The following is a 144,179-nucleotide window of genomic DNA, read 5'->3' as shown; positions in this document are numbered from 1 at the left end:
AGTGGCCATAATGGATGTCTTGTGCCTTATGTAATTGTAACCTGAGAGGGATTAAATGGGCTCTCTCATGAATACTTTGCGGTTGTGAACGTGAAAACAAAAGGCACACAGACGACTATGAATGGCTGCTGACCCTTTTGTTATTTTAACAGGAAAACCTTTTTTTATCAAGCAAAGAATGAACTGAATGACGTTTTGTAACGATATGATGATAAATGTAAATTGAGATCTGTCAGAAGCCAGCCTCCGTGCCTCAGTCGCCTGGAACAACTTAAAATGCTGATAGAAGTCATTTGTATGAGGTCCCTACTGTCCTCTCAAACCCACTACATTTGATAAAATGATAAGGTGAAACCTGAAAACTGGCTGATGATACAGCATTGCCTTCAGGGATCTGAGCCGTTTATAGTCTAAAACCTGCGTTATTGTTTTTGCTTATAACATGAGATACTGCTGACTCAAATTACACCAGTGCTTATGATCAATTTAGCCTAGACAGTCAAATATGAGTGTTTAATGCCCTTTTAATCTGTGTCCCTTTAAAAATTGGCATTATTTATCGGAGACATAAGGAAATAGAAAAAATTGGATGCACCAGTGGGGTGAAAGTGACTTGTTAAAATAGGAATAATTATTAACAGCCTAATGGCCATCATATCTTGTGCTTTCTAAAGCCACAAATGGGCACTCATCAACAGTTTAGTTGTCTAACGATTCACTAAATGAAATGCAAATGTAAGTTTCAATTCATGATCTTTCCTTTGGTGTCCCTAAACCAAATATTTTGCAATATTTTGGGTTAAAAATATTTTTAACCCACACAGTATAATTTTGTAGCGTAAATATAGTGTAACATTTGACGACAGCTACACGGTTGTTTCAGGAGAAACATCTAGGATGGTGTTTTAAAATGTAACGGTGATGAAATGGTGTATAAATCACATTAAAAATGGCATTTCATCACCCCTATAATTAATGAAACACACAGTACACACATAACATTAATTACACAGTTGAACAGTCTGAACAGGTTAATGTTGCATATGTGATTTAGTTCCACCTCGCTGAAGCAGGAAGTCTATGCAAGATGGCTTTCTTCTCCAAAATGTTCAGTGAACAGCGTTTCATTAATGCTGTATAATGACTGTTTACATGAATCAGAACAAGCACGACAACCAGATTTGAGTCATAAAAAACAGACAGGAGGGTTTATATGTCATTATCAGTTTTGCAGTGTAGGTCTACAGCAAAAAATTGATGGAATAGTGACTTTATGACCAAATACCATGTTCTGTATTTTAAAAGTATATCATATAGCTGTGGTTGTGCAAAATTGAATTTTTTAGTTAATCTTTCTGGGAAATTGGTAGAATAATATGTTCAGATTGTTAAGTGCATTAGTCAAATTGTACAAATTTACCCATTGTGGGACAAATAAAGGTATATCTTATCTTAAGGTTATCAGATCTATGCTTAATGTTTTCAAGCAGTATGAAGTGTGTTACCTTCTTTTAAGAATAAGCAATAAATAAATAAATAAATAAATAAAATTGATTATTTGGTTACAATATAAATATAAAACAAACAAACAAACAAACAAACATATCTATCTGTTTGCTTGTTTGGTTTTTGTTTGTTTGATTGTTTTTTCTATCTATCTATCTATCTATCTATCTATCTATCTATCTATCTATCTATCTATCTATCTATCTATCTATCTATCTATCTGTCTGTCTGTCTGTCTGTCTGTCTGTCTGTCTGTTTATTTGTTTACTTGTTTGATTGGTTGGATTTTGTTTGTTTACCTGTTTATTTATTTATTTATTTAACTATTTATTTGTCTTACTTTGTTTCTTTAGTTAGTTGATGATGTTGCATATTTATGTTACCAATATTAGCATTGTATCTATACCATCATATCTTAACCATTACACAGTTTTTACAAGAGGAACTTTAATATCCAGTAGCTGATACTCTGCGGTACTGACACAAACTCTAACAACAACAGACAGAGATGTGCTTAAGGTTTGAGTAGTGCAGATACAAACGCTGAGCACTGCTACTTTGTCACGAGTGTAGAGCATGTATGAATGAAGTGGATGGCAGTGAAGGTCATATATTATGCTTTTCACGTCCTCTATCCCACAGGTAAAAATGTTTCAAACCAAGGCTAATCAAGTCAGCCAGACAGAATGTATTATCCCTGAAATATAGCATTTCTTTCATAGAGTCTGCAGTTATGTCAAGGGATTTCATCAGCAACCACAGCAATGTTAGGCTCATTATACCGAATGCTGTTGTTTGGCTTATGTTGGTCTCAATTATGGTGTGCATAATGAACCTTTTTTTAATCATTCTATCTCCACAGATGAGTGCTATGTTCATAACCGAAGTGTTAAGTGGTTTTTATATGCTTTTAGAAACCTTGAGATGCTTTCAGACTTCAGTCTGCATGTTCCTCCAACCTGAAACCCGGTGTAGTGGTCCATCTGATCTATAAAATGTCTGGAAAATCATTCTATCTTTAACCTTCTGTAAAATATAGAATCACAGATAATATATCCAGTCAAACAGACATGTAGGTAAAGAACTGGTAATAATTGCTGTAAACATACACTCATAAGTGGAATGCCCATACACCTGCTCATTCATGAAGTTATGCAATCACATATCAGCAGTGCATAAAATCATGCAGAAACAGGTCACGAGATTCAGTTAATCACATCAAATATCAGAATGGAGAAAAAAGTGTGATCTCTGTGACTTTAACCATGGCCTGGTTGCTGTAGCTTAGAAATTGCCAAAATGTGCACACAGAATGGTGAGAAATACAAATACATGATCACAGCTGGTCTTGTCTAATTGGTCTGAACTGACTGAATTTACAGTAAAACAAATAAGCACACTTTACAACCATGTTGAGAAGAAAAGCATCAAAGAACACCAAACCTTGAGGTGGATGAGTCACAGAAGAAGACTTCATTTGACTTCACTTCTTTCAGCCAAGAATCTGAAGCAGCCTCTGAGTAGGTCTCCATATTAAAGGGAATGTGGTGCACAGTATGTTGACAATATTGCATCTCTCAAATTAATGATTAAATGTATTCGAATTGGAGTTTGGTGAAGCATGAGGTCAGATTTGCAATGCGTTCACCACCACACAGCTTATATCCTAGACACAGGTGTCAGCAGCTGCCAAAATAGCATCGAACCTCATCATTCATTTAGTCAGATCTTTTATAGTCATGAACTGGGATGGCATGAATTGTAGCCAGTGGCAATACTTTTATAAAACTAAATCTGTCTGCCCCATGACAAGATTCATTCATTATAAAGATGTATTTTCACTTCCGGCAATGGAGACAGGTTTACTGCGGAATTGATTCGATGATTAGAAGCAGACATGTCACCAGAGCCACCGGAGTCAAATCTTTGTACAACTGAACTCAAATAGCCTTTAACCCAGATAGCTGGTTAGGACTAGGAAAAGCCACATTGAGGCTGAAAACATCAAAAATGTGGTCACCTTAACCAGCTCAGTTCATCTGAAGGCTTATATCTAATTCCATAAATACAATACATGTATGTTTATGCCCCAGGCTGAGGCTTGCACTATGAAGATTGATCTTCTGCTGAATGTTCAGAAGAGATAGCAGGGCTCCAAACAAAAGTGAGATGCCTCTGGCACAATGCCATTTTGAGAGATCTGTCTCTTTTTTACCTGAGAAAGAAGGAAACTATAATTTGTATAGACATGTGAAACTTAAAATGTTAATAAACAATGGTCTCTGTAAACTGGTGTTACACAGTAAGAAACCTGTAGTGTCAAGCCCTATTGTAGGATGCCAAGGAAAATAAAACCCTGAAATTGAATTAGCATTTTAATTAAATTTATAAAATGTACAAAAAATATGACACAACAGGCAGAAGACAGTTTTAGGGACTAAAGATTAAAGTTTAAATTGCTGTAAAGGTCTGAAATTGGTGATGTTATATAACATTGGTATATAGTTGCAGAAAAACTTTCAAATACTCAGTGTATTTCTTTTAGGAATATTACAATTGAAATGAAGATAACGGTAGAAAAAAGAAAAATAACAAAATTTAATACAGTCCCACACAGACCAACCAACTGAGAAGGAAACACTTAACTGTACATTTCTACAGGAAGCTCTTTATGTGTTTACCCAGAGGAACACCTGATAGACCCTTTAGGGTTCTAGATGCATTTTTTTCCTTTAAATAGTATAGAGTCTTGATTCCACTTGCAGTGTCTTTATGAATTAATTAAAAGAAAAAGAGAAGAACAGATAATGTCGGGGGGTGGGGGTGGGATGTGGGGTGTGTTAAGCTGGTTCATGCTGTACGTACAGCAAAGAATAATAGTTCAAAGAGACTGTAGAATGGCGTTTCAAAATCTGGGGAGTTTACGTAGAGAAAGATGTTCTTTACACAGAGACAAGTCTGGTTTTAGGAAGCTGAAGCCTGGGTGTAATGTGCATAGTGTGTGACACAACTTTGGAAAATTCATTTTTAATATACTGTTCAAGGTACTCAAAGAAATGGCAGTAAAGAAAAAATTAATCTCAATCTGCACATTAAGAGATTAATCAAGAGTCAGGTGAGAAAGTGTTGAAATTTACATGACAGCAAGTATGACAGTAGTGCTGTTATAGTTTCCATAGCAACAACCAATTCACAATGACTTACTTATGGCAGATAAAACGTGTTGTTATTTTACATAGAAAAGAATAATCATTGATATGACAAATCATTTTAGAAGATGTTTGAGTTATCATCTTTACCAAAGGTCTCCGGTATCAATGAGAGGCTAGTGAACGAAGCTGTTGCAAAAATTACATTTCAAATTTCATAATTGTTAGTCAGTATTTAAAAAATTCTGTTGAATCAAATTGATTATGTAAGCAATAGAACATGAGTAAAAGTTTTACTAAATATTCAGTACAATAACACTTGCTGGTGTGGTTTGGTAATATTTAGTACAGCAGCACTATTGGGACCTTGATATTGCTTTTCTTCGACTCTTCCATAAAGAAGAAATTAATATCAAGTAAGTGACATTTCAGAGACAATATGGCCACATATTTTGTTTAGTTTTTCCTCTGACAATAAAATAGTTTCCAAAGAACACACAGCTTTGTAGAGCATTGATGTTGCCATGGCAACACACAGCCTGTGGAATGGTTTCTGTTTATTGAACTATAGCTTGAATTTAATGCCATTTTATGTGAAGAACACAGAGTGATGTGAACAGTGAAATGTCCTTGTGCTGGTTTATTAAATATCAACTGATTAGTGGACAAGACGTATAAAGTTACTACGACAACTGGAAACAAACAGGAAGTGTAACATTTAAATTATAAAATAAATTTAAAAACTTAAGATGAATAAAAGTACTGCAGATTTTTATTGCATTTCTATACTGATATTCGTTTCTTATAATGTCATGCTCCATTGTGTTTTATTCCCTACATCATTTATGATAGTTTTTCTTTCTCCATAAATATTATTTATTGTAATCCAGGAAGGTATAAATAGCTGAATGAAGAACTTTTCCATTAAAGCATCGAACACGCTGTAAGGGCAGACTGTACAGCACTTCATGTTATTCCTGCTTAATCATTTTAATCCACATCTAACATCAGAATCATTGACCTGCTAGAACAGAATGTGTATTATTTTAAACAGGGTGTCTGTAGTGACACCTTACAACAATCCCATACAAAAAGTGACTCTAACCTTAATGGAGAACACAATAATTGAGAACACAATAAGACGTTCTCAGTTCTGCCCATTGCAACTAAAATGTATGTTAATATATGTTAATCTGTGATAATGACATGCAAATGAATACACGGCTCTCCAATATGATGGCAATTGCTATGCTGGAATTCCTGGATGTATAATACAGAGCTGACTTTAATGATTATTGTATGCTTTCAGATTCATTGTTTTGAAGCTTGAAGCATTTTTTAACACCTTCGTCATACGAGACTTGACAAGTGGACACGTTTCAACACCTGAATTTAAGGGAAGCATTTTTTGTGCAGTAATTAGTGGCTGTTTTTTCCAAAGTGACTTTGTAGAATACAGAGTGAGCTCAGAGCTGTTAAATAAGCTCCCAATTATTGATCAGAAAGTGTGAGATGGCTTTGTAGTATTTTTTTGTCATGAACACACAGTTACAGCTGCTCATTTTACTTTTCCTACTTCCTCCTTTATTTTTTTCATACTTCCCTCATACTTCATATTGCCCTCAAGAAACTAATCATTAGGACTGGGATAAACTGTTTAAAACGTTAGGAGCAAGCTGTAAAAATTATAAAAATGTTATACTTGTAAATTATGTATAGAGTTATAATTAAACAAAAATTAATTCATTCATTCAATAATGAAATATTCAATTTTTCACTTTCATGTAATTCTATTTTATTAGCATAGGGCTTATGACAATGGACATTGTCACAACGCAGCTTAACAGAAATAATAAGCAAATCAGGATATAAATTATAAATTGGACAATACTTATAACTATAATAAGAACAGATGCAAACTCCTACATACACCAAGCCACTCTAATATAGTAGACGGTTTTTCCTCTCTAAACATGGGACACTAGAATTCCTGGATGTGTAATACTGAGCTGACTTTAATAATTATTGTATGCTTTCAGATTCATGCTTTGAAGCTTGAATTACTTTTTAGAAGACTTGACAAGTGGACGATTTTCAAGTTTTTTTTAGTTCTCATGAATATTCAGTATGCAAGATTCAGCACAATTTATAGGTCACTATAAGCAAATCTATGACATTGACCATTAATTCTTTGTACGAATGGTTCAGATTTTGAACCACACTGTATAAAGCAACCTCAGGTCATTTGTTAATAGATAAAGTCTCAGCTTGAATTCTTCAAAAAATTCTCAAATTCTCCATTTACTCATCTTAAAGCATAGTATTCAGCAATGAATATGAAATATTCAATACCGTGACACTCAAAGGAAAGTAGTGAAGTTGTGAGAGTCATTTTGATTTCAGGAGTTTAGGGATAAAATGATTTCATAACCATTTATTTATTTATTTATTTTATTTTATTTAAGGGATTGTTTTGTCTAAAATGACTTACGTGTAAAGCCGATTGTAATCAGCACTACAGAGACCAGGATGTTGCTCCAGGGTCAGCAGTGTCTTTCTAGCACTAGAGGGATTTCAAGTTACAGCCTTCTGTTTATACTACTGACTCAGATCTATCCAATTTTGAGAAGCATATAACATTCAGTTCAATTTGACTTTATTTTATTTGTATAGGTCTTTATATAATGCACATGAGCAGATTTGCAGAAATATTTAATTTGAGAATGTAAATTTTAAATTTATAAACTTATGTCTATTGAGCAAGCAAGAGGTGACCATGGCAAGGGAAAACCTGAAAGGAACTAGACTCAAAAGGGACTCCATCCTCATCTGTGTGGCACCGGATAATGCCATTATAAATCATTTCACTTCTATAAATTCACTTCAGTTATAACAGAACTCTTTTCGATGTAGCCCTAACCTTCGTAGCAAAACTGATCACATTTACTGCAGTCCAAAGTCATATTTATGATTAGTAAGCGGTGTCATACACAGTAATCTCATGTACCTTTAAAGCTGTTGAGAACTCCAACCAGATGTAAAGCATCAGGATGTATCAGGGAGGTCCTGAGAGCAGAAGGGGCAGAATCACTGGTACGTGTAACAGTCAACCACTGGATTGTATCAACACCATATTATTCCTTTACAGAAAAGCCATATACATTTCCCTTGTAATATATGAATAATGTGAAGGTGTAAGGTTTCACACTGTGACACTGTGTGAACAATATAAAAAAAGAATGTCATGTGAGCAAATCATGTCAATCAAGTGAAACATAAAACGTGAAAAAAAAAATCTATTATAAGAGACATAAACAAGCAAGGCCTCTTAAACTTGTGATTATTTACATGTGAAGTTCATGTTTTTGAATGAATTCACTGGAAGACACCAGACTATTGAAATATTTATCATTCCTTCATACAAGACATGAGTGAGTGATGAAAAGATAAACGCTTCTCAAAGGACGAGAGTTCGGGTGTGTGTTTATGGACTGAACTGATCTTAATGTGTTGTTATAAGCCAAATAAAAATAAGAATACTAATGTCTTCTTTTTCTAAAAATCAAGGTCACTGTACACACACACACACACACACACACACACACACACACACAAAAGGTAAGAAAGAAACTGGACGTCTTGTGGAAGGCCACAATAATTGAAACAGTACGAGTTATTTCAATTCTAACAGGATATAATTATAACATTTTCAGCAAACAGCATCTGCATGAGGATGTACATATTAACAGTAGATGGCACTAGACAATCAGATACCAGCTGCTTGTTCTGTTTTGTTTTATTTTATAACTTTTATTAGTCTTGCACAGAGAAGTGGGTTACTTCCCTCAGTGTTCATTGCCCTACAGAGATAAAACACTCCCGGGAAATACCTGTATGTTAACTACTAAATGGCATTACAGAGAAACTGAATAGGCCACTCATGCTTCTGCTTGCGAATTTATGGCAGGACCGTAGTGAAATAACATTATACAGCATGCATATTCTTTAAAAGCTCCCTAAAAGCAAGTGAATGTCATTATAACAGTGAGGTCATGATAACCCGTATCCATCTCTGGGTGCAGCAGGGAGAGCAAGGACACATTCACATCAAAAGAAAAAAAAAAAAAAAAAAAGAATCAATACCCCATTTAGATTGCACAAATAAAGTCACAACTTGTTCAGCCATCATTGAAGAAATAATGAGATGTAGAAAATAGATGAGCCCCCGCATCACTATGCTTAATCTGCCATTAAACACAATTTTTCAAAACATTAATCATTTATGCAAGTTTTTAGTAGAGTGTTTTTTTCCCCACTCTGCTTTCTGATTCAAACAACTGTCATAATCAACACACTACAATCTGTGTAAGAATCTGCATATTACAAATGTCATAATATTTATAATGAGACTATGTGTAGTTAAGAAAAAAATAATACGATGATGAAAGATTTGGTATCAATTATTCATGGGATTTAATGTTTGTAATCTGCACAGAGACCAAAGGCATTTTTCAATGTTGTTAGTGAAAAATTGATTGTTGTTCATGAAAGATGCATAAAGGTACAGCTAACATTGGTGACAAACAAACAAACAAACAAACAAACAAAGATAGATAGATAGATAGATAGATAGATAGATAGATAGATAAATAAATAAATAAATAACACCACAATAGCAACAAATACAACTATAATAAATGTTTTATTATTATTATTATTATTATTATTATTATTATTATTATTATTATTATTATTATTATTATTATTATAGTTGTTCTAGTTCAGTGTGTGGTGATGCTTGATTGTACAGTTACAAATGTCAGTCCCTCTTATTTTATTCTTCACAGCTATTTTTTTAATGAAAACAACATGAACTAAAAACCCAAATGAAAAACTAAAGCTTTCCAGAAATTGAAAATTTGTACTTTTGCAACTAACACCATTTTACCCAGATCTATCAGCTTCCACATTTCTTACCCCGTTTCCATTTTCTTCTGTAAATGAAAATCTAAATTACATATTTCTGAATCTGTAAAGTCTTGCCAAATCCCTGCACAGTTATGTCATTACTGTTCAGAGTTTTTCCATCTATGTTTTGTCCTACATGTTTACATCTATTTGCTGTTCTCTGAAAACAACCTGCTTCTTTGCTTCTGGATAAAAATCCTCTCCCTTCATCTGACCTTCTCACTTTGCAACACTTAGTCACCCTAAGAGTCTCTCGAATAATCTTGAGAGCTCTTGCTTTAATTCCAGCTCCTTTAGTGCCTCGCCTCTGCCCGTGTCAGCTAGTTTAGCTTTTGCGTCTGTGAACTCACACTCCAGGCTTTGTCTCCTTGTAATGGAGAGCAAGTGGTGATTTGTAGGGGGCTAATGTTGCTGATCAAACTACAGATGTTCACAACGCCAAGTCAAGTCGATGTCGAGCTTCCATCCAATCGCATAAGCGAGGCTCCAGAACAGCAAGATGCCTGGTGTAACTGGTTCCCAGCTCAAGGATCGCAAGCGAAGCAAATGCTCAGCTTCTTTTGTGCTGCTCAGCAAGTTCTCTTTCTGGAGAGAATATTACTAATGAGTCCTTAAATCTGTCAACAGTGTTCATCTGACCATCTGCAGCTTGCCCTTAAATGCAGAAAGGTTCAGGTGAAATTTGCAGGAGGGGACGATAAGCAAGCAGCTCTGATCTGAAGTGGTGTCCTTTGTGCATTCACACACTGAGTCACAATGAGCTACAGTAAATTGTTTATTGCTTTTTTTTTTTAACAATCTCACACTTTTTGAATTACTATAGCGCTCCAGGCATCAGTGAAAATCGAAGCAGTTTTACTGTTCAAATTCTATTATACTGTGCAATCTATTATTAATCCAATATCTTATTCAGGTCAGGAATGATTTTAATCCCGAACATTATTGGGACTCTGAATAATTGAGGAAACCATTAAAAATAACACACCTTGAGCAAAGAATCTGATGACTTGGGTTTTACGAGCGTCCATTCAAAGTTCTTCATTTCCTTCTTGCAATTCAGTTTATTTACCTGCAGTAATAGAAATTCATCATGGCCACCAAAAGCCTAGGAAATCTATATTTATTCTTCAGGAGTACCAATCTTCATATTTTCTTCCCTCTTTCCTTTAACACACAGGAGAATGCAGCCACCACAAAAGCAGAAACTAATGCTTTGAAACACAAATATCTGTGTTCCAACCGTAGAGGACAGTGAAAGTGGTCCTTCAGTAAAGAGTGCGTTTTCATGAGGAAGCCTGAGTGTGACCGCAACAAAAAAAATAAATAAATACAAACCCCCAGAAGAGGTAACGTTACGGGTTTGATTGACAGAGTCCCCAGACGGCTTGTTGCACCCTTGTCTAAGTGGATTTGGGAGGTGATATGCTCTTGGAGAGAATTTTTCCTGACAGGCTTTCACCACCGAGCCCAGAAAAACGTTTTTGTCTTCTTTTATAGTTCTCTATCCAAAGTCCAAACTACTGAATTTCAGTAGAAACCTTTGTATTGTGCGTTTACAGACGTATACAGGCACCTGCAGGAAATATGCTACACTTTATTCCATTTTAAGTCCCTAATCACACATTATGAATCCAAAAGTTCTTTCTAAAGGCTTCATGAAGAGCTTTGTATTCAAATACACACAAAAACGGCAAGCGAAAACAAATGCAACTTCATCTTTTGAATTATGACATGTGTCTGAACTTCCATTATGTTTCAGCATTTCAATTCGCACAAATAATCAGCTTTTGTTTTAAAGCCGTTCTTTCTTACAAAGATCATCAAGGCTGTCTTCACGTCGTCGCCTTGCAGAGTCGTCAAGGTACCGAGGCATAGCTACTAATTTTTTCCTTCCTTGGTGATGAGTAATGTGATTAGACAGATCGTAATGAAAATATTCCTCAGGTAAACATTAAAAGAGAAATCATAAAGGGGCCCGGTGCAATCATTTCAATATGAGGGTAATAAAGAATAAGTGGCGTGTCTGTCATAGTGATTGATTTCCACATGTGCAGGAGGTCATCTCTCATTTCAGGCTCCTTGAGATAAAGTTGTGCCGTCGGACTCGCTGGCATTAAAAGCATGAATATTTCCCTAACCTGTCCAGCATCACAGAACAGTAGAATAATCCTCTGTGGTAGTAAATTTCTCCCAGATGGAACATAAAAGGCACACTGAGGACAGCTTCGCTATCAGGAAAAGAACAAACAAACAAAAAAACTGAAGAACAGCTTCAAGCTCATATTCACATGATTTGAATTCCGTTGCTGTTTGAAGCCTTTACTTCATATGAGTGGTGAAGAAAGAAAGAAAAAAAATTGAAAGAAAGCTTGTTTTAAGCTTTCAATTTATTATTCACCATCTTCAGTTAGATACAAAATTAATATTTAACCAGTTAAGATTCACAGCTCTAAACTGAAAGTGTAATCCAGGACATCCAAGACAGAAAAGCAACATGGTTTTTTTTAAGTTATATTGTTCACATTTGATTTTTTAACACGATTCATTTCTTTTTCACTGCTAATTAATCACTTCTACAGCTTGTCTTTATAAATTTTTATAAAGAAAATATTTTTCTTTATTCATGTATATAATCATTTATTTTCACACTCATTTTATTCTGATTAATTTAGCGATATGTGTTGTTTTGTTACTTCATTTGCTTTTACATATGTTCTTTTTTCTTCTTGATTCAGATATTTCTATCATTTAATTTGTTTTGCACAATTTTTTTTTCACTGCCACATTTTTACCTGTTATTATTATTATTATTATTATTATTATTATTATTATTATTATTATTTAATTTGTTAATTTATTCATTAATTTATTTATTTTCTATATAATATTTCAGATGTCAGGCACATGAATTTACTTTCACATGCAATTTATTCATGATTCCTTTAGTGTCATATGTGATTAGGCATGTGATTTTATTTTTCATGTTTTCACTTTTTTTAAAACATGATTCATTGACTTAATTTTTTAATTGGTTAATCTTACCTTAAGACAGGTTAGTTTGTCTCTTTGCATGGCATGGGTTTTAGACACCTCATATGTTATTATTATGGTGCAAATGCACTATTTGACATGTAATCCAAGTAAATGTTTCTACATGAGTCAATTTTAATGGTCGGTTTTTCACTTTTAGGGCATTGGGTTTCATTTTTACGAGTTCATGTACGTACGTTCTGAGCATAACACATAACATCGTACATTTTTCCTCATGCGATCCTTATTTTACATATTCACATGGGGAAACGTGATTTCTTCTGTAAGGGCATGCTCTAAATATGACAATAACTTTTAGAGAACTTTCAGACAACCTTTTTTTTTTGCCAACCTTATGTTATACATGGCTGCAAATATTTAGAGGCAGAAGCCATATTTGGAGACTCGAGGTAGAATTGAGCCGTTGAGCTCAGCAGCAATCCAACGCTGCCTGTCACCACGCTCAGCTTCCTCTGGGTATGAAGACATGAGCTAATGGAGGCAAAGGATGGGAGGAGAGAAAGAGAGAGAGAGAGAGAGAGAGAGAGAGAGAGAGCGAGGGAGAGCTAGCTCAGTCTCTGGAGCAAAGCGTACACAGAGAGGGTGAAATAGAGGTTATGGAGGTTCGTAAATATTTAACCAGGCCACCCCTCCAACGCTGTAATTAGACAGATTACCTGTTAGCCATGGTCCTCCTGAGCAGAGATGTTTTAAAACCGATCCAACCTCCAGGCAAATGGAAAAAGAAGTCAAAAAGGATTTCACGCTGCCCGAGCAACAGCAAATCCTCAATTAATAGTAGAAAAGAGAGAGGAGGACAGAAAACTTTTATCATCTGAAGCAGTGGTTAATATTTAACTTGTTTGAGTACAAAAGGGTTTGGTTAAAAATTTAGATGCCTCGTGGCTGTCCACGGGATTCAGACCTAGAAGACTGATTGGTCTTAATAGAGGCAGCAAGGTAAATGATTGTTAGGTGATTGGGTTTTGGGGTTGATCTCATGTTTTAATTTTTTTTTTTAAAATGCTTTAAACCATAGATGGGATTGCAGTGGTTCAGGGTCACAGATAAACAGTAAAGATGGGTAAAAAAAAAGGATAAATCCCTCAGCTGAGTGTTAAAACATTTAACACTAGTACAGATAACGCAACAAGACTTTCAATACGACCTGAATGGCCGCATACCTCCACACAACTCACTGAAAACAAATGAAGCTCGCCAGATAATCAGCGAGGTCAAACTGGTCGGAGAAGAAAAACCACAAATCTCAGAGGTCTTTCACAATTTAACACAACTGATTTCTTTTTTCAGTGAAAAAACCTCTAAACTCATGGTGCATTAATAAAGACGATTAAGACGCAAAAGCAAATTGCATTTTTAATTTAAGATTTTTAAACTGATATGATGAAATTGAAATAGAAATTTCACAATAAAAGTGAAATCAGAAATCAGGTTAGATGTTTAATTTCTTTGCACAGAATGCACAGAAATGCGACTCGTGCCAAAAAAAAAACAAAGGGTCATGGGGCTGAGGTTTTACACAGAATATGTAGAAGGACTAAATAATTCGGAACTAAGTTTATTTTCATTTTTTAAAGGTACAGAGTGTAAAAATGTGTATTTTTGTGAAAATATAATTAAATATGCACAATGATGTAATGAAGTAGAATATTACACTCAATTATAGAACAAAGCACAATGATTTAAAAATGTTGCATGTTGTTTTCTTTTATTCACATTTTTTTTCATTGTCATAGCTGCATAACACCATTTATAATCATATAACAATGATGAATTTGTGGTAGTGATGATAATTATCACAGGAATTATTACAAAACTGTAAAATATAGAGAAAATTGGATGTCATATGTGCTAAACTGAGCAATATACCTGCTAATTTCATACTGAATTGGTAACACTTTAATGTGTATGATATTAGCAATGATTTTAATTAAGATAATGAGTTAATAGGATGTTAATAGCATGCTGTTAGCATTATTAATGATTAGTCATATAATACTCAGGTGGATGTTAGTGTACATGTCATTATTTCTTAATGCGTTACGGATTAGTGCATGTATTAATTCATCATTAAGAAGGCATTAGTTCAGTATTAAATATATGTGTATTTTTAAACCATACAATAATGCGTAACCTAAAATATATTACATCAACAGTTTTAACATGAACACAGGAAATATTATGAACATGTTGTACACAGTTGCAACATATTTTAGTGGGTAAAGATGATGAGGATGATGATGATCATGTAATGACTATTTAATTATCATATAATACAGTGAGGACCAAATATCCGAGACCACATAGAAGATGGTTTGTGTTTTTTATGAAATGTTTTAGAATATGTAAAAGTAAAATAAATGCTCAATATCTTCAGCACTATTTCTAGCTCCCTATTTAAATGTAAGTGAAGGTGTGATATTGATTGCGGTAAGTGCTTTGCACAAAAAGGTCAGAGTTTCCTCATGTCTAATCTCTTCCACTGAATCGTGTGTTCGGACGACACTCTGATGGATTCAATCTTAAATCTAGCATAAGGTTTTGCACAAACTTGTAGAGTTCATGCCAGCTCGAGTTTACACTCTGATTAAAGCAAAACAATTAAAAAATAAATTTAAAGGTGGGGGGGGGGGGAGATATAAAATATATCTTATTTCAAAGATTCTCGTTTTCACTGAACTTTTTGTCAATAATTAAATAAAAATTTCTACATTCAATTAGAAAAAAGTGCAAAAAATAAATGTTTTACTTACGCTAGCAGAGAGTAAGTAAAACATTTATTTTTTGCACTTTTTTTCTAATTGAATGTAGAAATTTTTATTTAATTATTGACTAAAAGTTCAGTTTAGCCCTGATATTGTGACACACCATTTTCTCATTTTAAAGATTTATTTCAAAAATGAAAATCTGTTTGCTGATACAAAAAACATGTTAAAAGCTGGAACTGAGCAAAAGCTGAATCTAAAACAAGTTAAAGCATAATTATTCTAATTTTATACAAAAAATATCCAGTGCATGTATTTAAGATTATAATAGAAAGAGCCTCTTTACATTGAAGTTTATCAAATCTTTTTTTAAATACATTTTTGCATTTTGTTTGTTTCACACCTGAGAAACTGAGAAAGAGATCAATTTAGAGTTGCAGAAAGGATTAACAGTTATTGATGTTTTCCTTTTTTTATTTATTCATACATAAAAAAAACTAAACAAAACAAAAAAAAATTTGATTGTATTTCTACATTGTTTTTGGAAATTGTAAACATCAAACTTTTAAAACACAACCATTACCACCGGGTAAACACAATTTGCAAACTAGAGCAATCATTGATCACTTTTCTATTTGCATATCAAATTTGCATGTTTTGCTGTCATCTGTACGCGGCTTTGCTGCAAAGTATTATCAAGAGCCTGGCTAAATTTGCAAGCGAGTGCTATAACTTGAGGTTTTTGTGCTATTTAAAGTCCGATCTGACAGCAAGTCAGAAAGTTTCCCCGTCCTTGATACTTGGATGCCTTCAAGGACTTGCCTTACATTACGCATCAAGGCCTTTGGGACTATGTTTTTGTAGTGTACACTCTATGAACTTGCTCCCCCAGTGTTTTTAATTAACGGTGATCACCATTATGCCTGCATACAAATACGGTTTCGAATGCTACTAAGAAGCGCAAGTGAGCAGTTGCCATATGGCGCTGTCTGACATGAGGAAAATGGGCCACTAGTCCTGTCTGTTCTCTGTCACTGAGCACACTGAGGTGCTCACACATTTTTCCATACCTGATGGAGATGCTGCTTACTCCATCATTTCTTAATCAGTTGCTTCTTTACATGATAATAATCAGGTTATTTTAAGATATTTGTGAATATTTTAACCATTTTATTATTGTGTGTGTGGTGGGGGCCCAAATTATTGGGTGATCATTGATTGTTCATCACCTGAGTGACAAAATATTGTAGGCTAAAGCACTGGTGCTCAAACTGTTTGCAGCCAGAGATCCTTTCAACCAAAAAATGCTTATTCATGCAATTACCTAATCAACCAATCATGCAGCAGCAGCACAGTGCATAAGATCACGCAGTTACAGGTCAAGAGTTTCAGTTAAAGTTCACATCAAATATCAGAACGGCTTTACACGTGGCCTGTTTGTTGCTACATAGGCTGGTTTAAGGATTTCAGAAAATGCTGATCTCGGGGGATTTTCACATACACATGTCTCTAGAGTTTACTCAGAATAGTGCAAAAAACATAAAGTGAGGAGCGACGCTGTGGGTGCAAATGCCTTGTTAATGTCAGAGGTCAAAGGAGAATGGCCAGAACTTACAGGATGGCTATGTGTTGAGCAGAAAAGCATCACAGTATAGAGGATACATTCAATGTTGATGTCAGGTTTCTCACATATCAGCTGAAAGGTTTTGTTTAATCTCTAATTGTTATCATTTAGAGAGTTTTTCTTCTTCTATGTATTGATTTATTATATTTGACAATTTTGTTCTTTAACTGCACAATTAAACACTTACATTACATGTTTAAGTAGAATCAAGCTATTCATAATAATATTAGGCTCATTATTTTAAATGTCTACAAGAATATTTTGACAACTTATTGAAGCCATGGAGTTCTTTATTCCTGAATGTCCCACTCACAGAAGACATTATTTTACATTAAAAATAAAAAAAAGTTATAGAGGGTTTAACAAATTCAATTAAATTTATCAGTTAAAAGATTATCATAATTGTAAAAATTCAATAATATAATAACTTCGATAATGATGAGCTGTGGTTTCCACTACTATAAGAACATTTTTGAAAAAAAGGTGATGCTTAATGGACTGCTGGAGCTCCACAGAACCCAATTTGAGTCTGCAGCAGAAAATCAGAAATGGACCTAAGCCCTGAAACTACATTTATATAGAAGTGTTTCTCTTTTTTTCTGAAGAAATGATATGCAAAATATTAGCTGAAAGCCATTCTGAACAGGACCAAGAGAAAACTACAGTACTTCTCCGTTCTTCTGCATTAGCAATGTGTTCCAGCTGTGGAACAGGTGAATCACCTACAGCTTTATTATATGCATAATGCACACACATAGCATAGTAAATAGTAACAGTATCCTGCATACTGGATTAATTTGATCCATCTGAACTGAACAAGAGAAAGACTGGCCGGTATAAATCAGCATCGCACTGACGACCAAGCTTTGGTAGTGCACTAAAATGAGGCTGCCTTGGTCCATGGCTTTGAATTATTAATTTCTCTTCACAGTAGGAATGTTTGTTAAACAGTGGGGTCTTCAGCAGTTCACTTCTTCTGCACCACTGCTGCTGCACCCCAGGGAGGCAAAGAGTGTACCCTTTAGTGAGCCCATAAGATGGGCCTGTCTGGTTCAGAACACACTGGTTGCAAATTGAAAAGCTGAACGAGAGAGAGAGAGAGAGAGAGAGAGAGAGAGAGAGAGAGAGAGAGAGAGAGAGAGAGAGAGAGAGTGGAGAAATGGACAAATGCCTCTTTCTGAAATATGGTGGAATTTTTAAAAATCTTTTAATATAAACATATTTTGGATGTCTGAGCTTAAAAAATGACTTTATAAATTAATTTCAATAAAAAAAAAATAAAAAAAAAACAATAAAAGCTTAATTTTGTCTTTTTACTGATTTTTTTTATATAAGATTTCTTTTCCTTTAAAAATATTATCCCAAAATAATATTAATGATAATATCCAATAAAGTGTATTTAATTGTTTGTTTGAGAATAATTATACACAAGTTTGTAGATTAACAAATAAACAAACAAACAAACAAACAAACAAATAAATAAATAAGTAAGTAAGTAAATAAATAAATAAATAAAAACCTACTGTATGTAGCACTTTATTTTCTTGGGTCCTATAGTTTTGTAGCCTTGGATGTTACTCATATCTACCAAAACCTTTTGTTAAATGATCTTATCAACAATGTGTCTTTCTCATATTGCAAATTTTTGGCTTGTTCATTATGATTAATAAAATTTCACCTTTGCCATAAGACTGAATTTGGAATGAACTGACTTTCTGGAAGAAGTGGCTCATTTTATGTCCCACACACACACACACACACACACACACACACACACAAGCATATATGATTTGAACCAGGTAAAAAATTAAAATGTGTCAACATGTCAGAACTCCTTCTTATTTCTCTAGGTCTTCTCTACATCTCTGTATGCCTTCTTTAATCATGCATTGAGGAAAGAATAAAATCTATTCGGTAGACGTGGCTTGGCATCTCTCCACTGGAGGCGTGTGACAGTGACTTTGATCTCACGGTGAACGCAGTCCGAAGCTGCAGGAGAAAATTATCAATGAGGGCAAGGGGGAAAAGAAAACATTGCCCCAGCCAATTATCAAGAGTTATGTTTTATTCAGAACTTGAGCTGGGTGCCCATGAATCTCCTGTACATTTGTGGTTGAAGAAAAAAAAATGAAATGAAATAAAAATGCCTCTTTTATAACCCTGAGCTATTTCATTTGTTTCAAGGATTCATCAGTTGCAGGCTTTTTTTAATGCTCCTCTGCATGAGGATTGGCTGATCAGCTAAATTAAGAGACATATGAGAGTCTCTTAATAGGAGCATGAATGAGAGCATGAATGCATTTTTTTAGTACTAATGTTGTCTTGAGTGTTAATTTTTTCACCATTAAGATGAATTGTGAAAATATATGAATCTAAACTTTCTTTCTACAGACAATTTTTTGTGCATAAACAACAGATATAGGGAAACGTCACCAGCGTACACGAGTCCCACTAGAATCTCCTGTGGTGAAGTGAGTTATAACTGGCTGAAAAGACAATTCTAACACGTCACCCAAAGTTGGTTCAGGCACTGGTACTGCAATAAGACCGAAGTTTAAAGCGAAAGAGCTGACTGTGGAAACTCAACTGGGTAAAACCAATGACACAATATTCCTCTGTCATGTGTGCTGTGGAATACCTCAGGCTGAGACGCCCCCAAACGTATAGTACATATCTTATGCATGCCATCGCCATAACACTGCTCATCAGTTAACACGGACGATTATATTCCTCTGAATGAGGCTAAGCAGCTTACTTATGCGTTCAGCTAGCTGTGTAACCTGATTGTGATAATGAGAACATATTTCAGCAGCAGGGAGTTCACTGCAACCGAACACTGTTGTTCTCATGAGAAAGGCCGGCTGTCAATCTAAAAAAGCTCACTGAGAGCAATATGTCTTCCGGGTGCTGGAGAGGGAAGCACAAGTTTTAAGTTTTTCTCTGTCTCTTGAGAGGTTTATTATTGCAGGATAGAGAATCTAACGCACGGGTCGCATTCTTACAGCTGCCACGCCATTCAGACACGAGGCACAGCAGCAGATGCATGAATCTTCTGTTACAACTATGTGTATTTCCATTTATATACATAAAGTAGTCATAGTGTTCATTAGAATCCAAATGAATGAATTTCATTCACTCTTAGTGTTAATATATGACTAATCAGTACTATACCACATATTATTATAACACTAGAACACTATTACACTCTTTATTATATCAAATATCTTAACAGACAAAATGGGCTTTAAAAAATCTTTAAAATTTGTAATTAATATGTAAAGATTTATTTTATTTCTAAACTGGACTCAGCACTGATCCGATACCCAGGATTGGGATCAGGCTGATTCCAGCAAAAAATAGTGGATCAGATATCAGAGAACATATTGGATATCATATCCCTTTTACAAAAAGACAAGACTGGAATTGGATTTGAACTAGACTTTTATATTGGGAACCGGAAATGTTTATATAAAATGTTTACATTTTATTTGGTTAGGATTATGGATTTTGTTCATATCTTTTATACTTTATTATATTTATTATATTTACAATGTAAGTGATTTTTGTGCGAATGTGGTTATGAAATTATATAATTATGAAATGCATTGGTTAAAAAAAATTAAAGCATTTTTAAAGAAAATAATATTGAGTAGGTGTCAAGGTTTCAGAAATAGTATCAGAAAAGTGTTCAATTTTTTTATTTATATTACACAATTATTATTATTATGATTGATATTGTTGTTATTATTATTATTGTTGTTGTTTTTATTAGTGCTTATATTATTAATAATAATAGTAATCAAAATAACAGCAACAACAACAACAATAATAATACTTATTATTATTATTATTATTATTATTATTATTATTATTATTATTATTATTATTAATATTATTATTATTATTGTTTTAAACAAAAGTTCAGGCCTCTGCTGCTAGGATACTATGAAAAGCTGACACATCACACCTCTGGCATGAAGGGGGTGCTGCAACTCCTTGCTTCTCCTCTACCGTTGTTCTCCCTCACATTTCCTTCATTCAGTGGTGACACCAAAATTTAATGTAGTTGGTACAGACCAAAAATAATACATGCAAATCACTATCAAGAACTCACACATGACTAATTCATCAAAGTACTGCAGGGTCATTTTTTGGGGGGCCATCACTCCTGTCTCATTTCTGCGGTCAATGTTTTATAAAGTCACATGGTTTTTAACCATACATAAGTATTGCAGTGTCGAGTTAAAAGTAAATTACACACTCACACACACACACATATATATATATATATATATATATATATATATATATATATATATATATATATATATATATATATATATATATATATACGTGTGTATTATATTATTATTATTATATATATATATAAGATTGTAATGTCAGAAATTGAAAAAAATTGCTTCATTTTGTTGAAGTAGTAGATCATAAAAAAAAGACTTATTCACTAGAATAGCTTTCCACATCTGAATACATATTTTACATGTAAATTTTGTGCATGTGTGACGGAATTAATTTGGGGACTATTTGGAAATTCCTGTGCGATGAAAGGGAAAGAATATCCACCCCAAAATGATTAATGTGCTGTTCGGGTACACAGAAGATTGAGCGATCCTGTCATCGCACCATATGGTACCAATTTATTCCAGCAAACCAAAAGGCCAGTTCACTTCACAGGCTCCTGTGGCTCTGTTTTGCCTCATTCTCATGCCATGTTCTCAGAGTAACTGTGATTATACCACGGTACTGGACACTAATGCAAAACTGTAAGTCACATGTCAAAAAACATTGTGTGTGTGTGTGTTAGTGAACTGAGTATTTGTCAGAAGGAAGACATTATTCAAAAAGGCAGTAAGGTCTAAATGTATATTTTCAAGATCAGGTCATAAATCCAATTAAAAAAGATATGTGTGTGTAAGATCAATAGCTGAAAACAGGCCATAAAAGTCACTATACTCATTTATTTCTGTACTTTTTAAAAGATATATATATATTTTACATTATGACAGAGACTTTGGTTTTATCCAAATCATCAGGGCTAAGTATATTAGAACACATTTCTCAAAAGATAAATGTAGCCGCGAATAAATAAATAATTAATGAAATTTAAATAGTTTGGCTTTTGAAACAGCATGTATGTTGTCCATGGAAATTCCATCTAAAACTGATAGACAGGTGCAAAACTCCACATCCACTTACTTCTTTACTCTGAAACGTGAAACACTTTGTTTCTACTTTCAGTGAAATTAAAACCTCTTGGAGCGCTTCCTGGTTCATGTTGGGGCAGGAACACAGGGTAACGTTTTCTACATAATGTGTCCTTAGTGTTAGTAGGTTCTGTTTCTCGTTCCTTCTTAAGACTGAAGATTAGAATGAGACTTCAAGGTCAAAACAATGCTTGGTGAGTGACTATCATTTTTCAGTTTTTATAACAATAACAAAGCTCTGGAAAAGTGCAGTAATTTACGCCTATTTCAACTCTTTTACTATTCATTGTAAATATATTAAAGGGATTTTTTTGTATATATCCTGAGTGTTCTTGTTCATTATAATCTCGAATCTTGTTCTTGTGCATCTCACAAATCTCTTATGATTTTATAAAGACTCACTGACTTCATTGAATGTCTTTGCCCTGCACTTTACAGATACTACATGTGACTCCCCTGCACATTAATATCTCACTTCCCTTCTGTAATATTTGCAAATTCTGAACCATTGCTGCACATAACATAGCTGCGCATCATGCTATTACATATAAATGACTAGCTCCTTCATTTAATCTAACATGTAAACATATTACACATTACATTTCCTTTTATTTCTGATTATTTCTATTCAATCTTAAATTTTGCATTGTAATATACATAGGTTTTCATTTCATTTTAAAGTGTACAGTAATAAATAAAAATCTCGAATCTATAAGGACAGCCGTAAAGTGAAAACAATGGAGCTTAGAAGCTGAATTTCATATTTTAACCAGATCACATTTAATCATTTTGTTTTGGTGGTGTATATAAAAATAACTGATTGTTATGATCGTTAAATGAAGCAACAAATATGTACACTGAGATAAAAACCCTAAATAAAAATCTCAAAAGTTTTAACCTCAATATAGAGACAAAGAGATGGATTCAATTTAATATGTACAGAAAACAGATTACACAATACAATACATTTTTTATCTGTGTTTCAGCAACCTATGAAAGACTTTAAATATACACAAGACAAAAAAAATATATGTTACAAGGATCAATCTAAAATTCAATGCTTTCAGAGTGGTCAAATAAATAAAAAAATGTTCTACTCAAATAGTTTTCTGTAGTGATGTTTAACACTCAGTGTTAAGTGTGTATTATTTTGGGTGACATTCCTGCTAGTTAGTCTATGCTAATGTTAGCTTGCTGTATTTATTTAACTGGATACAAGCCAAGGGTCACTGAATTTAGCAATTTCAGTGGAACATAAAATTTTTTGACTTCACTTCACTTTAGTCCACATCTCTTCGCATGACGTCATGAACGCAAGAGCAACAAAAATTTTCTAAATGATGAGATTGTCCAGTCTGAAAGCATTTACTTTTCCCTGAGAATCCATGACATCACCTTTTGCCAAACTGACATGAGATTGGATTTTAGAGATTTGTATTTAGGGTTATGGTGAAATGTTTAATACGGTTTAAAGCGCAATCTAATAGCAAGTTCTAATAGCAAGTTTATATTGGCAATAAATACACCGCAGGAAAAAAAGTGACTTGTATATAATTCAAAGTATGAAATTCAAATTCACATACTTTTGTATTTTTTAGAAAATTCTGAGAAATTGTTATTAAAAGTTGCTCTGAGCTTTTATAGAAATGGGATGTATAAAATCAGTTAACAATAAATGTACATCTAGCATCAAGTTAAACACATCGTTAGAGTTTTTAGCATAGCTTTAATACTGACATTCATGGAGACACCCTGGAGAGAAACCACAGTGCTCAGAAAGCAATCTGTTAATGTTGTAATATTGCTGTTTCTGGTATCTCACTGCCTAAAGGGGTTTAGAAAAAAAATTAAATGGCAAAAAAAAAAAAAATTCAGAATAAGAAAAAGCAGTGCGAGTGTGTATCTCTTGGCATGTCGAATTAAGTTGAAAGGTATAATTTGCCATGTCTTGAGGTTTATCGTTTACCCCGTTTCTGGAGTCTTTCCTGAGAAATATAGATTTAGAAAAGGACATTGAGATTCGCTCACTTTTAAGAATGAAAAACGGTTGCCGGACCTCATGGACATTATTCATAGCAGCATTTTTTATGGATTGTAAAAACTTTTAACTGGTCCACGTTGCAAATGTACGTCTGTCACATTTTTATTTGCCAACTTGTCTTTCTATATAAATACCTCATCAGTCTGACAAAGATGTTCACTGATATGGTTCAGCTGATGATTAAAAAATAACTATGTCTGTAGTACTAATGTTTTTATGGTAATCATAATTTGTTGGGGTTTTTTTTTGTTTTTTTGTTTTTTTTTAAGGAGAGACTCTTCTATCTGGCAGAGCATCTTGTTTGTTGCTTGAGCCAGGCTTGATTGCTTTGACTATTTTGTTAAATTCGAAAAAAACTTTCAGGGGAAAAAAAAACAAAAAACACCCAAACTAATTAGGTTGCTAGAGCGAGCAAAGATCGCAGATTGCAGATTTCTTTCTTGCAGTTTTTCCAGTCAGAGGTCTCTTTAAAATTCACTTACATTCTGTACTCAATGGATATTTGTTAAAAATAAAGATAGGTATTTAAGGAAAAGTACAGATTAATAGATTTCTAACACCATTTTCCAGATTGTTAATTTTCTTGCCCCTGCAGGCTAGTATGAGTATGGAGGATAAACCTTTTTATAGGCTAGACTCAATTGGTTTTCATTATCGTAGATGTGACTTTGGTTTAAATGTTTTTTTCCTAATCCAAAGCCAATCCTTATTTGCTTTCTCTCTCTCTCTCTCTCTCTCTCTCTCTCTCTCTCTCTCTCTCTCTCTCTCTCTCTCTCATATGCTTTCTCTCGATCTCGCTCTCTCTCCCTCATGTGCTTTCTCTCTCTCTCTCTCTCTCTCTCTCTCTCTCTCTCTCTCTCTCTCTCTCTCTCTCTCTCTCTCTCTCTTTCTCACGCACTGTCTCAGTTGCTAGGGAGAGAAAAAAGTCTGCCTCATATTGAATGGCTTGAATATCCTTTCTTAGCTAAGTCATTCTGACACTCATTGTCACTGGATTGCAATATACAGTATCTCACTTTCTGCCATTCAGCACTGGCTTGGTTTCCTCAAAATGGCGGACAAACTGCTATGAAGCACGGTTGTATCATGCACTTTTGGTTCCAAATGGCTGCACCTTCTACGGTCAGTGTTTTCTCACGTTTGCTCTTAAAACCAAAAAAAACATTGCACAACTTTGAATGTTGTCAGACCAGTCAGCTGGAATAAACATTTCAATTCCAACGCAATCATCCGCACCCCTAATAATTACAGGCGCACATCTCAGAGCCTCGCTGGCTAATGAGTGTGTTCATTGGTGTCATCATGTGCTCTGCAAATACGAAAACAGGAAATAATATTGGAAGTGGAATGGAGCTTAATGACTCGATAATTCTGCCTTTATGAGGAACCATGTTTTAGCTTCTTTGCATAGCAAAGAAAACAAGACACATGACATCTGTTGACCTCAAGGTTGCTTTACGAGATTTTGTGTTGCGTATACATGCAAACCATTCTATCCTGTTTCTGAGCACCCAAGGACTGGCTAGAAAATGCTAACAATTTACTATCATAGAGTAGAATATTCAACATATTTGCTGATCAAAAAGCAATACTATTGCTGTACCACAAAAAGCGCAAGGAATTCCTGGATTTTCTGAGTTTCAGATTTTCCATCTGTTGTTTTTGATTTTCCATCTTTTTCCAAACATTGTGCTGGTGTTAACAACGTGGTCTTAAGGAAATGATTGGTGACTCATTCAGCCATGCTGTGAACTTCCTTTCACACTTGCATATTACATCTTAATCTACTGCATAAATGCAAGTCTATCACACAACATAATATTCTGGTCTCCACCATTTGTTCCATTATTCACATCTCATGGGCAAAAACAGCATTTGGAAAAATGTGTGTACATATAATTTAAACACAGCAGCTGACAACAGCACAGAATCTGGATTTCTTGCTAAATAAGAAATAACTCTTATGATGGAGTTTCCACTTTGAAAGTTGATTTAATTTCAATAAAATCATACCCTGTAGAGTTTTATTTTTCTTTATACTGCAGCAATTGTCAATTTTAGATTTTTTTTAAACCAATGACATGTTGTAACTTTTGTCCATTTAGAGTTATGTATAGTCGCAAAAAATATATCTCAGCAAGTCAAGAGACATTAAATAATGTTCATCAAAATGAATGTAAAAAATATCAAGTTTATTTTTAGTAATATTAAGTCAGGAAATAGCCTGTAATGAATAAGTATTCCTAAAAAATGAGATAATCTTTAATTTGTGTGTGTGTGTGTGTGTGTGTGTGTGTGTGTGTGTGTGTGTGTGTGTGTGTGTGTGTGTGTTGCTGTTGCTGTTGCTGCCATTTTTTCAGATATATTTACTTGCAAGTTCCTGCTATCACTTACATTATCACAGCTATAAACAGTTTTCCCCTCAACATCGTCCCATTTCTTTAAGAGGACAAAATGCAACTAGTTTAAATAAAAAGACAAAAAAAATAAGATGATAAGAGAAGAAAACAAGATAAGACAAAATAAGAAATAAAAGAGAAAGACAAAACAATGTGATATTAAGACAAAACAATGGCATGATAATAAGACAAAACAATAAAATAAAATAAAACAATAAATTTTCAAGACATAACAATGCAGCTTCTCATAGTACTGACAAACCTTAAAGCTCTCCTTCTGAAGTGCAGGAAAGAGTTAAAGCTTCACCTGAAACTGTTAGAAAGCACTGAAACTGGAGATTCCTTCCACAAATGTTTCATGGTCGTCTCTTCACTGAAAATTGAATCATACCAATAAATATACACATGTTCTGCAGCAAGAACTTCTATCCTATCTGTGCTGTTATATAATATGAATCAACACTTTACGACTAATCAGAATTCAGCATTCAAAACATTTTTATTTTAAAAGTTTGGGGTATAAAATATTTGGGGAATAGAAAATATGACTGGATTAAAAGAAAGGGCTGTGATATGTCAGTAGCTATAATGAATATTCTGTATTCTATCTGCAGACTAATGAAGGCATGAATTGTTTCCCGTCTTTCAAATTTTTAAGCGCTGTGGAAAGTGGCTGGGTTTAGAAAGCCTTACTTGTCAATTGCATCTTGCTGACTCATGCTGCAACAACAACACAGGAAGCATGCTGTGTGTTTGATCAGGCCTCTTTAGAAAGGAAACATCCAATATTGACATTCTTGCCACCTTTTTATACACCTGATATCGACAGTCACCCATTTTATGCCTCATATCACTGTATCAGCGAGTGGCCTCAGTTATACAGAGGCTGAATGTAATATATATGTCGGAACAAAGTATACACGCTTTTCTTATAGCATATTTGAAGAACAAAATAGTAAGTCTAAAAATAAGCTAAATATGCAGATGGACAACAAATGATCTCTACCTTTAATGCATAAATTCTGAAACAATTTTAGATGGTTTTCTTTACTCAGCATTGCATGGAAATTCAAAATAATTTACACTGTATTTTCACAAAAAAGAAAAAAGAAAGAAACAAGCAAGAAATAAATAAAGAAATCGCAAAAGACAGATATTAAAGGACTTCAAAGGGGTAAAATGGCATTGCTTCTGAAAAATACTTGCATTATTTTAGACATAATATTTTGTTTGTTTATTTGTTTGTTTGTCTGTTTTCCAAGTCTGATATCTAAAATAAATGAAAATAAATTTTTAACAATTATATTGATTGTCCTGTTTAAGTCTGAAGTTACATGTCTTATTTAAAACAATAATAACTATTATCATTAGTTGAAGAAGTGTTAGTATTAATAAAATAATTTTTATAACAATAATAATAATAACAGTTTTTATTATTATAAGAAAAAATATTTTATATTACAATATGACAGAATAGGCATCTTTTTGTGTAGACGGTTTAGACAGAAATGCTGCATCTGTTACCAGACTGGATTGGGAAGAATGGAAGAGTGCTGTTCATGAGTCTTGTACAGTTCCTGACTCTGTAGTCTCTGTAGGCTCTGTGATGCCCCAGTGCCTTTCTATAACACCTCTTTTTCCTTTAATTTATCACCCATCTGTATGTGTGCAGTAGGTATATACGCTAAAATTATACGCTGTGTTATTGATAGTTTCATTCATTCTTTCCTCTTGTGATTTCACAAGATGATGGCTGCTATGCTTTCACCCATATTGCTGAATGATGCTCAATGTTTGTGACTATCCATCATCAAATGCAGTCTATGTTGGAAAGGTCAAGATCGCCCAGAAGCAAAGGTTCCCAAAAGCTCCATAAAGTTACATCTAACATTTAGCAATCAGTTTTGTGCTGCAGTGTAGTGAAAACTTGCCCAAGTTGCAGTTACTTCCTATCGACACTTCAGAAGTTCTCTTAATGGTACATTCACATTTATGGCATTAAGATATGTTCTTAAGATATGTTCTGAAATAATTTGCTACCACTTCCCTAATAAAAATAATACTGAATTAATTCATTTAACCAGCCATCTTTTTTATCTACATACCTATAAAAACATTTAAATACAATTCTTTAAGTTTTCATAGACACCTGCAGCAGAATTGTCCTGAAATCATGTTATTTATACTGCCTATACATTTTAGCATATAACTGTGTGATCTTTATGCTTCAATAAATATCATTTATTAATGTAAATTTAATTTAGATGATTCATTTTAAGAAGCAAGGAGCTCACTGAATATATGTAATTTAGATGTGTACATCGGTTCCACACAATTAAACTGAGTTACAATAAACCCAGCTTTGTTTTCTTAGTTTGAACATAATTTTATCCTCTATTTTCAAAACCCTGGAAAAAAAAATAACTCCACACTCGGACCGAATCCAGGACTCTGGCATCCTGCGACAGCCACATTATCACTACATTTTATACTTCTGCACATATTTTAATCTTGTTCATTTAATTCTATCGTTCTAGTTCCTGTCAACTGTCCAGTGGCAACATCTTCACTAATGTAAGTGATTTACATTAATACTATGTGACTTGATCAGGCTCACTCTACATAATTAAATCTTGAAGTAAATGATTATAGTATGAGCAGTGAAATGCCGTTTTGATGAGAAAATTAATATTTTCATGTAAATTATACCTAATATGTTCTTAAAAAAGACTGTCAACATATTCTGATTTTTTGTGCTATTTCTCAGTCATGTTTTATGACTTCATTTGTATGAAATTCAACCAAAACACTCTTGCTTGTTGAAACTGATCAAATTGTTTTTGAAGAGATGAAAGAGGCTGAAAGTCAAGAAGATCTTAACTGGGAGTGAGAGCGTCCAATGTGATGCAGACTGGATGCTAATTTAACAATTATCTTTGTGCTGTGGTGCTTTCGGGGAACTCAACCTAGATTAGTTTCAATATATAATTAGACCACAAGTACCTACTGCACATGTTTTGTATAAAAGTGAAACCCCCTGTGGTTCAGTCTTGGTATTATTTAGATGGTAAATCTATGCTTTAGTCTATAATATAGAGAGTTTCTCATACAAATACCACTGCTAAACACTAGACACATATTTTGCCACCTAATAAGTGCTCTCTACTTTGGTCATTGGAAGCTACTTGAGGTTTAGATAATCCAACTGGCCTTAGCCTATACCAAAGCCTATATTATGTAAGGAATAGCAACGACTAATTGTAATCATTATTAAAAAAGCAGCACACTGAGATCCATGATAAATTATATTTCACTGCCTATAGACAGCAGTATCATGGGTATATGCTACAAGGTCTTGTGCAATAAGATTCACAGAGTCATCCAAATGAGATGGTTTTGTTTGCTGGATCAACTTAATATAATGAAAAAAAAAAAAAACTATGGTGATGCAGATAGATTAGATTACATTTTTGTATAAATGAACTTGTAAGAAATTATATGAGCACTAAGTAGCCACTCTCCCAACTTTACCATGACCTTAAAATGCTTTTATTAGGGTTATAACTGAATATGAATAAATTGCTGGGAATGAAAAAATGAAAAGTATGCTGTGGCACAATGCAATAACAAATAGAAGGTAACCGTCTCTTACATCCCCCCCCCCCTCCCTTATTATTATTATTTTTTTTTAATAAAGCCTAATAAAGTCTTCTTGAGACTCAGGATATGCATTGGGACTGTTATCATGATGCAACAACAAAAGTCATGAGTGGGAGGTTTTATTAAGACAAATCTGTTTTAAAGAGAAGATGATTCTGTCTTTCCTTTTTTCCCCCTTCCAGTGTAGACCACACCCACTTCAGGTTTAAATCCATATACAGATTTTTAGAGCAAAAAAACTGATACAAATACAAATAAAAACTGTGTTTGCCATTGTGAGTCAAACTGAGTCACTTGCTATGAATTTGAAAGTTTAAAACCTTGCACTCTGACCGGTTGGATCCAGTCTCTCATCACTCACAAAACAGAGAGAGAGAGAGAGGGAGAGAGAGAGAGAGAGAGAGAGAGAGAGAGAGAGAGAGAGAGAGAGAGAGAGAGAGAGAGAGAGAGGCATGCTGTTCATTCATATTCACACTATTAACACACTGGCACCTGAGCACGGTCCCCACTCCCCCAGTGTTGTGGATGCAGCCGGTGACAGCAGGAGCTGAAGGGAGGTCAGTTGACAAGATGTCATAGCAAGCCTCTGATCATTGGGTTGTAATTAGTGCCTTGTTGCTCTCAGATGTGTCTCTAGCCGAGCAGCGTCGGCTGTGAGTAAAATAAGAGTGGTAGAGCTCTGACGGAAAACCCTGGCCCTGTTCCAGAGCCTCTCAAATCGCTTCCTTTTCTCATTGCCTTTCCTTCATGTCACATGATTGGTGAAGCAAAAATGGCAGAATTGCTTGTGGATTTGCTCCCAGAAAAAGACAGGACACTTCTTCTGAGTGTTAGAGTTCAGTCTCTTATCTCTGGACTGGGCTTGCTGGGCTCACTGGACATTGGGACATGTGAAGTACTGTTTTTTACGGCTGCAGATGGTGTGCAGTCTGTATATGCCACCGTCACTCCTGAAGGATGGGAGTTTTCTTGCTGTTATAATGAAAAGCGTTATGTAAATATGTAATTGAAAATAAATATTTTAATAGGATTTATTTTTTAATAGCATTTCATTCTGAAACTGCTTTACATTTGATTAGAAATAGAATTATAATTGGAGACGCAACTCAACAGGCATACATTTAGTGTATGAATTTAGCTTCTTGTCGACATCTTATATTACATAAAACACATTTGTTTCTCAGATAATCAAGGTTGAAACATTTACCGAATTATTCAAATGTCCCTAGCAGTTTAGCTTAAGGCATTACAGGTTATGTGAGTTTGTATGTGTATGTTAAAGTACTGTGCATTTGGTATTTCCCTACTAAAGGCCACATTTCTTACTTGCAGTTTATCAGCAGAATTACCATCTTATTTTACAAGTCATTTTCCAGTGGTGGAGAGGGGGAAAAAAACTAATTAAGCCTCAATAAATTAATAGGGCAGGAATTTTCCAGCAATTTCTCTTTGTCACAAAACTCCACCACGCATTGTGCACCATGCTTTATCACTTAAGTGCCTGAGACCAATAAACACAAAATACGACGTCGGTCTGTTCCAAAATGAATGTGAAGTCTCTGTAGAGTGTGTTAAATTGCTTTCACCCCCTTAGCTGACCCTCTGAATAGACAGTTAAATTAAGTACACTGACGACTCATGCTTTGCTTTTTGATTCAAATAATTGGACATTCTAATAAGCCAAGTAGATTTTTTATTAATTCTACAGTAGACCTTGACCATATTTTACTAGATAATACTTAATAAACCCACATGAAAATGTACTTTGAATTGGTATAACATTTACTGTAACCTTATAAAAATCAATACGAATGAACTGAAATAAACAAATCAACCAAAACTAACACATAAATCCCAGGACGAGGTGGCTCTCAGTGTTTTAATGGCACTGTTGCTCTTTTTTGCCACTCAGGTGACACAGCTCACTTTAGGGACCTTGCTTGCTGGAAGTACTTCGCTGGAGTTCTTTTCAATCAAGTGTTTAGACCACAGTGCAGGGAGCTGGGGAGGCCCCAACCTCACTCAAGAATATTACCAACTCACCCAACCTGCATCTTCACAGTTATTGCTTTCCAAACTTGCTACTCTGCAACAAAATGCCTGAAAATATTATTAGAAATGCTGGACGTCTCCCAGATGTGTGAACTAACTGATTGCTCTGTTGTCCTGTAACCATACGGTCCTGGTTCCTCTGTAGCACAATGTTGTATTTCCATTCTCTCTGGAATTTCTCTGGAATGGTTTTATGACATAGATTAAGCATATGATCACCATTGATGGTGACGTTCAGTTCACATTTCCCACCAAGCTTCACAAACATTTTTCTTCTGGCCTTCATACCGCCATCGCCACCTGACAAGATATTCTCAGAGATGATAGCACAAAAAAAGTCTTCATTTTGCGTTCTATAGAGAAGTTCTTTCTCACTTTCTTCCCAATTGGACAGCCACCAACCGGAGGCAGTGAAATGGTAACTTTGAGACACTCACTAGTTTGTGCGTAACTTTGAGTGACTAGTCCTGCAGCATAAAGTGCAACATGACATACATGGTGGAAAGTGCTATCTACCCTCTTCAACATACATGAGATCAGAGATAGCTGTGATTGGTTAGTGTTTCTCTCACTGAGAAGGGAGAAAGACTATGCCAAGCTGGCCATGAAAATCAATTTTGCTCCATATAATCCCTCCCCGTGGCTGTGATATCATTGGAATTTCAACTTAGACATTTCTGTTGTGCCACTCAAGACCCATAAGTTCTTAGAAGAGATAAGAGGGGTTTTTTTGCTTCCCAAAGGGGTTCGACTCAGACCTCACTCTATGGTTCTACCTTTAAGCATTCAGCTAGAGCATTGGCAATCAACAAAAAAATGTAAAGGTCTAGCTTCATAAAATTCCTTAAAAAGATGAGGATAAGGAGCTAACATGACTTAATGATGACAGCAATTCCCTTTTAATGATTAGTGATTGGTTCATGTCTAGAAATAAGACCAGATTTGGCTTCTGAGCAGATGAGACATCTGTTTTGAAGCTGAAGTGGAGAATAAGCATGTACTTCTCTATCCAATCTTTAAACATTCATTTTTTGTGTCTACAGAAATCAGTGAAAACTCTTCCTTTCCTCAAAACTGCCTTCAGATCATTTACATAAATAGATATGATTGGCTTCAGCAGAGGATCTGCTACAGAAACTGATGGTTTTGGATAGCTTCTTTTTTTTTCAGTGCTCGTTTTGATCCTTTGACATATTTTGCTGGTTTTAGATCTTGACCATGCTCTGCCAGTCGATGACCCCTGCCCTAGAAGCACAAGCTTAAGGCCCTGAGGATTTTAAGCAGCTTGTTGTTGTCTGAATTGTTCTTTGTTCTGACTGTCTTTATTGGAACTGTCATCTGGTTCTGGTTCCATTCGTTTAGTATTTCCCAAACTGGGATGATGTCACATTTCACTCAAGGCAGCCATTAGTCATTGCTAGTCTGGCCATTATTATACTATGATATAGTGGTGCCACAGTGAACATGGTGAAACACGCCATGTGCAAAACCCTTTCCCAGCTTGGTAAGCTGATTTATGTGGATCAAAGAAACATATCATTTGTCATGCACTGTGTACTATTCTGTCCTTAGCATCTCTTCATAACAAGATGTCTAGCAATTTGTCAGTCCGTACGACACAGTCCTGTTCTAATTATTGCATGAATCTCACCTTCAGACACATGTATTAACTTTTCTTTCAACTTTGAGGTCTAAATTATGGGTGGAAAAGTAATTTATTATTTGTCTGGCTTTACTTACTGACTACTTTTGAGACTATTTGAAACTGGGCTTGGATTTTTTTTTTTTACAACCAAGAAGCAATTGTTGACTGATCAGCTGTGGCTATGATCTCTTATCCCTTACCATGGTAAAGCAGATCTACTTAATTTCTACTCATTTTGATGTACAAATCTTCCCAGAATAAAAAGAGCTTCATTCTTACTATTCTCTGCCAGAGAAGCTCTTACCTAGTGCACAGCAGTGGCCAGAAAGTCTAACTCCATCCAGCAGATTATGATTAAGAGAAGGACATATCACTGTGCATCCCTAATGACATGTTCGAGATTGAGGAAAATGACTTAGAAGATTGGGGATCAATTCTGTTAATCGGCCACAACATCAGCCTCATCTCATTAGGTTAAATTTCGTCCTGGCAGTAATGCTCTTACTACAGTTGGACTCCAAAACACTAGCCTTGTATGTGGTCTGAGCTCTCAGTGCCCTCTACCCTCCTGGCAGACCTTTCCGCAGACCTTTCACTGTGTATGTGGGTAGCGATGCCAATCCTTCCTTGGCTGCCAGGTGCAGGCACAGTTTGGTCCCAGTCCAGCCTCAGAGAAATCCACATTTCCCACTACAGCTCACCACATCCCATAGGATACGAACACATCTGTGTTTGCCCTTCTTTTCCAATCCCAGTACCTGTTTTTTTGCTGCACAGAAATGTCATTTGGAAACACTACCGCATCTTTCAAGCATTTCAGATACACTGATTTTGCCTTGTAGAAATCAGAATGAAGTTGCTGTTGTTTTCTATTATCCTCCTAATATATATTTCTTTCTCAGGAAATTATTGGTGCTGCATAATCAATTAAAGTGTAAGAAATTCTCCTTTGTTTCCACAGTTTCAAGACTCATAATGCAAGTCACTGTCATACATTTATATCAGTTGCCTTCCATCCATGCAGGCCGTAGTAAAATGAGACTAGTCAGGTCTTAATGTAACCAACAAAAGCCGGATACAAAATCCATACAAACTCAATTAGGAATCAATTTGAGTTTGTGTCAGACAGTCTGGTGCCAACAGAAAGGGTTTTCTATCAGCTTATGCGCTAGGAAAAAAAAAACCCAAACGCTTTTCATTTAAATATTTCACATGCTTTTGCTTTAGAGTATCTTAGGCGATGCTCTTTTGTTGTTTTGCCTGCATGCTGTCTTGTTATTTCGCCTCATGGGTCAATCCACATTCAATGTTCGAAGATAAGTGCGTTGAGAACATACTGTACCTTTAGAAGAAGTGAGAATTCTGTGTCTATTGCTGTTGCATACAAAAAATATAGACACACTGAAAGAAAAAAAAAAACTTCTGTTTACAGAGGCCATATAAACAGAGCAATGCTGGTAGGAGGTGCTGGATATGTATGTGGTAGAAACAAGTAAGTGTAGGTTTAGCAACACGGTATTCATACATGTAAGAAAAAAAAATTTATGGGTCCAAACCAAGCTGCCCTATGCCATAGTAAATAAAAAAAAAGCAAAAAACAGCCCCTTTACTTTGGAAAACATAATCTTTCCATGACTTCTCATATTGATGCAGAATATATACCCTGTACCGTTTTTAGCCTGGGCTTTATTGTAAGAATGTCTTTGGGTCGGTTTTTTTTTTTTTTGGTCTGCTTAGAAGCACAGTGCAACACTCTCGGGTGCTTTGATTCCCTGATCTTTCAAAAAACAAAAGCAACACTCCTCAAATGTTTCAATCTCAGTCCCCTCAACATCCCCCTCCTGCTCTTTTGCAAAATATGCCTTGCTTTTACTGTGTTCTCTTTTCTGCATAGCTTGTTATAAAAGCAAAGCTAATTGTCTGAGTGTCTATGACAATCATCCGCTGAGAGGTTCCATTGCCCCGTATGCCCAAGGATTCCTCAGAAACAACGACGAAGGCTGTAGATGAGAGAAAGCAAAAGAACAAGAAACAAAATTGAAGACAAGTTAACAAAAAAAAAAATGTAAATGCATAATCGAGACTTTTGTGTGCATGTAGAAAGGAAGGTATATTATAAATATTTCTTTCACACAGACTTACAGATTTTTTTTAACAATTTCTCACTAAAATATTAGAGATTTAGGAAATTTTGAAAAATAACAAAAAATCTGGATCTTTTATGTTCTGCTGATGTGAGAATGATATCGTTCTACTCAGCGTCTCTCAGCAGTAGAGCAATGGCATATTAGTTCACGGCTAAACATTCAGAGCTGCATACTCTGGAGCTAATTGTGTGCAATGATGAATAATGTAGCGACTACCTGAAGAATATCAAGTGAGGTCAGTTGAAAGAGGACAGAACCGTTCTCAAAATCAGGAGTTCTCAAGTTTGTTATTCAACCAGTGATTCATTTTATTGTAAAATTCATTCCACAGACACCTTCTACAGTATAAAGCTTTATTTCTTTATCATTGTTTAACTGTCTAGAAAAATATTTCACCTATTTATTAGAGTCATAGTGCTTTTTCGTCCAGAAATTTCCACCAAACAGAGCACAAACGGTCCAAGATTATATTATTTACAGACATCTTGTTTGAGAGTTATGGGAGTTCTAAGGAAACCCGTTCAATCCCTGTCGAATAGGCTAATAACTTCCAGAATTTGCTAATAAATATAACTTTGCTAGTGGTGGCTTGTGATTCACACCGCTATAACTGAATACAAAAATCACTGACCCTCTGGGTATGCTTCATAGATTCTGAGAACATTACATTCTCATGAAGAAAATGAAAAAATTATACAGACTTCAATTCACTTGAGCTTGGCTTCTGTTTGTAATCAGGGCTTTTACTTTAAAACAGACACTCGAAGATGCAACCAGGACTTCCTACAAATTAGAATATTATCTCACAAAGCATCAATATGACCAGAGCGAGATCATAATAACAATTGTATAACGTCTAAGCAGCTAATTTGTCCCAATTATTGGTCGTAAAATGAGCTATTATGATATGAATGATATGTTCTTGTCCATGCTTAACATATGAATCGCAAACGTCGATGGAGAGCGATACTGTAGCATTGCTTTTGCGATATTGCCTATATTATCTCTGTGAATTCATTTCAATATTTTATTTGCTTGACGGATAACGGAGTGCGGCTGCCCTCGATCAAATCTATGGGTGAAAGTCAGTGAGTGGTTTCATTTTGAAAGCTGTTTGGTGAAGAGAGGAATAATATACTCCAGGCAAGGCACATTTCAAAAAAGGCTGTCTACACTTCAGATTTGTGCGTGAGTGTGTTGGGTGCGGAGTATTTTGGGGGGAAGGCACACACTACGAGCATTAATATTAAGATTCGCTCAGAAATTTCTCAAGGGCTACAGAGTGATGCAATTGGTCCGTTCTTCTGCTCTGTCTTTCGATTGGTGCCCTACATATGGAAGCATTCCAACCAATGAATGACAAGTGACTGATGACATCACTGGCTTTATTCTACACACTACATGCGCCTCTCGATTTCTTTTTATTTCGAGCCAAAGTAGCATTGGCATGAGCTATGTGCACACAAGAGAGCCACATTAGCGTTTGAGGAGGTTTTTCCTGCATCCTAACATTTATAAATGACATCCTCAACCTTTGAAAGAAAAAAAAAACAAAAACGCATGCTAATTGCTCCAAATGCCAGATGCCTAGTTTGTTTATTCAGGTTAACATTTAGTTCCTGCTGGTTGTTCTGTTGCAGGAGTCCCGCTGTTTCACGCATCAGCTCCTAAACAAGCAGGCCCTCTCCAGGGGCCGAACTCAATCAAATAACATACACTGTAGCCTTACGGCAGCTTACTGAGGTACTGCCACTGAACAAGCAAGCTATATTGCTTCCAGACAACTTGAATGCACGTTTACTATGTTGTAAAACAACACTGATTTTTAAATACTCATATTTTGATGTTGTGTCATTTCATATTACGACAATATGTACAGTAGTTTCAAATAGACCTTAGGCGAAAAGAGTGGGAAAAAAAAAATCATCCAAGTGTACTCCGTATTTTCATGCGGTTTCTACGGGTTAACAAAGTTTGACAGGGAAATGGGCAGCGATGTGAAATGTGGATTATTTCCATTCGAAAGAGGACTCCGTTACTGCATGTAGCCGTTTGAGATTTTGTTGACAAGGGTATCTCTTGTGCACTGTGTCCATTGTAGTTTTACAAAAGCAGAATTAACATTAAAATCAGAGCGGTTGAAGGAAGGCTCTGCTGCACAGTGAGCCGTTCCTATAATCCTATCTTCCTAATGGAGTCAGTGTGAAGCCTGAGCAGCAGGGATGTCTTTTGTGGCAAAAATGAATTTCGGGCTCCAAACCATACAGAGGTCATTCTCTTTTGCTTGAGTTATATCCTCTGGCTGTGTTTACAACTGCTTGCTGGTAGGTGGTATTTTTCAGGGCAAATCTCAAATTAATCGAATGCCAGTTATCGCTCTTTCTGTGGAAACACAAACGCTTTCACTCTTGTAATTCTTTTGCTTTTAAACCTGGAGGACTAATGTCGAGACAATGACCAAAAAAATCAATATTTGCTCATGTCATTCATCAGGTATAGTAAATTTACATTTTTTTTTTTAATTCAGTGAAACTGTAAGCAAGTGCTATAAAACTGCTTGTGCGGTAGATTTGAAACTGGATAACGGTGCTGCATGTTTAAGGCCTTTGACAGGGTTCAGCACAATGGCTGAATGCCAGATATTGCTGTAGAAATGTAATGTAATGCATAAATTGCTCTGTCCGTATTACAGACGTGCATATCCTCATCCTCAGATATAGCATGTGAGCCATTACGTATAGCATGTGATGAGAGGTTTTTAATTTAGCATTCATACATATTATTATACATTATGCACCAAAATCTACTCACAGCATACAATTAGTGTGTGCCTCATTTTCTGGAACTGTTAATGCAAATAAAAAAAGTGTAACAATGTAATCACAAGATTCGATTTTTGCTCCACTTACCAGAATTCTTATGAGGCCAAACAATGGTAATTAAGATTAGCATAATACTCTAAAGCTGTGTATTCATTTTGGCTATTTTATGCATTGCTGAACAGCCGCTGAATATATTTATAACAAGAATGCTTTATGGAAATAACTTATATATATTTGGAATTGCAATCGTTAATACGAGTCCAAAGAAGTTGTTTTAAATTAGTAGAATTAATATGAATTAATAAGAACGATGCGCTGGACAGACAGTACATTACAATTATGCTTGTGTATGAAAGAATTTTTTTGTCCCTGCTCAATTAAAAAATCAGGTCATTATGTATTTCTCCAGATTATTGACCTCTGAGGAGTGGTTCCTTTTTTTTCCCTCCTCTTATTATCATTTGCCTTAATTAATATAAACTTATTGATTAGCTCCTCCATTATGGCTGGAGCAAAGCACTATTTTAGTAGCATTATATTTAACGAAGTCTATTAGTTTTTAATATAAATCCATTTTTTCCCTCTCACTTCTAATCCACTTTAGGTGTTGGATAATGAGAGTGACTTTTCTGAAATCTCATAACCCACTCGACACATTTTAGGAACTGGCTAACTGTTAGCAATGTCTCCAGCTGCATCCTGTGTTAAAACATAAGGACTGTAGACCTAATATTTTCCTTGTCAGCTTCCTAAGATTGATCGATTTAATTAACAAATGTGTGGAGGTGTTCTATAATCATCTCAATTTAAAACTCTAAAGGTGGTCTAAGGCTAATGTGATAGATACTTGATAATTAAGGGGGGGTGTTTAAGGCTATAATGCTATTCTCAAGCTTAACTTGTACCTTCTAAGCTGGATTTATAAACAGATTTTCAGGGAAGTTGTGGTTTTGCTTTTCAGTGTGTTGTATAAAAAGCACAAGGGTTTTATCGCACAAGATATTTCCTTGTTTAAACAGATCTATTACGTTGTTTAGAGAAAACATTAGGATGCTCAGCTGGCTTAATGTGGGCAATACACATTGTGGTTATAGAAAGTTTTCGAGTATAAATTCAATTTGGCTGTGCAGTTTGTTGCTGATTTCACACATGGGGTTTCACGTTAAACATAAATACATGATGTTTGGAGCACAGTTGCCAATGTCTGATTTTAGTAAGCAAATAGCAACAATGCCTTAAGCTCTCAACCCATGACCTGAAATATACCAAGCCATCTGAGACTCTTATTTTGTGTTTCACATACACATTTTAGTCCAATTATGGTTCCCAACTACCCCCGGAAAAAAAAAACAGATCCGGTGGGTACATTTGAAAAGGTCCTACAAAATAAACGTACTTATGATATGAATTGTATTTATTCCTATTGTCACAGAGCACTACAATGCTCATGTTTCACTTTTAAATGGCTAGATTTACCTTAGCTGTGAGTAAAGCAAAGTGGAGTTGCTGGCTGCTGCCTTATATTAGGGGTCACCATATATCATTCTTCTTGATTGAATACAACTAAAGCACATATGTTTCCACTTGGCTGTCGCCGTCGCTGCATCAAGCTTTTCGAGTTCAGACTTAACATCTAGTTTTAATTACAGTGACTTTAATAACAGTTGCTAAACCATTTACCTCTGCTTGGATTTGTTTCACAGTTATTTGCCTTAGCAGATATCTGATTTCAGAAAGAGAAAGGGAGAAAAGGAGACAGATGTAGAGAGAAGAGAGAGAGAGAGAGAGAGAGAGAGAGAGAGAGAGAGAGAGAGAGAGAGCCTCGATCTGTTAAAGAAAATAAGGCGCACCAGGAGACATTTTCTGGAACGGCGTTTGTTTGCATAGTCTTTTCTCTTAACGGTCAAGATATTTGACATTTGTGTAATCCAGAAACCAATGTGGTCATAAAGGCCTCTGAATGTGAGCTTCCTCTGAGGCCTTCCATTATGATTCTGTCTCAACTAGCCCAAACAGTTGTATTTATATTATGTGAACATTTATAGCATAATATTAAATATTTTAAAATTTCGACAGACAAAAGACAGACTGCTTTTTTTTTTTTTTTTTTTTTTTTTTTTTTATTTGACTCATTTCTTTTTGAGTTTTTTTATTAGAAAACTATTAGATCGATTAAAAAAAATTCAACCATGATTATTTAAAAAAAAGCAAAAATAATAAAATGAATGCCAATTCAATATGAAACTGAAAAATAATTAAAAAATAAAATAGGTGGAAAATGGAGCTCATTTAACCCGCTATAACAGAGTGTAACTGTTAACTAACCCCAGTGCTTCAATGTTTTTCACTGACAGAGAGTTATTTAATCGGAAAACACCTAAAATTTCATTTCTTATTACATGACTGAAGTCCAGATATCGCAGGCTATTTAGGTTTTAGGAATATTTTATCTTAGAAATATTAGTGAAAAGGACCCTACAGAATAGAAATACCCATTAGAATTTTATTACAAAACTCATATTGATTAATAGTGTTATGCATACTAATTTTAATATAAAAGCTATGAGATTGATTCTTTCAATACTGAAAGAATAAAACCATTTCTGTGCGGTATCTGAGGTTAAAATTATGGCTTAGATGTAAAATATTCTTATTACATGTATGAAAATACATATACACAATAAATAGGTTTTATATACATATAAGTGTATATACATTTAAAATAAAATAAACATTTGTATGAAGTGTCTGAACACGAATTAACATGTAATCTTAAACCTGGATTACGGTGTCGGCATCCCTGCTGCAAGGTGGCCAATAAATTTTGATGAAAATGAAAAAGTCTATAGACATCTCTTTTTATTTTATACGGCTGTCTGGCCATATTCCACAAGAGGATTTAAACCTGAATTCAATCAAAGTTGCTCTAAATCCTGCATTAACCTGAGAAACCAGCCCTAGAAGAAAAACACTCTAAACAAAGTTAAATAATTGCAGAAACATTCTCCTTACGATGTTGCTGAAGAAGTATTCAACCATCGTAATTCAATAAATTAAAAAAAAAGCTTTTAAAGTTTTAGTCTTACATAACTTGATAGAGATATAATTGATTAATAAGGTCATTAATTATTCTAATGGTTGTCATTCACGTAATGGAGATTCATTGTTCACATGATGACACCTATGATACTATATAATATAACAGATACCTGTTCTTACTTAGAGACCCAGTAAGAGCCTATAAAAATTTCTATTACGGTATTTAACCCTTCCTGGGATCATCTGTCTCAGAACGCTCCACATATGTTTTTACGCTAATACTAATGCATACTCATCACTTCTGCTTGGAGAAAGAATGAATATTTGCCATGGTGTGACCTTTGTTCCATCTGTTTTCTCTTTTGTCCCCTGAAAACCGATCGATTATTATGTAAAATTATGCTTACAAAAACACCAGCGTCCCCGTCACATCCTCCAGCTTTCACCTGGGAAGTGTGACTCAAATTTATATTTCTCCTGAGTGGTTAGCAGGCCTGCGATATTAAAGCCAGGTGTAGAAATGCGTTAGGTTTAGCCATATTTCAGGTGCCATTTTCTCCAGGTCTGGATCGTGTGCTCCAGTGAAAGAACTGTTCACTGTGCTATGGCCTCCTTTTTACATAAGACAAACAGTATCATTGTGGAGCGCCAGACACATCGAATAATGGAGTCTTTTCGTTTTGAAAACGCAAAACTTTATTTGTTAGAGATAAGCACTAGCTTTGTCTCTCACCATTTGGCCTGACGCAACACTGCATGGCTCCGGCTTTCCAATTTCTCATTGGGGTCAAGTTAAAATCCGCACGTTTTCTGCCTTATATTTTAATTGTGTGCTAGAGTTACAGCAGGAAAAATGGCTGCGGTCGTTGGCTGAATAGAGTACACTGCCTACTGTGAGAGGGATCGAGTCCCCCAAACAACACCCCCTTCTCCTCCAGACACACATCCACCATGTTAGCATGAAGAGCCATATTAGTGGGTCAAATGGAGAGGAAAATCTATGCCAAAAGTGGTGTGGATAATCTGTTTTGCCTTAACGACAGATAGATTTTTTTATTTTTTATTTTTGCTAAAAACAGCAAACTCTCACTCCGGCTCTGTTTGTGTTGCTTTTATACTTTTTGGCCCTCAGAGAAATCGACTGAAAAAAAAAATCCGGTTCCGTCCGGTCTGTAATTCCACTTCAGGTTTTCGTGCCAACTTGCCTGTCTCGCGCAGCATCCGGCGCGCACCCCACTCTGTGCGCGTGTGAATGAGTGTGCGTGTATATGTGTGTGTGTGCGTGTGTGTGTGTAAGTGCGTGCGTGCGTGTGCGCGCGCGAGCTCTGCCTTCCTCACCTTTTCGGAAAGCAGCTCTAACCGCGACGGCAGCCGAACGGCAGGAATTCACTGCGAATAAAAGCCGTTGTGACTGACGCACATCACGGAGGAGCCGGTTCACTCCACACGCCGGGCTTTGCCTTGTTTTTTGTTTGTTTTTTAATACACTTATTCACACACACACACACACACACACGGTCTTATTCTTTTACTGCGTGTGTTTAACCACAGTTGCGGTAGAGGACAGGTTACCGGTTACCGGTGCTGCCCCCATCCCCCCTCCCGCCCCCCACTTGTCCGCATCTTTCTCCTGACTTTCAGAAGAGCGACAAGTCAGAAGCGACTCCGGCGTCTTTACGCGGACGAGTCGGAGAGCGCTCGCGCGCGTCTCACAGTGCTGTTTATCTGAGCAATGCGCCGCATCCTCGCGTTTCTTCTTACCGGAGAAGCTCCTTCTGAAATCCTCCTCTGTCCGCTCCGACACACGCTTCTGAAACTCACCCGCAGGTAAGAGTCTCTACGTGCTTTTGGGTCTTTATCGCCGTGTGTTACAACGCTTTTTTTTTTTGCGTCTCCGAGTTCGGCACGAGCGCAAACTTTTCAGTCCAAGTGAACGCGCGAGCGCTGTTTTATTTACACACACACTCACACACACACACTCTCTCTCTCTCTCTCACACACACACAGTTTAGAAGTTTGGGTCACACAGCACAAAGTAATCGGTGTAAATGATTTTAGTTTAAAATATAACTAATAATAATAATAATAAACAGAGTGCATGTTTATTTTTTTCTAACCCTAATCCCGGCTGTGTTGTAGGGGTAATTAAAAGGGGGTAGTTTCGTGACTAATTGAGAAACGTCTAATGAAAACACAAGCAGATGTGGATGGATTTATTCCGTCTCGCGCTATAACGACAGGATGAATGGAAACTATTAGCGCGTGCGGCGCGTGCGCGTGGACCTTCTGGAGCCGTTGGTTTTTAAATTCTATTTACGGTTATTTATGTAAATCTGCTGCTTATTCGTTACGTGTTGTTTTGCCCTGGTGCAGATTCGGTATAAAAAAAAACACACACACACACACGTTTGGAGTTATTTATTTATTTATGAAATGAAACTCTGGATTAATTTAATCTAAAGACGTTTTTTTTTTAAATAAAAAGGTTTTAAACTATAAAACGGAACAAATCAAGTTGGTTACAAACAGTAGCAACATAATACAAGTAACATTTAAATATAGAAACGTGTTCAGTATTAAATCAAAGTTGATATTCATACGAAATTAAAGATTTAACTGTTTTTTTTTAATACATTGATTATTATGACCAACTTGTTTCACTGCATTATAGAGTTCACACACACACACACACACACACACACACACACACACACACACACAAGGACACACTACACCATGCACTATCAGTGAAACGCATTAAAAGTTGGCAATGTTGACCTTCGGGGTTCGATACATGGCATGACTTCAAGCCCAAATTCATTCTCTGTAGTCTAGACAGCATACTGAGTGAACATGTCTGTGTCTGTCTCTCACTCAGCACTGTGGCTAACAGGGGGCCAAAAGTTTTTCATTCTTTTCGTTTTATTTTTTTTTTTGCGGCAGGTAAATGTAGTTATTTGCTTTTAGTGAACCTACGTAAAAGGAAGAAAGCCGGAGTAAAATGGCCCACACTTCATCTTCTGCAAAAGCCAATTAGACAAAAAAGCTTAATGTCGACCCAGGCATGATTATTAATAGGTAATAGACTTGCATATGTCTTGTGCCTTAGCAATACGTTTGTATTTGCTGTACACTTAAGTGTCACCCCGTGCCATCAGTGGCGGATATATATTTTTTAAAAACGTGATGTTTCGTGCCGCTCGTATTTCACACCACTTGGCATTTTAGAGCCATGGTCTGGCCTCCCAAAAAATGTTTTCAATTCATGCACGTGTGAATGCGGCCTGTTTGAAGCCGTAACATTAGCATTTCAAAGTGGCTCCTGTGCGTTTCAATAGGAGACGCTCCAGCCCTGTGCCCTTTAGTTTTAGCGGGCCCTGTGGAGCGGGTGGGTTAGGAGGCGTGCGCTCCACTTTCTCCCTTTCTTTGTGTTTCTGTGTGAAAACACTGTCCCATCCTGTTCGCTTCAGAGGAAAACTCTCACGGGCGTTCTCCTTTTCCTTTGAACCATCAGTAAGTTCTGCACACGTTGTCAAGGCAAGCAAAATAATTTATGAGCTGCATAAACAGTCGTCAGACAACATTTAACACACACGCGTTCGGTTTGGTCGTTTGTGTAAATATGGCTTTCAGCATGCAACAACAGTGTTATAATTTGTTGGAAAATGACCTGCCATTTTAACGAAAGGTTTTCTGCTCTGTAAGTTTTGAATGTCTGGGTATTTTGTTCTGACGCAGTGATCCAGAATCTAATAACTGCATCATTGTGACCATCTGCTACTGAGAAATCGCTGTTTTTCTTTTTCTAAAAGGCCTGTTGCCACTATTCGCATCATTGTTTCACTAGCATTTACATTGGAGGGGACCAGTGAAGTTGTTGGATGTGATTATTGACACTGTGCTTTCCTGTAATACTATATTGTTATCTGTCGAGGGCATAGAGCTAGTGTTTTTTCTCCTCTCTGCAAATGCATATGTGGAAACATGAAGAAAAAAAAAACAGCGCAATAATACCTATATGCTTCAGAGCCACGGCTTTTAATGCACACTGAAAGCGAATATTCGGCTACAATCTAACAAAGGGAAGCATATTGATACATAAAGAGGAGAAATATTGTTTTGGTCGACAGTAAGGATGTGGGTTTACTCACAAAGCATGAAAATGTTGTTCTGTCTATCATTTGCATTGGCAGTCCAAAAAAGCTGTAAGTGGTGTATGCTGCTGATTTCATGACCATGAGCTCAATTTCTCCTTTAATATACACACATGTGAGCGTAGTAGCGAGTGAAAGTCGGACCATGTGAAATGAAATATGTGTATGAGTGGTGCTTCACCCAACTCTCTCGTAACCCTGGCCTTTCACTGCTCAAGTAAAGAGAGGGCGCAAGTGATCAAGCAGGAAAGGGAATAGCCTATACGCAGAAGTGGAGAAAAAGTGATTATACATAATCAATGCCGTTTCCTTACAGCTGAGCCACGCACGGCGCAATGTAATAATCTCAGATCAGACCGTTTCTTCCCCCAGTTTTACTCAGCCATGTGTTTGCACAGCGTTTCAAATCCATGCTGTGCTAACGACTACTTATGGTTTTAAAGAAAATAAACAAGGTACAAATATCGTATTTTATGGGACATGCTTCAGACTGGGGCCTTTGCTGGCTTTTTTACAGCAGGATTTATTTTTATGATTACTAATCACTCATTTTAAGTTTGAACACTCAGGACCTGGCAGCGGCCTTTATGCAATTTTTTTTATCTTTTTTTTTTCTTCAAAGCATTTCCCATCTTGCCAGCTCATCTAGTGGCTTCCCAAACAGAAGAGAAACGGAGGCTCATGCCCTGCTGCTTTAATTAGCTTGAGGAGCAGAACAGAGGAGAACAGATATAAAATCAAAGAACAGTGTGTTTAGAGAAAATACGTCTGTGTTACGGTCAGCTGGGGGAAAAAAACCTTAAAAATATATATATAAATGTAATAATACGTATAGTATTTATGTATCACAAATATAAATGCGAATCAAATTTATTTCTGCTACCACCTCTACCAATTTTTATTGTTATTTATTATTATTATTATTTATTATTATTATTATTGTCTTTTTCCACATTTATGTAGGGATCATTGTGCATATTGTATATCATTTCTTTTTTGGTTTTAAGTCACAGATTAAACGCATTAATCTTCCGACTCGGGTGCTGATTTTTATTTAAATGCAAATGAAATACACAATGACGTTCCCTTCTGTGAATTTGCAGTGACATCATGACAACTTTCTGTCTCATCGTTTCTAAGCAAAATTAGAAAGCAAGAAAAAAAAATCAATTCTTCTGTCATGGAAGAGAAGCAAGACGTTGAAGTAAACACTGGCTGTGGCCAGACTACAACAGCACAGGTGGGGAGAAAGAGAGAGAGGGTGGGGTGGGGGCGGTGGAGGGAATGTGAGGGAGAGAAAGAGAACGAGAACGAAGGAGGGAGAGAAGGAGAGGGAGGCTGGGGTGGCAGTGAGAATTTGCAGACAGCTGCCAGGGAGAAGGGGCTGTGTCTCTACCGGCTTTCACCACAGCGCATCGCATCCACACTTAAAAGCCCCATTTTCAACGAGACAGACCTGTTATTTCAGGATGGTGAGGTGAGATGGGCTGCAGCGTAATTTCCCCCCGCAAAGCTGTCCTTGACAGGTGTGAGAAAAAAGTAGGATAGAATAGAAGAAAATGTAGGCTCCATACAGCTTTTGAAGTTTTGTATTATTGCTAGCGGGGCGATAAATTTTTATCGGAAAAGTTCTGAGAGAATAGAAAATAGCAGCTTGTAATTGGTAAAAAAATTTTGCTTGGCACCATTCATCAAGAGCTGGTTTCATTTTAAACTGGCTTTGCCCAAAAAAGACTTTTCGTCAGTGGCTGCCGTGACTGTTCATTATGACTGCAATGGCTGATCCTCCTGCTTGGTTCTTTAGCACTTGTCTTGAACTATTTTGATTAGCGCTGCTGATGGAGACCCGGTCCAGTTAAATTCACCTTGCCATACAGCGTTGCTTAATCCTCCGTTTATCCGAAAGCTCATGCTCTCGGTAGATAAGGCTCCTGCAAATGAGTAATCCAAGCTGTGGGAAGAGGTCTGAGCTGCGCATTGGGCACGGGCCTTGCTTTCTTGGAAGCAACACCAATATTAGTAAAGGGTTTAGAGAAATTTTAGCAAGCCTTTATTAAACATTAAGTGTTCCTGTGATTACTAAATGAAAATGTAAATCATCCTGCATGTAAAAAGTGCTCTGTGTAGGCATTCACATTTGTGGAAGTGCTCAGGATGTGAGTGTTTGCCGCTTCATTGGAGTACTTTAATTTCAACGCTAATAAGGCATACTTGAAGCTTGCATTCTTTTCAATTTTGATGAGCAGCTTATATGACGCGTTTGCATGGTATAATGAAGGAATGAAAGAAAGACGAGCATGCTGTATCTTCTGTGAGGTTTAAGTTTCCAGTTGTTTTCAGTGGTGCTAGCTATACTGTGGATCCAGTGCTCTTTCAGTGTGAAGCCGAGCCTTTATTTTTAATGAAATAGTTCAACACGCTAAAATTCACTTAGTTTTAGCTTCTAGTCTGACTGCATAGTAAAGCGAGTGCTGAGCCTTTACAGATCAGTATAGTGATAACCTCTACACGTTTGGCTTTATTACCCTGACAGCTTAACTGTAATGTGAATTTTATAAATAACTTTTATATATAGTTCAACATAGTTATAGTTCAACGTTCATTTAGTTTTAGCTTCTAGTCTATATATATATATATATATATATATATATATATATATATATATATATATATATATATATATATATATATGAAAAAACAAATAACAGGCTGTGTTTTAGATGCTGCTGTGATGGTTATCACACTGTCCATGGTGTTGTGTGTCTTGTACCCCAAGTCCCCTGGAGTAGCGACCCTGTGTAGGACAAACGGTTCAGAAAAAGGATGTTTAATATACAGAATGGTTTATTTCAATAGAAATAATTGGAAAGCTTAATATAAGAAATACATGTTAAGCTCTCTCTAGCGGTTTCATCCCATTGCAGCAGAGAGTCCATTATACATATTCAAGGCATGTAGAAGAGACTCTGCTTCATTTTTAATTATTTCATTATACATCCAGCACTACTAGCAAACATAGCATGTTCTTTGAAGCTTTGCTCCTCTTCATGTGCAATGTTTCCCGAATGCAGTCTGTGAGTGTTTGGGTAATTAGTATTTCTGAAACGTACTGGTTGAATTACAGTAGCACTGTCCTTAAAGTCTAGAAGATTCTGCTTGTGAAGTAATTTTAATTTCCTTTGTTTATGGATTTAGATTCTCCTATAATTCAGATTGCAGATAAAACTTGATATGAACACGAGCATGTATTGTTTCTGTTTTTACTAAACAAGTACACTGTTGTCTATATTTCCGCCGTTTTTCTTTACTTTGCTTTTAAATTCTGCAGCGGTATAAATAATTTGTTGTGCTTATTTTTTTTAACATCTGCATATCTCACTAGAATTTGCTTTAGAAAAAAAAAATGCGGTAGGTTCACAAATTATAAAAAAAAAAAAAAAAAAAAAAAAAAAAAGCTATTTGTGGGATGAATTTCTGTAGGAAGTGTAACCTTTTCTACAACTGTGTTAATATAATATATCATTTTATTAGCCTTTTGGTTGACTTTTTAGCTGTGGTGGGAGATTTTTTTTAGAAGGGCTTTTGTGGTAATCCTGGACAGCCCGGGGACAGCGCTAAAATGCAGTTAACAGAGCAGCAACGGTCAGCCCTAATAGTCGTGTTGTTGATCTTACCGACCCATAAGACACTTCACTCTGCAGGGACAGGACACCTGTGCCAACAACGGAGCCTTCTGTTTACTTTCATTCACCTCTCACCAAGATGGCCAGGTGTTGATAACTACAGTAGCTGCTATTACCTTTTGTGTAATTTTATTATGAGCAAGTTTGAGTTTCTGAAACATTCTTTATCGGGGGCCTAGGGGCAAACCTCAGCAAAGCAAACAGTAAATGTTTTTATTGTGTACGCATCAGCATCAGACACTGATCTTAGAGAACCAGCACGAGCACGCCTCTGTCTGAAAGGCCAAGAATAAATCTAGTGTTAACTTTCAGGACGCAATAATTGCATGTTCTTTTCTGATTAGATAATAAGGAGTTTGTACAAACATCATAGGGACATTTCCAATGATCAGGTCAGGCAGAGCAGTTGCACTTTACACACGATAGAGGAATTTAATTCCAGCAAATAACTCTACGTCACTCTCGGCTAATTATGTCAAAAGAAGAGTCATTACTCCCCAGCAGAGTGCTGAGTGATCTTTCTGATAAGGACGTGTTCCGCATGTTGCACGTGCTGTAGGGCTTAACCTCCGCATTTGACGCCATTCTGCGGAGAAACCACGTCTAATATTTACTGCTCTTTTTGTAGCAAGGCCAAGATTTATATTTACATTTTTCTCAGTGAGGCTGATTTATAAGCACAGACATGTGGGTAAGCTGGCTCAGGCAAAGCTGCATTGTCCAGTGCAAGGCTATAAAGGGCTTGCAGTGAATGGCTCGGGCTAGGATTCTCATCTTGACCACAGTGCAAGTGATCACAAACCGGACAACTGCCATTTCTGCACCTGCTGTTGTTCTCTTGGCAAGAGATCCTGCCCTTCTGGCAGAACGATCCGGGCAGGGCACCAAGCACCCTGGCCACTCGTAGGCATTTCTAAGAGGAAAGCACTAGGTTGTAGAAGACAGAGCGGTATTCCAAATAGAGCCGTTTAATTCAGCCTGCCACCCCTGACGTGAAACCTGCTCCCATTCGAGATGGACTGGAATATCTACTGCCAAGTATGGGATTAATCATAAACTGACAAGCACAAGCGTAGTAAGAATAGACCTTACACGGCCGTCATCGACTCCAAGTCGCATGCTGCCCCCCCTGCATGTAACTTAAGAGGTCCAATAAGTGAGAGGTGCGATTAACCTTACCGACCATGATGGCAGGAGATGAAAAGCCATCTCGGCAGCCAGGCTATTTCACAGCTTGTACCGGGCGACTACAAGAACTCTTATCCAAGATGCTCTTCTTAATTGGTGCACGTGTACAGTTGAGGTGACACAAACTAAAATTGTAAAACGTAAAATGTATATAGAAACCAAATCGAAGGCTTTAAAAAGCAATCACATTCTCCTGCCCTTGGTGCCAAATGTAATCGAGTCAGCTAAAACCATCTGCTGTTTCTTTGGGTGACTAAAACTTCTTACTCCACCTGAAAGTGCTCCGAGCTATTTTTAACCCCGGATTTGTCACGAAGCAGAAACCACGCAGAAATGATCTCTCTTACTTTTACACAAATTTTTAATCATTTTAATTTTAGTCAAATGCCATGATTAAAATCTGCACATGCTTTGAAACTGGAATTTAAAAGGCAAGATGAAGTAAGGGTAGATTATTGTGTCACAACAGAACTTTGAGCAAAAACAAACAAACATAAAGACCATTTTAGAGATTGATCAAAACTTTTGAATGGATCCCTCTCTTTTTATTGATGTGCTTGGTCTATCAATTAGTCCTTTATATTGTTCAATCAAAGTTTCAAAAGATTTATTTCTTCTCTAATCATTCTGGGAGAAGTTAAATTACTCCAGACGAGCTTTCTTTGGTCACGGTGATGTTTCTCTTGAGAGCGTCTGACAGTCAGCAGCGGTCCAGACAAAGATGAAGGGGATCGCGTCCTCTCAGACTTCCCATCAGTATTCAGCACCGGTACGTCCTGAAATCCTTTAAGCCTTCTGACTTGGGGTGTTTTGTGTTTCTCAACATGTCTAATGGATATTTGTCATTGAATTGTGAACCATGTTGTGCTACCAAAAGACCTCAATATGTTTCCTCAAAGTCTTTATAAAAATATATATAAATATATAAAGTAAATCTGCTTTATTCCTATCCTTCAACAGCACAAGAGTAAAAGCTTTTTTAAATTTCATAGAAAGTGCAGCTTTTTACTACAGTGGCAAAAACTACACTAGTGATTTGTGGGACATGAGAATCAAGGGCTTCTCCAAATTTGTAGGTTCAACTGGGGGATGACCTGCTGTGTAAAGCGCAGACAGAGCCATGAAGCCAACCTGAAACACAGGAAGTCTGGATAATGTTTGACTTAAACAGTCTAGTGCTCTGAATATTTGATTAGTGGCACGGACAATTGACTACCATACGATTTTGACTGTGTAAAGGTTTCCTTTTAAAGTTCACTTTTATTCGATAAAGTGAGAAAAAGAATTGCAGTACATTCACTCATAACATTTATTTTAAGAATTTTTAAAATGCTAAAAACATTCTGATACGTTTTATTCACACGATTTCAGTGGTGTAGTTGTAGTGGCAGTGCAATTGTGCTTTCTTTTACCACTTTCTGCCTATAACAATTTTTTTTGTCACAATAAATTTATCATTTTCTAGTACAAAGATAAAATCCTTATGTTGACAAAAAAAATGTTTTTTTCTATGCTGGTGTCTATTTTTTTTAATTATATTTTTTTCTTCTCCGGCATCATCCTCATGAAACCTTATGTGAATGCGCAAAAGCTGAAAATTCAGTTTTTAAAATATTCGTCTGAAAACACGGATTCAGAGGAATACGTCACTTATTTTACTCATTTGCTATAAACTGATGTTATATTCCAAAACACACTCGTTCATTTATAAGCAAGTGCTCATTTATTTCATTTAAGTTTTTTTTTTGTTTGTTTTTTTTTTGCACAGTTCATGCTAAACCTAAATCATCCTCAATGCCATGTGCCAGACGTGTTTTTTTGCTCATTCCGTCTGAGTGCCAGTTTCTGATGATGTTTTCATCAGTCATTACCCGGAGCTGATTAAGCAGTGAGCCTGGCCTGCGTTGGCAGGAGACAGCTCCAAATCCGAGCTCAGCAGACCCTCGGGCTGCCCAACGTAGTCCGGTCTCTGAGCCGAGCCACTTAGCCGCATTTCCGTCTGTCTTTTTTCTGTTGCGCCATGATAAGATCTCTCTGGAATGTTTCTCCCAGCTCCCGAGGTCCCTCGGTTGTGTGTCTGGTTACTTTAGTGCAATTAAGGGAGAGATGGAAACACGCTCGATAGCATCTGAGAGAAACACTGCTTTGTACCCAAACTGCGCGTGTATGTGGCATGTACTTTATAATTATTTACAGAACCTAATAAAATTTGACATTGTGCCCAGGAAATACAGTCAACCTGGGATTCTTCTCGTCTGTGTTTTTGCAAGATGATGTTGAATGTTTGTTTTTACAATCGGACATGCTACTGAGTGGTGTCGTTTTATTTTTTTCTTTTCTTTTTCTCGAGATGGCTCCATCTAAGCAATTACCTTAGCTAAACCCATATTAGTCTTAGAATTGGATAATCTTGTATTGCCAGAGCTTAATGCATTCTGCTGCTCCAAAATGGCTTCTTGTCCTCAGTAACATTCATGTATGCCTTAGATTTTAGCCTTGGACAAACAAAGAAGTAGGCATTCCCTCCTTCTAAATGCCACACCACACAGTTCTGTCATAATTACACAAAACTGGAATAACTATACACTTCATTAGCTAAGAAAAACTTTTAGGAATAACCCGCATCAGTAATTTATCTACACATGCAGTAGAGCTTCAAATAACACTTATTTGGATAATTGGATCTATTTGGATAATTGATTAATCCAGAGGTGTTTTTTTTTATTATTATTAATTAATTGATAATGTGATTATTTTAAAATCCACTTAATTTAATTCAACTAATACTACTACAGAACTGTTACCTAGGCCTAATTAAATAACAGCTCACTAACTGCAGTACATCATTACTGAGATTTATTAGATCATCTGCCACAGCTTGAATATTATCAAGAGCTTATTACAACCAAATAAAACACACAGACTATCTTAACATGATGTTATTCTGAACAGTTCCCTTTCAGTTCCACACACTTTTAACTGTCTGTCTTTTCTCCATTTCAAGCCTTGCTTTTTACACTTCAGACAAGACAAATTCAAAATAAAAGAAGAATAAGTATTTGCTGAGTCTTGGGCATACTGTAGCACGCTAATGCTAATATTTTTTTTGCGCATGAGGTGAAAGATTTTCAGTGCATGGAACTGACTCCCAAGTTTTGGAGATGACTTTTAATTTTCTTTCTGTGAATCAATTCTTTTTGGGATCAACGCAGACGTGAAGCGAAAGCAGGACCCGCAGAGTTCACACACAAGCTCCATTGAAAATATACATTAAATATGGCGAGAGAATTAAACAGCATAGTGTTTGCCAAGAACACAATGTTGATTCCAAAGTTTATAGCTACTCCTCTGGCCTCCTCTATACCTCCATTCAGGCACATGCTTCACAGAAAAAATGTCACTTTTTTACAATCATTCATTTGAGACCGCTTTCACCTCCAACATGTTGAGTCTTTTTGTCATTATTGACTTCTATTGTAAATTTATGACAATAAAAATAGCTGCTGGATAAAGCTGTGATTCAACCAGGGACACCTCACTTTTTTTCTCACATTCTCTCAAACAAATGATAAATTAAAAAATATATATTGCACACACGTAAAAAAAACAAAAAAAACAACAAAAAAAAACTTCAATAAACATTTTCATGAAGCCAGTTGTGATGTGTAGTGGAAAGAGTGGCTCTTCTCCAGATGTGTTGGTAATATGTTGGCTCTGTCATGACGTGCTTCACCTTTTCATTCAAATGTGTTTTTAGTCTAAATCAAGTAATGCTTCATAACACAGTCCAGCAAACTGATTAGGAAATCTTTGGTTATCCTATTTGGATGTTGAAATGGTAACTATCTTTTTGTTCTACTTGGGCATTTGGCATCAATTTGGTTCATTTGTTCCCTTAAAGGAAAATGTCACTGCAAATCAACAAGAAATTATTCTGACCATAAAGAAGCGTTTTTTTTTTTTGTTTTTTTTGATGGCGGTGGTTTCTTTCCAGAAGAAAATTTCCCCCATCTACATGATATGAGAGCTCACTGAACGGATCATTGGCATGAAAATGATGTACGTAATATGCTAAGGCCTTCATAGTCACCCGATCTCAACCCAGCTGAACATGTGTGTGAGAATTTGGAGCCACATATTAGACAGCAACATCATCAAAACACCATCTGAAGGAATACGGATTTGGATCCATTTTGTTGACATGTAGACTCTGTGTTAGACACAAGGAGTTTTTTTTTTTTTATTGTTGTTGTTCTTTTTCGTCCCCCTTCATCTGTCATCCATTTGTATACGCTTGTAGAATTCACAGCATTTTAACAGGAATAGCTCATGGATCTAAATGTAAAAATATAACCTGAATTTCGAATATTCAGACACTGATAGGTTTATCCCCTGCATGTACATGATACTCAGTCTTTGCTTAATTGCATTGAATTAAAAAAAAAATCAAAATAAAAATGTCATGATTATACAGCCAGAGTCACTCCAAGTGGCAGATGGAAGAGAAATGCGAAGGGTGTGATGAGTGATTATTGTGTCTGCGGCCCACTTGTTGTGGTAAAGGATGTTAGTGTTGCGAGCGGAATCCATTTCCATTCTGAGCGATTCCTCAGCAGCCCTCCTGCTTTAATTCCTGGCTAGACTGATGGGCTGTTGAATGGAGGTCATTACCCTGGAATGCAGGTCACTTGTGCGACTCCATTTCTCAAAGCAGTCAGATTTCTCCACTTTTTTGTATTAACAGATGTCGGGGAGTAACGCATGTTACTTGTGTGGTGATTGTGTAACAGAATCTGTAGAGTAATAAATGTTACTGCACTACAGTGACATCTGAATGATATCAGTTGCATTTAGGGAAATTGTTTTTAATTCCAAACTAATCAAATGACAGAATTACAAACTGCATATTATATTATATTATATTATATTATATTATATTATATTATATTATATTATATTATATTATATTATATTATTGGAGCGAACCTTTTTTTGTCTTTTATACTTCTGCCTCATTTCATGGCTTCAGTTTGTGACGTACTTCTTGTGAAGTTGTATTTTTAGCCTACAAAGAAGCAGCAGTGCAGTGTAGTATTTCGGAAGATTGCATGCTGTGAAGCGATGAATTGCCATCCCTTCTCTCTAACAGTTAGCAGCAAATCTAGGCTGGGTCAGCTCATACACAAATCCAGCGTGGGACCGTTTGCATCTCAATTACACCGATGGCAGCGTTGGTTAACACATGTTAATGAAGCTAACGATCCAGGGAGAAATGCTGCTCCGGCTCCTGCTCCCCCGTCCCCATCCTAAAGACCTCGGAGAGAGAGATCACCATACACAATGAAACTGGATCTCCTCTGAAAGTCTGAGTGGGCTATCTCACTGCCTGCTCCTCTAACCCACTTTCTTTAGCTGTACTGAAGTCTCGGTCTTAAAAGCTCTCTGCGTGGCATTGTTGCCTAAAGACTGAGTTTAGAGCCTTGGAGCACAGTTAAGACCCGCTCATGCCTCAGCACTTATAATCGTTCCTCGAAGGTGAACGAGTTTGTGTTTGTCTGCGAGTGATGAGACTGGATTTCATTTAAAGAAAATTACACAAGTGGCCACCATTCAGCTGTGGTGAATGATAAACACTCTCAGAACAACTGTACCATCCTTTGTTGCTGGGTTAGTGTGCTCAAGAATACACCTTCTGTATCTGTAGCAAATCAAAATGTGCATAATACAACTTTAAAGCTTCAGAGTTAATTCTTTTGCTGTAAAACTATTTGATATGTGAAACTACACTGTATTCCGGTTCCCAGGATAAAGCTATCTAAAAAGGTACAAAATATAAGATCCATTCCAGCAATGGAGAATGCTACTACTAAGGTTATTTTTCTACCTTTTTTATTGTGTGTGTGTGTGAGAGAGAGAGAGACAAAAAGAGAGAGAGAGAGAGACAAAAAGAGAGAGAGAGAGAGAGAGAGAGTGTAGGTACACGGGAAGCACAGCAGCCAGAAGACATGAAGGAGGATTTAGGATTTTTAGGACACGAGCGGGTGAATGATATTTAAAGTGGTCGAAATCGCTCTATAGCAAAAGCACTAATAATCTTTCCAGCGTGAGACGTTTGTTACAACACAAACAACTAAAACAGAGCTTAAAAATCTCACATTCACATTTAGGGGTGGAGTAGGACTAGCTGATATGGTGTGATGAATTATGCAAAAATTCACTTTACTTTATTTTATTATTCGTTTTAAATTGTGAAATTCCAAAATGTTTACAGATTTTTTCCCTCTCTCTTCAACTTTTCTTCTTACGCACTGAATCTATTATCTATATAATTCTATTTAGTAAAATAATGTTAATTTATCTGAAATATTTCTATAAAAATATTTATTTGGGGAAATTATCATCGAATGAGTATTTTATCACAGCACTAGAAGGAAATTGTTTGCAAGCCTGCGTGATACACCACGACCTGCACTAGACACCTTTTTTTATGTAGCACCCTGGTCCTGGAGAAGCGTTGATTCATTTCACCCTGTCCGCTATATATGGTTGATATGACAATAAAAGCTTCTCGACTTGACTTGACGACACATCGGAGAAACCTTGATATCAGAGAAATTGGAGGATTATAGAATAAAAGGACAAGGGACTGATATGTAAATAATCTAATTTAATTTAACTGATTTTTTTTTTTTTTTTCTAGTGCTTGTCTGCATCATACACATATCGATCGAAGGACACTAAATCAGATAGAAGGGTGTCGTGTTGAAGGAGATTCGGTTTCCACAAAAATATCGAATTGTTGCCGTATGAATTGCACATTTTTTCCAGTCGGTTGGAAGCCTGAGGTTTTCACGTCATTGTTAGGCATCATTGTGATGATAAACAGTACAGGATGTGTGGTCTGTGGTGAAAGAAACCAATCCCCCTCTCTGACCTCCCGACCCCCAACAACAAGCCCATCTGAGTTTTTAACATATCCATCTCCCTGTTAACATCCAGAACTACCGAGCACTCGTTTCCTGACACGTTCATGCACTGGTTCGACTTCTGAGTAATAACAATGTTAACTTTAATTTACCAGCATTTTAGACCCATCGGACCATTTCGGTAGCTGTGTTTTCTTAGCATACAGAAGCAGGCCTGAGATTGAACCCGGGAGTTAATGGGCTCTGAGTTTTGCAGGAGCCTTTGAAAAAGGTCAATACGATACGGTCAGATTTAGCAAACGGCATTAACTGCTGGTTGTGTTGTCAGGAGAGATTTAGACCTGACAACTGATTTCTCTCAGGGAGCACACTGCACCCTCCGTCTTTGTCTGCAGATTTTCAAATGATTTGCTGTCTATTGCTTGCTCTCCATCTCATAGCAAGACATCACCGCTTCTTTGTTCACATGGTGAAGAAAAAAGAAAAATCTCAGCCGAAAAATCTGCATTCAGCACAGGGTGTCGAGGATTTGCACTACGGATATCACTTACTACTTTAATGTCCTGTCTGGGGTTTACACATCATTCACTGTTTCCCTAAACAGCCAACAGCCTTCTTGTTTTTCCCCCTTTTCTTTTTTTGCTTCGTTTTTTTTATTTTATTTTTTTCTCACCTCTGACCAAAATGTCATCTCTTCAACACATTGTAAAAGCTCCACTTTTTTATGTTTTGTGTTGCCTCCTGCTGTCTTAAAAAATTAATCATGCTGTTGAATAATGCCTTACGATGATGTGTGAATAATTGATGATCTGATGCTTAATAGTGGGACAGAGAAGGCTTTTCTCTCATCCAGCTGCTTGTCTGTGGCATTGAGAGAAGCATTACATGTCTGCCCACTGGAGCAATTCATTTTACAGTACACGTATATCGCTCGGTTAATATGTGTACCTTGTATGTGTTTAGCACACATGCGCACAGCCAGGTGTGTGTGTGTTAGAGTGTTGGTGCATTCAGACAGTTATGTGTGTATGAATAATTTAAAGAACTTTTTAGCTCAGTGTCTGAGGAAGAACGAGACAAAATAGACGTGTAAAGAGGGCGGCCAGTGAAGCGTGACACTGGAGGGGTAGCACAAACGTATCAGGACAGATGAACACCAAACGACAGGAGTCTGAGGACACACACACACACACACATTTCCAACCGTTGTGTTGTTTTGACAGCGTCAGTCTTTTCATTGCTTGTGACTAAATTCAACATTGGTGTATTTTGTGGAAATTGAGTTGAAGAGCATTGGAAAGGTGCAGATTTATGATATTTTTTATGACGTCTTCAGGCGTCTTGAGGTTTGCTTGCTCTTTGATTGTGTTACAAAAGCGATACAAAGGAAGGAAGTCACTTCCTGTGTAAATATATATTTCTGGCTATCAGCTCCAACTGAAGGAGAAATATAGAGCGTCAAGGACTCCTTTTATGCCGATTGACAGGCGCTATCAGCACCAGATACCTATATAATGGTGGTCCTCTGAATTTTTTTCCCCTCGATCCTTCTTATTTATCTAGCCGTATTAATGTCAGCCCATTAACGCCATAGCCGAGAAGTGCTCAGTAAAGCCACCGTTAAATGGCTGTGGCAGGAACCTCCTTATCGTCTGCAACCTGAAAGGAGGAATGTGACGCTATCAGTTAATGGAAATGACATTTCCAAATTTCATTTGGAGATAATCCACTTCTCGTCCACTAAAACATCAAAATTACTGCTAACAATATGTCAAGGCAGCGTTAAAACTTAGTTACCTTCCCATATCACGTCCGTGATAATCCCCAGAGAGAAACAGGTACGGGTACATAGGCGTTTTAATAGGATTCCCCCTGAGTTACTCAGGTGATTATTAGGCTTTGCATGTCATTTCTATCTCAAAAATAGAAAGGTTTATCAAAATAAGGAAGGTCTCCTAGACATTTTAGCTGATCTTACACTGTACACTGTATTCTTAAGAACACTGAATATTCACTTTATTCAATGATGTACCCAGAAAGTAGAATTTTTTTTTCTCTCAGAAAAAAAACCCAGATTAATTGTTCTAATAAGTGTGCATTTCGGTTTGTGAAAAGGAACAAGTCATTGGTGTCATTTTTGTAGCTATGTAAGTTATGGTGCAACACTAATATGCTCCGAACTGCAAACACCAGGTTAAAAAACAGCCCTCACACACTTTTATTATATACTGCAGATGACTTAATGGTTGACATCCATCAGGACGTTAAGGGTTTTATTCTGTCCCATTACATTTCAACCAGCAGGAATTGCTGCATTCGATCAATGAACTGGGCAGTAAAATTGATATATATATATATATATATCTGAAGATGAATTAGTCTGTTCGATTCAAGCAGGTGTATTTTTTTGGTATGATTTGAGATACACAAACACTGTTGGCATGTTCCAAGTAAATAGCAAACATTTTCTTATTTCCTCAGATGAATGGTATTTATTTATGTTTTAAAGTTCACCCTATCTATTTTTTGCTAATTGAGCGTCTCCGGTGCAGCAGCGGTCAGACAGAGTGATAGCCATAGCACCATGTGTTGAGCTACATCAGCTGGCCTGTGCGGGGTCATTGATTGATTTTCCTCTCCGATATCTGGCTCAGTGGGACACTAATGTCATCTGATCACTGACCCTCACCACCAGAGAAAAAAAACGACTTCTGCTGCCCCCACGTTTAGCTTTAATGAAGAGGACAATGCTCTGTTACGTATGGCAAATATACGCATGGCAAATATAACTTCTTCAGATTAAAGATTATGCTGAGCATCATTAATCTACATTTATTTCTTAAGATCTGCCATATTTTTTAATAGACTTGTCATATTGTTGGACAATCAGCATCATGACTCATTCTTTAAGCTTATTGAAAGCTTGGAAGTTAATTCAGAGGTCAAGCAAGACTTGCAAGCTGTCAATCTTGTATTGTAACATCTCCCACCTTCGCCCCGTGCCCCTCCTCACACTCATGTCTCCAATCCATTATGGCAGGCCTCATTGCCCTGAATGGCCCGCCCCCTTCTTTATTCTCTGGTGGCCCATGCTTGCCTGAGAGAGACAACAAGGAGGTATTGGTGAAAAGAATGCTACATTCTTTCACATCTTTTCCTTGTTTCCCCATTTAAGCATTAGCATTTCAAACTGTCCATTCAGCTTCAATTTTAATACCGCCCTTCGTTCCAGTCTTGTGTACAGGAGCAACAAATGGTCTTTTGAAATTCCCTCCTCTTTTTTAAATGTTTTTTTTTTTTTTTTTTTTTTTAAAGCACAGCTGCATGGTGTGCACAGCTGTCTACAGCCTCTGGGTTGGTGCCCCTCTGGCTTTCCATCTTTCAAAGCATTTAAACATCTGTTTACGTTAGTTTCATACGTAGTCAACACAACATGGTGCAAGCTGTCATTTTGTATCAGACACATAAATTCTCATTGGAAAATTTGTATAAGAATGCCCCAGCGTCGAGCTTCAAAGCACAATAAGCGCTGTACACGAACGCGGTGTAATTTGGTGCGATACGACAAAACGTATGCAAATGGCAACAGCAGGACTCCCCGTGACGCTCCGGCTGGGGTTCGATCACCACCGATTGTGTGAAGCACTTAACAGGTGTTGATCGGCGGTCTTCACCACAGCTTAGCAAGATAAGGCCTCCAGCTGAGAAGAGAGACTTGAGTGTGTTTAATGAGAAGAGCGGGGAGTCAGACAGACCGCCTTAGTGTGCGCCTTCGGTGTCTCAGACTGATCAGCATGTTAACCACTCTCAGCATGACACAAAGATATGAAAGTAGCGGGCTGTTGTCGTCGATTTACCCCAACACCCATCTGCCTGTTTATGGGATCAGCCCTCCTGGGTGATATATTTATTTTCTTTGCTTGCAACCTGCTGCACAACTGTTCAGTGCTTTCAGTGTCTTTTAGTATACTGTGGAATATCCTGTTCAAGTCGGCGCTGAGAGGCCTGAAGGAAACTATAGTCATTCTTGTCTATATATATATATATATATATATATATCACGACTAAACACAGGAGGGTATCTTTTTTTTCCGCCAGCGTGAATAAATAATTCGAGTCGTCTATGCAGAGGTACATGCTCTAGAGTGTGTGAGGGGTGTACACAGGCTTTTAATGGGCTCCTAAGTGACTTGTTACTGGAGTGACTGGGCTCCCATGTGGGGGTGAGCACCGAGGCACGCAGGAGGTGCCATAAACATGCAGACGAAAACAGTTAAGAAAAGACGGATACAATACTGAGCAGTCTGGGCTTAACTCTTACGAGTCGGTTTCGCCAAACACGTCTTAGATCTTATTACCCTTTTCTGTGAATGGTGGCAGGACAGCATGCAGGCACGTGGGATGGTATGGATGGATAGATAGAGGGAAGAGGAATGTGCTTGATTTGCTGGTGAAGGTGCATCTCTACCTTAGCACATATTAGAGGGGTTTCCACATTTTGTAAATTTTATTTTAATTTAGCATGACATCAAAATGGTAGAGATGTGCGTGTGTGTGTGTGTGTGTCTGTCTGTCTGTGTGTTCTCAGAAGCCCTGAAATGTTTTTTTCTACATTGTTATGCCTGTCAGGTGCAGATCCTGAAGATGAGCGTCTTTGGGGGGAATTCTCACACGCTGTTGTGACTCCGGCGACTTTCGAGCAAGCACGAGGCGAGCACCCAAGCCGAGCACAATGACCTGCTCAGTGTGGAGTCTCCCAAGCCTTCTTTGCCTGATGTTCACTTTGGCTGCACTACAGTGCACTGAAGGTAAGCTCTTCCATCACTGTATCACACACACTATTTGGGCAAAAGTTATCTGAGTGAAAGCGACACTATCTTTATATACGAGGATGATATTTTAGTCAGAGGCTTATATTTCAATCAGGATGTAGAACATTTAGAATGTACAACATTAAAATGTCAGGGGACTTTGTGAAAGTTTAGAAATCCCGATGTTTATGAATAGAAGTTCATAATCATTGAGCAAATGTTGCTTTTTACTCTGAATGAAATTAAAAGGGAGATATTTTCCACCGCTCTATCTTGTTTGAGATAACTCGTTTTTCTGTATTCGTTCACATGTCCTGTTCTAACTAAAGGGCTAAGCTCTACAACTGTTCATTATAAACACTATCCCCGAGTAAACATGCTTCATTACACTCCGCCCTGGCTGTAATATCTTTTTAATGCATTTTATAATTGAATTAAATGGGTTACTGCCATAGCCATAAATGGCTGCAAGTTGTTTTTTTTTATTATTATTATTATTATTATTTATTATTTTATTTTTTTTTGTTGTTTTTGTTTTTTTACTTTTTTGTATTTTGCAGAAGATTTGAAAGATGAATTGCTTCAGGGTTTTTCCCCTCCCTAGCATATCCGGAGAAACTTTGCATCTCATCTTTCTTATTTAATTTTCCAGAGCTGACTGCTGTCTGTACACTTGGATGAAATTTATTTGTATTCCTATATATATATATATATATATATATATATATATATATATATATATATATATATATATATATGTATATATTATTTTTTTTTTTAAAGCAATGATTTTCACCTTGTTTCAGCATCCTGACTCACACCAAATACACTTTTTGACTGTATATAGTGTATATTGGCTAATCATGACAGTTAATGATTTATAACTCTTTTAAGGTGTTTAGATTTTCATTGTCTGTCTTTCCTTTTTTTTAGTGAAAGATGTAAAATCAGCACAGTGTTTTTTAACAGATAAATGGTTGTTTATGGCATAACTCAGAGTCCTGCCTTTACAGCACTGGTTTGGAAGCACTGCTGGTCCAGTGACAGGTTTTACAGCCATGAATTATTTAAGTGTTTTATATGACAGGCTTAGGACAGTCATAATTATTCAATCTTAACAACCAATGATAGGTGTGTATTTAAATATAATTTCACGTTAATAATTCATCTTTGCCAAACATAAAGGCGAATTCGGTTTGCAAACCAGTGTTTCTGATCATCTGTACAGGAGAGATATGAATCATTTCCAGGTGAAGTGTCTGTCTTTGTCTTGTAGTGAAAGAATACGTGGTGATTAACGGTAGAACATGTCAGATAGCATACATGTCGCATCCCTCTATCCCTCTGTCTCTGTCCTTGTTCTCGCTCCTGCTCTTCGCCTGCTCTCCGTGCTGGAATTTCGTATAGCGCAGACGGAATTAGAGGAGGTCTTTCTGGGCTCGGTGTCAGTGTCGGGATTGACAGGGCTGTGCCTGTATCTCCTCAGGTGGCAGGCAAATATGAAAAGATGAGGAGGGGGGCTAGCACGCTGCCAAATACAGTGTCACCATGTCATGTGCTTTTGTCATTCCCATGGGTTTTGTATGTAACATGGGAATATTCCCACTGGAGACTCAAAACACGAGACAAAATAAAAAAGAGTAGATTTTTCACCATCCATCCCTGCTTCCCACTGCATATTTAGCAGATTTGTTACAGGCCATGCTGTATTACTTGTGGGAGTCAGGTTGCAATTTAGGCCTGACTGTGAAAACAAACCATTCTGTAAAACCGAATGTGCGTACACAAGCTTACAACTTTAAAAGCCTTGTACCTCTGGCATACCGTAAAATTTAGTCTATGCACAAATTAAGTATTTCAACTTGTAAAAAAGCTCCGTGTTCCAGTGTTTCTGGGAAATTTTCTTTCTAAGACCAATGAGCATAAATTTAATCTGGGCGACTTAAAGGCCTTAATGAAGTTGAGGCGAACAGTCTGGAGTCCTGCTCCCTCTGCTCATTAGTTCGAGTTAGTTGTAAACACACTTTTATTAAAACAGACACTGAGTGCAGTCCTTTTGTTCTGTCCTTCACAGTAAACAGCCTCTGTGAGTCTTCTCTCTTTCCTCTTAGATTTTTATTCTGCTTTCCCCTTCATGTGACAGAGGGATTTTGTATCAGGCCCTGGGATCTGCCTTCCTATAGTGCTAAGCTGCCGCTGGGTCAATATGCCATCAGTTCTCGATGTAGCCGAGGTCTTTCATCAACAGTCTCTCCTCCTTGATAAAGCTGATAAGAGGACAATGGGACAGAGAGCTGGCCTCGGCAAGGTGCGACTGCGTCTGTGTCCCCCACCCAGCACAACACCTCAGTAGGATTTACCGTTAAGGGTGGGGCTGGAAGGATTTAATGGATTAAGGTCCATCATGTCTAGCTTTCGGTTTGTGTTTGGCATGCAAAAAAAAAAACAAAAAGCAAGACCCAACACTTGCTACTTATAACTTGGAATGTCTGTGATCGTATCCCCCAAGAGGCTATGATGATACCCAGGATCGATTCGGCCTGTATTAATGGTTTGTCTATTTTCAGTTTGTGCTGAATAGGACTTGCAGTCAGAACTGGAAAGCTTTGGCAAACAGGTTTATGGTTATAGAAACAAATGGGTATAAATGTAAACTGGCTGGAACTCTTACAACCTAGCCAAGAGTAATTTGTCGTTTATGGTCTCTTGGCAGCTTGTCCAGCAGCGGATAGCGCTGTGTGTTACATGATTAAACATAGACTTGACACTTTTTGAAATGAAAGATTTTGTTGTCATTTGCATTAAAGGCGATTCAAAGTATTCCGAGTATGGGGTAATGTATGCACGGGTGTGACTTTGTTATGAAAAGTGCTGGAGGCAGCCGGCGAAGACGGGCCACAAAATGACAAGACTTCGCTGATTAGCGAGGAACAGGATCAGAATGCTAAACTTTTTTTTTTTTTTTTGAAAACACTTAATTATGCAGTAGCTTATTATTATATTATCATACAAACACCTCCTAAATAGATTAGGCTACACGTTTAATTTTTTTGGTCAGTGTATGGCAGGAACAGGTGTTTTTGCCTCACGTGATTGAGCGAAGTTAGTTTGATATTTAATTGTGTGGCACTTAAAAGCCAATGCCTCTGAGGCTTCCACACATGTACTGTAACTGGGTTGTCCCTTATTATTGCCAGTCAGTAAGAGTTAGACAAGTAGCTAATGTCCCATGTGAACATTCTCTGTTCCAACAGTGGTTAATTTGACATTTATGTAACCTACATAGTTAAATCAGAAACTTAAAATAAAGGAGAAGAGCAGCAGAAGCATGAAAAAAACAACAACTGAAAGCCAGGTGTACTGATGAACCCTAAGCAGTTCTTCTTCTCCTTCTTAATGAACATGTTAAAGCAATTTGTCTTGTCTTGCTTTAGTAAAAACCTGAAGACCTGGAAATGGATTCTGGACCCCAGCCAGAATCTAGTTACTGAAAAGTACAGAAAAAACACCAATAAATTTAAGTTAAAACAGAAACCGCAATCGAACAGAACCTCGACATAGTGATGTGAATTAGTTTTGCTCATAATGATAATCTTACACTCAGTGTACAGCGTGTATTCATGCCTGTGTCTCTGAGGAGCAGATTAAAAAACAAATACTGCAACAAATACATATTACAACATATACATAAAAAAAAAATCCAGTTTAAAACTGAAATTATATCTGAAAAAATTTTAATAAAAAGATTATTAGTTAAAATAAAATCAGACAATGAATGGCATGAAAATCCTTCCGCATTCTGCGGTTCTTTGCTGAGGTATTTTAACATCCACCATAAGAAATCATTCCAGTGCCAGTTCAATGGAAATAGTGTCAAGGTAAACAGTTCTGTCTGAAAAGTTAGCTACAGATTCTCCATGTATTTGTACTACTGTAATCGGGTCCATTTAGTTGATTCTTAATTCATATTAGCCTCTGCCCAGTCAGTCCCATTGTACCCTAGTACCGAGTGACACTATACCAATCCGTACAAAAGCACAGAGTTTGCCGTGTTCGCTTTAAATGAAAGTCTAAAGTCTCATCAAACCGTAATTTGTGTTATTCAGCCGAGTTACAGTGTTCTCTGGTCAAAATGTATTGTTGATATCGGTGTACCATCCACAGTTTAGCAATAAAACTCTGTTTAAACAGGATTATTCTTTACAATTAGCATATAAGGTTTCTTTTGCATGTCATGACATGTTAACAACAGACCAGACTTTAAGAAAGGGATTAAATCAACCATTGGAGGGAATTTAATTTGAGTATATTACAGTGAAGAGACTCCTGGTCCTGGTTACCGTTTTAGTCATATACCCACATGCTTCTTATCTCCCCTGGCTGTTTTCTCTTACAGCCTTTGTCTTGTCTAGGCATATCCCCAAATGATCAGTATCACAGTGTGAGATAGGGAAAATCACATAGTCACAAAGTCTAGGAAGATGATGATTTGTTTTATCGCCTTTTTTTTTTATTCTGTGGATAAGATCCCATCAGAAGTGGGCCATGAAACCTTTATTGTTTTGTTTTACTTTTTCACACACCATGTGGGCCGACTGTAATGCGGCCATAAAAGGCCTTGTTGGTAGACAGTGTGGCATCGAACTGCTTATAAAGCATGTACTGTGTATTCACCATGATAAGGATCCTCATTTCTCTTTTGTTTTTTGCTTTTGTTTGAAATCATTTCATCTCAGATTCATTTTGAAGACCCAACATACAGCAACGTACAAAAAGAAGAAAAGAAAGATCTCATTGTGCTTTCCAGCATTTGTGAGAGTTTTTGGGGAACAAGTGAGAGACCCAGATGTGAGCCGTTTATAAACCAGGTTCTAGGAAGAATATGAATGTTGTTTTTTTGAGGTGATTAGGGTGCTGTGAGAAAAACAGACTGTGTATTAGAGGGTCAGAGGGTAAGTAGAGCCAGGTTCCTGTTTGCTGCATTAATATCGTGGAATTTTAAAGTGATCAGGAACTGCAACATTAGGGTCACATCAGCGTCTTTATTGTTTTCATGTGATTCTGTGAAGCCTGTGACTAGAAGTTTATTTCTACTATTGAAGTATTTTATTTTTACAATCAAGCTTCCACAATCGATTTTGGCAGTTAAGAGTATAATGCTGTTAAAAAAAAAAACCATGATAATAAATAGAAAAAAAATAAAAATGAATAGTTAATAATAATACACACATATTCACCTTTCACTTTACATATTTAACGATAAAAAATATTAATGCAGTTAATTAAAACTGTGCCAAAACAGAAGTCTAACCCTAACCTCAGTAACCAAAAAGAAATCTTTTTGTGGAGTTTCTTAAAAAGCTGCAGCTTAAGAAAACATATAAATAAAAAATAATAATAATAATAAAAATAAAATCGAAATAAATAAACACAATGTTTTCTTTACAGGGACCAGCTGAATGTTTTCACAACATCAACGTTTTCATATATCCCTTCCTATTCACAAGCACATAAATAATAATAATTACAACAACAATTACAGCAACTGTAGCTTGGGAACCTGGGCATAGCACATTATGTGTTTGGGTTATTAAATTTATTTAAGTTCAGTATGCTGCTACAAGACGCACATACCAGCATCTATTATTCAGTGAGCAAAAAAATTGGATGAATGAAGATTCTGATTGAATGATTATTTAAGTTTAAACTGCATGCGCTTCATGAAGGCAATACACTACAGTGCACACTAGTCATAAATACTCATGAATGTGGGGACATGTGGGGATGAAACCAAGCAAAGCTAAGTGTAAAGCATATAACTGTATCATATAAATACAGGTTCTGTGTGAGGAGAGCACATCACATTTCATAAGCCACATGTCCACCATTGTCAAGGTTGTAAACACAGCGTGGTCCATCAGAACACTCAGAGTTCATCTACTCATTCATGTCTGTTAGACTGTATTAATGCAGCATCACGTTTTACGGAATTTATGGTATGGACCACTACTACTACTAACACCACTCCCACTACCACTGTGGCATAATTATTATTAGTAGTAAAAAACATAGTGGCTAGAACTATCACTACAACCACTATTAACATTTATGGCATTTGGCAGCAGCCCTCATCCAGAGCGTTTGAGAGTTAAGGGCCTTAATCAGGGGCCCAGCAGTTGCAGCTTGGTGGACCTGGGATTCAAACTCACAACCTTCCGATTGGTAGTCAAACAATTTAACCACTCGGCCACCACATCCCCACTACTACCACTTTTGCTACCACCACTGCTAATCCATTATCTCTACCAGCACCTCACTAATTAAGAGGCTTTTGCTTTGGATGATTTAGGCTATATGAATGAATTTATGGATGAAGTATAGAACTGGAGTTCATTAAGTAAATTCATTGTGTAATCCATGTTATAGTAGTACATTATTTCCATATTTAAAGCCAGTTCTCCCAATTCTAGAAATAAAGGGTTCTAGATTGTTGCTAATATTTATCCAGATGTATTGTAACACTTGAAGGACAGAGCAACAGACGGTCAGTGATACATTTCCTAACATTCCCTAACAGGTCGTGTAAGGGAGCAGACGGCTTTCTTTTTTCTGTGGGTTAGAATTGTCCAAGTGTGTCGCTGATCACACAGAGCGTCAGTGACCTCACACTGTGACTGAGTGCTGGTGAGTCATTTTATCTCTCTGAGCTGGAGATTGTAAAGCTGTGTTTCTGACATGCCAGTAAAAGAGGTTGAGGTTTTACACCCCACAGGGCAGCGTGCACTCAATAAACTTCACAATAGTCAGTCATTAATGGAGGACAGACAAATGTTGCTTGATAGGAATGTAATTTCTTATGTAAGGGATAAAACAGAGCATGGAGTGGTATTACAGGAAAATGATCAACACCTAGATGCTGGTGGGTCGTCATTACCGCTTAAAAGATTATTATTTTCAATAGAATTACATGTGCTTTAATCTTCATAGAACGTTTTTGTTTTCTCTTTATTAATAAACAACAGATCATGCTTTTTAGCTGTCTGTAGTGAAATTTGATGTTGTGGAACATTGTTGAGACAAGTTCACGCCTGTCGCTATCGGCACCTTCTGGCCAATCAGATTGAAGTATTCCACAGCGCTGGGGTGTAATTATTAGGTTTGTACCTCAGCTTAGCAAATTCGATAACTTCACGTTCTGACGGACATCTCGAAAAACATGCGGAACTGCCTTCACAAGGCCCATGCGCATTCTTTTATTCCAATGCAAATCTCCATCATTGTTCTCATAGTTTTCAGAGCTCTTTAGATGTCTTTCATGACAGTGCCACAAAAGCACCTTTGCTCATTTCAGCCTGACAGCACCTTGCAGTGCTCTACACCCTACAAGATAAGTATCCTAGACAGATGATGTGCAGACAACTAGAAATGTGCAAGATACTCATTAGCAAAATTTTTATGTCAAACAGATTTAGTTCCCAAAAAAGACTCTGTGCTACAGCATAATATCTCAAACCCACAAATGTTTTAGCACCACACAATGCCGTGCTTTACTCCTGCTGCAAAATGCAGCCGCTCCTATCTGCCATGCATTTTTCAATCCAGACAAATGACTAGCCTAATACGAGGAGAAAAGACCAAAGCTGAGGTCATGTTTGGGTGAAGTATCTCCTTAATAGTTTAAATTAAACTGAATTTTTTACACGGAGCCCTCACAAGACCTTTTCAGCAGGGTCAAAAGCTTGCTTAAATGATTGAGCTTGTTCAACTACGCCGGTCAGAGCAAACACTTGCCTGGCCGGGAGTTTAAATGCCAGGTGGAGGTCAGCGAAAGTGATGTCTGAATAATGTGTCGTCGAGGCATTGACACGAAAGGGCACATTGTGCTTAGTGACAGAAGAGGCAGATGGAGAGAGAAAGAGAGCGAGAGAGAGAGGGAGAGAGAGAGACAGAGAGAGAGGGACACTGTAAGCATGCTTGATATGATGATATATGTAGATTCTTCCTTATTGATTGAAGAAGCATACAATGGTTTAATGGTAGATTCATCATCAGCATTCTTACCCTGGTGATGTCATTCTGCAACTAGAAGATCTTCTCTACATCAGAAAAGAATTATGTCTCTTTAAATGTGTAGATTCACACATACAAGTCAGTGGTTTTAGAACAATGGCGTTAAGTGAAACATTTTACAGGTAAATTCCGCTCTGAAATATTTGTGATGTGTTTAGTGATTCTGGTGCTAATTTGATGTATTTTAGTTATTCCTGTGAGAAGTTTGATGTCACACTGCTTTTAATTTGAGACAATCTCAGACATAAGAGATAACGTTCAGGACCCGTCGTATAGCAACATAAAACAAAATGAAAAAGAAGCTTCCAGTGGAACTAGAACCAGTGGAACTTTCATTTTTTCATGTTGCTATACGACGAGTTATGGACTCGGCTCAGCTAGCAAGCGGTCTAAGCAAAGCGAAAGCGTTACAGCGAGAAAGCCTTAAGCAAAGTGAAATTGAAGCATTAGGATGACTTCGACATACCGAAGCTCACATGTTCATTATAAAGATTAATATGCAGGTCGTTCAGGGTGGATTCTTCACGTAAGTTAAAGAGAAACCAAATGAGGAGTCATTGAATAATCATTCATTTATTAATCCCAGGATGTCTCAGGAACCACTATTTTTAGAACATCATCAAGAAGCTTCATTACATTACACAGCTATACAGATAATCACTGTATTTTAGCAGTCAGACGCTTCCTCTGGGCTTTACAGATTTGAGACAGCATGAGAAAGCCACCATCTGCCAGTGGAGATGACACGTTGTCAATAACGTTGTAAAAGACAAATTTATGACCTTGATGTGGTACATTGTGTTTAATTAAAGCTTAAAGGCTAATTTCCATGTATGAGTGCCTGCTATCAATTGAGGTCACAGAGCCCACAGGCTCCTGGTTTACTCCGAGTGCCTCTCAGATGTTTAATATGTGCTTTTATTCCACTGCTCTTTGCGTATTTTATTATTTGAGCTGGAAAAAAAGGACTTTGTTGGGTTTACACAGGTTGTTGTGCAAGCTGTTGTATTTGCATTACATTGATCATTTTATCCTACACAGAGCTTTGGAATGTCTTTCTGTCAAAACCGATAAGGCTCTTTTGATGCTCATGCAGATAGACATTGTTCCCATTATGCTGGTAATGTACACAGTAATTTGTCTTTGTGGGTTCGTGCGTATCTCCTGTGGAACACGAGGGAGCAAATCGTAGCGTACAGGAGGGGGGAAGGGGGTTGCTACAGCATGCAGATAAAAAAAAAATAAAAAATACAAAACCTGCCTCAGCAGTAAAAAGATAAAAGTCAGGGTATATATATATGTTTTATAATGTCCGTCCAAAGCTAATTGAAATACAGAGTTTTTTTTTTGTCCACACACCTGTATCAAAGATGCTCCTGATAGTTCACCCGCTGTTGCTATGGAAGAGAGAGATGTAAATGAACTGGGGCAAACCGTGGCCATGAATACCAATGAATCTTGAATCCAGGAACTACACCAGCCTCTTGTCTGCATATCAGACTATATGCCTTCTCACAGGATGTTACCCATACGCAGCTTCTCTCTCTCTCTCTCTCTCTCTCTCTCTCTCTCTTTCTCTCTCTCTGTCTCTCGCTCTGCCTTAAAGCCTGTCTATAACAGGCTCAGATGATAAGGAAAAAAGACAAGCAACGTATTGGTTTGGTCTGCTCTCTGCATCGTGTTTGTGTCTGAACCATGAGTATGCGGTTCAACATGCAGAAAGATTTGATGACTTCAACTTTTCTGCTTAATAAATTCTTCATGCTAAGATTTGACCCAGAAATTCCACAGATGTTTGCACTGAAGGTCGTGTCCTCAGGTTAAACTGCCAAGCTTTAAACGAAAAACCCCCCTCCCCCCACTTGAACTTGAACCAGAGCAAAACCTTCTCACCAGTAGCGAATATTTGCATTAATACCCACAATATTTTCTCATCTCTTTCTTCTTCCCCCCTTGACTTCTTAAGACAACACGTCTATTGTAAAGGATATTGCTGGATTATGGAATCAGCTCGGCAGGGGGAAAGGTGACTTGAGGCGTCTTTGCTTTTCCACAGACGTCCAAAGCATTTAGCGCGAGCGGTAAACGTAAAAAGACACGGAGGACTCAAGCTGAGTTTCCTGTTGCTTCTGCCCGATTCGCTATGATATGCTTTCCTATTCCCCTCCGAAATCCCCTCAGCAAGCAGCTTTGTCAAGCGTACGAGCAGGATAATAGCAGTGCTAGCAACGCTGGATCATTTCTAAGCAGTTGTATGCTGTACTGTCGGGACAAAGCACAATCCAAGCTGTGTTAATGAGGCTTGACAGTGGTCATGAGTGTCCTGCATGTTTTGTTGAGCGTCAGTGGGAAAGAATGCACTGTCATGCTTTAATAATCTAGTTAGCCCTCTATACTCTCTATACAAAAACACAAACCAAAGCTTGGAGACAACATTCCTCAACCATTTCTATGAATATTATGCCATTTTTAAGCTGTTTTAAATAATAATAATAAGAAGAAAGAATAATAAGATCAATAAGAATAATAAGAATATTAATAATGAAAATACTACTAATAATAAACACAATTACATTATTTTTTATTATTATTATTATTATTATTATTATTATTTACTAGTTTAATTGTGTATTTGTTTTTTATGTTTTGACTTAAATATTATTTAATTATACACGTCCTACTTTCTCTAAACAGACATATTTTTTATTAGGTCATATGCCGATGTGACTCTCATACGTTTGTCATCTGGTATCTCAGCAGTTTTCTTGTGAGCGAGATTACGACAGGATGCTGCTGCCGATGATGACGATCTTAATCGCTCCCTGTATGTTCATTACCTCCACTCCAGTCATAGTTATGTCCTGGCAGATGGTCACTTTTCCAATTGATTTGGCTCGTTGAGGAGATTAAAATATTATCGCACCACAGAGACCATGCTCCGTTGTCATCGAATTAGCATTTTTGCCTGGCTACTGCTCTCTGAATGGGGCAATGTCACTCCAAAGGTGAAAAGTGAATTAGAGTAGAATTATGGGACTGTAGCCACTAGTGTGGAATCTACAAGCTGACATTCTCTGAGTTTGTAGCAGTGAAGGGATGTCTAAAAAATGTTTTATGTCGTTATAGTGTAGTATGATAACCAAGCGATTTTCCTCCTTTGCTTTAATCCTTCGTAATTAAAAACCCCGGTACCACAAGGCTCGTTTTACAGCGCTGAATTACCACAGCACAATAGCGGCCTGTATTTACACAAATATTTACATGAGAGCAGAGCACTGTGGAGCAAAGTGGAGACCAAGAAGTCATTTGTGCATTTGAACCTTGATTAAAAGGGCCCCCTTCCCCCTCAGAAGTGGCACTGAGCATACTCACGGAGTCGTGTACAGTGTGGCGACTGATAAACCTGAACTATGAAAGGCCCCCATTGTGCACCAGTGTGGTGCCTGCTCGCTCGAGTTCAGAGCTGGCTACCTATCTGCTTGAAAGGAATTGAAAAGCGACCCTTGTGGTGACTGACCAGAATGCCCGATAACACTCAGTGTCAACAAGGCCAGGACAGCGGCGAAGATCACCAAGCCATGCCCGTCGCTATGGCAACAGAATTGAGCATTCCCTTTAATATATTATTTACCGCTTCTGATCCTGATGTCTGTTGATTAATTAGAAGGAGAGGAAAGAGTAGGAGGGCTGCTCGCTCACTCTCTCACACTAGGCTCCTGGTGAGCGTGCTGTGCTTTTTTTTTCTGCTTGGTTTAAACCGACTTAAACAGGAACATTTGAGCAAAACGCAAGCTACGGTTAGTACGGACAGTGTACTTTAACTAATGGGGAAAAAACAAACAAAACAATTCTATACGCTTTTCTATTCACAGAACCATGAAAGACAGCTTTTCTCTTAGACGTCCTGTTTATACAGTAAATACACTGAAAAACATCAGGCTGTCAGCATGAATTGTGTTTTGCTCAAACCAAAAGTCCAATTTTTCTTCCAAACAGTTTGACCCAGGTGGATTCCTCCTGCAAATCACGTCAGAACACAAAGAACAATTTATGTACCTGTCTTTTTTTCTCTCATAAAGTGAAGAACAGGTGAAGGCCGGATCTAAAGTCTTCAGACCTTTGTCAATGCTGCATTTCTGTGGTCAGCACTCGTCCTTGTCCCATCACGTTGTTTATGCATTTCAGAAGACGCCTTTGTCCCCTGCTTTTCTGTCAGACCTGACTGTTGGTCCTAAGATTTATAATAAATAAAAGACATTCATAGGCTTAGTGGTGGGTTTTTCGTTTAAAAAAAATCATGGCACAGTAACAGTACTAAAGTATATATAACTAAATGTCACTGTTTTGTTTTAATGTCACAGTAAAGTCCACCTGAACAATTAGTATTAAGGAAAACACACAAAATACTTGTATACAGATTGGAGCATGTTCCAAGCTTGATGTTGTTCTTACTATCCAAGTGTCCTTTTTACACGTAGGTAAGCTAACGCTGAGGATATTTCCTTTGACCATTTTCTCTAATGTTATCTAACTACACTGTTTATCAGCGATGCTGAGAATCTGTTCATTTAACACAAGGTTTTAAGCAAACACTAGCATTCAAAAATTGAAATAATGTAAAAGAAGATCAATTCTTTGCTGACGTTACTGACTGCAAACAAAATCAACATTTCAGTTATATCAGAGACTCTTTTTCTTTCTCGCTTGCTTTCTTTCTTGCTTTCTTGATGGACGGGCCTGTATCCGTAGTAGCTGACATCAGATATTTCTGTCAGCATAGCAGCAGGGAGTTAAATGCAAGGACAGTAAAGCTGATTTTAAATCAGAAGGGTAACAGAGCTTCTTTCCACTGCTGCAGTGCTGCTTGCAATACAATCCTATGCTAATCAGTTTAGGATTTTAAACAATCTGAAAGTGGCACAGCAGCAATCAAGTGTGCACGAACCACAGACTTATTTTCACCACTCGCTGTGAGCATCGTGCCCCTAGAAAAATGTGTATAATTTAAATTCTGCCACGAAGATGCCGTTGTCAGTCATAGATGGGAAAAGAAGGAGGAGTGGATTACTACCATTTTGCTACCTACGTATGTGAAAGTTACACATGTAGCGTGTGAGGGAAATATGGTTATGTATTTAAAGCTACAGTGCATAGTTTTTTTTTGTTTTTATTTTGAAATTAAAAACATGTAAATCGTGCGCATCTGTATGCCATACACCAGTTAAGATACACAGCTCAGGCACAAAAGAAGTCCACAGTGACGTACGAGCATGAGGGTGTAAATAAATGGAAATGACAGCAGGACAGACTGATCTACTATATGATAAGAGATTTTATTTATTTTTTCTTACTGAACAGGTAATGCATTTTTTTTTTTTACCACACGATAATGTGTGATTTTAGCACTCTGCCCTCATGATCTGTGTCTTTTTATCCTTTAGTTTAGTTTTATCCTTTACTTTTTATGTCTTTAGTTCTAGCTGCTTGATTAGGGTCAAGCTTTACAAAGATTAGATTTAAAAAATACACAAAGAATACAGACAGGAAAGAAAACAAATAAATAATAAACAAATAATAAAACGGAACACTTTTTCTCTTCCACCATTGACGTCATTACTGTAGATGTGCATGTGTAGATACGTAGTGTGCATTAAGCAGTTTGGGACCCAGCATTGGGTCACATGCTGTTTGTGTTGTGGTGCAGAACAACGTAGCGCAAACCCAAGTCATGAAATGTTCTTCTGCACGTAGCTCAAAGTAGCGTTTTTTTGACCAGATACGTTGAAACACTTAAAGCCCTGAGATGAGACTTGCGCATAGGAGGCTGATGCAATTCACGGTTTGTTTAAAATTTGTTCTGTCTGATTATACAGCAATACTGACTCTGTTAAATCCAAACTATTACACATATAAGCCCTGAAAAATCCTGGGAATACTTTTCAGGTTTTTACCCAAGTCGCTAGAAAGCGTGGCTTCCAGGGTTTTTCTGTTCTTTTTAATGCACTGCGTTTAGCACCATATGTAGCTAAAGCAAAGAGAGAAACGACTCATTACTGAAAAACGGAGAAAGCTTACAGCTTAATCTCTTTTTTATTAATGCTCACAGCTTAATCTCTTTGAAATTATTGAACAAGTAACATCTTGTTCTTAAAACGTATAGAATAATATATTTGCTTACAGAGCGCTGCAGAAACATTGCTGAATCGATGTAGTTGCTGACTGTAAACTGACAGCCGTACGCTTCATCCTCAGTCTATATCCTTTCATTATTACGCCACAGAGACGGTGGTGTTCTGGTGGAGCCTTTAAACACATACCTAAGATGTTTTTGTGTTCTTCTGTATGCTGTTTTGGGTGCAGAGCACTGGAAAGTATCTAAAGTTTTTGACAATTGCTGATTATATAGTTGGTGTGTCAGCTTCGAAAGCTTGTAAGAGCAGTAACTGAAGGCTGGGGTTTTTACTGAAGGCGCAGTTGTTTGTTTCTTAAATGTTGGGCTTCTGTCAGTAAAGGAAATTTCTCCAAGTAGCCAAATTGTGGTAATATTTTAGAAATAGATTCCCATGTTGAAATTTTTTGCAGCATACAATTTTCGCCTGCATCAATTATATACATTTTACAAGCTTAGTGGATTTTGTTGCATTAATTTAGTTTTTTGTTATTTTGATCTTTTGAATCCTGTCTCCAGAAAGCATGATATGACTCGCTTTCAAATATTTTGGGTCAAAAAGGGAATTGCAGGAGTAAATCAAAGTGTCAAAACATGACAAATCATGTCATAAAACCAGGACCGATCTCATAAGAGCAACAGCGGCCCGAATAGAGACGTTAGGACACATTTTATATATATAGACACGCCACAGAAAAAGTGCGGCAAACAAAATCAAATCAAGACGTAATTTAAGTAGCATAGAGCTGCAGGTTAATGTGCAGCGGTGCAGACGCTGCTTTACTAACCCTTTCCTCCTGTTTCAGTGGCTGCAACACATTTTTTCTATTCTATTTATATGTTAAAAAGGATATTCGTGCTATTTTTGTGCCTTATTGATGAATTCAGTAGCTGAAAGACATCAGGCCTTATCAGCGACTGTGTATGAAATAAAGCCTTCATGTGTGATGTATGGAGCAGGTTGGTGACCATGTTGAGACACATGAGCAGGAAGAGCGTTACGCGTTACAGCTCAGTCGATTCAGGTCATGGAGCAATGGCGTCGTTACTCATTCGTCTGTTCTTTTCCATCCCACGCCCTCAACATGTTCTGGTTTCCTTTGAGCACGGGACAATAAAGTCCAGTACCATACAGCAAAACCGCACCGCTGTGAACTGTAAGTGTTTTAGCAGGATTCTTCAGAATAAGTATATAAGTGGTTTTGGCAAGGCACGCCTGATCATTCTGATGTGTTTTTCCCTCAGAGGACCACATACGTACTGCCAACGCAATGTAGCGAGGCCAGAGCTAATGCAGCCCAGTCAGATGGACTATACTGCAATCCCATTGATTCCTGGATGGCTCATATGCTCTCTTTACCGAGTCTGACCACAGTTCAAATACAAGCCAGAGGGAAAAAAAAAAGGCAATTCTCAAATGCTTCCAGAGGCAAACAAAAACAAGTTTTGTTTTCAATACTACAGTGTACTGCGTTAGAATTAAAAGTTACCATTGATCGTTTAGCTAAACCTTTTTATACCTCAAGAGAACTACTCAATCTAAATTTAGCTCTGAACTGGAAACACACCAACATCAACACTGCACCGAGTCTCAAGTCCCTTCCCGGAGTTTCTTTTTTGGCAAGCCGAAAACCTTTAATAAATTGCGCTAAACCCAAAAGCGCTTTCCAGAACTCATTCCAAAAATGATCGCAGCATGACAGCTTGGGAGTGAGGTAAATACCCATCATTTCTCAACTTTTCCTGTGTCTTAATGTGTAACCGTCAAACAAGGAATGCCCAAAGTCAAAAAGCGAACAGCGCAACAGTCCACGTTCTGTCTTCTCCGAATGTTGACTCCAGTCATCCAGAAACTCATTTCGATTGAGCGGACTTTTTAAAGTCATTTGAGCCCATTTTGTTGTCAGTACACTTTTGATACAGCTAAAAACATCCTGGCTTGACAGAAAGGTGATGCAACTAATGGCTTGATAAAATAAAGTGCTTAGGAGTTATGGGTGCTCTTTTTGTTGTGTAATTAAGATCCTGTCAGTAACTTCTAGGCCGAGGTTGTTAAAAATGATTTGGCGCATTTCAACATGAATGAAAAGAAATGCGCTGAGATACCAGGAACCTTATATGCACTTTCATTTATATATCTAAAAAAAAAAAAGAATTAATTTCCATCTTTATAAAGACCATCATGTTTTTATTCTAGCTTTTTTTTTTTTCCAGGTAAAGGATTTCATTGTGATAAAGATGATCTTATTTAATGCAGCCAAATGCTTTTCCCTGGTAGCTTTAACAAGGGGCAAGTACTGAGTTTATATGCAATCAGGGTGGCTGGAGAGTCAATCGGCTGTTGTTTCTGTGAGCGGAAATCCCTGAGGATATTTTTTGACTTTGTCCTCTTGGTCTATAGAAACATGCTATAAATAGATGTGATACAATTTACAACATGAAGCATGTTTAGAGCTTAGCATTGTGTCTCATAGATTCTTGCAGTTTGTTTATAGGCATTCTGTCTCCGTTGCCTGTTTTTTTTTTTTTTTTCCCTTCATTTTTTCATGGCGCCTAAAGTTCTGATGTGAAATTCAGCACGGCGTGTCTCCCACCACCCACAGGGATACGCCCAGAGTTCTGCGTACTGTCCCAATGGAATTTTATTTTCAGAAAACACCAAAAGCTTCTGCTTCATATAACAACTCTACTGAGCCTCCAAGAGCAAATCCAATTTTCGCTGGATTTACTTTTCTGTTGCCACAAAATTAATAGGCTTCTGTGTTTTAGGTGAAATTCGAAATAGAGTGTTATTTTTAAGATAAGAAATTAGCCTTTAATGTTTAGCATGGAACAATGCTGAAAGCAAAATGTTTTTTAAATGATTTGTTGGGAGTAGGACCCCCCCCACCCCTTTGCACAGTTATTTGGCACTGCTTGCATTTGCAGAACACAAAGTATTGATTTTTTTCTCTCCCCATGCTCAGACAGCCTTCATGTTTTTTTTTTTTTCTATTCAGCTATGCACATGTCTACTATCATACTGTCAGAGATAGCCATTCATGTTGTTGATGCTTGTTTGGCTGTATCGTTTATATATTAAACCTCTAAAATATTATATTGAAATATTTTTCCTAGATTTGTCATTAATTTAAGTCTAATAAAAAAAAAAAAAATTCTAAAAAGAAATCTAATGTCAGCACTTGAATAGCACAGTGAAAGAATGTACACTACCAAGCACACTTATTAATTACCATAGATATTAAGTATTGATTCGTTTACTTTGACTTCCCATTGGTGGTGTTTTTTTCCCCACAAACTGATATCATGCTTCACGTAGCTTGGAACGTCTCATTCGTCTTAAGGTCGCTCGGCAGCCTTTGAAATAATGTCCAGCGTGTTTCTCAAGACACCCCCGCCACATTTCCCCCTGATACATCTTGTCAGAGTAGTTATATTTCTGTCTTTGATTTATTTTTCTGCTTTTTCTCTTTCTCTCCGTCCAGGCTTCAGTCGGGCAGCACTGCCCTTTGGTTTGGTCAGGCGGGAACTGTCTTGCGAGGGCTACCCAATTGACCTGCGCTGTCCAGGAAGTGATGTCATCATGATCGAGAGCGCTAATTACGGGCGCACAGATGACAAGATCTGCGATGCCGACCCCTTCCAGATGGAAAATATCAACTGCTACCTCCCTGATGCCTACAAGATAATGTCCCAAAGGTGGGTAGAAGTTATTCTGTGCTGTGAATGTAATGTAGGTCTGATTATACTATGTCATTCTACAATACTATACAACATCCTGCAATGCTATATAATTTTCTACAACACTATCTTACATCCTGCATTACTATAGTGTTAATTTCGTCACCTATTTTTAATTTAGTGTTAGTCTTAGTTTTGTGCCAAATGTCCTTGTTAGTTTTAGTCATATTTAGTCATTCACATATCTTTTTTGTTAGTCTTAGTTTTAGTCGACTAAAAGTCTCGTCATTTTAGTCTAGTTTTAGTCAAAAGAAAACTCAAGGTATCTTAGCCAAGTTTTAGTCGACTAAAAGTCTTTTCATTTTAGTCTAGTTTTAGTCAAAAAATTGTAGCTTGACCACATCTGGAATCTACTGTAAGAATAAATACAACGAGGCCTCATTAAATGCAGTAATATCAGGAACACAGGGGTGGGAAGAGGTTTCAGGTTGGGGGTGCTGAGTTTTTTCTGTCGCCACTTTTGAATAAGAAACAATATCAAGGCCATAAAACTTGTCAAAACTCCATGAATCACAAAAGTATCAGTGAGAAGTTGAGAACACTCGTTTAAACAGTGCATACACTCGAACTTGACTGCACATCACATTTTTTACTTTATTGATACTGCTTTTAATCGTAATGCAAAGACCGGTCATCGGGACATAAGCTGTCATGTACAATAAAAGAGCCTGTGCAGCGACAGGAAATATAATTTAACACAAAAAGCTGCCTAGATCAGGGGTGGACTTGCGCTCAGGAGTTTTTATTTTTTTATTTATTTTTTTTTGAGCGGCGTGTGGACGAATTCTTTCTACGCACACACTATTTTATTTCTTGATAACAGACCGCTGCGAACTATAACACACCGTTGCCATGAAAAACAGAGCGTTGCCATGGACACACAGGATTCTAACCGTAGAGACGGAGCGCACTATTTTCTTTTGCGGAAACAATACAAACGTTTTTAAATCAATAAACTCATTTTTAAATCATCATTTTGTGTCAAATTATTGATTTATTTGGTAGGTAGCAATATAATAAGCTTGATCCGCTTCACAGACCTGTAACTTGAGCAACAGCATGAAGCCGCGAACTCGTTCTGAATATTTTAAAGGCGTAACAGCTGATGAAAAAGCAGAGACAATCGTAGACGAAAATGAAGAGAGATTTTTTTATTTTATACAAAACATTTTCGTCTTGTCTTTTTTCGTCAACAATAATGCATGTTAATTTAGTCTTAGTCAGCGTTTTTGGACAGTGGTGCAGTCTTGTCATCGTCTCGTCTTAGTCATGAAAAAAAAAGGTTGTTGACAAACATATTTCGTCTCGTCTCGTCTAATGAAATTAACACTACATTACTACATGACATCCTGCATTACTACATGACATTCTACAACACTGTACAACATCCTGCATTACTACATGACATTCTACAACACTGTATGACATCCTGCATTACTACATGACATTCTACAACACTGTACAACATTCTGCATTACTATGACATTCTACAACACTGTATGACATCCGGCATTACTACATGACATTCTACAACACTGTATAACACCCTGCATTACTACATGACATTCTACAACACTGCATGACATCCGGCATTACTACATGACATTCTACAACACTGTATGACATCCAGCATTACTACATGACATTCTACAACACTGTATGACATCCGGCATTACTACATGACATTCTTCAACACTGTATGACATCCAGCATTACTACATGACATTCTACAACACTGTATGACATCCGGCATTACTACATGACATTCTACAACACTGTATGACATCCAGCATTACTACATGACATTCTACAACACTGTATGACATCCGGCATTACTACATGACATTCTACAACACTGTATGACATCCTGCATTACTACATGACATTCTTCAACACTGTATGACATCCAGCATTACTACATGACATTCTACAATTACTACATGACATTCTACAACACTGTATGACATCCGGCATTACTACATGACATTCTACAACACTGTATGACATCCTGCATTACTACATGACATTCTACAACACTGTATGACACCCCGCATTACTACATGACATTCTACAACACTGCATGACATCCGGCATTACTACATGGACATTCTACAACACTGCATGACATCCGGCATTACTACATGGACATTCTACAACACTGCATGACATCCTGCATTACTACATGACATTCTTAAACACTGTATGACATCCTGCATTACTACATGACATTCTTAAACACTGTATGACATCCGGCATTACTACATGACATTCTTAAACAATGTATGACATCCGGCATTACTACATGACATTCAACAACACTGTATGACATCCTGCATTTCTATATGACATTACATTTAACATTAAGCAAACTAATCTGCTTTTATATATATATATATATATATATCTGTAAAGCTGTATAGTAACAAAGTCTATTGTTATGCTAGAATGTAGAAGTGGTGCACATGCTTAGTCTTTGGCTGCTGGCATTACAGGTTGTGAGTTACAGCTACACACATTCAGAAACTGTGGAAATGGAGTGTGGAGAAATGTTTTTTTTTATTTCCTTTTTTTGGTGTTATATTTGCAGAATTATTCATTAAACATAAATTGCTATGTGTTTGATTTGAATTTACTATTATGTTTCTCCATCTTCAATACTTCCATGATTCTGCAAAAATGAATGGCAGTTTTAAGTAGTTCATGAAATAACAAATTAGTGAATTTTTCGAATGACAGAAAAGAGCAAAACAGCAGTAATCACTTTTGAGCATTTACAGATGTTAAACAGGCGTTTATATGAAAATATGATTTGGGACAGCACGAAAAGTTAGCAGATATATATCCCTAGAATGAAGAAAATCTGGAGCACAAAGCACTTATTCAACTGCACTATACACACACCAAGCACTCATGGCCGTCACATTACATTTAAACATACTGACCAAAAGCCAGACTCTGAAAACATTTTTGAAAATTGTGAGATCAAACCCCTCCTCCTTCCTTTCCTTTGGAATGTGAGTACAACTCAGTCACTTTCTCTGTCTAATACTGTTAAATGACCGAAATTCACCTCTCAGATTTCCTTTTGCTTGCATTCGATAATCCACGCTTTTTTCTCTCATCTGCTCCATTTATAATCAGGACTCCTGTTTGCATGGCGGAGAACCTCCCCCTCAAAAAATTCTCGACAATCATTTCAAACGTGCTTTTAACAAACCAAACAAAATCTCGTTTTTCATGTATCCGCTTGCCAATTGATTGACTAACATACATCTGGAGCCATGCAATTCCCCTTTTTTAGCAATGCTCTAGCAAACAGGAAGTTGTGCGTGACATGGCCTTTGATGTGTTTTGTAGGTCTAGGCAGCGTGGGTTGTTTGTATTTCCGCTTGGCTTATTATACATGTGCCATGATTTGTATGAAAATAGGCCTGAAACTGCAGCGGCTCAATTAGGCCCTTCAGCTGCAGGCAATTAGCCGTCTCAAGTGGGTGCTAATCTACATGGGGAAACTTTTCAAAGGGATGTGCCTCCTTAGGTTTGCACAAGCCCAGATGTGAAATTGCATTGTTTTGCACTTTTCATGTTGTTATATCTTTTGGCCAAGTAATGAATCACCACCAACATCATAATCATCCATCATGACGCTTGATTAGCGCGCATTAATAAAAGATGGGCTAATTTTTAGAACCCAATGCTTCATTTTAGTGGAGATAAAACTCGCAATCGCTGTGGGAGCTCTGGTGGAATGGCCAAGTATGGATTCAGGTCTCAGAGACCAAATATAGTCTCAGCACCTAAAAAAATCTATGTAAGCTAAATTTATCAATCTAGACTTGTTAAAGAGAAGATAAAAGTGTATCAGAAATGTTCGACTTAGTTCTGACATATTTCACTTGAATTGTCTGCTATCAGATTACTCTTTTATCATTGCCTCCTGTTAAGAAGTGTTCAGGAAACAGTTGAACACAATGAAACACGATACAATTTGAACCGTTAAGCCGTGTTAAGCGAATTAAGTGGTTAAGAAAACTAGTTTGGAAATCTGATTTCTGGGTCAGAATGCTTGTTGGTGTTTGGATGTCTCCTCCTGTCAGTCAGTGTTTTTTTAAACATTCAAATCTACAGGCCAATGTAGAAACTAGGAGCAGTGCTTTGTAAACACAGGTATGTGTATAAAAAAAAAACAGTCAAATGTCGAATCTGCCTGCTTAACTTTTAGAGACCTAATCTTACATAATGCATTTTTAAAAAAAAAGTGTTCCATATCTCACTTTATGCAAGCATCTGAAGACAGAAAATAACCCAGCACTTGTTTGTGAAATCAAGGAGCACACTGAGACACTTCCCTGATTTCTAATCACTAGAGGTGGTTGATTACTGCAGAGAAAGCATAAAGTCCCCAAGTCTGTTTTAGACTTCTCTTATGTTATATATGGAACAGGGTGGAAGTGTGCGAATTCTACTGCCTTGACTACAGAAACACAGGGATCGAGCCGCACCTCAGCTAACATACGCTGATGTTTTGGTTAAAGAGTTATGCATTCACTTTCAGTTATTAGTATTTTCTGTCAGCTACACCCTTGTTTGACAGGCAGTCTACAAACAGCTAGGAACATGTTTCGGGGGAAAAAAACATGAACGTTTCAAGAAACAATTAAACAATTTTATCAGAAACAATTCTGAACAATCATAAAGCAACTTCAACTCAGTGTGAAATGTTTGTGTGAGGCACTGTAGCATGGAGGAAAGAATAAAAAAAAAAAGACAAATTACTTTTCATATTAGTAATTTTTTTAGTCTTTTAGTTGCTTCATTTAAAGATATTCAACGTGATTGGTCCATTTGAGCGCAAGTTTATGTTGCATTAATTGCCTCCTAGCATGCACCAAGAAGAGCATGATTATTTAGTTGTTTCGTCTTGGTTCATTGTAATTACCCCAGGCATATGACAATAATTAGCAATTGCAGGTTTAACGACGACGTCGATTTGTTGCCTTTCACACCCACAATAGTGGCTGCAAAGAAAATGGCTTTTACACACTGCTTCTACTACAGAGATTTGCCGTGGCATTTCGAGCGACCTTCTCTCCTCTTCAGGCTTACACAGGGTCGACAGAAGTGGGAAAATTCTACTATGCTGCAAGTCTCTACAAATCTCTGCAACTGGAAGGATGAACACAATTTCTCTACTGTTGGTGTAGCGCTCTCGCAAACTCGCCAGTCTAAAATCTCTCCTAGATTTTTGTTTGGTTTGAGATCTGGTTACGGTGAAGATCGTAGCACACGGCTTTCATCCTCATCAAAACCATTCAGTGAGAACTCGTGCCCTGTGGATAGGGGCAGGAAGAAAGCGCTATCATCAGGAGACAAATGTTTCATCAAAGGATAAAGGTGATCAGTCAGAAGAACTTTGTATTGATTTGTTGTACTAGAACCAGTCTCTCGGTGTACAGCACACATTCACTCACCCACCTGTCAGGAATAAGGTGAAGGATCACTTTTCAAATAACATTTTTTCCCCACATTTTTGTGCTTCTTGCACCACTGAATTAATGATGAATTAATGTAATGTAACTCTACTATAATATCCTTCTCTCTGTGGCTGTGGACAGACTGTTCTTGCTGAAGATCTGATCACGTCCTGCGTCGACATTCTCATTTACCTAAAGAACTGCCACGTTCTGTTTCAGCTTTTTGTTCTGGAACATCTCACTGCTTCTGTGCTGCCGGGTATGGTTTCGAAACCCTGTTTACTGATACGGTTCCTGACAATCCAAATGTAGATGCCATACTGAAACATTTACCACTTCTGTTCCACAGTCTTTGTAACAACTATTCATGAACCCCTTTTCAAAGTCACTTAGATCTTTTCCTTTCGCTATGTTCCTTCAGAATGGAGGTTTGCTCAGCACACTAATAAACGCTACAAAGCATGGTGTAGGAGTCGTCACGGAATAGTATCACGCACTACACCAGTCTGGAAGTTTCCCCTTTCATTTCTCATCATATACAGACAAGACAATGTCTGAGTGGTCTTTTCTATCACCCACTTTTGTGGAAGTGCAGCGAGGAATCATTTCATTATCATGATGCACTACGAGCAGTGTGTAAGGAGTCGAATTATACTGCTTTTCAGTGACGTCTTATACAACTATGCAGTGTGACAACCAAACAACTACAAAGACTAATAGAATAATAAATAATGTGTGTGTGTGTGTGCAAGCATGATTGTGTGTAGATGGATAGTTTGTGTATAGATAGATAAATGACAACAACATTACGGACGAAGTAAAAAAAAAAAAACAGTGCTCACACAATATCAGTATTGTGAAAAAAGCATGCCACTCACTACTTTTAAACAGATCATGATTTTTGCTTTTAATTTTTACAAATACAATTAATAGTTCAATACAAAATATTAAAATGTTCAAATCAAATTTTATTTGTCACATACATACAGAGTATGACATGCAGTGAAATGCTTTTTGCATCTGTCCGGTATTCAAACATAAGGAATGCAATTTGGGATAAAAAATATAACCAAAAGGAGGTAGATAAATAAAAAAAAGTATAAACTATATAAAAAGAAACTATATAAAATATGAAAATAATGTGTATACATATGCATAAATATCCATACATGCGTCTGGTTTTAATTATGTTAGCATTTATAACATTTTAATTTAGCATTAATTGTTTTTCTACTTTTCTGGAATTTAAATCCAAAAAAATCAAATAAATATGAAAAATAACAGATTTATTTGTATATACATGTTATGAATTGAATGATTTCATGGCGTAAAAAAATGTGAGTATGTGCATGATGGACATGTGCAGGTCACATCATGCAAATCAGCATTGTGTTTTGGGTTTAATGCAGGTGCACTGTTTAAACCCCAGCGGTCCCAGTCTGCACCAGCCATCACACACAGCACACACTGGTCATGTAAAGGCACGCTTTCACGATGAGCCTGCGATATCTGCACTTGTGTAGTATACACGTGACAAGGATATAACAGTCAGAAAACACTCTCCATTAGATATAAAAACAACTGCCGGTGCTGCGGCCATTTTAGCCACTTTTGGAGCTCTTCTGTGGAGCTCATTACATTTCAGTCAATCAATTTTCCAAAGTCAGACACTGTTTATGAGTGTCAGCATTCCACAACAATATTATCATACTGCTGGCAATTATATACATTGTGATACTCTGTGTATCATAGAAATGCCTTTAAGAATGGCCTGTGATATTTTTATGGCAATTTTCTAATCTCTAAACCTCACAATAAATATAACAGCAAAATTTTGATAGAGTTTGGAGCATAAACCATTTATACAGTTCTTAAATGCTTACATTTGTATGTGTGTGTGTGTGTGTGTGTGTTAGATGTGTCATCTGTAAAACAGTCTCATCTGCTCTGTAAACACCTTTGCTGTCAGTCGTGGGTCTATTTTAGAAGGAGATTTTAATCAACGCTGTGCTGCTCTTGTGGGATGCTCAGGCAGAGGTGATGTTTAACTCTACTCAAAGGTCAAATATGGGAGGATTAGCTTCTGAATATGTGATGAAACATTAGACGTGTTCTTCTGTCCATTGGAACAATGCCATCCAGTTGCTATAACTGTATATTATAGATTATTTCCACATTTCTCATGCCTTCATAACTGAGTGGGGGTGTCAGACTGTTCTCAGGTTGTCTGTCCGGCCGTCCATCTGTTCATCCATCTGAGGTTCTCGTTAGCTCTATAATTTAAGAAGGACTTTTATGGAACATAAACATCATTATCACCAGCAGCTGAACTGATTAGATTTTGGATTTGATCCAAACAGGGACAAGGTGACAACAAGGTCAAATGTCTGAAATGTAAAGATTTTTCTTCAGTAGCTTCCTTTAGGTTTGAAGTATATTTTGAGGGTATATTTGTATAATGTATAACTATATAACAAGCAGGACGAGACTTGGTGGTGAAGTCATCCCCACTGATGCAGTTGACATCGAATTTGACTTGTATTCTCACACTAACATTGTATTTATTAAAGATTCTACATTATAGCAATATTAATGTTGTGGAATGACTGGGAAGTCCTGTCTATTTCTGTTATCTTTCAATTAGCCAAAAAACAAACAAACAAAAAAAAGTAATCAGCTGTACCTGCGACACTGGACTCTCCTGCCATAAATGTTGAATAGACATCTCCTTACAGAAAGCATCACCATAGCAACAATTATTGTATGATAAATAGCATTTTTTCTGCCTCTGTGCTGTAACTATAGAAACGATCATTTATTAGAATAAGCGCATTAATATAAAGCTGTTATTTACAAGGCAGAGCCACTTTCATCCAAAAGAAATCAACACCTTCTGACCAAACAGAATTAAATTTAGACATGACAAAGCAGAGGTTTATTTTATACAGTATGTATTATATACTCAGCAAATGAGACTCATTGCCCTTTTCTTCGGTGTGCATTGTGAAGTCATCATGTTATGAGAAATATCCTTGTAAAACCTTTACCTTTGCAGTTTCAGGCACCACACTGCAAATTCTTCCTGTCCAACAACATAAACAGCTATAATTTACCCTCATATTCCATTATGTAAATGTATAGTGTGTTAGTAAAGGAAATATATCACACACCGTCTTCTACGACTCTCATTAACAGCCCCACAAATAAAAAGAGCCAACTGGCTCATTAATGCAGCAGCTAAAGGTGTGTTACAACTTCTGGCAGCACTGTAATTCATTTTTATGAGCAACAGGCCCTGTGCTCTCGTCTGTTATCACACATGCGGTGTGTTAATAAAGTTCAAATCCATGTGAGGGACAGTTTTCGCACCACAGTTTGTGTCTGTTTACTGTCCTCGCTTCTCAATATGACCAACTCGAATGCACAGCTGTGCTTCAGGATCTGCATAAACAATATTGTGTTGCCGTACACAGCAATCCATCTCAAATAACGCCGTTTCTATGTTTGTATTAAAAACACAGAAAACAAGATTGTTCTAGCTAGTGGCTGAGTAAAGTGCAGAGAAATAAATGGCCAGAAAAAAGTGCTTGAGCCATTTCTAGGCCTTCATTCCCGAGTTGGGGAAAGCATCAAGTCTGTTCAGAGTGTTGTGTTTCATCATTCATTGTCATACTCCATGTCCCATAATTCAACACGGCAGAAGAAAACACCAGTGAGGAATGGGAGCTGCTTGTGGCTATTTGTAGCAATTATTTATTTTTATTATTATTTTTAGAGAAATGACTGATGTAAGCACAGAATATCCATGCTCTTTTCTCCCGTAATGCTTTATTCTGTCTTACCTAGAGCCGGCTGCTACGATGATGCTGATATGATAAGAAATTGTCAGTTTTGTGATATCATGGATATTATTTTTTAATTATAAAATGATTGGAAGCAGCTGCTGACGTCTTGGTGTTACATATTGAAACTGTAAAATAGAGAAATTCTCTCTGTCATATATTTAAATATTATATAAAGATATTCTAACACAATCCTTTATTGTATTAATCCTGATAGGATATTTATATCATCCATCCCAAATCTCTTCTGCAGACTGTAGGATTAAAGAACATTAGCGTATGTTAGTATCCTGACAACGTGTTGATGCATGCTGCCTCCGAAAACCTCTCCTAACATTTTCTTTCCGATACCTTATTATATGATGAAGTGCTGCCTTGTAAAACAGCTGACTTCTGCGTTCTTGGACACTGCTTTGTTTGGAAATGTACTTTTTCTTCTGTCACAGCTTGAGGACCTTTTAGTCCACAGGCCCGTTCAGATTTAGGAATCAATTTGCCTTTTATCAACTACCCTTTTTTTTCTTTTATAAAATGTTGTCTACTTGCAGGGAAGGCACATCTGTTCTCTCTACTAAAAATAACACACATACACACGCGCACGCACACACACAAACACACACACACGGAGGGCAGAAATTGTACAGCATTAGCCGATGTACTGTAGATAGATTTTCAGCGATCAATTGAAATAGTAGGCACTCGCACATGGACAGGGATATTGATTAAAGGCTACAGACGACAGATAAAATGCTAAGCCTCATCAGGGCGGTGAGCTGCCCAGTGTGGTTGTGTAGGTTTGTGGTAGCTGTCTGAGACATCAGTGGGGCCACAGTGAGAGGAACGCTTAAAGTTATTTAAAAAAATAAAAACACAAGTCCAACAACAAAAAGAAATAACCAAGACAGTCCCACTGAGCACCCAGCATGATTCAGTCTGTATCATTAATATTCTAGAGAGGGATCTACTTTTAAAACGGCAGGCACTATGATTAATCAATCATAATTTACATTGCAACTAAGCTGCTCAGATCCCTAATTATGATGTTTTTGTTTTTCCTTTCTGTGAGATGTTGTTTAACAAATCAAACCGGACAAGCCCACAATACGCCGTTTGAAACTGAGCAGAAAATACTTTATAAGAATTGTTCTCTCTGACTAATCAGCTCGTGAAGCACACGCAAAATCTCACTGATTTAATCATGAACACTTTTTAGATTGGATGGCTCATTTTGTCTGAGACAGCTGCTATGGCGTCAGTGCCCTCTGCTAATGTTCGGTCTTGTTCTTTTCATCCCAAACAAAGCCATTCTTTTCTGAATGTGCTGGCCTTTTGCTCAAATGACGCTGTTTGTTTCATATTGACCCGAACACGACAAGACCAATTGCGTTACTGGCAGTTGAGCATGCACACACACTAAAGGTGCACACACACTAAAGTCCCCAGCTGATTTTCTCCCTCTTTTTGCTAACTCACTCCCATTCTGTCTTTTCTCCCTCCTCTCTCTCTCTCTCTCTCTCTCTCTCTCTCTCTCTCTCTCTCTCTCTCTCTCTCTCTCTCTCTCTCTCCTTCCCTTCCTCCCTTAGGTGCAATAATCGAACCCAGTGTATTGTCATTACGGGAACGGATGTCTTCCCTGACCCTTGCCCAGGAACATACAAATACCTTGAGGTCCAGTATGAATGTGTCCCTTATAGTAAGTATGAACATTTTGTTTATGCTGAAAGTAAACCTTGTGTTTACTGACATGTCACTCATTTATAGTTTCTTTAAAGAGCTTAGAAATGAGCTTAGAAATGTGTCCCTCACAAGGGATCTAAATTCTCCACTTATTTCGATCAGTACCTAAGATCTTAGTATTTTTTATTCATTTATTTTTTTAATCATCATTTTTTTTAAATCATTTTGGGAAGTATTTTCTTTATTAAATGTTTGCTTTTGTTACTTTCACCAAATTTTGTCTTGGTATACTGTAGAATAAGAAATACATTGTACATACACTAGTGGCTAAAAGTTTGTGGACACCTGATCATCACACTACGCTCTTGAGCACTTTCCAGATGAAGCACTTTCCACTCTTTTGCTAGTGATGTCAGGTACTCATGTTGGGTGATGTCTTACACTTGATTTCTATCACACCAATCTTACCTAACTGTGTCTTTATAGAGCTTATTTAGAGACATTGTGATGCTGAAACAGGTTTGAGACCCTCAGTTCTACTGAAGGAATGAATTGTAATGCAACAGCACACAAACACCTTCTATACATTCGTGTGCTTCAAACTTTGCGCCATCGGTTCAGAGAAGAACCACGTACATGTGTGATGGTCAGGCTTTCTCAAATTTTTTGTCCTGTTTATGTGACTACCAGCTCTTTTTGTTTGTCTCTTTATTTTTTAGATGTCAAATGTTCCTCCTCATTAGTCAGATGATATTTAGAAGTATACTGTTTATTTACCATTATTTAGTCATCTTAATATGTGAAAGCAAACAATGTCATTATGTAGAAACTCTGCACAGATCCCTCCCTACAGAATGATAAACTATAGAGAAGCATTATTATTAACCAATAACACAGAAATTAAATTGGTCAACTTATTTATTGTAGCTATGGAGCTTTTAATTGCCTAAAACCATCCACAACAAAACACATGGTCAAAACAAATTAAGCCCAAGTTGACAAGTTTTTGCATCATTGAGGTTTGTAACAAATTCTCAGTAATAAATAGAAAAAAACTTTCATACAAATATGAAAACTTTGATAGAAGCACGGACCCCTTGGCTGTGCTTCACGGACCCCGCTCTGAGATGCTCTGCTCTAAAGAATATCAGATGACCCAGAAAAGCTGTGCAGTCTGATGATTAAATCAAATCTAATGCTTGTTATAGATTCACAGGTTACCGAACTCCCAGTAGTGTCTGTACTCTAGGTGTTAGGCTTGTGTGATATTGATTGCTCGCGTTTTTCCATTTTAAAATATCGCGATAAACTATTTAATCGTCTAGAACCACTAGCCTAAAAAAGACAGGACAAGCATTTCCACCAATTCCACGTTTCAGAAGAGTAGGGGAGGCGTAATGATATTACAAGCTGTGCAGCCGAGAGCTGCGGCAATCATAAAAACGCAGCTGGATGGTAGAATTTTAGGGTGTTTCAGGGTGTAGTATTGCACAGTAAACATTAATAAATAGAACATTTTTAACATAATCTTTTAAAAATCACTCATCTAATGTCCACATGTTAACATTTTCCTCAGTGAGGTTGGCAGTATTAAAAAAAACATATTCGATTGCCTTCTAACGATCATCAGCTTTAAAATGATTTATTTACACAGTGTTTGATTTGATCATTTGTTGTAGACCGATTTATCTTTTTGTATTAAAATATTCCTCCATTATAAGTATTCAAATGTTATATTTTCACTTGTCTAATCACTTTAATGAATTAAAAACATTCTCCGTTTACACCGACAGAGAGCACGTTTAGAGAAAGGGGCGGGGCTTCTAGGCCATGTCAGTTCCTATTGGAGAGTTTAAAAAAAAAAAACTTGCTGGAAAATCATTCCAATTTTTATTGTTAGTTGGCTCATCAAATTTTTGTGGGAAGAAAATGACAGCTCTTTAAACATATTTTCAAGCGATACCTCAACCACAGTAACTGTGTCATTCTTAAACAATAAGCATAAAGTTTGGAAGGTCTGATAATATATAGCAATAATACTAACAGTAAATGTCACTCGATGTTACTGCAATGTAATATCAGGTAGGGACGATAAAATCATTAGATCACTTCAGCAGGGAAAAGAACTGACACTGTTGTAAAACAAACAAATTCAAACTAAACAAGCGCTCTCTATTTTGAGATTTTTCTATTACATTACCTGTGCAGATTGTTTTGGTCCATTAGGCATCTGGATGCTTATATTATTATCCAACTCACTTGTCCCATCTAGCACGAGAGTATCTGTGCTAGAACTCTAGTGAGGAGTGCAAAAGACATCTAACAAATAAAATCAGTCTGACAGTAAATCCCATTTCTCTGTCTTTGTTGTTATCATGACAACTTTGTCCTCTTAATAAACAGATTCAAAGGAATGTAGTAAAAATAGCACCAAGTCTGTAATTATGCCAGACATTGTATAAGTGTATAGTATGAATATATCGTATATCATTATATTTAGACCTATATGTGGATTTGCTTCTAATTTCTGCTCCTGTGCCAATTTTCTTTTTAATCTTCTGATGAAATCAGTTTTTTTCCCCCCTTTAACACAATGCTTTAATGTTCTTCTTTTCCAGTTTTCTCTGTTTACTTGCCCTCCACAGCACTGTCCATTTATTTAACACAACTACACTTTGTTTGAAATTATAGGAAGTCCGAGTTGTCCTGCCCACAAATATCAACTTGAATAATGTATTTGATTTATTATTGAATAGTTTCCTAATGGTGTTTTTGTTTCCCCACTTCTTCTTAGGTTTACTCAGATAAATGTTTTGCACTTACGCAATTTACACAGTAGCTCTGACTCAATTACAATGCAAACTCTCTGTCAACACTGTCAACAAAGACATTGAAGTCATTAACTGTTCAGCTTATTTATTTATTTATTTATTTATTTATTTATTTATTTATCTATCTATCTATCTATCTATCTATCTATCTGTTTTATATTTATGTGTAACTACCTACTAAATAATGCACTGTACCAAATAATGCACTGCAAAAACATTTTAGCAAGTAAAAATAGACATTTAAGTTTATTAAACAAATATAACCATTAAAACATAAGACATTATTAAAAGCGTGTCATAAAAGCGTGTTTTTCCGCTCATTTCTGCAATTATTTCTAGAGAGGATCAAAACGATCTACTCAGGGATTTGAAGATTGATATTAACTATTAATCAGTATGACTAGAAATAGGCTTAATGGTCTTATATTTGTTATAGAATCTCGTATAATCTAGAAAATAGTAACGTTGTCTGCATTCAAGATCTCTTCATGTGCTAAAATGTCATTATTTTGCAGTGTAAATCTTATACTATTAGATTCCTTATTAGATTTGATGTTTTAGAGGTTTGTTTATTTCTGAGGTTGATTGTTTTTTAAATGATTTCCACAAGAACTCAACTCAGACGGATTTTAAAAGTAAATATAATGTCTTCAAACATTAGATATATTATAGAAATTGTGCTAAATTACTTTTTTTATCTGAGCATTTTAAACAAGAAAACAAATGTATTAATTACAGTGTTGTCTCTAATGAGTTCTTTTGGAAATTGACTTTTTATTGTGCAGGGCTATTAGTCTACTGATCCTTTTCAAAGAACAACTGCTATTACACTTTTTTTTTAACCGCTCGAATACTAACAATCTTTTTCTGTGATTAGGGGCGTGAGGATCCCGTGTGAGTGACACTAAATTAACTAAATAATCTCTCCTCTCTCTCTCTCTCTCTCTCTCTCTCTCTCTCTCTCTCTCTCTCTCTGACTAGGTGTACATCTGTAAATGATGTCCTTTAACTCATGACATGTTAACTGCATGTGTTCATGGACATGATAGTTAATTCATGTTAATCTCTTTTTCCCCTTGCACCCCTTTCATTCTCTCTTCCCACGCTTAAAATAGAAGTGGAGCAAAAAGGTAAATAACTGACATAATCTAAAGTCCCTGTAGCTCCTTTTTCGTTTCTTTTTTTCTTTGTGGCATATGGTTGTAAAACCTTCCTATCCCCACTTTTGCCTTTCTGATCCTAGCAGGCTGTAAGAAAAAAAAATCCTCTTGATTCAGTAAAGGTCAGTAAAAATGCAGCATTGGGAGGAGGACTCATTATAAAGATATGATAAGACACTTGCAACTTAAATGTTAGCTGCGATGTGTCAGCCGAGAGGCTGGAGTCTGTCGGGGTCCCGTCCCCCCCCTCCTCCTCCACCTCTCTCCTCCCCTTTACCCTTGGGTGCTCTATCTGTCTTTCTGTTTGGCTCGGTCTCTTATTGCCTGGCTTTCCAACCCCCCATAGCATGCCATGGTAACAGGTTTTCTCTTAGCCTATTAAATTCACTGCCTTAACTGCCGTTCTCTTCCTTCTATCTCTCCATCTCTCTGTCTTTTTCTCTATCTTTTCCTGTCTCTTCCTCTGTCTGTCTTGCTGGCTCTGTCTCTCTTGCTCTCTCTCCCTTTCCCTCTCTCGCACTCTCTCCGTATTTGACTGTCTCTCTGTCTGATGCTCTCTATTCTTGTCTGTCTTACTCTACCTGGCTGTTTCTGGCTGTCTATCAATTTGTCTAACTCTCTCTTTGTATCATTCCCCATCTCTCTCTCTCTCTCTCTCTCTCTCTCTCTCTCTCTCTCTCTCTCTCTCTCTCTCTCTCTCTCTGTTTATCTGTCTGACACTGGCTTTCTTTGTCCATCTGTATCCCTGTCCATGTCTGTCAATCTATCTGTCTTTCTGTCTCACTCTCCTTCTCTGTCAATCTATCCGTCTGTCTGTCTTCCTCTTTGTGTATCGATCTCTCCACCCCACAACCTCTCTCTCAACCCTGCCACTTGCTGCTGTTTTCACATTTGATTATTGTGTCTGTGTTCAGGGAAGAAATAAAATCGTAACACCGCCAAAAAAAAAAAAAAAAAGGCAATGCTGCTTTAAATCTTAATAGTTGTGACATTTGCACTATTTAGTCAGAAAGAAAGCCTCTCTTAGGTATAGCATAAAGGCCACATAAATGCCAAATGTCTCAGTGTACACATTTGCAGTCATGTTGTATGGTGCTGTTGAAAATCTCCCTGTCATTTTAGTTACCTTGGTTTATTTACAGGACAGGTTGGTTGCTTTATTTTCCTTTCTTTTCTTTGACTTTCGGTTGCTGCTTAATATCCCTCATTCCCCTTCGGTGTCCAGTATATCCAGAGCAGCAGTGAGCCTTTGGTCTCAGACACATAATACTACTTTTATTTTCTGCTTTAGCTTCAATTACTTTCAGATCCAGATTCGTCACACTAAAATAAACTCCCTCTTATTTCATTTAAATGCTGAATAGCTTTAGCTTCTTAGCCACTCCAGTGTGTGTGATTTTGTCCCTGTCCTCTCAGACCACCCAATTATCAAGCTGATGTAGTGCCAGACTGGCAACTTGGCCTTCTAATTGCAATACACCTGGCCTGTGTTTGCTTACACTTGACTGTCCTCTGTTCTGCTCTTCTCTGCCACTAGTTTTTGTTTGTCCTGGAACTCTGAAAGCTGTCGGAGATCCTTCCTTTCTGTACGAGGCGGAGCAGCAAGCTGGTGCCTGGTGCAAAGACCCTCTCCAAGCAGGCGACAAAGTTTATTTCATGCCCTGGACACCATACCGCACTGACACACTGATCGAGTATTCATCGCTCGACGATTTTCAGAACTCCAAACAAACCCTAACCTACAAACTTCCTCACCGAGTGGACGGCACCGGATTTGTGGTGTACGACGGTGCTGTGTTCTTTAACAAGGAGAGAACACGCAACATTGTGAAGTTTGACTTGCGCACACGCATTAAGAGCGGCGAAGCCATCATCAACAACGCCAACTACCATGACACGTCGCCGTACAAGTGGGGCGGGAAGACTGACATTGACCTGGCCGTGGACGAGAACGGCCTGTGGGTGATTTATGCCACCGAGCAGAACAACGGCATGATGGTGCTGAGCCAGCTGAATCCGTACACGCTGCGCTTCGAAGCAACGTGGGAGACGACGTATGACAAACGCTCGGCCTCGAACGCCTTCATGATCTGCGGTGTGCTGTACGTTGTTAGGTCCACGTACGAGGACAACGAGAGTGAAGTTAGCAAAGGCGTCATCGACTACATGTACAACACCAAGCAGGGCCGTGGTGAGTACATGGACATTCACTTCCCCAACCAGTACCAGTACATCACCGCCGTGGAGTACAACCCCAGGGACAACCAGCTCTACGTGTGGAATAACTTTTATGTCCTGCGCTACAACCTGGCCTTCGGACCACCCGATCCAGCTCATGGTAAGTCAGACCAGATTTTGATTTAATTCCACATATATAGCATCTGTGAACTAGGGTTCCAGGTTCAGTCCTTTTCTGTTCTCCCAGTGTTTATGGTGGTTTACTTCTGGTTCTCCTGTTTCTTTCCAAAGCATGCCTTGTTTGATTGGCTACTCTATAAATTGTTTTTGGTGTAATATTTTTGTGGGTGTCCTGCTCGCATCTCATCACTGGTGAATTCCATTCAGCCTCACTTCTGAGATTCACTGGAAACCCAAACAGGATAAAGCCGCTACTGAAAATGAATAAGCCACTTATAGCTCTTACCTCCAGTATCAGAGTATGACATGCGCAGCAACACATGTGAAAACATATACAGTGCGACAAGTGTAGAAAACGATCAGTGTACCAAACGAAATCCATATACACAGGTAAGCGCTTCATGCTGATGATGTACAGGTCCAAACGGCAATCAGCTGAGCGTGTTCCTATTTCTCTAGTATTCCCCGGTCGGTGTGTCGAATGTCACGGGTGAGTGATTTTAATTTTAGACCTAATCTGTGTTTGATGTGTTTCGGAAGTGGTACACAGAGAAGCAAAGCTACTGGGCTCAACAGTAAACAACATCACAGGCTCAGTTAGCATATGATAAGACATCTGTGTCGGGAGATTTTCTTCAGATGCTCCCTCCTGCACTCATGCATAAGCTCAAGGGACCAATGTAACCGGCTCTTTTCCCAAAAGATCTGCCCCTGCCGGAGCATTCGGTAGAGACACACCTGTCTGAACAGGTACACAGGCACCTTCGGTGCAACAATAGATCTCTCCCAATGGCAGAAAATCCCAGTTGACTATCAGCTCTTAAACAAACAGTTTGCTTGCTGAGGTGTTAAGAAAGAAAGAGCTGAGTCTCAGAGGTCACGACACGTCGGCAAGGCATGCTCCTAATTTATCAGCCAAGTGCAGAAACGATGCTTCACAGATTACAGTGTCAAAGAGACTTTTAACGACAAACATATAATAATCCTAATCACCATAATCCCACTCATCCTCCATGCTAAGACCTGAGTAAGACTCCAGATAGATTTATACGAAACCTGCAGGTCAAGCAACTTTATACAGATTACTCAGACTCGAGGGTTTTTAAAATGTATTCAGTGTCCTCAATACTGACAGACTGGAGTGTTTAACTGAGCAGCGCAGTGTGCTGTGCAGCTGGAGTTTACTGTAACTAAATCGCATATGCAGCTGGGTTTCGTTCCCCATGGACGACGATCAGTATGCACGTTAGGTTAGATTTGAATAATGAAGGGAAGGATGACTACTCTCTCTGTAGCCTTTTTTTTCCCCCTCTTCTTCACCCATGAGCAAATTGTTTCAAGTAGCGCCTTTGCCAGCGTGAGACATGCCGAGATATAATTGCTGCATTGCGATGCGAAGGAGAAAGTTTGATATTTATAGATGTTTTGTTCTGCACTTGAGTAGGGATTGAAGTGGTTCCACACTGCTATTATTAGAAAGACTTGAGGTAATAATTGTGAAGAGAAAACGTTTGTGGAGTCTATATCTTTTTAATGAATGAAAGATTACTGAGAGAGAAAGAGAGAGAAGATCATGAAGTAAAGAAAGAAAAATGTGCAGACTTAAGCAGTCTTTGCATATTTGATGCTTGTGCGACTGTGAATTGATACGCAAAAGATGGAAAAACTGTTAACTATCAGCTCTGGTGCAGATTTAATGTCCAGGCTATAAGTCTAGTTCAACTTGAAAAAGAAAACGAAAAATAATCCTTGTTAACTTGAGCAAAACAAAAGTAGCTATGTGTAAACTTTCGGTACTTCACAATGATCTCACATCTCACTGCCTCACTGCTGTAACTATAGCACAGGCTAAACTCCCATCCTGAAGCCTGCTGCACTGCACACGTCTGATCTCTGTACAATTTTTCTAGGTAGCTACACTACAAATAATGACATCATGAAGACAAAATAATGTCAGTGAGAAGATTTTGCATATAGTAATATCTATCTAGCAGTCATTATAAGATTCTAACTATCACAAGATTATTATTGCACCGATTTCTACGCAGATTTGAATCATTTCAAGCATGAAATAATCTTGTTCTCTTATTTGCTTGCGTATTTCTAGAATAAAAAAAAAGACTTTTGTAAAAGACAATGTTTTTGTAAATATTAGTAGTAAGTCTAGAAATCGATTGAATCTTCTATCCAATTGTTTTTCTATACCATAGTATTATGTAATACTAAATACATTTGATCTAATGTCAAAGTTTATATCCAGCACTGACCGTACAGCTGCCCTTCTAACACAAAGTCAGTAGCCAGGCCCAAATAATCATTTATGTGAGATGTGATGCTGAACTCATAGCTGAAACACTCAAAGCATTTCTTCATCATTTTTTTCATCATTGTTTTGAATCCTCATCTTCAGTTCTTCTTGTCCTTATTTGATACGGATAACCGCGGTGGAAGTACTGCATGAATAAAATAAATGCTCAAACTAAATCAAACAAGAGTTTATTTTGATTGTTCGGTTCTCCTGGCTCGCAGCGGGCTCCAGAGCATGTGGGTGGCGTCTCTACAGCCGCTGATAGTTCACCTCAGCGTGACCAGCAGTAAACAGCTCTTCCTCTCTCACTCCCACAGGACACAAATCCAGCCGGGGAGATTTCTGTCTGAGACTCACACGTTCTGTCTGAGATTAAACTCAGCCCACACTCCAGTTTGAGCTTCCAGTTCCAGTTTGTTATAGGTGATTGTGAGCACAGGCCACAGGAATCCTTCACCCTGTTGTTGTTGTTGTTGTTGTTGTTGTTGTTTGTCGTTTTTTTGCTCTGACGAGTGGTAAAGATTACTTTTCTTAATAGAGTCCCGACAATAATCATTTTCGTTCTACAAGAGAAATATGGCCATTCATTTACTCTACAGTCAGTGCTGTTGAAGTAAGAAATTGTCTATTTTATGGTACATTTGTGCACAAGTGATTTTCAAACTATTTGACTCCAGCCTGCCGTGAGTTTTATAGGCATACTAATGAGTGTTTATTTATCACAGCCTCTGCAATTGGCTCATAAACTCTGGTAATCACCTAATTGAGATGAGAGCCATAGTTTCTGTTCAAGTGTTTTCACCTGATATAATGCTGCGTGCTGTTGGTTGCACCTCAAGCATCAGAAAGAGTAGTCGATTCAAAAACTATTGCTTCACCGTGTTCGGGTAAACGTCTAAATAAGATGGACGGGGAAAAAAACACTTTACTGTTAGATCAGTGGCAATGCCGTGTCATGTGATTTATGGGGTAGTTAAATCATTAACTGTTCTCCTAGAGCTAAAACGAGCTCTGAATGTATGATCAAACTTTTAGTTTGATATATTACCCCTCGCTAATTGATGTGCTGGAGTCGAGCCGCAATTTCACGGATGGCTGGGTTTCCGTAGTACATGGCAAGAATCAGTGTTTCATCTGACTATTATTATGATATGAGTCCAGTAGTGTCCATGAGTCCACAAATCGACATCTGGTTGGTGTCTAATCTTATATATGTATATTTAATTTGATTTTGAAGGTCCGTCAACTGTCAGTTTTACTGTTTCTGCCAAATAAGGCTCCTGTAATGGCCGAGGTAAGATTCAGTTCAGTTCAATTTTATTTGTATTGAGCTTTTAACAATGGATACTGTTGCAAAGGAATATTTAAAAAGATGAGTATAGATCACTTATCAGTCAGAATGTTTTTAATTGCATTTATTAACAATAATGGATATTAAATAAGTTTAAATTTGGTCTTTTGTGGGTTTGTGTAATTAATTTCTTTGTTAAAGGTCAACGAATTCCAAATGACACGTACTTGAGTTGGGTTATAAAAAAGCTTGATCAACCAGGCGTGACCAGTGCTCTAGTTAAGGCCAAGTAGTTGTACATTGGGGAGTCATTTACCGCACACACACACACACACACACACACACACACACACACACACACACAAACAAACAAGACCTCTGTTCAACCTAGCAAAAGAGTGTCTGATGTCTTTCTTCTATTCTTCATTTCTCCATAATTTAATCTTGGCAGATTTACGCCTATTAGCCAGCTCTCCCTTATCATACACAACTACCCACCAGGGAAAGCGAAGCCTATCACATGTGTTCTCTTTGACATAGCCAACTGCATGCGAATGGTCACAGGGCAGTGTAAGCTACTCAGAGGAGTGCAATTCGCCACCTTCCGCATACCTGTGCTCACAGATGTCTACGACAGGCAACGTGATGGCGTATCATCCATCTCAGCCAGTGGGCAGATTTGCTCCCTTGCTTCCTATCCGCGGACAGCTCTGGTGTCGTCCAGGTGATGAGATGATCACTATTCTGCTGCGCCACTCCGCATTGTGGTTTTACGTAATCATGCGATACAGTGTCACACAAAACCTAAAGCTTTGTTATGGACTATTTAGAGTATCGATACAGCATTGGCTGTAGACTCAGAGCAAACAATCTCTTGCAGGTATTGGACTGTTTTTGCTTCAAAGGATAAATAAGACATAGCCTAAAAGATTGGGAGACACTTAACAACATGAATGAGTGAGTGTATGAGTGGCACGTGTGCATCCTTTTCAGGAAACCCAGTGTTCTTGGCAAGTGAGACCCAAAGAGGGCACACACACACACACACACACACACACACACACACACACACACACACCAGGCTAGTCAACTGCAGATTTTTCACTCAAGGAAAACCAATGAGATAGTGTCTAAGATGTGCTTTGTGAAGTTTATGGTATATCAGGAAATGTACCGCCAAAGACATTATCATAAAGTAGGTTCATGGAAAGATGGACAGAGCTCTGAGGATCTGAGTAACTCTGTTACAGTCAGAGCAGAGCTAATTTGAGGGCAGTAAAAATGTACACAAATGCGCAAAACAAAACTAATTAGATGCAATGCATGGTAATATTGTGTATCATGCTTTTTGTGTAGTGTCTTTAAAATTGCTTGTTTATTGTAGTTCTAGGAGCACTATTAAACAGCTACAAACTAAGCTTCTTTAATTATTGCTGAAGGATTATACACATCCTGCTGTGATTTTTAAGTAGTTTTTCAGAGGATGAACTTTAATTTTTGACACCCCTATCCACCTCCTTCCCAAATGCCTGTAATTGTTTGAGCTGTGTTTTTTGACTCCCTTGTTTCCTGTTGCACTCTCCATTAGTGGCTGATTACCACCTGGGAGCAATGTTTCATTCGTGATGAAGATCAGTGTTTAACACGCTCACTCGTTGTAGTGTAGAACTACTAATCAGAGCGGGCGTCCTAGGCTTTGGCTTGGAGCTTGATAATCTACTCAGCAGTGCGCTGAAGGACCCCCGCGCCACTCCCGTAGATCCGTACGACTTCTTCGCAAATTAGTCCGGGCATTGATCTCGCAGCGCACCTCCTTCAGCCACACAGCCGTTAGCTACAGTTACTCAACACAGCCAGGAGCAGCTAACAGGCTACGCATTACTCATGTGAACAAGCAAGCTCTGCACATCTGAGTGTGGCTATTAAGCATAATATAGAATATACACTGGCTGTCACTTTTCATTTTTCACCACACTGTCTGTGTGCACGGACAGTGAGAGCTCTAGCAACACAGCTCCCACACTCATCCCTCTCCGTTTTTTGTACTGACAACACATGACAACATTCCCCTTTTCCCACAGATCATAGATTATTGCCTTTATATTCCCAATGAATCTCTTATACCCTGCGGTGATTCCCGACTTATTATAAGACGTTTAGGTGGTTTAAGGGGTAGAGAGTGAGGGCCTGTCATCATTTGCAGCTTATGAATATACCTGTTATAAGTCTTCTCTTTCTTCCCTTAATATTTCTTTCCTGTCCTCTTCCTTGACAGCTAATTGAAGGCTCCCTTTGGGCTTGCTGTTCGACAGACATATTAATTTCAGGTTTGCTGGTCTGTTGAGCTTAAGAAAAATGGTCCATGTTGTAGCAGAGGGCGAATTAATATCAGAGAATGCCTGGGTGCTGTGTGAATAGTGGTCGAGTGAACAATCGCTGCCATAGCTTACAGCAACCAGTGCTAGAAGAGGAGTGACAAAAATCTCATACCAGAGTGGGGTCTTGATATAATTACTACCTTTTTTCTGGAAGGTACCGGAATGCTTGGGAACTGACCGTATCCCTATTTCCACCACCAAGAGAGCCGCACTTACCGTACTCAGCTCACATGGTACCTAGATAATAATTTGGCTACCCTTTTAACATGGGTACCACATGAGCAAAGCTAAAAATAGTGCAAGCTATTGATTGATCAGTCACACAGGCATCCTGATTAATGTCGCTGGCTTGAATCGCACAAAAACCTTGAGCAGTAGGATAGTGTAGTGTCTGCGAATGTTTCTTATTCTTCATCGTTCATTCAAGTCAATTTAATGCCTATTTAAGAAGTCAAGCGTTTTAACCGTTTAAGCACATTTAAACAACAATTTAATTCGTATTCATTGTTCATATTCATTTGAATTTATATACTCACAGTAGCATTTCTTCAGTAACACTGAGCACCACATCTTTCCTGTGGTTCAAGCAGCAGCATGCTGGTGTATTTAATCCTTGTCTGATAAGGTGTGTACTCAAAATCTTCTGCATTTCTTCTTTTTTTTTTAAAACTAAAGATTAAAATCGTCATGCCCCTGTTTAGGTGCGTAGGCGGCCACCGAGTGAGCTTCCTTTTCTTTATTTTCACTTAGCACAGGAGAGACACGCGGCATGCATTTTGACACGAAATGAGATATGCTTGGTTTTCATTGCGAAATTGCTTCTTTGAATTTTGAGTATTTCACTACAGCTACAGCCTAACAAACCCAACACTACCTGATAAGCCTTCAGAAAAACTGTGAACGGTGATGAGTAGCACTGTGTGATGGGAAAACCACACACACACACACACACACCCACACACACACACATACACACACACACACACACACACACTGTGCATAGAACTACTGTAGATTATTATTATTATTATTATTATTATTATTATTATTATCAATAATTTATTTTTATTTATTTATTTGTTTATTTATTTATTTTTATTTATTTATTTATTTTTCCCAGAATACTAAACCTATTCATTGTAACAGGCAGGTGGCACAGTGATATTTATGAGGTACAAATAGCTTATGTATGAAACGTGCAGTGTTCCCCAATAGACTAATTTTATTAACACTTAGGACAATTTGAGTCTGATTGAAATCCCTTGTTAACAAGAATTAAAAAGATTGGTGTCAGGGGAAGAGTATCTATGCTCCAGATTCACAAACTGTCCATTAAAAAGAGAGACAGAGAGAGAGAGAGAGAGAGAGAGAGAGAGAGAGAGAGAGAGAGAGAGATTAATCTAGGAAGGCAAAAACATCATTCGAATATTTTTATGTGTTCATCTTCTGAATTTACAAACCTTGGGTCAATATTAATGTTTTTCACAAGCAGCAGGCCATCAGGAAATGTACAAATAAATGCTGCACAACTGAAAACCAACTTTTTTGCCGTTCCAAATTATAGAGCAGCTGCACAGCGCTGGAAGTTATTATGCAATTCTGAGGTGGTGTCTACAGAACAATACGGAGGTGAATATAAAACACCGTCATCTCTGCATCACTCACTCAGCATGTGAAATTAGCCGTGACGCACAAAAAAATTGGAGCTAGAAAGGTTGTTACTTCCCTTCCACCACAGCCTCGATTGCTAGGCGACCATCAGCAGCACTGCAAAGAAATCCACATGGATATACTGTATGCTCTCGAAATCTAATCATAAAGTCCTTATTTTTTACAGAATCAAAGAATCACAGACGTGACAAGGTGACATTGACTCCTATGTATTTTTCCTTTCTTTTCGACGTGTAGCAAAATTGTAATGAGCTCAATTGGAATTGTTACTCAGATACAAGTACATTTACAGCATTTGGCAGACACCCTTATCCAGATTGACTAGATTTTATCTTATTTTTGTACACCTGGGCAATTGAGGCTTAAGGGCCTTACTCAGGGGCCCAGCAGTGGCAGCTTGGTGGACCTGGGATTTAAACTCACAACCTTCCAGTTGGTAGTCCAAGACCTTAACCACTAGGCCACCATATTACCAAGTAGGCTTCATGCAGTAAATGGTGGCTGTAGAAATAAAAGTCTGTGCTTTTTCTTAACTGTAATCAAATGCGAATTTGCAATGTATATGTGTAAACACCATCGCATGCAGTATTTCCTCTATCGCCATTCTGCATTTAATGGGTGTGTAAGAGCTGTATATATGATTTACACCTTATCAGTCGTGCTGTTTTATGTTCTCTGCTTTCAAATACAGTAGTAGATCTTTGCAGTACCATTTTATAGAATTCAGTTAAACTCGTGGATGAAAGCGTTTAGATCGAATGGCTGAAACTTTGATTTAGGAAACTTTAAGATGTTCACGTTCACGTTTGTTGGCTATGAGAGTAAGGATGAAGGTTACAGTAAGTAAATGAAAAGGGTAATGTGTTTTTTTTTTACTCTGTGTTTATAATCCTTTCTGTTTTGTATGTCTAGTGCGGTAGGTTGCACCCAAATTGCCTGATATCAAGTTGAGTTATAGTGTGCCGAGCATTTTCACAGCGCTAAATAAACACCAGTAGGGATCAGAGGAGGTTATTCTGTTTTTCCAAGTTGCCTGAATTGGATTCAGCTAAGATTCCTTTCCAAAAAAATGTTGGCAGGTATTACAGTGGGCATGGATATCACTTACACCCATTAATGTGGGTGTAAGTATTACTGACAACTCAAAACAAGGGAACGAGCAATTTACTTACCCCAAGCAGAGGCTCTGAAGACATGTGTTTTCATTTTATGTCACACTTTATTTGGTCTAATACAAGGGGCTATCTAAGCCGATGGCTACATATGTTGATAGTTTTGTACTGTTTGCCTTAAATTAAACCTCACATTTACTACAAAATAGTAAACTTTGATGGTAACATATCTGCATTTGCAATGGCAGATATGTCGATGAATCCCGGGCAGTTAATATGGTGTCTACTGTTTAAATATCTGTGAGTTCTTCAGTGTGAATGAAAGCCACATGACCTTTCAGTCAAATGCTGACATGCCCTCCTTTCTTCTAGTCACTTTCTCATGTAGCACAACCAAGATAGGATTCAATTCAGAACCCCAGGGGTGGCACTCGGTGTACAATTAAACCGCACCCAGCCTCAAAAAAGGTTTTGACTGTAAAGATGCAGCGTGTTTTCTTTCCAAATACAAACATGGAAGTTTATTGACTGATCATTTATTTGTGAACGAGCATCAAGAGCATGTTTGTCAGTGGCACACATCGACAAAAATAACGTCACCATGTTGGTAACGGTAAGCAGAATAGACACTGGACTTTTAGAACAAAGTTATTTCACCACACACGTTCCATCTGTCTACTCCTTGTTACAGCCGTTGCTTTTTCAGCATGTATCGCGTGCACTCGGGGCTTAATGAACACTGTGAATACTGTAATCCAGCACTGTATTACTTCCCCCAGCATAAAAAAAAACCAGAGTCTAAACACATGTTGAGAGTCAGGAAGAAAAAAAATGGATTAGGAGTAATGAACATTTAAGCATGGCAGAGTGTCAGAAAAAAAGCTGATCAGGGGAAACATCAAGCTTTTCAGGGTGGAGTGTCTGGAGCAGTTTACTGCAGGCAGAATCGAACCAGGGCTCTCCACCCGGTCAGTTGAGACTAATTCACAGTAGGTCATGACCAATCTCACAGAGAAAGCTCTTCTGCACACACACTGGACCGGAATCTCTCACACACTCTCTGGGGCTATTATCAGCAGGCTACCAGACTAAGCTGTTTCCATCCAGCTGGAAGGAAGAGATATTGGTCAGTATTTATTTAGATTTAAACATGGTGTGATTTAACAGGTCTGTGTTTTTTATTGTACACTATTTATGCACTTCAGCCAGCTTAGATTATTTATTTATTTGTTTGTTTGTTTATTTATTTATTTTTAGGAAGTGTGCTTTATATAACTATGACATGTGGGCAGTGATTCATGAGCACGAATTGGCCGCAACAAAGCAGACTCTGACATTTATGAAAGCAGGGGTGGCATTATTGACGTTTTTTGCTTTCCTGAAAGGATGCAAACTTAACTGTAAGAAATCCTGAATTTATTTTGTGACAGAAACCTTTATTTTCCAGCCCAGTATTAAAGAAGAGTTGCAGTGAATGCATGAGTGCATTTCAAAACCAATGAGTGGTTTTTTTTTTTTTGTCTATCATGTGCTGTCTTCTATGTGGATGTGCAATATAAAAATGTTTCTTTGTTGAAAGCTAATTGCGCATGCATGAAATAGGACTCACGGACATTTTTGTTCCATCATTAATGCTTCTGCCATGTGCCTGGAATAAAATGTAGGTCATAAAAAAAGGTCTTACTATTGCTCTCTTTCTCAATTCGGAATCAAAGATTATCTGGCTGAGGAACTTGCATTACCTATTTACAAAAAAAAAAAGATGTACTAAATTTATCTTTCTTTCTTTCAGCCCCGCCTATCTCAGATGCCACCTCAGTTTCAGCGCCTCCCCGAATGACAACCACCACAATGACAACAACAACAGCACAGCACAGAGGCCTAACAACAACCATAAACACTACAGGGACCAGGGTCGGCAACAAGCCCCCTAAACCCCCAGTGGCTCCGTCACAAACTACAACGCCTCCGTCCCTGGAGTCATTCCCTTTGCCCAAGCGCTTCTGTGACAGTGTAGAGCGAAGGGACATCCTGTGGCCTCAGACACAGAGGGGCATGCTTGTGGAACGACCATGTCCCACAGGAACCAGAGGTAAGTGTGTTTGCTTCACCATATGCAATTCATTTACAAAAGCCATTAAGCAGAACACTTCTGAGGACAGAGGGCTTTTACTTTACCTTTGAGGGTATTGTATGTTTTAGAGAGAGGTTTTGTCATAAGTTTGTGAGCACATAAAAACCTGAAATAGCCCTGTGATACGCATATATAAATATTGTATGATATATTTTCAGGCACCGCCTCCTACCTGTGCGTCCTCTCCACTGGGGCCTGGCACCCAAAAGGCCCTGATCTAAGCAACTGCACCTCTCACTGGGTCAATCAAGTGGCTCAGAAGGTTTGTATTAGTCCAACTGCATGACACCAGACATACAAATATCCCTAATAGCTCAGAGAGTTTGCTGAGCTCACCGTCATGAATATAAAACAGTCCCCAGTGCTAAATTTTGAGTACACGCTTCTTACTATCATTGGCTGAGATTGAGAAACGTAGCCTGGAGCTACCCAATAGGGCGCCCCGCTGCTCAAACTGATAACGCATCTTCTGAATGTTGGCTCTTAAAGGGCTAATGTGCTCTGCAAGCTGAAGTTCGAATGGGCTGCCATTAGACACAATGGACTGCCCACACCTCACGCAGCAGCAAAATTAACTTTTTTTTTTTCCAAAGGAGAAAAAAACTCTGTCTAATGCGCACAGGATGTGTTATCAGTTTTTAATTACTAAGCGATGGCTCGTGGGTGCTGTTAGCGAAGCATATTTCCTCACAGCGTGAAGATGTCATAATTAGGGGCGAGAGGCCTGCAGACGCAGAATGATATTTCTCAGCTCCTGCTGCGCGGCTAATTTGCACAATCTTTCAGATCCGGAGTGGGGAGAATGCGGCCAACCTGGCCAACGAGCTAGCTAAGCACACCAAAGGGCCCATCTTCCCCGGCGACATCAGCTCTACCATGAGGCTCATGGAGCAGCTGGTGGACATCCTGGATGCCCAGCTGCAGGAGCTGAAGCCAAAAGAAAAGGACTCTACCGGACGGAGCTTCAACAAGGTATAAGAGAATTTATCTTTGTCTCATAACTTTTATTTCTATTTGAGATTTCGGCCCATGGAGCTGATTCAGCAACTTCATGACATTACCCTCTGTTGTCGCACTTAGTGCTGGAAATAATGCTAGAGGAAAAAAAACACTACAGTATATCATTTTTACTTAAAGGTCATAGAAATGATCAGAGGAATTCCTTTCTGTACTTTTTTCGATGCCGGGGCTAATCAAAAGCGGTGAAGACTGCATTAGTGAGGGGTTTAAGTCAAAATAAATTCCTATTCACTGCACGATTTTTTGTTTGTTGTTGCTTTACAGCCTGTTTTTATAAGCTATTGTGGAGAGATAATTAATATAATGTTATTTCAGCTATTACCAGTGATAACTGTGACTTCAGAGGGTTAAATCCTCATTAAGCATTAGAAATTTGGCATACTACTGGCGTAATAGTCTGTAGTATATTGATTCAGATTTTTTGGCCAGACACCACCTTTCAAATTTGGCCTTAATGCACATAAGAGAATGAGCAATCGAAACAGCTCATTATTGTTGCTGAAGTCCATGTGGAACAGTTATGTGAGTCTGAGGGCCAGTGTTTTCTAATGCATTTCTTTCTTTCTTTCATCTGTCTTTTTGTCTTCTTTCTAATAATAAAAAGCTTCAAAAGCGAGAACGGACATGCAGGGCATATATGAAGGTATACTTGTGCCAACGGTACTATTTTTCTTTTCTCTACACGTCCCTCCTCCCACTCCTCCTTCTTTCCCTGCCACTGCTCAGCGGCATGTTTCACTGCCATGCAGCCTCTCATTCTCTCCATCATTTGATGAATTTTTGATCGACCAGTGCCCTCCAAACTCATGCCAGCTATACTGTGGCTTGGAACCATTAGCGCTTACTAATCAGTGCAGTTTGTATCCTGCTATGGTACATGATGGTATGTCTCAGCCTTTGATTTGCGACTTGGCTGTTCATTGTTTCTTTGCTAGATCAAGAATACAAAAGATTTTTCAATTTTAAAAAAAAAAAAAAAAATCCCTTGATTCACTTAGGGTCCAGTGATAGTTAGTGAGGAAATGAAGTGAGCACATAGGCTAAATCAGCAGATTATTTCGGTCGGGTGAACTTTTTTTATTTATTTTATTTATTTTGCAAAGTCAGCTATTTGCATAACTCTTTTTACAGCAGCATGTTGGAAGGGAATTAAGGCATGATAACAGTGCAGTATTTAACTGGACAGTGACACAGTTGTTGGTTTTCTATTCCAGCACATACTGTATTGCCATGCAATGGAAACATTGGCTGTGATTTAAGCAATGTAACCAGGCTTAAAGTTTCATTCCTTTTACTGCCATCTGAATTTTAAATTCAAATAAAGATATTCCATATTTCAAACCACAGCCTTCAGATGTGCAACAGGATTATCTCTCTGCCAGCGTAGCATGACACAAATTCTCCATTCACTGCATTTAATTAAATGTTAATTAATGAAATACTTCAGTTTATTAAGTATTGTTAAGGCTATTCAATCTGTTGTACAGAGTGGAAAGTAAAAAAAAAAGATGGAGGAGGGTTTGGCTGGAGGAAAAGGGCAGTAATGGACGATTTTGTACTATGGTGCCACAAAGTAAATTAACTGAATACATCTATATGAAAAAAGGAACATCATTAACGGCTGACGTAGCATAATAAAACATAGCTAATCCCACAAAGGCCAGGCCCCTTGAACGTTTGCTAAAATGTCTTATTGACAGATGTGGTGAATTTTGGCCTGGATTGAGTGAAGAACACCACACTGCAATGTTTACCAGCTGAACAGTGAAACTTGGTGGCTGCTGTTGAGTGACTTGACCTGAACCTCATTGAGCATTACAGGCTTGACAGGGCTTTTGAGCAAGCGTTAAACAAGACCATTTTATTTAAGATTGCCACTTTATCCAGTGACTTATAATACTATGAATTGGGCCAACTATGAATAAAACGAAGTGCAATTCCTATTTGGTTCATTCACTGTAGGTGTGTTGTGCGTGCTTTGGCATTCACAATCACATAAAGAGATGATGGATGCTTTTGAACAAACACAAAAATGACCTCATTGTGCAGTTAATGCAAATTGGATGGCTGTGCAATCTTGCGGTAAGCAGCCCTTTATACTTTGTCCCAAATATGCTTTATTGGGTTGAGACGTGGAGGTTAAACAGACCACTGAAGCCATGAAAGAAAAAGCTGTTATGCTCCTGCAACCATTCAGTGACAATACATGCCTTGAGATATGGTGTATTATGATGCTTTATGTGCAATGTGGATAAACTGTAACCATGTAGAGGGATAAATGTGTGCCAGGAAAACATTTCCCACCCCATAGGCGCTGGCTCTCTTTTGGAGGAAATGAGAGTTTCAGAGCGAGAGCTGCACAATTCCAGGACAAGTTACTGTGCTGCTTTTTTTTTCCAACACACAACAGGGAACATTACCATTATGTAAAATAACAGGAGTAAAACAAATTACATAACGATTGCCATTTTAGCATATAACAAAGGTAGAAAAAAGCAAACGTGCATGAGGTTGAGCTTTTCAAGCCTGCTAACATTTACATTTAATGTAGCTGTTTTAAAAAGCTTTTTAAGTGCTATAGCAGCACTCACACAGTCACAAGGTTCAGTTTCACACCTCAAGTTTATTTTTTGCCATTGTCACAGACGGCATTTGACTAGAAGCATGTCTGACATTCAGCATAGCATGCTCCTGGCCTGCAGATGAGTTTCAACTCATCATGGTGCTAGAAATAAAAAAAAAAAAAAAGGTTCCTGGTGGACCTTGCCGTGATTTCTCAGCACATTTCTTAACAAATTCCAATCTTTCCATCGCAAAAGAAAAGAAGATGCACAAGAAATGTTTCTCGGCCAAGGCGACTTTCCCATGTTTCCCATCCCCTATGTTGTGGCCCATTTGAGACAGCGTCCCATAAGAGCTTCTGAGATGGCATTTAGCGCAGCAGCCTTCAGCTCGGATGTGATTAGCCTAGTTGTGGCCCAGCTGCTTTCTTACACGATTATTGCCATCCTATTTTGACCTCCCTGACAAGCTCATGCACAGCGCTTGCTGAACTATTCTTTTTGTTCCGTTGTTAATAATGGTTTTGTGTGAAAAGCTCAGGACAGCTGTTTGGGAGATACTAGACTAAATATCACACCACATTAAAAATCAATGAGGTCACTTCAGATGCATAAGTGAATAATAATTGATGCTAGACATGTGCACCAGACTGATTTATACCCTATGCTGTAACTTTGTTTATATACATACTTATACATTTGTTGGGGAGAAATAAATAGGCAAATGAGTATAAATGTAATATCCTGCAACAGGATCGCATATGTGGGGGGCACGGTGGCTTAGTGGTTAGCACGTTTGCCTCACACCTCCATGGTTGGGGGTTCGATTCCCGCCTCCGCCTTGTGTGTGTGGAGTTTGCATGTTCTCCCCGTGCCTTGGGGGTTTCCTCCGGGTACTCCGGTTTCCTCCCCCGGTCCAAAGACATGCATGGTAGGTTGATTGGCATCTCTGGAGAATTGTCCGTAGTGTGTGATTGCGTGAGTGAATGAGAGTGTGTGTGTGTGCGATGGGTTGGCACTCTGTCCAGGGTGTATCCTGCCTTGATGCCCAATGACGCCTGAGATAGGCACAGGCTCCCCGTGACCCGAGGTAGTTCGGATAAGCGGTAGAAAATGAGTGAGTGAGTGAGGATCGCATATGCTGTATAGAATTTATTTAAAAAAAAAATTAATTTGTGTTTTAGAGCAGTTTGTGTTACTTGCTCATTTCCATGATGCATGGTGTAAATCAGAATCATAATCACTTTGTCAATTTACCATTTCCTAAAGAATCAAGCAGAATTGATGGGACTACAGATGCTACGAAGGCTTTTAAAGGGAAGAGTCACAGGAAACTGGAAACCCTGATACTCAGAGTAACAAGCTGTTGATAGTCAGACACCAGTGTCAACAACAGCTAGCAGCGGTAGCCTGCAGGTATGAGTAAGAAAGATAGATGAAGAGCAGGAGTTTGGAGCCACACAGAAAATTGCAACATCACAAGTAGATGGCAGGAGACAGGCCTGCATTGTGAAGTATTTTGGATAAACAGACGAGTTCTTTTGCACTGTGATATTGTGCACTTATAATGTTGTTTTGTAAAAGCCAGGATTTTTGCATATATTTGCATATTATTAGCACATAGGAGAGCTGGAAGTGCATAAGTCTGCTTGGGGTTTTTTTGGAATAATTAATGATGGATTGTGCAGTCGACATCTCCTGACCCCCCACAGTTTGTGTCAGTACCCCCTGCTAGAACCATCTTATCACTGCAAGCCTTAAGCATATTAAAACTACATGCCCTAGGACTATGTCACAGCACTGAACACTAGCATCCTATGTTAGGCAATGAACTAGTTAGGTTCTGATATCTGATGATCTATTAAATCATTGCCTCCCAAACTGAGATTGTCAATTGGCTGCTGTGTCCACGACGATGGGAAGCAGGGCACATCTTATTTTTGAAGCGAAGCTCTTTTTTTTTTTTTCTTAAGATACACAGTTTAACTTTTAGTGAAACAAGACAGTGTGAATATTGCCCTCTGATTTGGCAAGTTACTGACATCTTAACTGTGGATGATGTGACTACTAGCTGGTCATTTCATAGTAGATTAAACTGTGATTGATTGTCAGATTGTTTAGTAGCTATGGTGATGCCACTGTAGGGCCCATCTGTGTTGGGTAGATGTGCTACGATATATTTACATTTACATTTGTTCATTTAGCAGATGCTTTCATTCAAACCGACAGCTAGAGTGTGTCTAAAAGAGGCATTGAGCGGTCAAGCATGTATTTGGATTGATTGTGATGTGCTGCTTGTTCAGAAAGCTGTTTTTTGTCAATACATGTCTGAGTTATTTGTTAAACTACAGTGTTTATCACTATGCGGGAAGCTTTGTGCTCTCACTGCTGGAATGCTATGGCTGGTACCTGTCTGCACAGTGGTGGCCAGGAAGCTTTGTGCTACATGCTACATTACTGCTACATTTGGTGTTTTGGTGTATTGGATGTAAAAACCTTCAAAATGTACCCTGGCATTCGGCACTTTCTACATAGTGTCATAATTTAAATTCAATTATGATGAAATTTCTGTGCTGAAATACAGGGCCAAAACGCTAAGAACTGTATTACTGTCCAGTTTCTTACAAACATTATTTTTATTTATTTTTTCTCTGTCTTTTCTTTAATGATTGTGCTTATGGTGGATGGAATGTGCTTTTAGGCAGATCAATTAAAAAATTGATTAAGAAATCATGGTGGTCATGGTGTTAAAGCATGTATGTTTGTTTTAGTTGCCATAGGCTATCTAGCACTAGCACTAGTATAAAGCAAAAAAGTTTGGCCTTTGACCTCATTTGTCATAAGTGCTAACCTGATCGTTCCTTTTTTGGTTGTAGGCTATTGTGGATACCGTGGACAACCTGCTTCGGCCAGAAGCACTGAAGTCTTGGAGAGGCATGAATATCACAGAGCAGACTCATGCTGCCACCATGTTACTGGACACTCTCGAGGAAGGAGCTTTTGTCCTTGCAGACAATCTAATGGAACCAGCAATTGTGAAAGTGCCAGCTAGCAATATAAGTGAGTACTGCCAATAAATGTGGCTAATCTAAAATTTGGCTTACCTGCCACAATGGGATTTTGAGTCTTGACATTTAAGAGTGCATTTGCTTTATGTGTCAACTTGTGTCTGTTTCACTGAATAATTAAGCGGCGCTAAAAATCCATGTTTTATTTAATTAAATGCAAGTTGGTCATTTGGGATGTGACCTTAGAACTACAGACACCGAAGCAGACTGTTGTGTTCAAGCTACTGAGGCCACTGTACAAAAAAAAGAACGACCAGGAGTTTTGACAGTGCAGGACTTCACAACTACATTTGGTTAAAATCTCTTCCATTAAAGATATAAAGAATTGATTTAGCAAGCAGTACATCAGCAAAAAAGAATTTGTCCATCACCGAAAACAAATTTAACATTTTCAAAAACGATGTAGCCTGCCGGTTGTTGACGTCTCATCTGCACAATAACTTTTCCAGCTTTTCAAGGGCATGAAACGCTCCTGATATCACAAAGTCAGTAATTACTATCAGATTTGATGAATGGAAATAGGTGGTTACAATCAGAGGGTAATTGCTTGTACCCAACATTTTGTGCTTTGAGAGTGAATTTCACAACAAAAGGCATCTAAAAAGAGATGATAATTTTGATATTTGATTTTATTATATGCGACAAAGTTCTCAAACCATTTTTATTAATAAAAAAGTGTGTGATTGGCCAAATATTTGTCCTTACATTATGTTAGAAATGTAATCCATTTTGCTGGTTGTTTTTTGTTCTTTTTGTATGGGCCCCATTTTAAATGTAGGAATAGTGAGATAAAAATAAATGCCTCCATACAAACTGCTTTTCTTTTCCCTTTCTTTATCTAGTCCTGGATGTTTATGTGTTGAGCACAGATGGCCAGGTGCAGGACTTCAAATTTCCCCAAAGCAGCAAGGGTGGTGTATCTATCCAGCTGACAGCCAATACGGTCAAACTGAACAGTCGGAATGGTAAAAACAAACACACACATACACTACACACACTACACCCCACACACACAGCAGTGTTAATTGCCGCTGCATGTTTTTTTGCCTGTAACCATGGAGAAGGTGAAAACTGTCAGTCAGGTTTTTATTTATTTAGCTTTTTTTTTTTTTTTTTTTTTACCTTCACCAGTCTACATAAATGCACCTGCACATCTGATTCAGGTAACTTGTTTCAGGTGCCTTTATTCGAAAGATCTGCCTACTGCAAAAACATGACATTTGAACATTGCCTATTTTGGGCTGGTCTGAAAATAGATGTGTAATAACTGTGCATGCTGAAAACTCATCACTGAAATATTAAGTGAGTTTTCTGGAGAAACAAACAATCTGGTCGAAGGAGCCTGGGCAAAAGAAATTATCGTTAGATAAAGCGTGTGTATGTTTTTGTCTCTGTGCGTGTGCGTCTGTGGGTTTGTGTGCGTTTGTGTGTGTGCGTGTGTGTGTGTGTGTGTGTGTGTGTGCAACATTACAGTTAGGTGAAACTCACTTGGAAGCCAGTCTTAACAGAACTGAGTGGGATTTATACAGTGAATGACCAAATTAAATGTCTCTATTGATAATTCTTATATGACATATGGATGTTTGAAAAGACACAAGGTCTTTATTAGAGGTCTTGGTCTTTATTTATTTTTTTTCTGATGGCAGTTGAATGCATTGGTTCTGTGGTGGGTGCGCAGGGCAATATGTTTCTTTTCCTTCAGGAGCACAGCACACCAACTTATTGATTTCAGACTTATAACACAGCACTGACGCCATCCCTTAGGCGAGACTGTCTAAAGACTTTTAGTCGTATTAATAACGCTGGAACGGTGGGCATGACTCGGCATATCTAGGGAGCTCCTGGATATCAGCAGTTTTAGCTCAGATATTGCATCTCTGTCTGAAGCTGTTCATCTCACCACTTCTCTTGTACACACTTTTCTTTTAAAAAAAAAATTCCTGAACTTTAGCTTTCTGTCTCTTACTGCTGGCTTCTTCTCACTTCGTTTATAGTTATACAGAGCAGCAAGTGGAATTCAGTGTAATCACAGTCTGTCTCCATATACATTAATGCATACCTGTTGTGGGCTACAGAAACCTAATCTTCTTAAATCACTGTCTGACCTCTTGTCTCTTGTTGTTTTCATTACCTTTTACGTACAGGTGTTGCCAAGTTGGTGTTTGCTCTGTACAAAAACCTGGGCCAGTTTCTGAGCACAGAGAATGCAACAATCAAACTCGGCAGTGAGGCGAATGGGCACAACCTCAGCGTGGCCGTAAACTCAGATGTCATCTCTGCCTCAATCAACAAGGAATCCAGTCGAGTCTATATAACCGAGCCAGTGATTTTTACCCTGGAACACATTGATGTGAGTCCCACAGCTAAACAAACACACAAGTCTTGAGTGCAGTGGGAAGGCAGACAGAAAAGCTGAGGAGATTGTAAGCTTTTCCTTGTTTTTAAATACCCAGTGGGGTCAGAGTGGAGTTTGTTAAAACCATTGAACATGAAATTAACTAAGAATGAACTGTTGATTATTAGGGGGTCTTGACGAAATTCCTAATGAATACTAATTTGTTTGTCGACATTAGGACGTAAATGATACAATTTCCCCCTTTTTTTTTTCGATTGGAAAATTAACTCCCAGATTAGCCAGACAATGTGGGATGAAATTACCAGAAGACCAATTATCATTTGTCTTTTAAAGTGGTCAGAAGTGCTCCCAGAGGAAGCCTCTGCTGCTTGATTTTTCCTCTCTATCAAAGTAATTGTGTGATTTTCACAGACATGCCTTAAAACCATTATGCTCTCTATTAGAAGCTCATATAATCAATGGTCCCATGCTCAATTTCGCACTTGTTTTGCAATGGCGCTGCACACCGAGTGGTTTACTTTTTTAAGCTTTTTGATGATTTTTAAAGAGTTGAATTAATGCTTTACAATTTAGGTGTACAACACCACAAATAATTTGTCTTCTGTTTTGTCAGATGCAACACTATTTCAACTCAAACTGCTCCTTTTGGAATTACTCAGAAAGGAGCATGATGGGATACTGGTCCACACAAGGCTGCAAGCTGGTTAAGTCTAACAAAACCCACACGACCTGCTCATGCAGCCATTTGACAAATTTCGCCGTCCTTATGGCTCATCAGGAAATACTGGTAAGATCAGATCGGAAGGACTCACTGGTCCAGTAACCCTCACCCTCTTATGTGTTGAATGTATACAATACAGGCTGTGTTTGTAGCTCTTAGGAAGCTAGAACAGATGGTTGTGACACACATGATCTATCATTGCCTTGGCAAAACATTTTATTCATCTCTTCTCCCTATATGTCCTCTCCCTCCATCCTGTCGTTCTCCAGGGCCCAGGCAGAGAGCACAAGCTGCTGCTGACGGTCATCACTCGTGTGGGCATTGTGGTCTCACTCGTCTGCTTGGCCATGTGCATCTTCACATTCTGCTTCTTCCGTGGCCTGCAGAGTGACAGGAACACCATCCACAAGAACCTTTGCATTAACCTCTTCATTGCTGAACTCCTCTTTCTAATTGGTCACAGTGTGACAGAACTCAGGGTAAGCTCTGTGGGCGAACCATTAATTCTGTTATTCGGTTATTTCTGTCGTATGACATGTCACACCAAGTTGTCGCTTCCTCCAAACGAAAATTTCAACAATTTAATTTTTCAGCTGTAGATGTAGATGAAGCAGCCAGACATGTTTCGTTTGTACTTTAAGTCATTCGTTTATTTAGTTTCTGTTAAACACAACTGTATGAGTTTTTCGGGAATCGGTTTCTCAATAAGAAGTAATAGCAGAAGTATCTGAATAACTGCATTATTCAGACCATTTATTGTTTTTATATATTCTTCATAGCTTCATGTCTGATGGTGTAAAGATCCATTTTGGGACTGTTAATCTATACTCCTTTAAATATTGTTACATGAACACAAGCACTACATAATTCATTTTGCCATCAGCCCTTTTTTATGTTAAGGCAGAATATATTTTTGAATCTGTTTAATAGTAGAGACCATATTTATCATGCTATGCTCTTTGTGTGTCTCGCAGATTGGTTGTGCGATCGTTGCTGGTGTCCTGCATTATTTCTTCTTATCCTCTTTTGCTTGGATGTGTTTGGAGGGAGTTCACCTCTATCTCATGCTCGTAGACATCTTTGAAAGTGAATATTCACGAAAGAAATATTACTACATTTCGGGATACCTGTTTCCCGCCATCGTTGTAGGAGTGTCTGCGGCTGTGGATTACGGGAGCTATGGAACAGAAAAGGCGTAAGTTAATGCAAAGGTTTGCTTATTTCCAGTGTTTGCAGAAGTCTGCTGAGGACTGGTAACTTCACAACTTTCTGCAACATTGCAGCATTGATGAGCCAAACACACACACACACACACACAGACACACACACAAACAGAGTAAATCTTTAAGAGGACATCTGAAGTGACTGTGGTTTTTATCGGCTCAAAAAGCCTCTAGCGAGCGCTTGTTTGTAAAACACTCTCTAACAAAGACAAGTGCTGCATGAGAAGGCTTTTACACAGATTAATGATAGTGTTTTAGCTCAGGCTAGAGGTACTAAGGGCTCCTCTTTGTGTGTGTGTGTGTGTGTGTGTGTGTGTGTGTGTGTGTGTGTGTGTGTGTGTGTTAACGTGTGCCTGATACAGGTCACACTGCCTTGTCTAGGCTTTTTCTTAATCATAGCTAAAGACAGAAATGTATTTCATACAGAGTTCTACAGAGAAATATATAGTAAATAATGGCTTATCATTTTAACTTTTGTGTGTGTGTGTTGCCATGTTTCTATATATTTGTCAAAGAATTTTTAGTTGTTTTTTGTCACGCAAGACAATCAAACCAGCATGTGTGAATCATCTCAGAAGTTACATAACTAGGTTATTGTTGCTTTTTTTTTTTGTCTTTTCACTTAATTTTTATATTTTGTCGGTTTTTAAACGTTGTGCTTTTTTAATAACATTTATACGTTTTTCCATGGAGGGTAGAAAAAGTTTTGAAACGGTTTATCTTGGTTTTATTTTTGGTTTTTATTACATCAAAGAAACCAAACATTTTAACAGGGGTGTGTGGACTTTTTATTGTAGCTGTCATTGTGGGCACATGGGCACATTTGGCTGGTCCCAAAAAAGGAAAGCTGCTTTATTCAGCTGCAATAATACTGATGTCAGTGGAAGTCCTCACAACTTATGATCGCAAGTCAAATGTGTGTGTGTGTGTGTGTGTGTGTGTGTGTGTGTAATGTCTTCTGTGGTTTCTATTAGCATAGTGTAAGTTTGCACTAATTTAGGTAATCAATATTTCCTGCCGGAGGTCACAGACAAGAGCACCTAGATACTTTTACAGACAATTACCATCTTTGAGCTGCATTTAACAGTAATGTATACACTGGCTTGCCAAGCCTACAACATCGTAATGTGATCTACACCAGACAGTGTGCTGTCTTAGTGAGGAATAGCTTTCTCTTTTTTTCCTCCCATTAATCTTATCAAGGGATGACATTGCTTTCAAAATAAATGCTAGTTTATATATAAACTATATATATTTCCTAAATTAGGTTTTTAATAGGTCTGGTCTGTTCCTCTGTGTAGATGCTGGCTGAGATTGGACAACCACTTCATTTGGAGTTTTATTGGACCTGTTACCTTCATCATTATGGTATGTTCACAATTATTCTTGGCTTTGTGTGCATGTGTGTCTGCATTGGAAAGTGTGTGCATACCAAGTGCGAAGAAAAGAAAGGAATCCGAGGGAAAAAAAATAGGTATTTGCCTCCAGACCTGGCCAGAATGATACACCTCATAGTTTAAGCAATAATTGACTTCTCCAAGCCAATGACAGATGCTGCGACAAGAAGCGCCATGGTGTGAAAACATCAAGCCAGGCTGCCTTTTGTTATTTCCTTGGCTTGATTCAGCCGATCGTAGCGCTTCGATTTCTGTGCAGATCAGTTCAGTCTCAGCAAACCCAGTCAATGCAACCCACTGTAGGAGAGAAGCACTCTGAAAAGCTGGTGTGAAAGGCCTGAGTAATGTTTTTGTGGGAATAATTGTGCCATGATGCAGAGAGGCTTTCACAACAGAGCATTAAAGCATAATTTTATCCTCAAAAAAATGCTCAGCATGCCAGTAAAGGACCAATATTAAATGGCACTGAGATTTTCTTTTCTTTCTTTTTTTCTGCAGCATGACTTTTCAAAAAGTAGGTGATAACTTTCTCTTATGGTACAGTGCTCCCAGCAGCATTTCTGTAGCTGGTTTTGTGGAACATTCAGGCGAAGGGCATATATGACATATCATATTGACACAGCTGCTGTTCAAGCATGCAGTTATTTACTGGTTATGACTTCGCTGCCTCCAAGTAGATTGGTGAAGCACTGAAGCAATAGGCCTGTGGGGAGCTGAAAAATAGAAGTCTATAGAAAAAGAGAGAGGGAAAAGGGAGAGAGCGAGAGATTCTAGCAGGTGGTATTTACATGAGCTGTTTGGCTTTAGACTTCTGCTATCTATTGATTCTCCCTCTCCAATCTTTGTCCTGGGTCAAACCTTGTCATCCTGCAAATGAAGACAGGGGGTGGCAAAGGTTGAGAAATGTTTGACCAAGGCCAAGTTCATTATGCACAGACGACATGACCTCTTCAAACACTGTCAAACGCTGAGATTACAGTAATGGAAAGTGCTGTTTGTCTTATAGTAGTAGGAGAGAATCTGGTCCATGTGACAGGACACGTGAAAAGTTATCAAACGTTTAAAAAGAACAAAGCAGCAGTGACCGCGAAAGAATACGCTGCACTTACAGGTTGCAGATTAGACATCAGCCTGAGTTGAAAGCTCTACAAAAGGCTCTTTGCAGAGGCATGTGAGAGACTCTCATTTAGCCACTTCTCTGCCAGGAACCATATGCCTGTTTGATGTATGTGTTTGCAGCAGCTCTGATTACCAGAATCCGTGTTCTAGTCATCTTCAACACAAGGCTTGTGCCCCTTATGAAGCTGATTTATTGTTGAGGACTCAAGCAGCAGGGCTCACAGTTCTCAGGCAGTTGTCGCAGCCCATTTTCCCAATTGACAATGTGAGATGAGGCACAATGGCTGCAAGTTCTCTGGGGAATCACCGGGGCCAAGGTTTCCCCTAAACCCATGACCCTATTTCTATTAGCACAGTGTACATTTATACTAATAGAAATAGGGTTTCTCAGCAAATTGGCTTTGTCCTTGTCAAGTAAGAAAAGCGTTTTGGGAGGGGGAAGGGAAAAAGCACACAAAGACAATCTCATTATTCAACGTGCAACACTCGCAGCAGCCTGATTTTAGAAAACGGGGGGAAAATAGAACAGTTTTGCTGAATCGAGCATGAAAGGCCTAGGGTGGTCTTGTAACTTTGAAAAACACTGCTCTGCTTTCATTGCTCTTTATAAAGTGGTTGTTCCTGGAAGCTTTTGGAAGCATGCAGGCAGCCAGAGGTTGGTCTGCTCTGGGACACAAAGGGGCATTAGATCTATGTAAAGAAGTACATGGAAGTAATGAGTGGTCTCGAGGCATCGGATCATGACGCGTCGTGAGCTGTTTGCATCATCCGGACAGCTCCATCTGCACTTTTAATATTTCATCCGGTTCATGCAGAGTTCACTGGGCACACATGCCGACTCCCACAGCGCGGTAAAAAGCTCTCTCCACAGTACAGCTCAGGGCCTTCTATATGGAGAGAGAAAGAAAGTGACAGAGAGAGAGAGAGAGAGAGAGAGAGAGAGAGAGAGAGAGAGAGAGAGAGGAGCTAAGTCAGGAACAGCTCTTACAAAGGTAACAGAAGCCTGTGGGAGGGCAGCAGGGAAAGTGAGTTGGTGGTGTGTGCTGGCTGAGGGGGTCGAGAGTGTGTGCTTTCCTTGCTCCCCACACATGCACTCCCTCTTCACCTGTCTCATCAGATCCATGTCACCACTCCAGGCAGTGTGAGAGTGTATGAAGGGCATTTCGGTACACTGGAGTCAGGCCAGTGGCACCGACAAACACGACATCACAGCGGCATCACGGCAATCTGCCAAAAGGACCGTTACATTGGGATTTTTTTTTTTTTTTTTCGTTCTCATCTTATCCCTTCCTTCATTCTCTCATTGGCATTTGTGTCCTGTCACTGACTCCTGTGTAACAGCTGCTGATGTGAGGGAGGAGGTATATTGATTATCTCTGCTGTTTGAGGGCAGTGCACAAATCAATTAGATTGTGTGGCACTGAAAAAAGCAAGTTGCCGTGCTGACGCTTATTTCACACCAGCTAGTGGTGTTGTTCATGAGCGATGCTATGAATATGCTATTTCTTTTCAGCGTTCACAGCACATACCATGCCACATTAAAAAAAGATCATGAAACCTCAGCAGTTTTTGTGTATGTGTGTTTGTGTGTGCGGACATGAGTGTGGAAGTAAAAGAGCGCAAGCTACAGTACACAGAGACATACTATTCATTCATTCATTCATTCATGTCTTTTTAAGTGTGGCTCCATTTCCATACCACTGTCATTTTTGTCTACTGCTGTTCTGTATTTTCACTTCTCTCTTAACAGTGCTTGTGTTTATCTTGCAGTGTGCTGTTGTTTGATTCATTTTTCACAGCCTTATCAATATAGAATCTCCCAGCAGTTGGCTCCAGCAGTTTCCACTCGGGCTGCAGAGACATTTAGCTGTCTTTTTTCCCCGAGAGTGCCACAGATGAAACTTTTCTGTCTTTTCATTTTCAAGTGTACCATGATTTATTAACACAGGCATTAACTTTTTTTCAACAGCTTAATCTCATCTTCCTGGTCATCACAATGTACAAAATGGTGAAGCACTCTACTTCATTGAAACCAGACTCCAGCAGGTTGGAGAACATAAAGTAAGTGAAGCTGTTCCGAGTTTTGATATTTCTTCAGTCCAAAAATATTTTTCTTAGAAAAGTAGTTCTTGTAATGAACGATATATTGAAGGAAGGACAGAAGAAACTCATTTAATACATTTCTTAAAAAGTGTCTGGACTATCACTGAAAGATGACGTCAGGGCATGAAACCTAACTGCATACAAAAAAACCAATATGATTATCATTATGTAACTCTCATTGGCGATGTCTCCGGTGTGTGTCCGTGTGTGTGTGTGTGTGTGTGTGTGAGTCTGTGCGTGTGTGTGTGTGTGTGTGTGATTGAGTGTGTGTGTCAGGATTTAGCAGAAAGAATAACAGCATTTCCATGTGTTTCATTTGGAAAATCACTGAACATATTTTAATATAAGAAAAGAGAATATGTATGCTAAGGTCATTTTATGGTCCTGCAAGTGAGGTTATTATTTTGTTTAAAGTTTAGTAATAACATTTAAGTATGTCTTCCTTTTCTATCTGTCTGCCTCTTTTACTCACACAAAATGTTGAGTTTCATCAGAATTGAACGACAGTTCATGGTTTTACAGTGCAGTGAATAATGGGAAAAAAAAAAGAAGTAAAAAAACCCAAAGAAATAAACTAAATGAGCACTATCAGGATTTCTCAGATGTATGTTGCACAGTGTTATAAATTTGCTTGTACCCTGTCAGAACTCTATTTATTTGAGCTTGCAGGGCCAAGGATCGTAGCCTACATGGCACTGGAAGCACTATTTGCATGCTGCATGTGGAGAGAGCTAATCTGTGGCATCTCCTTTCTTTTCTCTTCTCGTTTTTCCACACCCCCCCTCCCCTTTTCTGTCTATATGCTTTTGCTCTCTCTTTTTCTGTTCTCTCTCTCTCTCTCTCTCTCTCTCTCTCACCCTCCTCTTACCCAAACCAGTAATTATCGTGTTTGTGATGGCTACTATAATACCGATTTGCCTGGGTAAGCTCTTACCATATATCACAACCTATGATGGCCACTCATAAAACGTTAGCGCCATAGTAAATTTTTCATGGCATAAATATATACGGGCACATTTCCAATGAAATTTCACTAGATCCCTCTTGTCACAAGGAGCTGTTTTAACCGTTATTGTTTGTATAGCTGTGCTCATATATTACATGTTGAATAAATCAAATGTTTCTGGTTCGCTATTTATGTGAAAAAAGGAAGTAGCGATGTTAAATAAGAAGGTCCACTATAGCTGTAAATCTTTATTACAGTACTGCATTTGACTGACTCGCTTTAAAGCATATGTTCCACATTTGTACTGTATCTTACTCTACTTAAGTGAATTGGCTCAGCACAATTTCCAGCTTTTTAACATACAGAACGATAATGACCATCACCGTGCCTCTGACCCTGCCAGCTTCATCTCTTTTACAATTTCCAGCTTCACAGTTTGCTTTTGTTCTATTTTAAACTGGACTGTGATCTGTCTGACCCGATTTTGTCTCTCTTCCCTGCTTACCACGCTCTCTAGCTATGAAGATAATAAACCATTTATCAAGTAAGACTGTCAGCTAGACATTTCTTTCTCAGCCTCCTAGTTTCCCTTTCATCACTCTGCCACTCTCGTCAGTTCCTCTGACCTTCCAGCTCCCTCATCCTCAGTTTAAAATGCCCATCCTCCATGTTTGTCAATGCTCTTATCCGTCAGCAAGGGTGTCTGAAGGTTCCCTTGAATCTTCACACACCACTCCTCCTTTCTCCTTTTTCAGTTTCTTTCTTTCCTCTAACTCTATCTCTTTGGTTCCTTAGCTAGCCAAGATGTGTTGTCAGCGCCTCCTCAAGTGTAATGGACCTATTTGAAATGATTGCAGTGCTCAAGTGCAATATTCCTTCTCTCCTTCTTCTAAATGCAGCTCAAAATGACATGTTTCTTCACGTAGTAGTGTGACATTCACCAAATTTCCACACCTAAGTATCGTAATATTTTAATGAGAACCAGACTGATACATGTGCATATTTATTCATTTCTTCTTTATTCAAATCTCGGTTTTGTTCCCTCACATTTCTCATTTCTCCCAGCCCCAGGTCAAATGATAAGGACCTGTTTTTAAAACTTTATTGCACCATATATGTTTTCCCCCTTTTTTTCTTTGGTGTTTTAGTAGATGTCTTACTTTAGAGCCATCATCAGTGCCTATTTTAAACCCTCACAAATTACGTTGCTCTGCAGACTGACAGTTGGTGTTACTGTATGTGTCTGCGTTCGCAGGTCCTGGGTTCTCGGAGCGTTTGCCTTGCTATGTCTGCTGGTTCTTACCTGGACCTTCGGTCTGTTATTTATCAATAGCGAGTCTGTGGTGCTGGCATATCTTTTTACCATTTTCAACACCTTCCAGGGCATGTTCATCCTTATCTTCCACTGTCTGCTTCAGAAAAAAGTGAGTTTTACTTGTTTCCTTTAAAAAAAAAACGCTTATTTCATAATAAAAGCATTTATTATTTTTATATTTAAACAGTGCCTATATATATATATATATATTACCCAAGGCTGTCTATTATAAATGTATCTGTAAATCAAGAGCGCATCTTTATATGTTGCCCCAGGTTGATAAAATCGTTTCTAAGAGCTGTTGAGTTGTTAACAGAAACACATATTCAGGAACTGAAAGGACACAAACGGCTTTTGAATTGCAGGTTCGTCGAGAGTACAGCAAATGCCTCCGCCACACATCTTGCTGCAGCAGCTTGCCAAGTGAGAGCTCCCACAGTTGCACAAAGACAGCAACAACAAGGACAAGTGCTCGCTACTCCTCTGGCACTCAGGTAAGCTCAGCACACTGCGCCTAGAAGAACCAAGCTGACCCAGTTTCCTCTAACTTTCAGGAAGTGATAAAGCACAATGTGAATAGAAAGGAATTTTGTTAATATAAAATGCATATTATATGCAACCTAGGATGATTCTACTACAGCATACATTGAAGTACTGCATTGATTTCTAAAGCAATCTGATAAATGTTTTTTATTTTTTTATTTTTATTTTTTTTATTTATTTATTTTTTTTTTTTGGTACATGCACCTGAAATCAAACTGTATCTGATTTTTTTACATTTAATAGATAATTTAGGAAATATGTAATAGGATCTGTGAGCGGGAACAGTTTGCTAGAACAACTCTTCTTGGATTTCAGGGTTATGATGCTGTTAAGAAGTTAGTTAAAAGGATTTTGTTATAAGAGAGAGAGAGAGATTATAGAGATATCTTTCTCTTACCGCCAAACAAAGTGAGTCATTGCTTAATTACTGTCTTTGTTAATCAAACAGAGTCGAATCAGAAGAATGTGGAATGACACAGTAAGAAAACAATCTGAATCCTCCTTCATCTCAGGGGACATCAACAGCACATCAACCCTCAATCAAGGTCAGTCAGACACCATTGGTGCCACATTAGAAGCATTTTAGTTTCGTAAGCTCTTTCATGAACTAAAATGTCACTTATTAATTCAGAGCTAGTGGAGATAGATTGTAGTTGCTTCGCTAGTAAATGAGTAATTGTCAATGGACTCTGTATTGAAGTACCAAACTTCAGACTCCTGACAAATTAAAGGAAAAACAATTTAACTGTAGGACGTATAGTTCTGTTAGAGACCACTCTAATCAGGTAGTACAGTCACAATCAAGTAAGACAATCGTTGTATTGATTTGGAATGACCTTTCCATTTAAGGACACATGGCTGCAGCATATCTGAGCACTGTATTTTTCCTTTAATTTGTCAGCCATCTGTGCATGCTGTAAGGTCTAGAAAATGGTAGAGCCTTGTGCAGTGCGTGTGTACAATAAAAGCAACATCCCACAGAAGAACTGCACATTTTAAGTTCATAAGCGCCTCTGCTCCTAACACACACCCAGGCACATCAATTAATCAAGATGTACAATGACCTAGTGGATGCTATTTGAAGGACTTAGAAAAAATGTCATTTATTATTTAGCCAGGGCACAAATGTATGATGATGAGAAGATGATGTTCAACTCTAGCTGACCCGAGTGGTAAGGTTGTGTTCCTCAGTCATTGCTTTGGCTTGCTCAAAAAACGCTAAAGCAGTCCTTCATGCATGCATAAGTCAGGAGGGGCTGACATCCTTTTCCTCTCTTCATGCTTCTGTTCTGTTGCATTGACCGAGACAACAAATATATATATTTAGAAATGAAAATTCAATTCCAAATGAATACAGTCACTCATGAATTGAGATGCTTACCAATTGCTATCATCTGGTAGATGGTAGATTTTTTCCCACTTACAACATGAACTGGCTTGTGATATTAATATTATATTATATTGTTAATATGATGGTAACAAATGCTTGCTATACTAAGCAGCTCAGTAATAATTATCCTATCATCATACCTAGTAAGAAAATCGAAATAAAACACTGATTCTGCAAATGTCATATGTGCAATAATAACGGAAATATTATGGACCCCTGAGCTTGCTTTTCGTCGTCATAAAATATTATGAGAGCTTATATTCTTCTGCTCTGAACTTCTGCATCTTCTTCTCTGTCTTGCTCATCCAGGAATGACGGCCAATTATCTACTAACAAACCCTCTACTACGACCCCAAGGCACTAACAACCCGTACAATACCTTACTGGCCGAAACGGTTGTATGTAACACTCCTACAGCTCCTGTCTTTAACTCTCCAGGTGCGCTTACTAAACCACTGCATTTCTCTACTGTACTGCTGCCTTGTAGTATCATTCCCTCTCTCTTCTCTCTTTCTCTTTCTCTATCTCTCTGTTCTCTAATATACAGATATATATGAATTCCAGATCGAAGGCATAAACCAACTTTTTGGTTTAGACAGAACTGAAATGTATATTACCCTGGACACATTTCAGTATCGTCGTCTCCGATATACTGTATACAATTCCTCATTTTAAGGCTCAGCTTTTTATTCATTATTTTATTTTTTATTCCTTTCACAATTCAGTTCATTCCTCCCCAGTTATTCATATTGATTTCTGATCGTTTGATGGATTTGATTGTATTTCAATTCATAATATTAGGAATATTATGAAGCAAGCTGAAGCTTATCCTTCAAAATGTGGAGTGAAACCGATACCTTTTTTCTCATTTATTTCATTGGAATTAAAGCCAATTATACATAATCAAGTTGAAATTGATTGGCGTCCATTCCAATAGCTTCAGCCTAAAACACAATTAAAGCATATGCGACTGTGATTTACAAGCGTGCCCCAGGGTGTGACATTCAAGTGCTGTGACATTTTGGAAATTGATGTGAAACCTTAATATCTATTTGCTCTGCTTTTTCCCTCTTGCTGCATGCCTCTAGCGACCTACAGAGAGACAAGTATGGGAGTAAAACTTAACTTTGCCTATCAAATGTAAATTTTTTTTTTCAGCATGATTTTTTTCTAAAAAGGCACAATCACTGGTTTAGCCTCAGACCATCGATATTCAGTGAGCAAGTGGTTCAGATATCTTTAAGTTTTAAAGAAATATGGCCATTATCTGGACTGACTTGTATATGAAGTGGGGGAGAAATATGCAATTAGGATTTTAGATTTTGAACACTTAGTAAGAACAGAGCTACTATAATAATAATAACACTACGAAAAGGAGGGAAACTTCAAATAACTGCAACGCAAGTGATCGGGCAATTGTTTTCGCTAAACAAAAAAAAAACTGTTTTACAGATGCCTCAAATGATTTTCTAGCTGTGCCTGTGGTGCTGGAAATGACATATTCATCGTAGAATGAGATACAATAAGACAAGTTCAATATTTTAAAATATATCCTATCATGGATATCGGAGACGATAATTTGTTAAAAAAAAAAAATAATAACATATTGATGACATGACCGGTATGGAAGATTATATTGGGTGTATCATCACCACCACAGATTAGTTCAAGCATTAGGAAGTAACATTTAAAAAGTATGTCCAGTTTGATTGAGGACATATGAACGTCTGCCACTGGTCTAACACTGTCAGTGATGTTACACGTAAACTTTATTACACTGGTGATGAAAATTATAACTCTAAAATGAATTTAAAGATAAAAACAGTATTATTACAACATAATTCTTCATTTTCATAACTAATATATTGAATAATGTATTCAATTAATATGTTTTAAATAGCTTTAAACATTAAATATCTTAATAAGTCATCATTTGGGATAAATTTAGCAAACCGTCTAAATTTAAGATAAATAAATATAGAAATAACTATAAATAAAAATTACAATTAAAAATGGTTAGTTATAAACTAAAGTGCATGCATGTAGCATTCATATGAATATCCTTACATTTTGTTTTTTTATTTATATGAAAATTGCATTATCAACCCCAGTGACACTTGCAACACACTCCATCCAGATAGTGAACTATAAACAAATGTTGTAGAGTCTCTACAGTAAACACATTTGCCACTATTCTGTGAATAATTGGACTTATAGTTATAACGATGCAGTATCCTGTCTTCACTCCTCATTAAATTATTATTATCAAAAATGCAAGATGATCATCTGGATCACTCTCATTAACTTCTGCAGGTAATTTAAACCAGGATACCCATGTGGTAAAAAAAAAAAGAGCTTTACTTTTTTATAGCCACTCCTATAATTTTCCTTGTTGTACATCTCCATTTCAGATTGCATTTCCACTTATTATCAGGTTTTCTACGTGCAAATTATTTTGGCCGTTATCAGCGAGGAACCATTTCACAATAAGACACATAGTTCTATTCGTTTTCACACATATCATATTTGCAAGGTTTACCAGAATGTTTTCTTTTACTCCCCTTTCTCTCGATCCCAAACCCCCGCTAGGCATTACAAATGTTCGTCTCTTTGTCTGCTTCATTCTTTCATTCCTTTTTTTTATTTCCAAGACGTCCATTTGAGGAGATGCCAATAATCGCTGACCCAGTGTAGTAAAACAGAAAAGGGGCGGGAAAAAAAACCTTTGTCATTGCAAGCTGTGAGAAGAGCGCAGTGCTGTGATCGACCTTTACCTGCCCAAGGCAACAACGCTCACATACCCACTCAATTAACTGCAGACTTAACGGCCCAGCTCGCAAAAACAAACTGAATGGTGACATTTAATGAGGAGAGAAGCCTTTAATTGTCTATTAGATTTAATTTGCTGAACCCTTGCTCACGTTGATTTTGTCAGTGATTACATCATGTTTTACAATAAAATCATTTGGTTTTTTGTTTGTTTGTTTGTTTTTTATTTCTTTTGTCCATCAGCTACTCTTAGGCCAGATAGCCTGAACAGACAGACATGATGTGAGTTGTCTCAAGTTAGTCATTTCCACTTGCCTGTCTGTCGTGCTGTTGGATGGTTGCTTGCTGGCTTCATCATAGTGAGAGACTTGGCTGTCTGTGTTTCTCTTCTTTTTGGTCCCTTTTCTGGCCATGTGCTTTTTTCATTTCCTTTTTCTCATATCCACCCACCTCCCCACACAACTCCATTCTCACTCCCCCTCCCAAAATAAGCTGGAAGACTGATGAATTATGTTAATATTCTAACTTGCCCATCTGTGGCTCCACTTTGGCAGTGTCCTTTAAAATGTGTTTGTGATGTTTGTGCTATTTCTTTCTCTTTTTTTTTTTCCATGTTGTTTAGGATATCGTAATTATCATGCTAGCAATCTAATGAGTATGCATCATAATACATCATAATATTTGCTTTAGATTTAGGTGTTATGCTTGAAATCTAAAGCCGGTCCTAAACAACATTCATTATATAAATTTTTTTTTTAACCTTTTTCTATCGTTACAGGGCCAGTAGTGACTAATGTACATCCCTCCTCACATGTTCTGTTGTTGTAGGACAGTCAATGAACAATGCCAGGGATACAAGTGCAATGGATACTCTACCGCTAAATGGTAACTTCAATAATAGCTACTCGCTTCAGAATGGGGACTACGGCAACGGTGGCATCGGCCTAGACGAAGCTGCCTTCGAGAAGATGATTATCTCGGACCTGGTACAAAGCAACCTGAGGACATGCGCCAAAAAACAGCGGCACGAGCCTCATATCTCCACTAGAAATGCAGCCGGTGGAGGGACCAGTCGCAAAGATGACACCACTGTAGTTGAAACTACATCCTTGGTGCCCGTGGACAGCGAGAGCAGCCATTTAATGGTGGGGAGTCTGAGCTTGCACCACCACCAGCACCACCTGGATGCCCCTCTCATCCCCCAGCGGACTCACTCGCTCCTGTATTACACTCAGGCGAGAGTGAGAACCGAGCCCACAGCTACAAAACACAGTCTGCCGCCACCCACCACGGACTCCCTGTACTCCAGAGAGCTGAACCTGAGAGACTCGCCCTTAACCGAGGGCGGTCTCCAGACAGAGCAACTCTCGCCCTCCAAAAACAGCGAGGACGAGGACGCCTACTACAAGAGCATGCCCGATTTAGGAGCCGGCCAACAGATGAACAGCTACTATCAAATGAGCAGGGGAAGCAGTGACGGTTATATAATCCCCATCCCCCAATCCCCTAAAGAGGAGTGCGAGCCAGAGGTGGACGTACGGGAAGGACAGATGCAGCTCATCACGAGCCTTTAATATGTTCTTTTTTTGTTTCTTTCTTCCTTTTTTTTTTCTTTTGCAAAACAATCAGCACCGGTTGCCACAAGGACGCGGGGTAGTAGGGGAGGGTTTAGAACAAGGTTCATACTTCATCTCTCTTTGTCTTTCACTACTTTCCCCTCAGAAATATAGCTCTCCACTGTTTCGCTGACATCCCCAAAGACGTGTAGACCAGTGTGGCTGCATTGCAGTGAGATTTCACTTGTCTAAAATGGCGCCGTTTTTCTTGTAAAAACAATCAGACGTGGGAAACGATGGACAAGTCTTAGAGCTACCGATGTTGACTGACTCAGAACAATGGAATGATTTCACATAAAAAAAAGAAAAAAGATAAAAAATATACCAAATAATAGTATTTCCTGTTTCAGCTTGTACAATGTTTTGTCAGAGGTTGTACATAGGGTCACATATTTTAAATCCAGTTTTGTATTATATACAAAAATGGAGTTTCCAGCACGTAAGCAGAGATGTGTACGAAGATATTCCTAATGGGACTGTAGTCTGTAGTCTGGATCTACGGCCCCATCTTTACAATGAAGATCAGATTGTGCTGTATAACCACTAGCAATCAAACCCCAGGCCTTATCTTTTCTTGGTTGTACAGTAAACCCATCAAGGATAATGGCATAAAATATATATTTTGTTGTATTTCAGGTGCATAATAAGAAGGCAACCTTAACTATAAGAAAGAAACTTGTTAATTAAGACATTAAATAAGACATCCAGAAGAGAATTGTGTGGAGAAAAAAAAAAATTGCACATGTTATAAGAAAATGATTTGTTCTTGCAGTTTATTCCTCATGGTGTGTTTGGATGAGGATTAAGATGAAATGAGTGGACACAGAGCTTAGAGGGGTTGCTGACATTAAATTCTATCTTGTTCAGGAAAATGAGTTTGCTGCACCAAAGCATCAGGCTTTAGGAGGAAATTAGGATTTTTCTTGCCTTTATTTAAAAGATTCTCAGAGAATCTGTCCAGGCATGAAAGTCACTCAAGTCCACAGTCAAACACAAGGCTTTCCAGACACATTCTTCTAAATAGATTTCCGATATTTATTTATTAAATTATTCTCAATGATACTTTTGAACTCTTTTGTGAATACATTACAGCACTGGTTCATTCTTTGCATTAACATGTTAGTAAGGAGCCCATACAAATAATGTAAAGTTCAACACTTGTTTAACAATAAATAAATGTGAATTTTTGGCTATTATATCATGTTTTATTTCCATGATTTTAAATGCTCTGTGTGAGTGTGGTGTGTGTGTGTGTCCATGAAAACAGAAGGTGCGTTACTTCAAATTAATTAGCGTTTCCATTATTTTGACAACTTTCTGAGTGCTTATCTGCAAGCTCTTTTCAATTGGACTCCAAGGCAGTTTGTATCGCATTCAGCAATCACTGAAAGAGCTTTTCACTGTATTATGCAAACGTAAGCAAATGGAAGACGGTTTAAAACATCATTATACAGCAACACCATCGAATTAACGTTTCTGTTAGGTCAGAAGGTGTTGATGATTTTTTTTTTTTTTTTTTTTTTTTACACCAGCACACATGGCTGAAAGGTTTATTTAATATTAATCTTAATCAGCTTACTGACTTGCGTAGAGGTGCCACATGAACAAATTCAAAATTGTGTATTTGTTGAGTTGATGAAGTTTTCTATAAGGAGGTTTAAGAAGTCTTCTAAATGTGTTTTTGTTATTTGGTTGGTGGGGAGTTGCTGCCTTAGTCATTTCAAGAGGGAAAAAAAATAGAGGCTGGTTTATAGCTGCTATAACAAAAGTAGTAACAGGATCTTGTTTTGTGAACGCTCCACAACATTTATTGAAACTATAAAAGGGTATAAATGTACAATGTGCACACCCCTTCATGTTTTATTCCTTATTTACCAATTGAGCAGTGATGAGAAATCTCCTTGTTCACATCCACTCAACTCTCGAATGTACCACTTTCCTTTCGACGAGCTCTGTAAAACGTTTGGTTTAAAAAAAAAAAATCACCACCTCACAGTGTCATCCATGTCTCCTGTCCAATGACCCGAAACTCTCTTGCTTGGATCCATCTGTGGTTTTCCTTCCATCATACACTGTCATGTCTGTCACAGTTCTCTGTCCTGCTGTAACCCTAAAGTCTGAAGCTTGTTTGACAGGTACAGATCACACAGCAGAAAGAAAAATGTACTTTCTCTCATATCCTTTACACGACTCTTATTCTGTATAATGTACGTTATTAAAAAACAAACCAGGAGTAAAAAATCTCACAGAATCAGTGCTTATTAATTGATCTGGTTTGGGACACGTTTCAACCTTTGATGTAAGTGAGCATTGATTGTACGCTACCTTGCTGATAGCAGGAATGTTGCGTGATGGAAAGAAGCAGCAATAAATATAATAAATGTCTCTGATGTATTGTTGATTCTCATTAAGATTCCAGATGAATGCTCGGACAGAAATTGTCATACAACTCCTGTCCATAACGCCTCAGGAGCTGTTGGCTGCGTTCGGATTGGGATATAAGTCACATTAGATCAGTTTCAAATATTCATCTGCCTTACAATGCGGATGTTTGTGCTGGTAACGTTTATATAAACGCCATACTTATTTCTCCTTCACTTGCTTTTCAGTGTACTCTTTCTTTAATAAAGAAAAATCTGCTAGTCGAGTGCTTACAATCATACCCAGCAATAACAAAGTGTCTAATCTTACATAAGCAATATCTCCTCTGACAAATATCCAATCATGACAGGTCACCTTCTGATGTGAATTTAATACTTCCATGTGTCATCTATATTATTTCTCTGCAAGTCATCATCAGGGTGCAGCTCATCCTTTAAAATGTTATATCTTCTGGACCCAGGATCAGTGTTAATAAAGCATGAGTCCTACAGAAAATAATTTGTGGCTGAATGTGTTGTTCATGTGTACTGGCTAATGCAAGTTTTCACAAATAATTGGCGATGGGATGCAGAGAAAAAACTGCAATTCGTTAACCATTTATTCTTGTGCAGAAATTCCCAATTCTACATTTCAGAAAAGTAGTCAGATGACTAGTTATCATTTCTATAGTAAAAAAAAAAATGGGGACAATATTATTTAGAGCAAAGAATCTGTGCTTTAATCATAAACAGTCATACCAAGTGTCATATCAATGACATTTTCAGATTCAGTTTTTTTTTTTTTTCATTCTATACAAGTTAGAGAAGAAAATAAATAAATTGGTGCCATAAATGTGCAAAATAGTAAATCTTTGTATTACAATGCACTGGCATCTCTAAATCCATATTATGTAAATGAGTGTGTGTTTGTGTGCAAATGTGCCCTCCCGTGACTTGGCACCCTGTCAAGGGTGTCCCCTGCCTTGTGTCTCGAGTGCCATAAGATAGTCTCCAGGCTCGCTGCCACCCTGTGTATGATTAGTGGTACAGAAAATGGACGGACGATATAGGATCCTGTGGCACACAACAAAAAAGTCATGGGGATGTGGGTGGGAGAGTAGGTTTGATATAAAGCTTGTGAGACAAAGGCCATTAAATGATTAACGGATTTTGTACAGTACGTCACCAAGCGTCTGGTGTAAATCTGGATTTCCTCATTCATTCCGTTCCCATTAGTGAGTGCTTTATGCTAGTTAGGGCCCCTGTGGTTTAAATTCTTTATTTGTTTTGTAAATGCTATGTTCAGTAGAAAATATGTGCAGGTACAAAGAAAAATAACTGGGAGTGAAGAGATCGGTCACAATACCTTCAGGGGCAGGCAATAGAGGTGTTTACAAAAAAAAGGGGGGCTCTGTGTACACCTCTACACTTAACCATAAAATATCAACAATAATACAGTGATGACATTCCATTAAAGCAAAAGAAAATTATAAAAAGGATATTTTCCCCAGTGCAGTAGCCTGTAGAATTAGTTTTGTCTTGTCTGAAATATTTCCTGCAAAGAATCTCACTACCGTTTTTTCACCATCTCAATTAATGGACAGTCCCCATCAGTGTTGGCAGCACTTTTCAGTGCAATGTGGCTAATGCAGGCTCGAAAGTCAGAGAAGCCAACAAAATTTCATTTGCATATTTATTGAATCATCATAATTATTTACCTCAATGTAAGTTACATGAAGAATTAAACTATTTTGAAGACAGAATATAGTTATCAAAAATATTTTTTTTTGAGTAACAATGGTGATCAGTGATTGGTTGTTGGGGAAACATTGGTGATCAGTGATTTGTTGTTGGTGAAACATTGGTGATCAGTGATTTGTTGTTATGGAAACATTGGTGATCATTGATTTGTTGTTGGGGAAACATTGGCTATCAGTGATTTGTTGTTGGGGAAACATTGGTGATCAGTGATTTGTTGTTGGGGAAACATTGGTGATCAGTGATTTGTTGTTGGGGAAACATTGGCGATCAGTGATTTGTTGTTGGGGAAACATTGGCGATCAGTGATTTGTTGTTGGGGAAACATTGGTGATCAGTGATTTGTTGTTGGGGAAACATTGGTGATCAGTGATTGGTTGTTGGTGAAACATTGATGATCAGTGATTTGTTGTTGGTGAAACATTGGTGATCAGTGATTTGTTGTTGGAGAAACATTGGTGATCAGTGATTTGTTGTTGGGGAAACATTGGTGATCAGTGATTGGTTGTTGGGGAAACATTGGTGATCAGTGATTTGTTGTTGGGGAAACATTGGTGATCAGTGATTGGTTGTTGGTGAAACATTGATGATCAGTGATTTGTTGTTGGTGAAACATTGGTGATCAGTGATTTGTTGTTGGGGAAACATTGGTGATCAGTGATTTGTTGTTGGGGAAACATTGGTGATCAGTGATTGGTTGTTGGTGAAACATTGATGATCAGTGATTTGTTGTTGGTGAAACATTGGTGATCAGTGGTTTGTTGTTATGGAAACATTGGTGATCAGTGATTGGTTGTTATGGAAACATTGGTGATCAGTGATTTGTTGTTGGGGAAACATTGGTGATCAGTGATTTGTTGTTGGGGAAACATTGGTGATCAGTGATTTGTTGTTGGGGAAACATTGGTGATCATTGATTTGTTGTTGGGGAAACATTGGCGATCAGTGATTGGTTGTTGGGGAAACATTGGTGATCAGTGATTTGTTGTTATGGAAACATTGGTGATCAGTGATTTGTTGTTATGGAAACATTGGTGATCAGTGATTTGTTGTTGGGGAAACATTGGTGATCAGTGATTTGTTGTTGGGGAAACATTGGTGATCAGTGATTTGTTGTTGGTGAAACATTGGTGATCAGTGATTGGTTGTTGGTGAAACATTGGTGATCAGTGATTTGTTGTTATGGAAAATTGGAGATCAGAGATTTGTTGTTGGGGAAACATTGGCAATCAGTGATTTGTTGGTGAAACATTGATGATCAGTGATTTGTTGGTGAAACATTGGCGATCAGTGATTTGTTGTTGGGGAAACATTGGTGATCAGTGATTGGTTGTTGGGGAAACATTGGCGATCAGTGATTTGTTGGTGAAACATTGGCGATCAGTGATTTGTTGTTGGGGAAACATTGATGATGAGTGATTTGGAACATCACCCTGCATATGTGTAAATGAGTTCGGATTTAGAATCTGGTGGTGAGGTGGCCAAACCTGCTCTCTCAACTTCATAACAGCATCATTGATGTGAGCAGGAAAGCTATGTCAAGTGTAAGACAGTCACTTGTCTATAAAGTCTCCAAATTAAGTAATAGAGTCACAAATTTGGTAACATTTGTCCCTACAGAAGTGACTAGTTAATGTAATGTTGACTCATTAGCTAGTCTGTACAACCCTGTGAGGCTTCACCTGTCTGCTAGCTGTATTGGTCTCAGGTAGAAAGATTTCCTTGGTGATAGTGGCGTCTAATTAGTCTGTAAAGAGTAGAACACATAGCGTAGAATGACCTCATTACTGCAAAATAACACAACCTGAAAGCTCAGGGGTGCATGTTGTTTTATTTAACCAATATATCATATTTTCTTTGTTCAGTTTATAGCTCAAACTATTTATTTACTTTTGAAAGTCCGCTCAGTTCAAACTGAGTTTCAGTGCGCATTAGAGCAAAACACACAATAAATGACTAGTATTCAACAAAGGAAGCTGTATTCCTATCATGTTAAAAACTAAAACATCTTCACTGAGAATGGATAAATGGTCAATGTGACCAGCAGCTTAAAATTTATAGTGCAAACAAATAATATAAGCCGCAACACACATCTGTTCTGTATAGACTGTATAGCAATGTTCAGACCGTTTGACATCTCCAAACATGAAAGTGAGCATTTCTGACATTTTTATTAATCCTCTATTTTTCTCTCTCACTTCACTAGAAACCAATTCCCAGTAAAGGTTTGTTCACTAAAACATGATTCCCCCAATGGATATAAAACCTAGCACTGCATCTTTCTGAGCTGCTCTTCCTGCAGCATTAGCAAGCACCTCAACCCAAACAAAAAGGAACTGGTGTATCCTCAGGAGGGAGGTTGGGAATGAATGTTCTTAATTCAAATTTATTTCAATAAATGCTGTAGGACAAAGTGGCCCCAAGTGGCAGCTTGTTTTAGTTTATTTCCTGCACGTTGTGTCCTGGTGCCGTGCTGGACTGCATTTTAATGAAAAGAGAGGCTCCCAATGTTTTGGCAAAAGCTGCAGCTCTTCCTCTTCATCTGTAGCAGTGTTTTTACAACAGCAATGCCATTCAAATCCATTCTGTTTCAAACAAATGTGTGATAATCTAATGATATGGAAATTGAAAGGTGATTACAGATAGCTGCTATATTGAATGACATGCTTTGCTAAGTTAAGTTTAATATTGTTGAACATAAATGAGAAAAATCTGTTACCACTTACATTAAAGCAGCTAGAAACATTTGTTCCCTCATCAGCCTCACTTTTCCTCTGTTAAGGTTAATAAGAAACCAGAACACAAACTGTCCTGTAGTGGAACATTTTGAAAAAGTGCTCGCACCAGAGACCCCTTCCATAAATGTGAAATAAACATCTCTTTAAAGAAAACCTATTGATTATATGCTTTTCTTTGTTAATTAATAACACTTGGTTAAAATCAGTTTATCAGACATAGTATATCAGTTATTGTACTTAATTTATCCTCCATTCAAGTCCTTGTGAGTAATTACTATAGAAAAGCAATAATACAGTATGAACCTGCGATTTGTATTGAGCTTCTGTTTTGGAAAAGAAAATCCTTTGTCCAATCAATATAATCAATCAATCAATAAACAATAATTTTATATTCTTTTATCTTCTAGCTGATTCTCTTACTAGAATCTATGTAAATTAATATTTATATTTTCTATGGTTATAAAAATGTACAGTTTATACTATTTTAATATACAGTACTCACTAGGCACATCTGTAAAGAACTCAACTGCACCTTTTTATATTTTTATCTTTTTACCCTTTTAGTCTACGATTTTTTTTCTCTCTCCATGTTTTTTGTCTTCATGTATACATGTTTAGTAGAGCTCCTGTAACCACAACCAATTCCGATTGTGTGTGTGTGTGTGTGTGTGTGTGTGTGTGTGTGTGTGTGTGTGTGTGTGTGTGTGTGTGTGTGTGTGTGTGCACACTTGGCGAATAAAGCTGATTCTGAAACATAATACAGTAAGATGCTGTTTAAAGTAAGTAAATATAAACATACATGTCCTAATAAGTGATTTTTCCACTATTCAGATATTTAAAGAACATATTTAAAAATATATCTTCACCTTAAAGATTTAAAATATTAATGATGCATCATCACTGCATTTCTCCTGGTGTTATGGTGGCACTGCAGGTGCTGGCTTACAGCTCCTGTGTTCTTCATTCAATCCTGAGCTCAGGTTTCCTTTTGGTTCTCCGGTTTCTTCCACCTTCAAAAAAATTTGGGAGTTTCTGGAAGTTGAAATGGTTGTGCTAAAATGAACAGAAACACATGTCTGTGCACTGTGTCCTGCAATGGAATGGCTTCAAATACAGTGTGTTTTCCCAGCTCCACCCTGTGATACAGGGATAGCCTCCAGATCACTGGATCACTGACCCCGATCAGGATTATATCATAACATCTGATTAAATTACATCAAATGAAATAAAGCCTAATAGACGTATGTGATTAAAAGGAAAAAAAACTTCTCTTTAATTTAAACTTCTACTGTATATATTCCATTTTAATGTACAAAACTCATCTTAACAAACACTCCAGAGAACACACTTAAGTGGCTTTTCTAACTATTATTTACAAGTGTCTTCAGAAGAGAAATAAACTATGTGCAATTTGTACTAATTAAAAAGCCAATGTGTGACAAATGTATACTACAATTACACAATTTCACAGAATTCAGGAAACATTTCACTGGCTTCAGAATTTCCTAAACACACACTTGATCATCATATTTGATATTTTCAAATATCGTATTTTCATATTTATCATTACATGTATTATTTGTGAAGTATTCCAGTATTGCAAGCTATAAACACAGCATGTAATATTTTAGTATTAAATATTAATATATTCATATTTTTCATATTTGTAACAGAAATTATTAAGATCTCAGAGTTTGTTTTGTTGTTTTACTAAAGGAAATGTAACAACTGCTAACAATAAATGGATTAATTAATGGATTGCTTAATGATGATCAGAGTTCAAATTTAATGTAATGAATAATAATAATAATAATAATAATAATAATAATAATAATAATAATAATAATAATTGTAATAGTATTAGTAATAATAATAATAATTGTAATAGTATTAGTAATAGTAATAATAATAATAGTATTAGTAATACTAATAATAATAATAACAATAATAATAATTATTATTATTGTTATTATTATTATTGTTATTATTATTATTATTATTATTGTTATTATTGTTATTATTATTATTATTATTATTATTATTATTATTATTATTATTATTATTATTATAGTAAATGCACACTGTCACTCATTTCTGTTCTTATCTCATCACTGTCATGCTTTTGTCTGAAAATGATTCATTTTCTTTTGGGGTTGCTGATCTGGATACACACTGCCGAAAAGATGATGTAGCAATTAAAGGTCCCTGATTAATCAGTGGTGAATAAACACACAACTTCTTCCACTGTCATTATCTGATTACGATCTCTGGAGGAAATCCCTCAGGATTTGTTGTGTAATTAGAAGAGACCATTTTTGTTAAACTCAAAAAATAAATAAATAAATAAATAAATAAATAAATAAATAAGAGCACAATTGTCTGATTATTGTGCTCTGATGATGCAGCCAGAGAAAAATGCAGCCTGGACTGTGATGGAGAAAACAGTTGAATGCAAACAGTGTAAGAGAGAAAATCTAAGCTGATTTGCACCAAAAAAAAACATACACACATCTGCTTTCTCTCAGTGTTCACATTTGGGCTAAAATATTCCAATAAGTCTGGTTTGAGTTGAAACACCATATCTGATCAGTCCTCTGGCAAATGTTACTGTGTGTGTGTGTGTGTGTGTGTGTGTGTGTGTGTGTGTGTGTGTGTGTGTGTGTGTGTGTGTGTGTGTGTGTGTGTGTGTGTGTGAGTGTGTGTGTGTGTCTTATCGCCTATCACTATTACAGTACCCCATTACATTTTTACATTTTTTTTGGTAGCTTGTTCTTTTTTAATGTTTTATTTATATATAGAGTGTAAAAGTTATGCAAAGTGCACAAAATTTCTAGAGAATCTAGAGGTTTTTTAACAAAAGTCCATCTGCATCAGACCAAACTTCTAATGTGGTAGGAGACAAAGCCAGTGGATAAGTGTCTTATTGCTTGAGTAACTTTGTGTCCTTTGTGTCCTTCTCTGAACTTTTACTATGGTAACCAGAGTGCTGAATGAAACTACAGCTAAAAAATAAAAAAATAAAAAAGTTCCTCTGGTCTTTCATCAGTCTTCAACCACAAACTTTCTTCAACTATAGCCTAAAAACGATTACAATATGAATATAAATTCAAATTCATATTTTATTTGTCACATACACAATCACACACATGTAGTGAAATGCTTGAAATAAAAACTGCCAATAGGAATAAAGAAAAAATATATTCCTGTCTTGTCTGACAAGAGGAGAACTTATTGTTTAGTAGCCCATCCACCCCAAGGTGCGAAGTGGTGTGAGTTCTCTGCTCAGATTATAAAGAGGAGTTATTTGAGTATCATATCCTTCCAATGAGCTCACACCAGTCTTATTCAGAACATATTTTGTCTGCAAAACAGCAGAGTTTTTTTTTTTTTTTTTCACACCATTCTGTTTAAACTCTTGATATTGTTTTGAAAATCCCCCAAATACTCAAACCGGCCAATCAGACACCCACGTTGTTTCACAAGCTTATGTTTGATGTGAAGACTAACTGAAGTGCTTAACCTGTATCTGGCTGCCAGATGGCTGGCCAATTGGATCATCTCATGAATATAAAATAAATATTATATATAGATGGCTAACAAATAAAAGAAAAACCCAAGTGAAATTTGTTCAGTAAAATGTTTGGCCACCACAAAGCCTTACTAACGGCGTTTGAAACGGCGATGGTGGTGACATGACTCCAAAATCCCCTTCATTTTGGTTGAGATTTGCTGACAGTGACGACCAGACATAACAAATGATTTACACAAATTTTATTCTCATTCAACCATTCAGTGAGCCTCAGTTGAATCCCCCTGTGGATTAGGGGTGGGGTAATGCTGGAGTAGCCCACGCCCATCATCACAGAAACCTTTCATTGATCAATCTGAGGAAAAGCATTCCCAAAGAAATCTTACTAAACTTGAGCTCAGCATAACAGAGCCACTGTTTTTCCATTGCGCCTCGTTTGAGTATCGACAGAGCAAACCAGTGTAATTTAAGCTGCTTTATGTGAAGGAAAACAAGCAAACAAACCTGAGCTTGTGTGCATGTCCACAAGAAAAGGTCAAGCTAAACATTTACTTTAAATGTCTGAAACATTTTTTTTCTTATTGTTGAGCTTTGCTTTGAAAACCAAACGAATATTTGCTACAATATAAATGGTTA

At 37.7% G+C, this 144,179-nt stretch overlaps 1 protein-coding gene across 11 annotated transcripts; it reads left to right on the top strand.

The window, feature by feature from the left end:
* The first annotated feature begins 43,377 nt into the window (after positions 1-43,377).
* On the top strand, positions 43,378-134,354 carry adgrl2a (adhesion G protein-coupled receptor L2a). 11 transcript variants are annotated; one of them, XM_060881795.1, is made up of 24 exons: positions 43,378-43,860; positions 62,614-62,792; positions 80,520-80,733; positions 91,675-91,784; positions 97,297-98,097; positions 108,670-108,969; positions 109,170-109,273; positions 109,798-109,983; positions 110,636-110,674; positions 115,469-115,652; positions 116,503-116,625; positions 117,805-118,010; positions 118,630-118,803; positions 119,007-119,216; positions 119,712-119,932; positions 121,262-121,328; positions 124,446-124,537; positions 126,781-126,949; positions 127,206-127,334; positions 127,832-127,928; positions 129,083-129,211; positions 129,862-129,879; positions 131,786-131,824; positions 132,371-132,489. In XM_060881795.1, the coding sequence occupies exons 2-23, from the start codon at positions 62,717-62,719 to the stop codon at positions 131,821-131,823; spliced, it is 3,687 nt and encodes a 1,228-aa protein (XP_060737778.1). In that variant the 5' UTR covers positions 43,378-43,860; positions 62,614-62,716; the 3' UTR covers position 131,824; positions 132,371-132,489. The 11 variants fall into 11 exon arrangements, with proteins under 11 accessions (XP_060737778.1, XP_060737770.1, XP_060737787.1 ...); XM_060881787.1 differs by lacking the exon at positions 132,371-132,489 and adding an exon at positions 132,321-132,342; XM_060881804.1 differs by lacking the exon at positions 129,862-129,879.
* Positions 134,355-144,179: the final 9,825 nt, after the last annotated feature.

This window comes from Tachysurus vachellii, chromosome 1, assembly GCF_030014155.1.
Source record: "Tachysurus vachellii isolate PV-2020 chromosome 1, HZAU_Pvac_v1, whole genome shotgun sequence".
NCBI classification, from domain to species: Eukaryota; Metazoa; Chordata; class Actinopteri; order Siluriformes; family Bagridae; genus Tachysurus; species Tachysurus vachellii.
The sequence above is the reverse complement of the archived record's forward strand: the minus strand, read 5'-3'. Positions and strand labels throughout refer to the sequence as shown.

Coding starts and splice junctions, on each gene's coding strand:
- adgrl2a (XM_060881752.1), top strand. CDS start 62,717: ATGACCTGCTCAGTGTGGAGTCTCCCAAGCCTTCTTTGCCTGATGTTC. Junction 108,970..109,169: donor ATGTCCCACAGGAACCAGAG/GTAAGTGTGTTT, acceptor ATATATTTTCAG/GCACCGCCTCCTACCTGTGC. Junction 118,804..119,006: donor TGGCTCATCAGGAAATACTG/GTAAGATCAGAT, acceptor GTCGTTCTCCAG/GGCCCAGGCAGAGAGCACAA.